The sequence below is a fragment of the Tachypleus tridentatus genome, chromosome 10 (genome assembly GCF_004210375.1).
Source record: "Tachypleus tridentatus isolate NWPU-2018 chromosome 10, ASM421037v1, whole genome shotgun sequence".
In the NCBI taxonomy this organism is placed as follows: Eukaryota; Metazoa; Arthropoda; class Merostomata; order Xiphosura; family Limulidae; genus Tachypleus; species Tachypleus tridentatus.
In genome coordinates, this window is record NC_134834.1 from 25,016,826 (window position 1) to 25,137,272 (window position 120,447).

The 120,447-nt window shown below is 34.6% G+C and overlaps 2 protein-coding genes across 2 annotated transcripts; one reads left to right on the forward strand and one right to left on the reverse strand.

Moving 5' to 3' along the window:
* Positions 1 to 45,360: 45,360 nt before the first annotated feature.
* On the reverse strand, positions 45,361 to 67,188 carry Ass (argininosuccinate synthase). Its single transcript, XM_076460338.1, has 14 exons — positions 67,007 to 67,188; positions 64,831 to 64,991; positions 63,937 to 64,005; positions 61,666 to 61,911; positions 61,291 to 61,365; positions 60,595 to 60,665; positions 60,185 to 60,306; positions 57,637 to 57,721; positions 55,150 to 55,214; positions 53,850 to 53,923; positions 52,670 to 52,727; positions 47,380 to 47,536; positions 46,322 to 46,387; positions 45,361 to 45,552 (listed from the first exon to the last, which is right to left on the reverse strand). Exons 2-14 carry the CDS (start codon positions 64,927 to 64,929, stop codon positions 45,513 to 45,515), a joined length of 1,227 nt encoding a protein of 408 aa, XP_076316453.1. The 5' UTR covers positions 64,930 to 64,991; positions 67,007 to 67,188; the 3' UTR covers positions 45,361 to 45,512.
* A 19,973-nt stretch (positions 67,189 to 87,161) lies between these two features.
* mRRF1 (mitochondrial ribosome recycling factor 1) lies at positions 87,162 to 109,785 on the forward strand. Its single transcript, XM_076460339.1, has 6 exons — positions 87,162 to 88,028; positions 88,839 to 88,991; positions 95,217 to 95,335; positions 100,528 to 100,619; positions 103,932 to 104,091; positions 106,875 to 109,785. Exons 1-6 carry the CDS (start codon positions 87,764 to 87,766, stop codon positions 106,953 to 106,955), a joined length of 870 nt encoding a protein of 289 aa, XP_076316454.1. The 5' UTR covers positions 87,162 to 87,763; the 3' UTR covers positions 106,956 to 109,785.
* The last annotated feature ends 10,662 nt before the right edge of the window (positions 109,786 to 120,447 follow it).

The window sequence follows — 120,447 nt, forward strand, 5'->3', positions numbered from 1 at the left end:
GTTTGCTTGTTTGGAATTAGGCACAAAGCTACACAGTGAGTTATCTGTGCTCTGCTCACCACAGGTATTGAAACCCGGTTTCTAGCGGTGTGAGTTTGTAGATATACCACTGTGTCACTGGGAGGTATTAAATATTAACTAACATAAAGTGACAGTAAAGACATTTAAAGAAATATTTATTACACTACCACACGATACCATTAATCCTCGGTAGGTTTTTTAGAAATGTTCATAGTAAGAACAGTGCTAACAAATGTTTCATCAGGGTGGTGATTTTCATTGACGTTGATTCGAGAGTTACATCAGCTTTTCCCTGTTTGTTTTTTTAAATTTATTCTCAGACTAACAATATCTGATAAGTTCGAAATACGATTGTCCTAATAATTTGTTTATCAGATTATTGGTTTTTATAACATGGGTTAATTAGTATAAAAATTTCGGTTCATAATAAACACTAAATTACGTGATTAAAAAAAAACTGTTACTTTTCCATATTTTATCGTACTAATTTTAGTGATGTTATAAGAGGGCGCTTCCTCTTCTTACAAAGTGAGTAGAATTCGTTCTGATAGCTCATACGAGACAAGAAACAACGTTTATAGCTCAGGGAATTTAAAGTGGTTTTGAGGTTGTTCAGTGGTTTGTTTCTTTCTCCAAGTTATAAAAAAATGTTTGACTGAACAGGACACACGATATTGCCAAAAAATCTTATGTTTCACAGTAGCGACTTTTAATTGCATTTTCGAAAGGGAATATATTTACATTAATAATATTAATACCTCTAACAGTTTAAAGACGCATGAACTGTTATGACTCTTATCAACGCGACGCAACAGCTATTTAGATTTAACAAATTTTCCCACTGCCCTTTCAGTACACTTCAAACTGAAAGACAGTAATGGCAAAGGGGTGGACAAGCTCTGAATCCAGTGTTTGACTGTGCTGGATCGTGAAGTGAACGTCCTTAAAAATAACAATTTATTAGGATTTTGAGGGCTTTTTAATAATTTTAACGGTCCATTCATTTTGCTGCAGAAAAATACATCTATTACGTAAGATCTTAGGCCTAAAATTCTAAATAAAGCATAAAAACAATCCACAGTTTACAGCGAACTCAAGCACGTGAATCATTCGAACACTACTGTAGTAAATGTTTATCATTGGTTGATAAGCCAGCTATTTTGTTGGAAAACTGCAGCGTAAAGAAGACACGCCCCGCCCCTTCCGTTTAACTGTCTTGGTTTGTTTCATTTAGATCAAACCTTCATCGGCTATGAAGGAATCAAACCCTGGATTTTAGCGTTGTAACTCCGTGTTTGAGTAATTAATACTTTAAAATTTCGAATGATATTATGAACTTAAATTCGGATGGCATACAAATAAAAAGTACAGTTGACCCTTTCTCCCATGCAACACAGAATTACAACTGTACTTAACCGTGTGTGTGAACAGTAGGGCAGAAGATGAATAATTATAATGCGAGATTTTTTATTCTTTACACAAAGGAAAATACTCAGAAAAATCGTAGTTACTGTAAAACGGCTTTTGATTTCTATGTAACAAAACTAATAATTACATACTGTGAATCACAGGACCTGATTCGTTATTATGTAATAAGATAAAATAGTATATGCTTGTAACACCTAGTACACAAAATTTATCATATATGAAAACAAACACATATCTTCAGATCATAACTGTTTGTTGAAGAGCTTATTTTGAAGTCCTAGGATTGTAAGTTTTTCGTGACTGACCGTCGACAGTGAATAAACACAATAAAGTAATTTATTGTAACAAGACGTTCAATTAGTAAACTGACGTGTAAGTAACACACGTGGTCTTCATGAAGGCAAGAATGACGTGTACATAACACAAGTAACGTGGATGAAAGCAACAGTGATGTATACCAAAACAAGTGACCTTGATGAAGGCAAAAATGACTTTTATATAACCCAGGTGACCTTGTTGAAGATAAGGCTATATAATATAATCTATACTTCAAAGACATGAGACCAGGTTCTTTATTTTTTGCTGGCAGTGTTGGAATCCGCAAACTACAGGGTGGCCCGTAAGTCCCTACCCGTCCATATGCTATTATGTTATATTCAATAATACTAATGACGAGTTGAAGGCAGCTGTTACCGCGGCATTTGGAACAATAACCCCTGCTATGTTGAGGAAAATGTCTCACAGAACATGGCGTCGCATAATATTATGCAGCGAGAATGAGGGACAGCACACAGATACACTGGATACATAAGATATATGGATGGGTAGAGACTTACGGGCCACCCTGTATGAGCGCTAATAGCTCAGACAGATATCATATGCGATATGTTTGAATCAATAATGCCACAAAAATTAATCCCACGCAGAACAAAACTGATAACAAATCTATAGTAGTATAATCCGGTTTTTAAAATATTTTACTAAGAAGTTTAAAAGTGATTTAAAAGTGTTTATCGATGCTTTGATTACATTTTTTTCCGTATTTTAATGACATTAATCAGATAAAATAAATGTTTCTTCCACTAGTCAGAAGACAATATCTTTGCTCCTAAAGATACTTGTTTGACTTGTGGAGTTTGAATTTGTGATGTAAAGTAATATAGAGAAGAAATCCACATGGTACTAATTTGTTCTAAGTTGTTTTCTTTATAAAATCTTCTAGAATTCAAATTAAGAATTTTAACGTAAACGGAATCTCGTGCGCAAGTGAGTTATGACACGAGGTCAGAAACCTCTATGAATCAAAAACGGCCATCCGGAATTTCCATTTGCTAATCACGTGGAAGACAACCAGCCAGAAACATCCGTAGCCACATGGGGTGTATATAGAGCTTTGAATCGAGTAATGAGAATGATTCTTGCGCACCCATAGCTGAAAGTGTGTAGTTTGTTAAGTACATCGCGTCTCTAACCATGAACCCGTAGACTGACAAGGTAACCTCTAAGCAACTCTCGATCATATCTTCTAGAATAGTAACTGCAAAAACACGAGCAAATGTTACTTAATAAAGTTATTATAACATTTCACAAGCCTAATGCCAGTAAAATAGAGAGTAGATTGTTAAAACAACTAATCTTTAATTCAGTTATTTTACATAATTTAAACGTGACCCATTCACGCAAGTGGTCAACTACAATCACTCTTCAGTAGTTAACATAATCAATTGAATAGGAAAAGTCATGTTTGTTTGTTACACACAAACTACACGATATGCTCTGTGTGCTGAAACTCATCAGATTTACCGGGAAGGGGTAGTCAGTGGTACATTGTTTTGCAATATTGAAGATTCCCGATTTGTATTAACCCTAAAAACTAACAAATAAGATATTATTTATAAAGAATATACAATCATGAATGCTTAGTTTTGCATTGATTGACTAACCCTAAAATACGTTCACCATCCAGGTCAAACATCTTACAAGCTGTGTCGGTGTTTTCTCTGTAATATTGTATTGTTATGCAGGAAAAATGGACACTGTACAGAAAGTAAGCCGTTTTAATCACAAAATATCTTCAGTTTTGTCATGCTGGTATTCTGTTATAACAATACTTCACGCAGTTAATATACGATATTGATATAATATTTCACATTATTAATATATAATAAGTGATACAATATTTTATGTAATTAATATATAATAGTGATACAATATTTTATTTAATTAATATACAATAGTGATACAATATTTTATGTCAATAGTGATACTGGGATTACTAAACATAAGTTTGTTTATTGGTATATTTGCCTAAATCACGTATATTACTAGAATTGCTAATCATACAAATACATGAAACATAACTAATATACTAATAAAGAATTTATTATTTGAATACACGTTTTAACGTTTTATTTAAACGAGGTGTGTGTGTTTTTTACAGCAAAGCTACATCAGGCTAGTTGCTAGGTCCACCGAGGGGAATCGAAGCCCTGATTTTAGCATTGTAAATCCGTAGACTTACCGCTGTCCTAGCGGGGAACTTTATGTAAATGAAATCCAGACACCATTTGCTGCATAAGAAAGTCCATACTTTTTCTTGTTGCGTAATTAAGTTTATGCATTATTTACTATACAATGAAGTTCGTGTGTTTTTAGTGTATAAAAATATCCATATAAATTTTACTGCAAAATGAAGCCCAGACGTTATTAAGGGCATTGTAACTTTCAGACGTTATATACTGCAAGATAAAGTCCAGATATTTTTCATTGTATAATTAGGCTCAAACATACTTTTCATTATAAAGAAATCAATACGTCATTCACAATGTAATAAAATCCAGGAATATTTTACTGTATAATGATATCAAGACATTATTTACAGTATAATATAATCCAGACCTTCTTTAATCTAAAACCCGTATATTTTTTTTTACTGTGTAATGAAGTTCATGCGTCATTTATTGTATAATGAAGTCCATACATTTTTACTTTAAAATGAAGCCCAGACATTTTTTAATGTATAAAGAAGCTCACGCATTATTTACTATATAATTAAGTCCACGAATTATTTCCTGTCTAATGATTCCATGCATTACTTCTTATGTAATGAATCCCAGACATTTTATTTTCAACGCACAGTACTTAACTTAAAAGTAATTGACGTAAGCAAGTGTGAGCTTTTACTACATATAACATACAAACTTAATGTCCGTAACGATTTTTATTATTAGTTTATACACAGATAAGCATCCGGTAACCCTAACATTTAACAGATCTTTATTTACGAAAACTTAGGAGGAAATCTCGAGCAATCAGACAGGCGGAATGTTAGAACAGAAATAAACCAGAAACTTTTGTTTAAAATCAAATTTAGCTGTTATCTTCATGATAAATCTACTTACGTTATGAAAGTTTCAAGGGTAGGATTTCCTGAAGATTCTCGTTGTTTGTTCTGAATTGCCTTGTCCCGTTAAGATGGAAAGAACTTGGCAATGACCGCTGTAAGTAAAGTGGTCAACTGAGATAATTCTCAATCACTTTCACCTGCTCAGCTTTTTATATGAAAACGGACGCGAGGCTTTCATGCAGAAAATGACGCTAAGCTCGTGAACCGCTGTCCGTGAAGCGAGACGTGCACGCATAGCTCAAGATTTCATACGCTGCTCGTAACAAAATTTACATATCGCTTTCATGTCAGTGCACCACTTGTAACACAGAGAAAGGGCGTTGCTATCGAACCTTACTGTCTGTTTGCTCAAAGTTCGTCTCAGTATACCTCTGTGATAGGTAATTAAGTCCTAATGTGCGTAGAACCAATATGTAATAAATGTAAAGTACGGTATTTTTCACTGCAGAGGGATCCAGAAAAAGAAAGACACAACTCATGCAATACGTTAAGTTTAACTCGATATTCGGCCAGAATTTGTGTTCCAACGTTCGCACAAAAGTCCATTTGAACACTCATCCTTATAAAACAACACGTGTGGTTGTCGCTAAGTGATCACTGTGTGTGTCTTCACCTAAACCTTAAACGATTTCTTGATGAAGTTTACGCGTAGCTCCTGGAAGGCTATCTGCGCTAACAGTTCCTAATTTTGAAATGATGTCTAGACTAGAAAGGTAACTAGTCAACATCACCCACCGCGAACGCGTAGGATACTGTAATTGAATAATGGGATTTGACCACCATTCTTATAACTCACTCACGATTCCAGAGTCCAAAGCTCGATTATTATTATTATCTTTTACGGTAACTGGACACAAACACTGAAATGTTGATCTACAATCCGTCACGCTAACAACTAGCACCTCAGTGAGACAGCGGTAAGTCTTCGGATTTACAACGCTAAAATCCACTCGGTGGACATAGCAAATAGCTTGGTGTGGCTTTGCTATAAGAAAGCACATACACACAAACTAACAACTAGATCACGATAGCATGGAGTTCAACAATGACTTCTGATCATCCATTTCTGGAAAAAATTAACTTGAAGTCCATAAGTAGCTTTATTAAAAGGAAGCGAGTTGTGTGATTTTGTCGTTATGTCTACTTTCTTCGGTTTAGATTTTTTTAGTAAATGTGAATTATGTTGAAAAAATTAAATATGGCGAAAATGGTTACGCGAATATCTTACTAAAAGAACTTTGAAAAAAGGTTTCGCTCAAATCAGTTACAATCGTGAAACCTTTCAAAGTTATAAATACAGCAAATACCATAAAATATCGGGAATACCTGGTCAGTTATTACTCGCTGTGTATACAACAATATTCATACGTGTTTAAGTTAGCGTCTGACTCTTGATATATAAGTTAACTTGAAATGTTTACCTTTTATGCTTTCGTGTGTGTTTTATAGATTTAAAAATCATCTAACAATACACATATTTAAGAGACGTTGAATCGCAAATTCTCGGAAATATTCTTTAGCCAGAAATGGCAAAAACACAAGTACATAGAGCTGTCTAAGGCAACTTGAGAGGTATCAGTTTGTCGTCTGGTCAGTTCTCACAAGCTAGTTGGTGGATATTAACTCACATCTGACTGGTCTGGTCAGTTTCTCCAAGGTACAGAGTGTTCGAAAAGTCACTGTGCATTTATATATTGAACAACAGGCATGTTTCAATATAGAATACAGGAGGTAAATATGAATGACAATTATAAACAACGTTGAAAGTGACCCCCATTGGCATCAATATAGGCCTGGATCCTTCTTATTTTGTTTCTAAACACCGCTATCAATTGTTGGCTTGAAACAGACTGAATAAAATATGATTACAAAACTACACAGTGACTTTCTGAGCACCTTGTAGTTTGTGAATATTAACTCACATCTGACTAGTCTGGTCAGATTTTCCACACGTAAATTAAAACATTTACTTATAAATTAATATCAGTTCATGGCAGTTTCTCTTCAAAGCTGAATATCAGTTCTTTACACAACTAGAAGTGAAATACGATCAGAAGTTTGGCCTATAACGTACATTCTTGTTTCGATGCTTTACTCTAATACGTTAATGAATTGTTTATACGCTTAAAAACGTTAAAACATGCCGATATTTTGGCCTTGCATTTAAAAATACTGAATGAATAATTCGATTGCCGGATTTCCCATTCTTTGTCCATTCTAATAATATTTTGTTAACTGTTATATTTCTGTATAATTGTGTTATTTTTGTTTCACACAGAACACCTAACTTTGTTTAAAAGATTTTAAACAGTTTGTTAATATGCCATGTACAATCCGTAGAAAGTATTCGACTAATATTTTGCACATAGAAATAATCAGTATGTTTCACATTAATTACACGAAGGTATTTCCCACAGGTTACTGTAGTGTCCTTGACAAAGGTATTTCAAGTAATTGAATTCATTGGCATCTTACTTCGTACAACTAACTATGAGATCTCTGACAACATTATTTTACACAACTGACTCTATACGATTTCTGACAGTCTTGTTTCCTACAACTGACAGTAAGATCTTAGTTGATACGAGCCAAAAAATCCAGATTAATAGTTCGAATGACAAGGTGATCAATATGTCTGTGTTTAAAAGAAAAAAACGAACAACAATGAAATATTAACTGGAACATTTAAGTAGAAGTTCCAATAAACTTGTGAGTGCGTAGCAGAGCGTAGACACAGGAAAGGATTATTACACATTGTTTGTTTGTTTTTTTTGAATTTCGCACAAAGCTACTCTAAGGCTATCTGTGCTAGCCGTCCCTAATTTAGCAGTGTAAGACTAGAGGGAAGGCAGCTAGTCATCACCACCCACCGCCAACTGTTGGGCTACTCTTTTACCAACGAATAGTGGGATTGACCTTCACTTATAACGCCCCCACGGCTGGGAGGGTGAGCATGTTTGTCGCGACAGGAATGTATTACACATTGGATGTAGTGGGTTTTCTTAGTTGCCTTAAACCATACGTTCAAGATGAAGTGAACTTTTTAAATGCACGTGTGTTTGAAGTGAACGATTTGTTTGTTTTGAATTTTGCGCAAAGCTACTCGACGGCTATCTGCGCTAGCCGTCCATAATTTAGCAGTGTAAGACTAGAGGAAAGGCAGCTAGTCATCACCACCCACCGCCAACTGTTGGGCTACTCTTTTACCAATGAATAGTGGGATTAACCGTCACATTATAACGCCCCCACGGCTGAAAGGGTGATCATGCTTAGTGCGACGGAGATTCGAACCCGCGATCCTCAGTGATGTGAACGGGCCACACTGGAAAAGTATTTGGATTTAGGAAAAGTTAAATAGGCACTTGAGCAGGAATAGACATTCTGTTCATCCATGTTGGTTTCCCAAAACTGTTCTATGGACATTCTGTTTGTCCATGTTGTTTTCCCAAAACTGTTCTATGGACATTCTGTTTGTCCATGTTGTTTTCCCAAAACTGTTCTTTTGATATGTTCTCTTTTCTTTTTTAATCTTGATATATATATATACATCCACACAGTTTTTTATATATTTTTTTTAAATCAAGTTTAGACAAAAGGGACTGCATTTAGTTGAAACTTTTGTGGACTTCATCTGCAAGTGGAGGACGTCATTTATGACTGCTAGCGGAAGTCTTCAATTGGTTAAACACTGTGCGTTTGCGAGGTGTAATATAAAAAGAATGCGGAATGTATCATATGACCTTCGCTTATCAGAACCCTGGCTTACGGTAAATTTATTCACTGCTTCAATCGGTTGGGGTTGGCGCGAAATGGTTTTTATCGAAAGAAAGATCTTGAAGTCTCCACCACCAAAAGATTCTGTTCATTAACTTGTACGTGCAATGATGGTCATCAAGCCTAAATATTAGATTTAATTCATAGAATCTGATTATGCCATCCTATTCAATAAAATAAATCTTAAACGAAAATAATAATTAATTAATTAAGTATGTACATTGGTAATAATTAGAGTTAGTAATACAGATTTATATCGTATACATGAAAGTTACTTACATGCAAGATGATGTGTTGAGACACATATAGATTTCAAAGGGAATTTTTAAAAGTTAAAAAATAAACGAAAATTAAAATTAAATTAAGATATTATAACAATAGACATTAATAGACAATATTGTGAGCTGTTGTTGTTGTTTTGAATTAAGCACAAAGTTACACAATGGGCTATCGGCGCTCTGCCCACCACGGATATCGAAACACGGCTTTTAGCGTTGTAAGTCTGCAGACATACTGCTGAGCCACTAGGGGGCGTTGTGAACTAACAAACTGCTTTAAAAACATCACTTAAGAGTTAAGTATGAATTTACAAAATATAATAAGTCACAAAATTATATAATATAAGTTAATAACAGTATAAAGTGAATAAAGAATTGTACTTATTAGCTCTTTTAAGAAGACTTACAATGCTAGAAACCGAGTTTCGATTTCCGTAATGTACAGAGCACAGACAGCTTATTGCACAACTTTATGCTCGACTTCAAATAAAAAATAAACAAACGCCTCTTTTATATTTTCTTCTAGATTCTGATATATTTCAGAAGAAAAGAATCACAATTTTTTAAAATATTTTTTATAAAAATTAATGTATTACTTTTCATAGACTCCCCCCAGTGTCTCAGTGTTCAGACAAAAAACCTATAACACTCAGCTCTGTGCTTAAAAACAAACAAACATTTTTCATAAGTAGAGTAAGTAATTCACACGAAGGTTGCGAGTGAAGTTTGTTATATAACTTACAATGGGTTTAAGTGCCACATATTAACATCAGTTCAAATACAAGTTTACACAAAAACAGGTCTTGCATATATGTATGTAGTGGTTACATAGTATGTAATTATTATTCTGCTTCTAAAACTTTTCTATTTTGATATAACATTTTTAATAGATTAATTCTATTCCATCTCTTTTAAATACTCCATGAACATGTTATTTAAAATTTAATAGAGTCTGGGTATATTCCAAATGGGTAAACAAAATGATCACAAGTGGAAGAGCGATAACTTAAGAAAACAGAAACATATAACGCATATTTAGGAATGGAAGAAAACCTACAGATTAAAAAAAAGTGAATAGAGAATAGGAGCTAATTAGTTTGTTTTGAATTTCGCGCGAAGCTACACGAGGGCTATCTGCGTTAGCCATGCCTAATTTATCAGTGTAAGACAAGAGGGAAGGCAGCTAGTCATCATAACCCGCAGCCACTTCTTGTGCTACTCTTTTACAAACGAATAGTGGAATTGACTGTCACATTGTAACGTCCCCACGACTGAAATGGCGAGCATGTTTGGTGTGATGGGGGCTCGAACCCGCGACCCTCGGATTATGGGTCGAGTGCCTTAACCAACTGGCCATGCTGGGCCCAGAGCTAGTTAAAGAGGTAAGATTCTAAAACAAGAAACATATTATGAAATACGTGTATATATATTTGCTTTATTTTCAGGTAGTTATGCAGTAAATTAGTTCCGAGGTACAGTTAACGTCACCCCTCAGTATTTCAGCGCTATGTCTGCGGACTTACAACGCTAAAATCCGGGTTTCGATACCGATGGTGGGCAGAGCACAGATAGCCCATTGTGTATGCGTGCTTAATTCAGCACAACAGATAACGTTAATTGACATAAACGTTGTTTTCAAATATTTATACACCATGAACTGTTTTCATTGTTGTATATTGTATTCTAAACAATATTCCTTTCACCAGAAAGGCCCGAGTTCGAATCCTCGTCACACCAAACATGCTCGCCCTTTCAGCCGTGAGGGCATTATAGTGAGACGGTTAATCCCACTTTTCGTTGGTTAAAGAGTAGCCCAAGAATTGACAGTGGGTAGCGACGACTAGCTGCTTTCCCTCCAGTTTTACACTGCTAAATTAGGGACGACTAGCGCAGATAGCCCTCAATAAGCTTCGCACGAAATTCAAAACAAACCTAACCAATCCACCCGAAATGGTTCCAGGACTTAAGAAATAATAATGATTAATATAATTAAATGATTTTATAGCAACTTTGTTCTAATAAAATTAGAATAATTAATAAAGTTCACTATGTAACGTTCTTTCCAAACTGATTTATTTTAATATGTTTGATATTTAAATGACGTGGAATATCGTTATTGAACTTAAACTGTATCTTGGAGAAGTTCAGATGTACATGTAGAAATATCTTATGTAGAATTCTTTGTTTAAGTACTGTTTATTTATAATAAAGTCATTTATCAGTTTAGTTAAAGTATCCAATAACTAAGTTCTTTTCGCACCAAATATGCTTCTCCTTTCAGCTATGGGGGCGTTATAATGTGACGGTCAATCCCACTATTCGTTGGTAAAAGAGTAGCACGAGAGTTAGCGGTGGGTGGTGATGACTAGATGCCTTCCATCTAGTCTTACACTACTAAATTAGGGACGGCTGTGCGCGAAATTCAAAACCAAACCTGAAGATGACCGTCGAAACGTTGTTCTCTGCTTTATTGTAATAAAAGTTTTAATTCCCACATCAGCAGTCTTGAGATATAAAAACTGAACCTGATAACTAAAAGTCATGTCTTGATTTGTATATATATATTAATCCATGATATCACATTTTATCAACTACGTTTTCGATATTTAAATAAATTGCACAAGAAATTTCTTTAAACTCTCTTTCTCTGTCAACTTAACAAAATGATCAATGGTTTGGTGATCTTATTTCAAAAACTTTGAATATCAAACCGCATATGATCGTTTTTTCAAACTTTAACAATCTGGTTTCAGTATTTTGCCCAAACTCGTAGCTAAACAACTTGTTTGAAGTTAAGCACAAAGCTACTCAAATGGTCATCTGCTCACTAGAGGTATCAAAACCCGGCTTTCAAGGGTGGTTATCCACAGACACTCCGTTGTGCCAGTGCGGGCTTGAAGAACTCAGTCGTGCAGGTGTGTCGTCCAGAGGCTGAGCTTTTGTTTTATTAGACGTCTTTTGTACATCCTACACATATTGTGGATGTTACACATCGATGTGCCCTACGCCCAATAAACTGGGCTATAAATAAAGCTTCTTCTTGTTCATGCCCCCCTCCCCGCTAGTACAGCGGTATGTCTACGGATTTGTAACGCTAAAATCAGGGGTTCGATTCTCCTCGGTGGGCTCAGCAGATAGCCTAATGTGGCTTTGATATAAGAAAACACGCACACTCTTCTTATTCATAAATTTTAAAATGCAGACGTTCAATAACGATTCAATTTTCAACCAAATAACTAGTTTAATATTTATTTATCAAAAATAGTTCAGTAGATATGGCAAATTCATGAGTTACTTCACTTACGGTCCTTTCGGCTTTTCACAGTTTATTTTACTTTTTGTGTGATATTAATTATTGTTTTATGTCTTATGATGCGATACCATACTATCGTCTGACCTAGTGTTAAATTATACACTACAAAAATCTTCAGTCTCAAACTGAACACTGTAGGCGATGTAAAACATAAACAGTTTAGATCTTATATTATTAGAATAATCACTAAACTTACGACTGATGTTTTACCTGCTAGCTACCCCTTAATACAGTGAGGAATAACCTGCTAGCTAGCCCTTAATACAGTGAGGAATAACCTGCTAGCTAGCCCTTAATACAGTGAGGAATAACCTGCTAGTTACCCCTTAATACAGAGGAATATATCTTTTTTTTCGGGGGGGGTTATTTAGGGTGGCTAACCAGCCCCTTTTTATATTGTTTAAAACATTTATAGCACATTTTTAATTACACATTTTCAAAAATGTGATATAAATTTTTCAAACAGTATAAAAATGGGGAAGGCTAGGGTGGATAGCCACCCCTTTAAAACCCTCACTATAAAAAGGTTTTGTGAAATAAATATTTTGTCACTCAACTTTATCTACCATGCGGAAGTTTCTTTTGTGAGGTAATTAGTGAAACCACCAAAACAAATTAGGAGTTTAATGGGTACACAAAGGGATTTTATTTCCTTTTCCAGTTCAATTATTGGATTAAACATTGTAACACATGACACGTAGTAACACTCGATCTCCAAGAAATATGTTTCCTGAGAAATAATCTGTTACCGGAATAAAGCACTCAGGATAACACGCAAAACTCAAGATTGATCAATGAACATACAGTGGAGCTTCATGCTTGACGTCACTGTTGTTCTGGGAGGAATTTTCTGGAGAAGACAAAAGACAACTTCGATTATTATCAGTAGTCGTCGTTCACCAACCTTGACAAGGTAGACTGAGCCGTTCTTCCTTCCTGACGTCATCACACTACGAAAGTGAGAAAGTGAACGGAGCGCACGAAACCTCAAGATATTTCGACCGACTCTGATATGTTTCTGAGACAATAGTGGAGAAATTCCTTGAAAGTCGAAAATGGTGGCTATCCAATACAAGGCCTAGTTTACATCAAATTATTTGTTACTTTATAGGTATCTATTTTTACTTTACTTAGGTGAATTGAAATTTCATAAAACGAAATACAAGTTTCAAGTTTTTGAATTTCGCACAAAGCTACTCGAGGGCTATCTGCGCTAGCCGTCCATAATTTAGCAGTGTAAGACTAGAGGGAAGGCAGCTAGTCATCACCACCCACCGCCAACTCTTGGGCTACTCTTTTACCAACGAATAGTGGGATTGACCGTAATATTATTTCACCATAACGGCTGAAAGGGCGAACATGTTTGGTGCGTCTGAGATTCGAACCCCGCGACCCTCAGATTACGAGTCGAACGCCTTAACCCACCTGGCCATGCTGGGCCTAAAGCGAAATACAATCGCATCGTATTTCTGTTTGTCTCCTAGTTAAGAAAATTATCAAGATATAAACGTTTTCACAACAAAATTGTTTTAAGAAGTTCACTTGTCTTTCGAAAAATTTGAACCCAAAATAAGCCATTGAAATATTTAAACCAAATTACGTATCCGATTTTCACAATGAGAAAGGGAAAGGACATTCCTTTATCTTCAATTATTATTTCAGATAACGTTATCGAGTTTACCGAACAAAATAAAAAGTTCGTGAAATAAAAATTATAAATCTGTACTTTTGTAATAGTTTCTCTGTACTAGTGTTTTCATCAAAACTTGTGTTTCTCTAATCTTTAAAATATTACTTTAAGTTCACTTGCTAAAGTACATATAAAAATAATTGTTTCATAGCCTAAGAGGGTAGGGATATTAATAATGTCCCCTAATATTTGGTTGTTTATTTAATTTCGCGCAAAGCTTAACGATGGCTATCTGCGCTGGCCGTCCCTAATTTAGCAATGTAAGACTAGAGGGAAAGTAGCTAGTCATCACTACCCACCGCCAACTCTTGGGCTACTCTTTTACCAACAGTCACATTATAACGCCCCCACGGCTGAAAGGGCGAGCATGTTTGGCGTGACGGGAATTCGAACCCGCGACTTTCGGATTACGAGTCGAGTGCCTTAACCACCTGGCCACGGTCTGTTAATGAGGCAGAGAATAGTTTTCAGAGCAAGTAAACTTGTTTATTTTGAGATGTTCTGTGAGTGCTCTGTGTTGAGTTCTTGTACAAGTATATTGACGTACACTGACTTATATACGCACACATTTAGGATCACGGCCTCTTCGAACGTTGACTGGTAACAAACAAATGTTATAATCTGGGTTTAAAAAGTGCAGTTTGAAGCTCAGAAGAATAAAACGTGTATTAATAAAACAGGCTGTTGTATTATCAATGTTAATTATGAATACACTAAACTGGAAGATGAAATTATGTTTTTATCTTTGTATTAATGTGAAAAAAAATAAGTTTTACTCATGCACTGATCTGGAAGATGAAATTATGCTTTTATCTATGTATTAATATGAACAAAAATTACTGATATACTGATCTGGAAGATGAAATTATGCTTTTATCTATGTATTAATATGAACAAAAATTACTGATATACTGATCTGGAGGATGAAATTATGTTTTATCTATGTATTAATATGAACAAAAATTACTGATATACTGATCTGGAAGATGAAATTATGCTTTTATCTATGTATTAATATGAACAAAAATTACTGATATACTGATCTGGAAGATGAAATTATGCTTTTATCTATGTATTAATATGAACAAAAATTACTGATATACTGATCTGGAGGATGAAATTATGTTTTATCTATGTATTAATATGAACAAAAATTACTGATATACTGATCTGGAGGATGAAATTATGTTTTATCTATGCGTTCATATAAAAATAAATTATGTTTTACTCATGTACTGATTTACCTGGACCTCTTATTTTACCGATGTAATGGTCTCAAAAATGGAGTTAAATTTTAGTCATATATCTTGCTAGCTGATGTGGGTTTGGTGTTTTATGGCGCAAAGCAATTCGGTTATCTGCGCCACTTGCTAATGTAAAGACATAATTATATCTTATATTTTCAATACATTGAATCACATGTTTTTCTTTAAATTTAAAAGTTTTTGATTAATTTATTATGCGTTTCGATCGACCTTAAGAGAACGTTGAAGACAACAAGTTATAAGAAATATATTTGAAACAGGTAAAATAAAAATATTGTTCAAGTATGCATTCCTAACTAAAATAAGACGCTAAGGAAAATAAGTATTATAGAGTTTAATAAAACTCTGCTTCATTGTTTCAATATAACAAACTTTTTATATTAGCTGAATAAAAAGAGAAATAACCTATAGAATACATATTTCTGTTGTACCCACATAAGAAAACGTAGTTTTACTTGATACAAGTCAAAAACAAGGGTTAACTCTAAACATAGAAACTGGTAAATTAGACAAAAGGTTTTGTGTATAACTTAGATCAATGCTTCGTTTAGATTCTCTTCAGCTCCCGACAACACGCTATCTGGGGGACGTCGAATCCCCAATAATGCTTCGCTTAGATTTTCTTCAACGTGCGACAGTACATCACGCTCTTTAGGGGTCGAATCTCTAAAAATGATTCGTTTAGATTATTTCAACGTGAGACATCACATCATGCTCTTTAGGGGGTATTGAATCAATAAAATTCACTGAATTGGAACGAAATAGCTCATAACGTGGCTCAATCGCTTTTCCTTTTTATAACAGTTGGTCCCTTGTTATTTCTCATGGCGACATAATTGGTTCTTGTTATATTCCTCATAATCATGATAAAGTTAGTCATTTATTTCAACATTTTCAGAAAATATAGAATCGTTATTCTTCTAGAACCATTCATGTGTAACAGGAACAGACAAAACACTCTTTCTTCAATGACATAACCCCAAAAATACATCAAAGAGGTCAAGGACACGTCATAGAGAGAATAAATAGGCTATCAAGAAGTTATTTTAATATAATTATTTTCTCTGCCCACCAACGTTAATAACTAGTTCTTGCTCGAGTTTAAACACTGAAACAAAATAAACTGTGTTATTTACTTCGGTAATTAATAGAGAGATTGATCCGTGAAGACTCGACATATTTAGAGAGACAAATGTGAAGCATTTCATTTCTTATTTAGTGAAACAAAAATAACATACTTAGACGTTAAGTATAAATCTATCTCTAAATCACTGGACGCACACATATCAAGCTGAAGATATTGTAGTTCTGATTTTTTATACAATCATCTTAACTGATAAAACATTCATAATGATATAAGATTATAAGATATCGTAGCTTTGTGTTTGATATATCAAATATGCTGGTAGGTCCGGCATGGCTAGGTGGTTAGGGTAATAGACTCGTAATCTGAGGGTAACGAGTTCGAATCCACGTTACGTTAAACATGTTCGCCCTTTCAGCCATGAGGGCGTTATAATGTTACCGTCAGTCCTACTATTCGTTGGTAAAAAAGTAGTGCTGACTAGATACCTCCCCTCTAGTTTCTATCACTGTTAAACTATGGACGGCTAGCTCAAACATCCCTCAACTAACTTTGCACCAAATTCATAAACAAGCAAAGTTGTCACCAAACCACTGGAGGTAAGGAAGGGGGTTCTAGCTTTAGTCATTCTCCTGAATGATGGAATTATTTTCTATGCTCACTATCACTTCACGCAGCTAGTATGAGGATGGTCACTAGCTCACTATCACTTCACGCAGGTAGTGTTAGGTCATTAAACTTTACAGAGAAACTTGAGAACTATGTCTAAGATACAGATTGACGTTTCCAAACTTAAATGCAAATAGTTTCAATGTTTCACTTAATCCAAATTTGGAATTTTTTTTAAACTTTATTTGTGGCACAATACAAACAAACGTGCTCTTTGAAATAACAATCATCTTAAATTTTCATGTGATTGTTCATTAATATAATCGTGATTGTAAGGTATAATATACCACACTTAAATTTTCTAATGGCTCGTAAGACAATATTACGCTGATATCACAACAATTCCGTTTTCTCTTCGATGTCATCACCCGATAAACACTCTAAGTTGTTATATCCTAGGATCATCCGATAGCATCTTCAGCGTATGTGTACATGATACGTAGAATAATTATTTATAAATATACTTCCACGCAGGATAAAAAAAAAAGAGACTGTCTTTCTTATCTAAGGTTCATTGCTTAACAGACAATTCACGGCCATAGATTTGACTTTTAGACTATAGAAACATCTTTGTGTACTAGTCGACTTCTTCATTGTCACGTAACTCGTCTACGTTAACTATGGTATATATTTAATTGTATTTATTTTTTTTTGTTACCCTTAGTGCGCGTATGAGGATGTTATTTGTTTTCTTGACTTCGAGTCTAGGACGTGGGTCTATAATCTCGTGGCAACTAACTGTTGGGAAGTTCCGCGTAACAGCCAGGAAGAGTCCGTTAATACGATATATTCTCGCCGAAGGTCACGTACTTCTTACGTTAGTGTAATAACAAGTGGCTCTGCTATTGTGATGATGATTGTTGAATAATTTAGAAAGTTATCTTTGTGTTGCATGAATTATATATGTGCTTATTTTCTTTAAAAGCTTCAGATGTGATCGCCCATGCCAACTGAGCACTACGAAGATAACAACCTCACCTTCGTTTTTTTTTTTTTTTTCTTCTTTTAAGCACAATCATTCTCGTCCGAAGAAAATGTGTAATCGTCATTAGAACTTACCACGCTAATTTAAATGGACACAGAGGAAGTCACACGGACAATAAAGATGTAATGAAGTTGAGAATGTGTAATCATGTGTGTTAAAAAACAACAGATGATGTGTTGTAGTTAACCCTCAAAGATCCTATTAATACTTTAGGCTTAATGGTCACATCTTATGATAAATTATTAATCAAGAAGTAACTTGTCATGGTCAGTTGAGTATTAAAGTTTCTGTTATCAGTTGTCACTGCTAACAGTACAGAATTCAGCTGAGAAACTAAAGGAACATGCCACAACTCATTAAGAGAACTCACAAAGGAGTTTTGAGAAGTGCAACTAACTGGATGAAGTTTTGGAAGGGTTCTCAGTGTTACAGTTAACTAAAGGAAGTTTTGGGAGGGTCCTCAGTGTTACAGTTAACTAAAAGAAGTTTTGGAAAGGTTCTCAGTATTGCAGTTAACTAAAAGAAGTTTTGAAAGGGTTCTCCATGTTACAACTAACTGAATGAAGTTTGGCAAGGGTTCTCAGTGTTACAGTTAACTAAAAGAAGTTTTGGAAGGGTTCTCAGTGTTACAGTTAACTAAAGGAAGTTTTGGGAGGGTCCTCAGTGTTACAGTTAACTAAAAAAAGTTTTGGAAAGGTTCTCAGTATTGCAGTTAACTAAAAGAAGTTTTGAAAGGGTTCTCCATGTTACAACTAACTGAATGAAGTTTGGCAAGGGTTCTCAGTGTTACAGTTAACTAAAAGAAGTTTTGGAAGGGTTCTCAGTGTTACAGTTAACTAAAAAAGTTTTGGAAGGGTTCTCAGTGTTACAATTAACTAAATGAAGTTTTGCAAGGGTCCTCAGTGTTACAGTTAACTAAAAAAAGTTTTGGAAGGGTTCTAAGTGTTACAGTTAACTAAATGAAGTTTTGGAAGAGACCTCAATCGTACAGCCAACTAAAAGAAATTTTGGAAGGGTTCTCAATGTTACAGTTAACTAAAAGAAGTTTTGGAAGGGTTCTCCATGTTACAATTAACTAAAAGAAGTTTTGGAAGGGTTCTGAGTGTTACAATTAACTAAATGAAGTTTTGCAAGGGTTCTCAGTGTTACAGTTAACTAAATGAAGTTTTGGAAGAGACCTCAATCGTACAGCCACCTAAAAGAAGTTTTGGAAGTGTTCTCAATGTAAAAGTTAACTAAAAGAAGTTTTGGAAGGGTTCTCCATGTTACAATTAACTAAAAGAAGTTTTGGAAGGGTTCTCCATGTAAAAGTTAACTAAAAGAAGTTTTGGAAGCGTACTTGGGTAATCGACTAGAGAAAGTTTCTCAGTAATGTTTGATTGTATTATCGCTATAATGATTACGTATGTTGGTCAGGATTGTTTTAAAACAAATATACATAATATAATTACTTCCACTGTGAACGGAAGTTACGTTTTCTCTCCTGTGAGTGTGTTGGTTTGTTGTTAAGGTTTCTAAAAACAAAAGCTGAATGGACGAAAGTTGATATTTATTTGTACTATGACCCAACTCAGAAGTGACTAGTTTTTGGAGAGTCTAATGGACGAAAGTTGGTATTTATTTGTACTATGACCCAACTCAGAAGTGACTAGTTTTTGGAGAGTCTAATGGACGAAAGTTGGTATTTATTTGTACTATGACCCAACTCAGAAGTGACTAGTTTTTGGAGAGTCTAATGGACGAAAGTTGGTATTTATTTGTACTATGACCCAACTCAGAAGTGACTAGTTTTTGGAGAGTCTAAGTCTGCCAAAGACAAAAAAAGCTATCTATTAACATCGGTGCCGATTATTTCACACTGTTTCTGCTCAGTCAGAAATATCATATTTTGATGAAACGTAATGTGCATATGACCAATATTATTACTCATTGTTCTATCAAAAAGAGTCCATTTCTATTGATAAGGACGGATATAAAAACACATTTTCGTAATTTTAGAGAACCGAATATAATCAACGCTGCGTAACAGAGGTATGCGCTCTACTGAGCGTCCATCTAGTATCTTTCTGACATACAGTAAATCAACCACGTTAAAATAATGCTCTTGATACTAAGCTATTGCGGTAGAAACATTGTTATTCGAGTTATTTGCCCAAGACACTGAAATTACAAGTTTAATGGTTTTAAATATAACCAAATGAAAATTAATTCTGGGCGTATCTCAATATATGTTTAATTCGAAAAATGGTCTTTCACTGTCTGAACACCGTCTCCAACTGAGTAAGAAACCGGATAGCATGTTCAGTTCAGGTTAAACAACTTTAAAATGTTTTAACTGACATTGTAATAATAAATTCTGTATTGAAATACTGATAGAACTCAGTTTTTATCTCCAGGTTACTTTGTAAGCATGACATTAAAGGTAAATAAATACAGTCTTCAGTGTACTTTCAAGCCTCCGTAGATTAACGGTCCCAGTGTTTGACACCTTTTCAAGTCATTTTGAAATTAATTTACTCAGTTTTGGTTGTCTTTATGAACCAACTAATTCTTTACTTCCATGAAACTGAGTTTTGTCCCATCACTGTATCTGAACACAGCCCTTAATTTTCAATCAATACGCAAGAGTGAAGTCCGCTAGTCAACAGTGCCCTCTAGCAGTTTTTGGACTCCTGTTGCCTGATCTAATAGTGGAATTTGACATTTAGACATATAGCTCTCTACGGCTCCGACGTACTAAGTGCCTTTTGGTTTTTCTTCAGGTAACGGAACACATATGAAGAAACCTTGGCTTCACAGCCTCGAAACGTTAACTATTTGGTCACGCCTAAGTCACCTCCAAATATTCAGACTTCCACGTTCCATTATGAAATTTAATGTTTTTTTAAATTCGAGTTTATTGTCTAGTTAACAAAGTAGTGAAAGGCGAAAGGCAGAACCAAATGTGAATTGTGTGAAAGAATAAGAAAAATATTACACATGCGCACCGTCACTTTAGGAGTATGTAACCAAATTCAACCCTCTATTGCACATTGAAACGTATGGGTAACAAATTTATGTCTGTTGCTTAATTAATACACATAAAAACACTTCATTTTTGCAATTGGATGATTTTACTTCCAGGTGATAGCTTAAATAAACCATGGAATTATTTTTATTGGTTCCTCAATTGAACGATGCTACTTTTAAACAGGCCTGGCATGGTCAGATGGATAAGTCACTCGACTCGAAATCTAAGGGTAGCGCGCTCGAATCCCCATCACACTAAACATGCTCGCTCTTTCAGCCGTGAGGGTGTTATAACGTACCGGTCATTATTCGTTGGTTAAAAAAGTAACCCAGGAGTTGGCGGTGGGTGGTGATGAGTGGCTGCCTTCTCTCTAGTCTAACACCCCTGAATTAGGGACGGCGAAATTAAAAAACAAACAATACTTTTAAGTAACGTACCTATTTATAACTTAACAAAATATGCTTCACAAAATGTTTTTTTTTGGGGGGGTGCAAAAACAGATATGTTTATGTAATGAATCCACAGAAAATATTTTTATTATGCTTGTAACAAAGGGTTAAGTGCGAATCACGTGATTAGTTTTCATTCCATCTAAGGATTTGTTGATAATTTAATATGCGGGTGTTACACCATCAATGATAATGCTTCAGTGAATTTCAGCTTATTTAAAACTGTCAGGAAAGTAGTTGTTGCCGTATTAAAAGTACGGGAGCCAAAATAATTCATTGGCATTTCTGATTCAACTTGCATAATTGAGAGTTAATGTTTTATTGTTTAGAATTTCAAAAGCACTTTATTTTCTGGTCATTGTGAAAAAAACTCAGGTCTTTGTTACTTATGTACGTGTTTATAACAAAACTAGTTTCCTGGTAGTCTTATAACGCTAAAATATAGGGTTCGATTCCTCGTGGTGGACACAGTAGATAGCCCAACGCGGCTTTGTTTTAAAACAAGCATTCCATAAGCTTAAGGAATAACATCTTTCTTGAAATGATATAACTACGTTACTTTTAAAAAATGTAAAAAGTCAGAGTAAAAATATGGAATTTTACAAATAAACCATGAAGCATAACCACTTCTTTGAATGGACTTTATTACATACTTCGTCTAAAGATAGGCTTTTTTACAGAGACTTTAAATGTCTAATAAAATACAGTGTTGTGATTTGGGAAAGGTACCTTATTATTGTTCACTTCCTTATAACAACGGCACTTAAACATTTTTATGTTAACAAAATTATACAAGTACACACACTTAACGCAAAGGCAAGACTAAGTCATACAGGAGGACAGACTTAAGGACCTGGTCGTGACTTAATAGCGTGTCAGACTGTGAACCCGAAGGTCCAGTTTTCTCGTTCCGTTGCCACAAAAACACGCTCTGCATCTTGGGACCGTATATGATTTAAAAGATTGACGGTCAATTCCCTTTATTCGAGTCGTACGTTGACACGGTTTCGGTCTGCACTCCTTACTCGGTGCTTTTGGTCTTCTTGTTGGTGAGGGTGAACGTGCGGCTGTTTGGTTTATCGGCTAGAAGTGGAACTTATTGTGTAATGGCACGTCAATGGGGAAGGGGGGGAGATAAGAAAGAAGAGAAAGGAAAACAACAACAAAGATTTTGGGCGAAGAGGGGTCACATATTCAAGGGAATACCCTTAACACCTACCAGGAAACAACAACGATCCATTATTCGCGAGAGTTGGCGATGGGTGCTGTTAATTAGCTGCCTTTCCTCTGGTCTATCTATTTGGCTTTAGGGATGCCTAGCACAAGTAGTGATAGTTTCAGAATTAATAAGAAAAACAAATAACAAATAATCTGAACAACCAGTCAACAATAAATAGTCTTAGCGATTATTAAACCGGAGAGTTTGTTTGATTAAGGTTAAGCACAAAACAACATAATGGGCTATGTGTGTTCTGCCCAACAAGGGTATCGAAACCAGGATTCTAGAGTTGTAAGTCCGTAGACACACCGCTGTGCCACTGGGGAGCAGACCGGAAAAACAAGAAACGATTAAAAAACATTCATAGTACGAGATTAAGGTTAGGGAAACAGGTTTATACTTTTCTACCAGTATTTTTAACTGTACTGGACATCTTGGTCAGAAGGAGAGTTTTCATGTAGTTAAAAAAAACAGACTCTCAGACTTGGTTTTCTGTTATTTTGAACGATAACTGTTCTTTCAGCGGGGCCCGGCATGGCCAAGTGTGTTAAGGCGTTCGAATCGTAATCCGAGGGTCGCGGGTTCGAATCCCGGTCGCACTAAACATGCTCGCCCTTTCAGCCGTGGGGGCGTTATAATGTGACGGTCAATCCCACTATTCGTTGGTAAAATAGTAGCCCAAGAGTTTGCGGTGGGTGGTGATGACTAGCTGCCTCCCCTCTAGTCTTACACTGCTAAATTAGGGACGGCTAGCACAGAAAGCCGTCGAGTAGCTTTGTGCGAAATTCAAAACAAACAAACAAACTATCTTTCAGCGGAACTTTAAACAGGGTATAGGTTTCAAAATCTTGACGTATTACAAGAGACTGTTAAACGAAAAGTTTTAGCGAAAGTCACCTCCTTTCCTTTAAACAACCAATTTCAGTCTCGTAAAGTTCTCAAACCTTGAATGTGACACTGTTTTAATTCAATACAAAATTCCAGATTTATCTTTCTGTTTTTTTTATAAAGGTTTAAAAGAAAATCTCTGGTAAGACATTAAATGTCTGATAAAAATCGTGTAAAAATTATATGTTTTGTTTTTCGTATTCCTACTAATCTGTCCAATATCATAGTCGTGTGAAAAAAGTCTTTCAGATTCATCTTTCTCTTCCACAAGGCCCGACACTGTCAACTGGTTAAGGCACTCGACTTTCTCACTCTTGTTGTGTGGGTATATATGTGTATACCCAAGAGGGTCAGATGTACTTGACCTCTTCTTCCAAATGCACTCGACTCGTAACTTGAGGGTCACGGATCCGAATTTCGCGCAAAGCTACACGACGGCTTTCTGTGCTAGCCGTCCCTAATTTAGCAGTATAAGACTAGAGGGAAGGCAGCTAGTCACGAGGGATATATGCACCAGTCTTCCTTAAGTTAGCAGTGTAAGACTAGAGGGAAGGTGGCGAGTCACCACCATCAACTCTTGGGCTACTCTTTTACCAACGAATAGTGGGATTGACCACACAATTATAACGTTCCCACGCCTGAAAGAGCGAGCAAGTTTGGTGCGACGGGGATGCGAACCCGTGACTCTCAGATTACGACTCGAGTGCTTTGACAACCTGGCCGTGCATGGTTAACTTTATTCTAATATTCAGGTGTTACCGTCAACAATATTAGAAACTAGATATGTTTTTCCCTGTTCTATTGTTAAAGTATTATAGTCAACAATGGTTACAAACATTTTAATTGTATTCTAATATTCAGATATTACCGCTAACAATCTCTACCACTTACAAACGTGTTAATTTTATATTTTATTTGTTGAGTATTATTAGTTGTCGAAGTAGCTAAAAACCCTTTAATTTAATGTAATATACGCCTCCCAGGTGGCACAGCAGTACATCTGCAAACAACGCCAAAAACTGGGTTTAGATACCCGTGGTGAGCAAAACAAAGACATTTTGTTTGTTTGTCTTTGAAATTCGCACAAAGCTACTCGATGGCTATATGGACTAGCCGTCCCTAATTTAGCAGTGTAAGACTAGAGGGAAGGCAGCTAGTCATCACCACCCACCGCCAACTCTTGGGCTACTCTTAAAACAAAGACAGCCAATTGTGTAGTTTCTCTTTAGTTTTAAACAAACAAACAATTGTGATATTTGGATATTGCTGGTTACAATGCTTCATACCTCAATGGAATCAGTAGATAGCCGATGGGGCTTTGCTATAAGAAAACACACACACACACACGCTTCTTACCTACAACCGTATAAATTTTATTGTAATATTTAGGTGTTGCTGCTAGAAAGTTTTATAAATTAATTTTGACACTGAAATAATAATTGTAGGTGTTGTTCTGTTTTTGTACACATTTCCAAACGTTGAAGTGCAATCTTTAATACCACCGAGATTAGACGCTAAAAGAAAAGAAAGTGAATGGTCCTGAGGACATTAACTGTCTGATCATACTCACATTATCTTATCAAATGAAATGTTGAAAAGAAGTGAAAATGTTTTTAAAATATTTTAATTATATCTTAGCTTATCAGATCAAAGAAGAATTGAGACAACGGCACCCGCCTTCCGTTTGCTTCCGCGTTAAAAAAAGAGTCCTCTAAATTCAGATGAGCCATAACACATCACCGAGACAACAACTTCTGATTTCACTTAAAAGTCACTGCAGAATGATTACGTTATAAATGACGTGTTTGTATGTTCTGTGATTACTTCTGTGAGTTTTGTCTCATCATGAAAAGCTAGGAATTCTTGACGCGTTTAGTTTTGTTTCTATTTTCAGACACTGAAACTCCCTCACGACATTTCCTTCTTTGGAGTCCTCGGCTCTCGAAACGAGGGTTAGAAGGTAAAAACTCCAAGAGCTTATTACGAGAATGCCATTATACTTTTCAACGAAACATCTCGTGATCTTGTTTGTTTGTAGTTAAGCTCAAAGCAACACAAAGGGCTATCTTTCTGTGCTCTGCTCACCACGATAATCGAAACCCGGTTTCTAGCGTCATTGTGAACTTGAAGGTAGGAAAAGAAAACAAAAGACACCAAATGATTACCCGTTTCTGTTATTTTTTGTGTTAGTAGAAAAGGCACACTGTGAAAAGGACCGGCATGGCCAAGTGTTTTAAGGCGTTCGACTCGTAATCCGAGGGTCGCGGGTTCGAATGCTTGCCATTTTAGCCGTGGGGGCGTTATAATGTGACGGTCAATCCCACTATTCGTTTGTAAAAAGAGTAGCCCAAGAGTTGGCGGTGGGTGGTGATGACTAGCTGCTTTCCCTCTAGTCTTACACTCCAAAATTAGGGACGGCTAGCGCAGATAGCCCTCGAGTAGCTTTGCGCGAAATTCAAAAACAACAACAACACAGTGAAAATGAAATTTTACAGTCTATTGCATTGTATATTAAAATCAAGCAGATGAAAGATGAAGAGAAAGTAAACGCATTGCGAAGACCTTTCTAGAAATAAAAGTTTAGTGTCATTCTCTCGTAATCTGCAAACCGATTATTTTAAAGATGGCGTTCGTTAGAAGGACACATAGTTTTTTTTTGTATCTTTTTAAGAAAAGAGATTGTAAGGTTTTTGAAAAAGAAAACTTAAACTGATTTCACACTTAATTCTTAAGGTCCGTTAACGCTTCGAACCGTAACCGATTGATATTTCTTTCACGTACGTTAGCTTCCAAGAATTGGTGAGTCCTTCCAAAGTGTGTCCGTGATACATGGCCAAGCAAGAGGCATTTTTGGTCAACATTTGTCATATATGTTTAATTTGTTTTCTATGTCCATCGGTCGCTTACAGTTAAGCGTTGAGACAATATTTTTTTTCTTTTAAGAGTAATTATGTATTGTCATCATATCTGCACAAACTATTCGCGGTCTATCTCGTTTCATGATAAGTTGGCAAAGAGTCATTCAAACCTATTTATTTGGTCACGTTTCCATTGTCGCGAAAATTGTACAACCAGTGGTGAAGTAACGTCCAGTGATGAGTGATATGTGCTTAGCTACATAATTATATTTACTCTCATTTTGTGAAACTTAGAAATCTCAGATTTTTTAGTGAAACTCAAATCTGCGCAAGCATCACTAATTCAACTGATGTTACTTGACGTGTTTCTTTTCTTAACGGATCGGCATGGCCAGGTGGTTAAAGCGCTTGACTCGTAATCCCAGGGTCGAGGGTTCGAATCCCAGTCGCACCGAAGATGCTCGCTCTTTCAACCGTGGGGGCGTTATAATGTTACGGTCAGTGCCAGTAGTTGTTGATAAAATAGTAGCCCAAGAGTTGGAGGTGGGTGGTGACAACTAGCTGCCATCCCTCTATTCTCACACTGCTAGATTAGGGACGGCTAGCGCAGATAACTCTCGTGTAACTTTGGGCAATGTTAAAAACAAGACAAACAAACTTTTCTTAATTTCAATCTCAATTTTTTTTCCTAGTCTCCATCTCACGTTGCTAGCGCGCAAAGGTTCTTATAGTTCTTTCAATGTAAGGTTTTCTTGCTAAGTAGAATGCTTACAGAGAACACCACGAAGGTTCTAATATATTAATAATAAACTATTCAGTCTGGTTGTTCTAAGTTATTCATATATTTAACTATCCTGCCCCCCAGTGATACAGTAGTATGTCTGCGGACTTACACACTAAAAACCGGGTTTCGATGCTCATGGTGGGCAGAACACAGATAGCCCATTGTGTAGCTTTGTGCTCAATTCTAAACAAACAAATTATCTATCACCGTGTCCTCATTATCGTTAATCATTGTCACTCTCGCAATTATTATTTGAATAATTCACGTTGAACTTTGATTTTCTTTTCTTATTTGAGTTTCAATAAATAACATTCAGCCTTCTTGAACTTTTCAACTTAGGGGATACCCTCCATAGTTAAAGAGGGGAGCCACTGCTGATATTTCTCTTGAACTTTTCAACTCAGGGGATATCCCTTCATAGTTAAAGAGGGGAGCCACTGCTGATATTTCTCTTGAACTTTTCAACTCAGGGGATATCCCTCCATAGTTAAAGAGGGAGCCACTGCTGATATTTCTCTTGAACTTTTCAACTCAGGGGATATCCCTCCATAGTTAAAGAGGGGAGCCACTGCTGATATTTCTCTTGAACTTTTCAACTCAGGGGATATCCCTCCATAGTTAAAGAGGGGAGCCACTGCTGATATTTCTCTTGAACTTTCAACTCAGGGGATATCCCTCCATAGTTAAAGAGGGGAGCCACTGCTGATATTTCTCTTGAACTTTTCAACTCAGGGGATATCCCTCCATAGTTAAAGAGGGGAGCCACTGCTGATATTTCTCTTGAACTTTCAACTCAGGGGATATCCCTCCATAGTTAAAGAGGGGAACCGCTGTTGATATTTCTCTTGAACTTTTCAACTCAGGGGATATCCCTTCATAGTTAAAGAGGGGAGCCACTGCTGATATTTTCTTGAACTTTTCAAATCAGGGATATCCCTCCATAGTTAAAGAGGGAGCCACTGCTGATATTTCTCTTGAACTTTTCAACTCAGGGATATCCCTCCATAGTTAAAGAGGGGAACCGCTGTTGATATTTCTCTTGAACTTTTCAACTCAGGGGATATCCCTTCATAGTTAAAGAGGGGAGCCACTGCTGATATTTTTCTTGAACTTTTCAACTCAGGGGATATCCCTCCATAGTTAAAGAGGGGAGCCACTGCTGATATTTCTCTTGAACTTTTCAACTCAGGGGATATCCCTCCATAGTTAAAGAGGGGAGCCACTGCTGATATTTCTCTTGAACTTTCAACTCAGGGGATATCCCTCCATAGTTAAAGAGGGGAACCGCTGTTGATATTTCTCTTGAACTTTTCAACTCAGGGGATATCCCTTCATAGTTAAAGAGGGGAGCCACTGCTGATATTTTTCTTGAACTTTTCAACTCAGGGATATCCCTCCATAGTTAAAGAGGGGAGCCACTGCTGATATTTCTCTTGAACTTTCAACTCAGGGATATACCTCCATAGTTAAAGGGGAACCGCTGTTGATATTTCTCTTGAACTTTTCAACTCAGGGGATATCCCTTCATAGTTAAAGAGGGGAGCCACTGCTGATATTTCTCTTGAACTTTTCAACTCAGGGGATATCCCTCCATAGTTAAAGAGGGGAGCCACTGCTGATATTTCTCTTGAACTTTTCAACTCAGGGGATATCCCTCCATAGTTAAAGAGGGGAGCCACTGCTGATATTTCTCTTGAACTTTTCAACTCAGGAGATATCCCTTCATAGTTAAAGAGGGGAGCCACTGCTGATATTTCTTTTGAACTTTACAACAAACAAAGGGGGAACGAATACAGTCATGGACGTCCACAAGGTGGCATTTGATATCATTTTTTATCGTGCCCCGTCTGTATATATATTATGCGAATGCCCATAACTACTGTAAAATGTACACCCTCCATTCAACCCACCCACAAATGAAACTGCTCATTTAAGTTATACCCAAAATCAGAGTTCTGTACGGTGATATTTTGATTCTTGATGCGTCACAGATAACAACAATTGATAATTATAGGACCAGGTTTCGCCAACTATTGATGCACTTACTGGGTGTCAAATAATTTGCCATTGTACATAATAAACTGTTAAATACGTATGAACAACAAAATCGATTTAACTACATCTCTAAAAAAATTAAAATTTGTCAGAATCAAAATAGCAAAACTCCTCTGGTTATTACCATTGGTTGTATCGCTTATTTAATAGGTTTAATCACAAGGATACTTGAAACAGTTAAGTACGATTGTATATCTTCCAAAAAGCCATTCATAGAATATTAGTTACTTTTACTAATGAAGACAAGTTTATAAAATGTTAAGTTATCCCTGTAGCTTCTAGTTCACGGAATCAGAAAATATGTGTGGTTCTGTACTGCTAAATGTAGAGGTAATTAAAACAAGTCCAAACATATTATTTTAGTTTCGATCAAAAGTTTATAATAATTAGAGATTTAATACCTTGCAGTAAAGGGCTAACAACCTATGAATATCAAACAATGCTGGAAAACGTTTCTCCAAATAATATTTAAACAATACTGGAAACCATTTCTCTAAAGAATATTTAAACAATACTGGAAGCCATTTCCCTAGATAACATTTGAACAATACTGGAAAACATTTCTCTAAATAATGTTTAAACAACATTGGAAACCATTTCTCTAAATAATATTTAAGCAATACTGGAAATAAATTTCTCTAAATAATACTTAAAGAATAATGAAAAACATTTTTCTACTTAAACAATAATGAAAACCATTTCTCTAAACAATATTTAAACAGTATTTGAAACCATTTTTTAAAGAATGTTTAAAGAGTAATGAAAACCACTTCTCTAAAGAATTCTTCAACAATAATGAAAACATTTCTCTAAAGAATACTTAAACAATAATGAAAATCATTTCTCTAAACAATGTTTAAACAGTATTGAAAACCATTTTTTAAAGAATGTTTAAAGAGTAATGAAAACCACTTCTCTAAAGAATTCTTCAACAATAATGAAAACATTTCTCTAAAGAATTCTTCAACAATAATGAAAAACATTTCTCTAAACAATATTTAAACAGTATTGGAAACCATTTTTTAAAGAATGTTTAAAGAGTAATGAAAACCACTTCTCTAAAGAATTCTTCAACAATAATGAAAACATTTCTCTAAACAATGTTTAAACAGTATTGGAAACCATTTTTTAAAGAATGTTTAAAGAGTAATGAAAACCACTTCTCTAAAGAATTCTTCAACAATAATGAAAACATTTCTCTAAAGAATACTTAAACAATAATGAAAAACATTTCTCTAAACAATATTTAAACAGTATTGGAAACCATTTTTTAAAGAATGTTTAAAGTGTAATGAAAACCACTTCTCTAAAGAATTCTTCAACAATAATGAAAACATTTCTCTAAAGAATTCTTCAACAATAATGAAAAACATTTCTCTAAACAATGTTTAAACAGTATTGAAAACCATTTTTTAAAGAATGTTTAAAGAGTAATGAAAACCACTTCTCTAAAGAATTCTTCAACAATAATGAAAACATTTCTCTAAAGAATTCTTCAACAATAATGAAAAACATTTCTCTAAACAATATTTAAACAGTATTGGAAACCATTTTTTAAAGAATGTTTAAAGAGTAATGAAAACCACTTCTCTAAAGAATTCTTCAACAATAATGAAAACATTTCTCTAAAGAATTCTTCAACAATAATGAAAAACATTTCTCTAAACAATATTTAAACAGTATTGAAACCATTTTTAAAGAATGTTTAAAGAGTAATGAAAACCACTTCTCTAAAGAATTCTTCAACAATAATGAAAACATTTCTCTAAAGAATTCTTCAACAATAATGAAAACATTTCTCTAAACAATATTTAAACAGTATTGGAAACCATTTTTTAAAGAATGTTTAGAGAGTAATGAAAACCACTTCTCTAAAGAATTCTTCAACAATAATGAAAAACATTTCTCTAAACAATATTTAAACAGTATTGGAAACCATTTTTTAAAGAATGTTTAAAGAGTAATGAAAACCACTTCTCTAAAGAATTCTTCAACAATAATGAAAAACATTTTTCTAAAGAATACTTAAACAATAATGAAAAACATTTCTCTAAACAATGTTTAAACAGTATTGGAAACCATTTTTTAAAGAATGTTTAAAGAGTAATGAAAACCACTTCTCTAAAGAATTCTTCAACAATAATGAAAAACATTTCTCTAAACAATATTTAAACAGTATTGGAAACCATTTTTTAAAGAATGTTTAAAGAGTAATGAAAACCACTTCTCTAAAGAATTCTTCAACAATAATGAAAAACATTTTTCTAAAGAATACTTAAACAATAATGAAAAACATTTCTCTAAACAATGTTTAAACAGTATTGGAAACCATTTTTTAAAGAATGTTTAAAGAGTAATGAAAACCACTTCTCTAAAGAATTCTTCAACAATAATGAAAAACATTTTTCTAAAGAATACTTAAACAATAATGAAAACCATTTCTCTAATGTTTGGTGTTCAAAATAGATCCACTATGTATATTTAGTTACTATAACTATACATTGTTCCAAAGTTTCGGTTTTGTATAATTACACTTTATTACATTATAATTTCTAAACATTTAGACAAATCCTTGTTTGTTTACTATAGCGCAAGTGTTTAACTATTGCTTCGAGATCCCTCTGGTCAGGTGGTCAGGGCACTCGGATCGTAACCTGAGGGTCGCAGGATCAAACTACCATCACGCCAACCACGCTCGCTCTTTCAGCTGTGGGGACGTAATAGTGATACGGTCAAGACCACTATTCGTTGGTAAAAAAAGTAGCCCATTTGTTGGCGGTGGGTAGTAATGACTAACTGCCTTCCCTCTAGTCTCACACTGCTAATTTAGGGAAGGCTAGAGAAGTAGTTTTGCGTGAAATTCAAAACACAAACTTGAAGATCCAACATCACAATAATTTCGTAGAACTTGTCTTTACGGAAGTGTTATTTTACGTGACCACCGTAGGGGAGGTCATTTGACAAATCGTTCTCAAACTGAAACTGTGGGTTTAAGAAGTGACATACGTAGGTGGGCTTTCGTGTATGACCCCTATGTCGTTTCCAGGGGCCCTTTATGTCTTCCTCGTGCTTAGGTAAGGTTTATCGCTGTGGGAGCAAAGAACTTATGAATTATTGGTCACTTAGTTTTCAGATTTCCTGAGCTAAATACGCGGAACAAGCGTTTCATTCCACTTGTGCAGCCGGTCAGCCGTTACTATAGAGTAGAGATAATTCGTAATTCAAGGTAAGCCTTTTCGAAAAAAAATTAATGCATCAACTGCCATTCACTCGTTCTCCCAAAACGACATGTATATGATCTGACCTAATTGAACTCTCTGACCTGCTTATTCAAAAACACAAGATACACGTGCAAAACTGCATCAAAGTTCTGCGTGGAGAGTTTTTACTGAATAAAAACATCTGAAGTTATGTTTCTAAATACAGTCTGCTCTTTGATATGTTTGTAATGTCTAAGTTTCTGCCTAATGAAAACTATTATGATATATTTTGTATACTTCAATAGAGTGTTTGTTTCTTTTATTACAACGGTTTTCTTTGACTCAAATCCTTTCTTTGAAGGAAAGGTGAAAAACCTATTCCAGTAAAAACGCCAGAAGAAACATGTTCAACAGAAGCACGAATATTCAATAACTTGTAAAGTTCATTCTTTCCAAGGAAACTGAAAACGTGAAACTGAGACTGCAACCCACGTGTCTTTTGCGTGCATCGTGTGTAGTAATAGCTGTTTCGTGATATAAGCCACCAATATCATCAACTGATGCACGATAATTGTAAGCAGATGTTGAGCATGAAATTACCATAACACTAAACTATTTACATCTTAGAAATAATATAGTAATTATTATTTAGTCCATCTGATGTATTTAGTCTTTCCAAGGTCGAAAACCATTGTGATTTAAATGTTACCAGGCACTAGCTTTATGTGCAAAGCACCACTGCTAACACTATCTATTTTCTTTCTTGAATTTCGCACAATTGATAGCGATAGAATATATGGAAGGCAACTAGTCAACACCATCTATCGTCATCTCTGGGGTTACTCTTTTACCAATTAAAAGTAAGATTCACCGTCATATTAGAAAACCCCATTAGGACAAAATTTCGAGCGTGTTTGGTGTGACGGGGATTCGAACCTGGGATCCTCAGAGTGCGAGTCGAGCGCAAGGTCATGCCGGGACTTGTCCTTCAAATTGTTTTGTGAATAGTGAAGAGACTAAGAGATTTAGTACTTATACTGTTAACCCTAATTAAGCCGTAAGAACAAATATGAGCTGAAATAAAATGTTTATTATTATTATTAACTGGAGAGTAAAGATTCATTTTTTCTCACTCTCTAACTTTATGAACAAAATACTCTAGTTATAACACTTTTCATACTCTTGAATAGAGAATAAAAATATTATAAAGTTTACAATTCTTATGAACTGTTTATATTTTATATTATCGCCGGGACCCGGCATGGCCAGATGGTTAAGGCACTCGACTCGTAATCCGAGGGTCGCGGCTTTGAATCCCCGTCACACCAAACATGCTCGCTTTTACAGCCGTAGGGGTGTTATAATGTTACGGTCAATCCTACTATTCGTTGATAAAAGAGTTGGCGGTGGGTGGTGATGACTGGCTGCCTTCCCTCTAGTCTTACACTGCTAAATTAGGGACGGGTAGCGCAGATAGCCATCATATAGCTTTGTATTTTATCCTTGTATAAAATATCCTTGTATTTTAGAGGTGCTCGTCAAGCTGAACAGCGAACCAAAACTGATTGTATTTATTCCAAATATAGAAACTTCAGAACTCATTTAGAAGGCGAAAAAAATATCGTAGTTTTACCAGGGTTTACATAAATCATTATAGTCAGAGTAAAGATAAGTTCTCCTGTTAACATATAGACAACATTAATGAAGATGTAAATGAAGGATGGATTTTTTTTGTTTGTAAAATTGGCAGTCAAACAATTGTTTAATTTCGAATTCATTATATGACAGACAAAACACGGTGAGGTTATTACATACGCCCATCTTAGATAATCAAGATATTGAACAAAAAACATCACGTTTCTACGTACAGTATGAAGAGGAAAACAGACCACTAATAAAATTGACGAAGCTAAAGATGGACACCCAGAGATTAAGAACTCACCAGAGCATGATGTCTTAAAACCTACACAATGCTAATTGAATACTGGTCCTCTGTTCTTGCTTTTAGTTTCTCGCAGTAATGAGTCCTAACAAACTGCTTATACAATTATCTGTTCACGCATTATTTATTCTGTACATATTTAGATTAACACAGGCAATCATAAATGCTTTCTTTTATTACTGCAACGAAACCTCCACGACTCCGCTCGTCGTAACTACGTGGCGCATGCCATGTGTTTCTATATTCTTCTATTATTATAGTATTTATTCTGAATTTATTTTTTATTCTATATATGATCAGGTTTCACATAGCACGTGCTCCATAAAGTCGTTCACCTCTTTTCGTTCCAGCTGCTTGTGTTCAGTTGTTATTCTGGAAGAGGTAATATAAGTTTTGATTTAGGATGATTTTGCTTAAATACTTGTGTTGTGCAATAATGTTAACAGCTGTGTCATTCAATGGTAATTCAAGTAATACCTCGCCCACGTTTAAAAGAGAATGACCATTCAAATGGGTAACACTAGTCGCTCTGGCTAAATAAGAGGTTTTGCGTCAATAAGAAATTTTATGTTTAAACAGCCTACACGAGATCTCAAATAAGTTGGTTGCTGGAAATTATGGGCTTAGACTTAGCCAGCCTAGCAAGTAAATTAAGCCTGAAGAGCTTAAAATACATTGCCCAGTAAAAACCGCCATCTCGTGTCAGTAAAGCAAGTTCACATCACATAATATATATATTTAAGTGTGACACTAATATACATTGTTCCTTTCATGTTTCATTATGTGTTCAGCCTCTTTATTTCATTTATTCTAACAATTCAGCTTATTCAGTGATTTAGCTTTTTTTCGTAATAAATATTCTGATCGAATCTCCTGTTATTCTTCGGACTTGTCCCATTGTAATTGCATATCAAATCAAAATGGTATGCATCTATAGTATTTCGATTTGCTCGCTCTCAACAATCATGGGGGCGTTATAATGTGTCGATCAGTCCCACTGTTCGTTGGTAAAAGAGTAGCCCAAGAGTTGCCAGTGGGTGGTAATGACTAGTTGCCTTCCTTCTATTCTTAGTTAAGGCTATCGTAGATAGCCCTCTTGTAGATTTGCGCAAAATTCAAAACCAAACAAGAAATGAAAATGCGGTCATGTTAAAGTGAAACCATGTGAGTGCTTGTTGAGTTGTATTCAGGTATAAGATCTTCTCTTGCAAAGCTACAGGAGGGCCATATATGCTAGCCTTAACTAAGACTGGAGGAAAAATATCTAGTCATTATCACCCACAGCCAACTCTTGGTCTACTTTTTTACCCACGAATAGTGGGAATGATCGTCACATTATAACACCCTCATGGTTGAAAGAGCGAGCATGTTTTGTGTGACGTGGATTCGAAACCGCGACTCTCAGATAGCTGGTTGAGCATCCTAATCACCTGGCTATGCCGGGCCTATTTTTTATATCTACAACCTTCAAATGGATTTGCGCGAAATTTAACAAAACTAGGTATCTCAAATATATATGGTTATTAATCATATTTATAGTTTTTCGTATTTTTCATTAAATTATTAAATGTTCAACCTATTTTTCTGGAAAAATTAAATTATTTCTCTTTAAAGATTACTATTTATCTGAGAGATTCCTTATTTTAACAGAAATTGTTCGTTATTAATAAACTAAGAACTAATAAAGTCACTTTTTACATGTATTCCTACACTGTTAGGCTCCGAGTGCAACAAATATAATTATTTCACTCCCCTCACTCCACCCCCACTTTTCGGGGCATTGACTTCCACATGGTGACGTCACGAACAATAAAACTTGCCCAGCCTCTCTTCATCCCTCTTAGCAGGATATCGAAGAACTAACATTGTTCATGCTGGGCCAGTGACTACTCAGGTCACAACTGAAACTTAACGTAATAATGTTTGTTACATTTATCCAGTCTATTGCATTCGTTTCAAACTCTCCGATGTCGTTCGCTTTACTCAAACTTGATAGCGAATATGAGTGATTAATAATATTATTTTAAAAAAATAACAATAAATCTAAACGACGGGTACGTAGAATGAATGTTTTTCTCTGAAATTAAGTAAAATATGAAGTGCAATATATGAAAATAAACTTTAAGACACTGTTTGTTTTACATCTGGAATGATCCATTGGCCTACAACTACATGTAAAGAAAAGATGAAACAAAAATATTTCATTGGAATAAGGTGTAAACCTCTAGAATTCATAGCGATACATGTTGATGTGCAGTTTCTAATAAATAGAAATGGACGCTAATTACAGTGATATAACAAGAACAATCAGATAGATTGCATACTTTCGCTTCACCACAGATTTCTTTGATTTTTTAATCTCAATGTTTTTTTGTTTTAAATTGTCGCGCAAAGCTACACGATGACTATCTGCTTTAGTCGTCCCAAAATGAGCAGTGTAAGACTAGATTTTTTTGTTTGTTTTGAGTTTCGCGCAAAGCTACTCGAGGGCTATCTGCGCTAACCGTCCTTAATTTAGCAATGTAGGACTAGAGGGAAGGCATCTAGTCATTACCACCTACCGCCAACTCTTGAGCTACTCTTTTACCAACGAATAGTTGGATTGACCGTCACATTATAACGCTCCCACGGCTGAAAGGGCGAGCAAGTTTGTTGCGACCTGGATTCGAACCCGCGACCCTCGGATTACGAGTCGAACGCCTTAACCACATTAGTCATCACCACCCACCGCTAACTCTTGGGCTACTATTTTACCAACGAATAGTGGGATTTACAGGTCACATTATAACGCCCCCATGGCCGAAAGGGCGAGCATGTTTGATGCGACGAGAATTCGAACCCACGAATTTCAGATTACGAGTCGAGTGCCTTAACCACATGGCCATGCCGGGCCTAATCTCCATGTAGGCTTGAAATTCAGTCCTAACTCAATCACTTTTTACACGTTCATTAACAAGAAATTGAAAACAGAAATTTTGGAGCTGAAAGGGCTGATGAGTTCAGCATGAATCTGGGTGCGAGTCTGGTAGGCGTGGCAACTGACAAAGTGGAGGCAAAGACAACATTCCATTGAAGAAGTAAGAAGCAAAATTATCGGCAGACCAGACGAATTATCAACTCAAACGAGCCGATTCAGAGCCGGCCATGGATCGATTGATCAAGTTACCCCGGCTGGAATCTACAGGTATAATGCCTAAGTTTTAAGTGTGGGGGGAAAACGGGCATGCCCAGTATAATTGAACGAGTGATATATAAAGATTTAGTTTAATAACGTCATAGAGGTCATCGGACTGTCTGAGAATTGTTTATTTCTCTGTGTAGTGTTGTAAGTGTTTCATTTCCGGTGCTATGTGGCCGATGGCGATAATGTACATGGAAAGGTGTTGTTGGTATTTTAACTTTGGAGTGTATAAAATATGTGTGTGTTTTTATTACCTGTGTTTAGGTGTTTAAGTAAAAAAAGTAAAGATAACACCTGGAGAGTGACTGAGAAAGATGGGTTTATATAAATAAATTTATAAACATAAAAAAGGAATTATATCATGATAAAGTGAGTGAAGAGTAAAGTTATGTTTCTGACAGAAATGAAACTAATGACCAGAGGTCACTAATTCCTGGATCTAGATTAATTTAGAAAGGTTGACCAGTGTTTAGCTTGCCAATCCAATATGCTTGTTTTATTTCTCTGTCTGCTTTAGTTATGAATCCTGTTTCAATCCCAGTGAGAGTCACATCGTTAATGGAGACAGGGAGATATTTTTCAGTGTTAATATAAGATTTATGATTGTTAAAACATCCTCTTAGAGTTGTTTGTGTATGTCCTTCACACTGACGATTACATTTTTTACATTGTATAAGATAAATTGTGTTTGTTTGTTTTTTTTTGTTTCACAAGTGATTCCCTTAGATCTTTTCAAATTTGATTGTGTTTGTTGGAAAATGAGTCAGTGGTTTTTATGAATTTGCAAGTTTGACAGCGGACTTTATTGCATGGACGACAACCATTTTGGGGTGGGATGTAATGTATTTCTGTGTGAACAAGGATATCTTTCAGAGTTCTGTTTTTTCGGAAGGAAACAAAGGGAACTTCAGGAAATATCTGTTTAAGACAACTGTCGAGCTGTAGTAGATGAAAATGTTTTTTTCAGAATTTGTGAAACATTTCTGAGTTTAAACTGATATGTAATAACAAGAAGAATTCTAATTTGAAAGTTTAGTATCACCCTGATTTAGGATGTTTGTCCGCTAAGTCTTGTTAGCCTATTCAATTTGTTTGCCGATTTTGGTATCTTTATACCCTTTTTGTAACATGGTTTGTCTTAGACCCTTAGTGTGTTTTCTGTAGTCTGTTTCATCTGAGCATATTTTCTTTATTCTAAGAGCCTAACTGTAGGTAATGTTTCGTTTAGTGTGAGAGGAGTGACAGTTTATATAGTGAAGATATTATGGTCTGTCTGTAAGCTTTTTGTACAAGTCTGTTTTTAAAATGCCGTTTTTACAGAAACTGTTACGTCAAAGAAGTTAATATGTGTAGGCGAATAATCGAAAGTAAACTTGATTGTTTTGTGAAAGGAGTTTGTAAGTGTGATAAAAGTGATTGAAGGTCTGCTGTTCAAATGAAAAATATGTTGTCTATGTAACATTTCCATGTATGAGGTTTTACACGGCTGAGTTGTAGAAGTTGGTTTTTAATATGACCCATAAAGATATTGGCATAATTGGGAGGTATTTTGGTACACATTGTAGTACCATTAACTTGAATGTAGTGCTCGTTATTAAATTTGAAGTTGTTCAGAGTCAGAACTAGGCTGGCAAGATCGGTTGTTGTTTGAGATTCTGATGGGTTAGAGATGTTTAATGCAGACTTTAGAGTTTCTAGTCCTTCATCATGTGGGACGTTGGTGTGAAGGGAAGAAATATCCATCGTGCAAAGAAGACTATTTTGTGGTAACTGTCCGTCAGTCTTCTATGATGTTGATAAAGTGGGTAACATCCTTTATATAAGAGGGGAGAGTTCAGGGAATACCTTTTATGTGCTGGTCAACAAAAACAGCTTTTCAGTAGCCATGTTTATATTAGAAATTATGGGTCGACCAGGATTGCTTGGTTTGTGTATTTTGGGTAAGAGATAAAATTTACCTGGAAAGGCTTGTCTGGGCATCAAACACTGAAAGGTGTCTTTGTTTATTTTATTGTCTTTGAGGAGTTTTTTAAGCTCATCAGTTATTGTTTCAATGAACTGAGTTGTAGAATCATGTGAGGATTTTATAGAGAAATTAATGTCCTCAAGTTGGATGTTAGCTTCCGTGATATAGTCATTTTTGTAAAGGATAACAATGGCTCCACCCTTGTCTGCTGGCTTTACAATGATATTGTTATTCGATTTAAGATTGTTTAAACCATTTCTTTCGTTTGGGTTAATGTTATTAGGACATTGCTTGGAAGATTTTAAGGTCTGTATTATGTCATTTTCTACAGCTTTGATACAGCTTTCTAGAAGTGGTTCTATGTTAGATGGAGGTGTCCATAAAGACCCTTTTTTAAAGTTGGGTGTATGTTGATTTGCAGTTCGGTGAAATTTGTTGGAAAAAAAATTCGCGAAGTCTTAATTTTCTAGAGAATTCATTGAGGTCAAAAGGAAGTTCAGACTCATTAATATACATGTTATTTGAGCAGATTTTGAGACCTTTACTAAGTTGACTGAGATCTGCTTCAGAGAGAGTTATGTTTGAGACATTAACAACGTTAGAGGTGTTTGGTGATTGTTCATTGTTGTTTGCACGTGTTGTTGTTTTTTTGTGGTTGCTGTTGTTTTCAACACATTTATTAGTTTGAAAAGACTTATGCGTATTAGAGTATAGAGAGTTTTAACTGTTTTTTAGTCTGTTCGGTTGGAGATAAAAAGAGTTTTGTGCTTTTTACTACACTATTTGATGTCGTGGTAGTTTCTTTATGATAAGAAGGAATGCTGTCAGAAGCGTTTTCTGTATTGATGTTGTTAATAGGAAGCTGTATTTTGTTATTCCTTTTGCTTTATTTGTGAATTTTTTTCAGTTTTTTTCTCTTCCTCCGAAGGATTGTACAGATGATAATAATGGGATATTACTATATCTAGAATATCAACAAGGTTTTGACAGAATGTTTTAGTGATATTCATGAGTTCTGAGGAGGTGTTTTCAAAGATCTGTTGCTAACTGTTGCAGAAGTTATTACCATGTGCTCCCATTGTTATCGGTGCTTTTAATGTGAGAGATTGATGTATGGTTCTGTTTTTTATGTTATGTGCTAGTGACTTCTACTGTAACTGAATGTTCATCACCTGATTCATGCTGAATATTGACAGATGTTGATGTAAGAGAAGAATAAGGGAAGTAACCATCTCTTTCAGTGTATTGCTGGTCGTGCTGAGAGTTGATGGTAACAGATGAAAGACTGCTGTGTTGACGAAGGTAATGTTACAAGTGATTGATCGACTGGTGAAGACTGTGGTGTAGAACGTGTGGGGTTGGTTATATTGGTAATGATTTGGTGTGGGTTTGGAGATAAGGGAATGGAATGTTTCGTGGATAAGCCAGAGCGAACAATAGAAGTATAAGAAAGCCGAACGTTGTTGAATGTAATGTTTTGGTAGAGGTGTGGTTTGTGTTTAGTCCTCTAGCAGAACTTGAAGGATCACCGTGAGACAGTAAGTTTTTTATTGTGTAGATTGAGTGATCGAAGTGTTATTGTGAGATTTTATAGCTTCTAAGACAGAAAGAGATATAGAATTTGGGCAGTAGAGAGTAGAAGTAAAAATGAGAGATGATTGGGGTGACTTGGAAGAGGAAGACAAGAGTGGGATAACACTATGGGAAATAAAATATTTGAAGTTTAAGGCCAAGGTGAGAATACCAGAAAAGTTGAGGTGAAGTTCATCTCGTGCAAGGAAATTAATTAGTGGTATTAGGTTTGTGTGATTCATGAAGGCAAGTTGAGAGTTGAGTCTGCATAACTGTTTAGTTAATGCATTAAAATGTTGAATTTTGTTGTTGAGTTGTTTAATTGTTCTATTGTATTGTGTGTTGAAATCAGTGAAAGTGTGTTTGTTCACGTCTCTGTATATTACACTAGAAATATCCAGTTTAATGTGTGGTCTGAGGCTGAAGATTCGTGTTATTGTGTTTTCGTGTTCTGAGATGCAGTTTTCAGCAGTCTTATCGGATTGTTTAAGGTCGTTGGTACCAAAATGAATTATAAGAAATCGGACAGATTCGGAAGAGAACTGGTCACAGCTATGGCACTGCTGACTTTAGCTCCGGCGATGGATTTTGACAGGATGTTGTGTCCATTAATAAAAATTAAGTGTTCGTGCTGGTACTTTAACACTGAATCACCAAAACTGACTATGCTCGAAACTGTTCAGCTATTCCCACAGTTTCATTATGTTACAATTTGGAACATAAAACATTTTTTTAAATACTCTTCAATTTTTATACATAAAATGAAAGGATTATCTTAGACGAAACGTTATATAAATTTTAACGTTAAATTTCGGACAAATTAAAACTTATGCGCACAAATTGAAGAACTACTATGTTTAATTTCATCATTTAATTAAACAAAAAGTGTCTAATATGAAATATATTTTAATTGTTTTGTTTGAGGGCTATCTGCACTAGCCGTCCCTAATTTAGGAGTGTAAGACTAGAGGGAAGGCAGTTAGTTATCACCACCCGCCGCCAACTCTTGGGCTACTCTTTTACCAACGAATAGTGGGATTGGCCGTCACATTATAACGCCCCCACGGCTCGGAGGGTGAGCATGTTTGGCGCGACTCGGGCGCGAACCCGCGACCCGAGGATTATGAGTCGAACGCCTTAAGACGCTTGGCCATGCCGGGCCCATATATTTTAATGCATTTCTCAAATAAAAACTAATAGTCTTCAGTAATAATATCCATTACAGTAAGAATCTACAAAGACACATGAATTTTTTTTGGCTCTAATTTCATACCACTGAATTGTATTGATATTTCACAAAAATTTTATTTTCCTTCGTCCGTTTAGTGTGGTTCACTAGAGCGAGGTATCTTCGAGCAGTTTCACCACTAAAAAGAACTATCGGTGGATAAAATATTATATCTTTTTTCTTAAGGGCTGCAGTTCTAGAACTGATGTTGTTAATTTGGTTACGACATCGTATTTCTCAGTTCACTCTTCGTACGATCATGTTGAGTGGTTTTTCACACTTCGGAGGCTTGAGATGGTCAGGTGGTTAGGGCGCTCGAATAATAGTCGCAGGTTCGAATCCCAATCGCACCAAACATCCTCACCCTTTCAGCCGTGAGGGGGTTATAATTTTACTATGAATCCCACTATTCGTTAGTAAAAGAGTAGCTCAAGAGTTGGTGGTGGATGGTGATGACTAGCTGTCTTAACTCTAGTCTTACACTGCTAAATTAGGGACGGCTAGCGCAGATAGCCCTTGTGTAGCTTTGCGTGAAATTAAAAAAATAAACAAACAAGCACTCACACTTCGGAAAAGATTTGGGAGAAAATATTACTAGCACCCTCTACTTGAGCAAAATGAAATTAAATTATATTAAAAATAATCAAAATTTGTGCCTGAAATTTTTCACTGATTTTAAAAAAAATAATACAATTCAATAACCCATTCACAATAAATTTACAATCCACCCAAGTACAATTGGATTTGACCGTCACGTTATAACACCCCCACAACTGAAAGGTCGAGGACGTTTGGTGCGACGAGGATTCTAACTTGCGACCCTCGGATTATGAGTTGAGCTCCTTAACCTCGAAATGTAACTTTGCCGATATTTAACATGAAATTCAACATCAAAATAACATTTACGAGACATAATTTTGGATATTTATTCAAAGTATTAAATAGCCAAATATATCTTCAGCTTTCTTGTCTTTCTATGTTGAAGCAAGTTAAAGATGCGTGAACCTGCACAAGTTTTATTCAGAAGTAATCAAAAACAACAAAAACTCTTAAGCATAACAGAAAAGCCTAGGCTGTAAATGAGCGATAAAAGTTTCCCACTTTCGTTTTCCTCGTATATTTTGTTTGTCCTTCTTACAACGTTGGTGAACAACATTAAACAAGTAGTTTCAAAACTTTTTTAACCATAAATTTAAGATACAAAACATTAAATGCACACTCCTGGTATCCTGTATACTTGGCTAGGAGGTTAAGGCACTCGACTCGTAATCTGAGGGTCACACCAAACATGCTCGCCCTTTCGGCCATGGGAACGTTATAATGTGATGGTCAGTCCCACTATTCGTTGGTAAAAGAGTGTAGCCCAATAGTTGGCGGTAGGTGGTGATGACTAGCTGCCTTTCCTCTAGTTTTACACTGCTCATTTAGGGACGGGTAGCACAGATAACCCTGGTGTAGCTTTGCGCGAAATTCAAACCAAACCAAACCTATATACTTTTCTTAGTGCTGTTATCTAGCGACACTACACGTAAGATCGAAACCGATTCTGTCTATGGAAAATATTTCTAAATTCAAGGTGTCTTACACTGCTAAATTAGGGACGGCTAGCACAGATAGCCTTCGAGTAGCTTTGTGCGAAATTCCAAAACAAACAAAATTAAAAGCTTTCGATTTGGTCATAACATTTTCGCAACACATACACATTCCAGGAAGTTTTTTCTAAAAAACACAGCATACATGCGTTGTTTCATGGTACTTTTGTTTGTAAAGAAATGTTTCATACACGCGTAGAATACTAGTGGCATTTCGGTTTTTTTACGAGTTTGCGTTGTTCTATGACTAAAAGTTCTGATTAAACCGTAAGAAGCATCAGCTCTCTTTAAAAAATAAATTAACATAAAGTGTCCGGTTCGCGACGGGCGCATATTCGATTTCTGCCTCAATTCTCATTTACCGGAAAAGGTGTTTTCATTAGCCACCTATCGTATGTATTTGATACTAACATAAAGCCTACAAAATACTCAACTTAAGTGTGAACCCGTAAAGGATTATGACAACAAATGTTTTTTTTTGTTGTAAATTACTTTAGTCGTGGTAAAATGTTTTTTCATTTGTGTTTAGAAGCTGTTAATGGTTAAAAAATTTATCATTTTAATAATTTTGAGCATCAAGCTCATATTGTTTTTACTGTATTAAATGTTTTATTTAATTCAAAAAAAGATAACCAAGGTGGATGTTTGGGTGAATTTACAGCTGCTTTCTTTCTGGAAATTTTGGGTAAACCCTAAAAAACTTTTCTTTAAAAGCTAAAAATTTATAACTTCGATTTTACCATATTACAGGGTGAGCAAATAAAGATAGTGTACATGAAAGGAAGAATTCATTACATATTGACATCTTTACTTATTTCGCATTAACACAGACTAACTAAAGCTTTGATCAATAATCTGTCTGTCTGTCAGCCTTAATTTTAATGGCAGGATGATGCTTTTTTTGTGTTTTTTTTTTAATTTCGCGCAAAGCCACTCGAGGGCTATTTGCGCTAGCCGTCCCTAATTTACTGATGTAAGGCTAGAGGGAAGGCAGCTAGTCATCACCACCCACCGCCAACTCTTCGACTACTCTTTTACCAACGAATGGTGGGATTGACCGTCACATTATAACGCCCCCACGGCTGAAAGGGCGAGCATGTTTCGTGTGACGTAGATTCGAACCTGCGAACCTCAGATTACGAGTCGAACGCCTTAACCACCAGGCCATGCCGGGCCTAACCACTTGTTGGTAAAAGAGTAGCCCAACAGTTGATAGTAGGTGGTGATGACTAACTGCTTTCCCTCCAGTCTGCTAAATTAAAGACGGTTAATCTCGTGTAGATTTGCGCTAAATTAAAAAAAAAAAACAAGTTAACATTCAAAATATACATAGAAAATGCGTACTTCCCACACGTATCACAATAAATCTGTTCTCACAAGAAACTAAATCACCTATATCTTGGTCTTTCACACATAACGGTATAACAATCATTTAATATACTTGCATGTAACTTTTTTTTTTTCCTTCTAAAATGAAGTCTGAAAAAAAGAACACAACTAAAATTATATTTTAGAATATATTTATTAATATTCATGTATACAAGATATTGCACTTATAAAAACAAAATAGGATTTTATTCTCGGTTTTTGTTGAGAGAAAGAAATAGTAGTTTGAGCAGGACTTTCAAGAAAATATCACTCTTGTTTCTCTGAGCTTAACAACAATCTTTTTTAATTCGGTAGTGTTCTCGCAGCCTGTAAAAAACACACAATTGATATTAAAAATAACAAAAGAATATACAAAGCAACTACCAAGTATTTCTGCAAAGTTTAAGTTGAAAAGTTTTGTTGTTTTTCTAAACTTAAATTAAAAACTTGGTCATTTCTAAGAAATTTGTTCAACTTAAATTTATTTTGTCTTGTTTGTTTATTATAAAAACAAAAGTAATTGCAAAGATAATGTTTGTTTGCTTCAGAGCAAAATCAATTTAGACTTGTTTTGTTCTTTTGAATTTCACGCAAAGCTACTTGAGGGCTATCTGCGCTAGCCGTTTCTAATTTAGCAGTGTAAGACTAGAGGGAAGGCAGCTAGGCAACATCACCCACCTCAAGCTCTTGGGCTACTCTTTTGCCAACGAATAGTGGGATTGACCGTCACATTATAACGCCCCCATGGCTGAAAGGGCAAGCATATTTGGTGTGACGGGGATTCGAACCCACAACCCTCAGATCATGAGTCGAGCTCCTTAATCACCTGGCTGTGCCAGGCCCCAAATTAGACTATCCGATGTGTCCACCACGGGAAATCAAACTCCAAATTTTAGAATTGAAAGTCTGTAAACTTATCGCTATTATATTGAGGGAAACAAAGAACAAATCTTTACTGTTATTACTTAGAATATTTAAAATAAATGTTTACCTGCTTAATAATCATTAGAAATATTTAGTAAGCCACTATGGATAATTATGTTAGGTTGTATGTTAACTTGTGTTATTTAAGATCTCGGAAGAAAAAATAAATTACCTCACTGCATTCACGCGTATGAATCCTCCAGCATCTGATGGTGTGTAGTCACCTTGAACATCCATACTGTAAAGAAAAATGTTTTGGATTTTGAACTAAACAAAATAAAATGCAAGTTTCAACAAAGTAACATAATTGCTAGCCTTTTAGCTGAAACTATTATGTTCCACATTATCAGCAAATCAAATGTTAATAGATCAGTGAAGCCACATAAATTGAAGTGGACAGCCTCACAAAAGTGTAATTCTAGTCTGTGAATATCCAACAAATTAAATCTTTTAAAAATAAATGCAGTAATTTAAGCAGGGGTTCTTGAAACGAAATGAAGACATTGTTTCAATTTACATTCTAGGCCTATCAAATTGAAAACGCTTCTTTCAAGCTTTCCAAAACTGTTTTTTAGAAGGCACATGATAGCCTTGAATATATGCAATACAAGTAAACGTTTAAGTTATCAAACGTCATAACTTGTGGTTTCAATTTCCCATAACAGAACATGCATATGCGAAACAAATTATTTTTCAGCATTAACACTTAGAAAAACAAGTTCCTGCAAGGACCGTGTGTAAATGAAAGTCCAGCGGTCAATGTACTTGAACCGCAATTCACTGAAAAGAAAAGAAAACACAACATAAGTCATTCAGTATTAACTGCGTAAGCGATTTAACGATTAAAAACTGATTATGTGACATCGCTGCAACACTTAGCAACTCGAAGATGATCTAATTAATACTCTGAACACTTTTATTTAAAAATGTATGTGAAATCCTTTACAACTGGAGGTTTCAATGCCCATAGCTTCAAATTTATATGAGGAGGATTTGTTTGTTTTAGAGCAAAGCTACATTAGTCTATTTGCTGTGTCAACCATGAGGAATCGAAACCAGAATTCTAGCGTTGTAAGTCCACAGACTTATTGCTGTCCCATCAGGGAACATGAAGAGGGCTTTAGGTATAATTTGTGGCTCTTTTGTTCAGTCAAAAGAGAGAATGAAAAAAATAGTTTAATTTATAACTTTTCTTAGCAACCTGTGCCTTTCAGAGTTTGTTAAACCTACCTGACCAGTTCTTGGTTGTAAGGAGAAGATGGAGAACTTCGACCCTGAATGGACACATGACCTCTGTAGAGCTCTAAAAGTACAGTTCCCGTGACGTTCAACTGACTCTGTGCAATACACGTTCTAGTAAATTCACATTCTGGACTAAACCAGAAACCTAGAAAGAGTAATAAAATGAAAGCAAATGGTAAAAACCTTTCTTAACATAACATAATGTTTAGGGACAACAAGTGACCTTTTGGTCCATCTCACTGTCCCATCCTCTAAGCCTAACTAAAACTATTTTTAAAGAAACATTAAAGCTAGCTCTTATCATTCATATATCTGTCAAGCTTTCTATTCAACATGCTCAAATTTACTGCCTCCACAACATCTGAATCCAACTACCCTATTTGAAAAAGAAAACTGCCCTGCTCCAAAAATGGCTTCTACTTTGGATAAATCTGTACTTGTGTCCCCTAGTTCTATAATTCTTACTGTTAAGTATGAACAGTGTTAATACATCAACATTATCCATTCTTCTTACAAACTTCAATCAGATCCCCTCTTATTCTTCTTTTTTCAGGAGAAAACAATTTTAAAAATATAAATCTCTCCTCATATGACAACCCCTCCATCCCAAGTACCATTCTTGTAGTTCTCCTCTGAACCCTTTCGAAAAATTCAACGTTTTTCCTAAAGTAAGGAATCCAAGACTGCACACAATACTTAAAATGTGGCCTAATCAGTGACCTATGCAATTAAATTATAACCTCTTTAGAATTGTATTCAATATTTCTGTGGATACCACTTATAATACTATTTACTCTACCACTAACAACATCACACCATTTGGATGGTTTCAGAGACTGATCAACTATTACATCAAGATTCTTTTCTTTCATGGCACTCTTACAGATATTACCATCCAAATTATACTTATAATTCAAATTATGATAAACAACATATAAAATCTTACATTTATCACAATTAAAACCCATCTGCCATTTATCTGATCAACTTACTAAATGATCAAAATCCTTTAGCAAAGCATCAGCAGCATCTTCACAGTCAGTAACACCTAAGATCTTTATCATCACCAAATGTAAGTAATTTATTGTCTATTTCTTCATCTATGTCATTAACAGAAGTAAAAAAAAGGTGGCAGTTCTAGGACTGAGCCCTGAAATACACCACTTCCAACATTAATCCAGTTTGGCTAAACTCTGTTTGTAACAATACTCAGTTTTCTTCCATCCATCCACTCTTCTATCAAATTTGTTAGCTTATACCCCACACCTATAGAGACAATTTGTTTTACAAGCTTCTTATGTGGTTCCTTCTCAAATACTTTCCAAAAATCACAATATATCAAATCTACACACATATCCTCATCTACATAAGTCGTGACCTTTTCAAATAAAGTCAAAAGGTTTGTAAGGCAAGATCTTCCCTTAGTAAAACCATGTTGACTATCTACTAAAATACTAAACTTTGTTAAATCACTTTGTATAGTATCTTTTCACAGACTTTTCAAAACTTTTCCCACAAGTGAGGTACGACTAATAGGCCTATAATTACTGGGACAGCTTCTGCTATCTCTTTTAAAGATAAGAGTGACATTAGCTAATTTCCAACCTGTTGGTACTTGTCCACTATTTAAGAACTTACAAAACATTTTGGCAAGTGGCTCACATATCTAATCCTTGACCTCCATCGAAACCTTCAGGGAAATATTATCTGATCCAAGAGTCTTATCATTCTTTAAACTTCCCAATTTTATGTTAACAAACTCAGAATTTATGCAATTGGCTTGTTCAACTTTGTTTTTGTCTATCAACTGCTCAAGATGAGAAATACTGCTTAAGTATTTATTAGTAAAAATTAAAGAAAAAAGTAAAATTTAATAATCATTAGACACAAGCCTTCCTTTGTTATCTCTCAAGAGTCCTATCCCCACCCTAACATTTTGCCTACCCCCTAATGCACTATAAAAAATTCCTTATTATTAACTTTTATGCTTTCAACCAAATTTTTCCATACATCATTTTGAATGTCTTAAATTTCATGTTTGAATAGCTTTCTTGATCTTCTATAATACCAGCCTATTTAAATTTCTTAAATTTATTATGCTTTTCATTAATTTTATCTCTTATGTCCTTTGTGAGCCAACCAGATTTTTTTTTTTTTACTCGTAGCTACTATTTTTTTTCTGGAAGGAATATAATTATTGTGAATGTTAAAATTTTTTTCTTTAAAATTTTCCACAATTGCTTAGTGTCTTCAAATAACTTAGCTGCCCAGTTCACAAGAGATAATTCTTTCTATATCTCTTCAAATTTTTTTTTTTTGGAATTTGGAACCATCATTCCTGATTTCTGTATGCACCAAAACATCAAACCTAATAAGGCAATGATCACTTGTACCTAGGTGTTCCCCAGTTTCCTCCCACTAAATCATTTCTATATTAAAAGTTGAAATAAATCTAAAATAAAATTATTTCTAGCATGTTCCTTGACCAATTAGTCATAAACTTTTCACCTCATGGTTTGGCTCTAGCATTTCCCAATCAATATGTCTGAAATTAAAATCATCCATAATTATAACTTCATTGGCAACTAAGGTCTTAATCTCTGTGTAAAGTTCCTCACTAATTTCATTAGTTTCATCTGGTGGTGTGTAAGAAATTCCTACTAGAGCTTTTTCCCCTGATGTCCACTAACAGAAACCCAAATGGATTTAGTCTCCTTGTTAGTATCCTCAACTTCAACAAGATGTAACTCGCACTTTACACATAGAGCCAATCCTCTTCACTTTTTGTACTACTTTGCCCCTATTAAATACCCTATAACCATTTCAAAGAAATTTCCGTTGTCAAAATCACCTACATTTAACCCTATATCAACATCTTCTATTTGTACCAGCACCCTGAGGTCATCTTTTTTATTTATCATACTTCTAACATTTCAACAGTAACAAATAAGCCTATTCTTCTAATTATTTATATATTGATTTCATAAGCTAAACTTTCCTCTACATCTCAATTTTGTTTTATTTAGTTTATCTTTGCCCTCATCACTATCTAGTCCTAGTTTAAAACTTCCCTTACACCGAGTTAATAGCCCTTGTAAACAGGCCAAACCTTTTCCTACTTAAGTGTAAATCATCCATTCCAAAAAGATCCCTCCGCCTACTGAAGTGATCCACACAAGTCCAAACAGCTAACGTGCTCATCCTTACATATTAATTTCAGCTTATCACTTAGCAATAACTAATTTAAGGCCTTTGTCTCCAAATGTTTTTATCACCCCCTTGCACTTATCAACATCTCTGGCTAACTATTCCTTAACTGGTTGACACCGACGTGCACAACAAAGACTGCATCATTACCTGTTTTTTCATTATATCTCTTGTCATGTGAACTATGTCTTCTACCTGTGTCCCAGAATAGCATAATCTAATTCTTTTCCCCTATTTACTCCAGAGTATTCTATCCACATGCTATGTCAAGGAATCACCTATACCTATAATCTCTTTATGTTCACAATCCATATTCTTATCTGTTCCTTTTGCTTTCCCTCCTTCCAATAGTTCCTCTTCAGATATAAAATTCTTAGTATCTATACTTTTAAAGATATGCAATTTGTTTATTTTGGACATCATTCCAAAACAAAAATCGTTTATAAATGTAGATGACGCTAGTTACGTGAAAACGAGAGTATTTCGCAGATTTGCTTGAAATTATTTAAAATAAACAATTGTCAGTTTACCATTCTGCATGTTCATTCAGTTTTGACATTTTAACCATTAGCATGGAAATGATGATTTATATCTCGACAAACCATTAATAAACAAAAAAAAAAAGGAAAATTAAGGTTCGTTTGTTTGTTTTATGAATTTCGCTCTAAATTACGCAAGGGCTATCTCCGCTGAATGTCCCTACTATTGACGTGATACCCTAGAAGGAGGACAGGAAGCTAACACCACCAATTCTTGAACTACAATTCAACGAATATTGGGATTAACTGAAATATTATAATGCATTCGCGACGACCATGTTTGTAAATGGGATTCGGACCAAAAGATCTTCACGTTGTGAGTCGAGTGTTTTCTTAAAATATCAGAGAATGGAATATAATTTCAATTCCTGGTGATGGATTTTGTACTGTCAGAAGTTTGTTTGAGAGCTAAATCACATTGAGTTATGTGCTGTATTCAATACGGGAATCGAACCCTGGATTTTGGCGTTTGAAGTCCGCAAAATTACTACTGTTTCACGTGAGAAAATTTTTTTCATGTTGAAACGTTAAAAATCGAATAGGGGCTTCAGATTAAGAAACCATCACAGAAAACAATAACAAAAACCTACATTGCCGGATGAGTAATTAGATTATGTTGTAAAAGCTTAGGATGAACTGATTGTATTTATTAAATTTAAAAAAAAATGTTTTTGTGTGTTTGTTATTTACCAAAATAACAACAATATAAAAATATTAAATACTTTTTAGGTAGAAATACAGAGCGACTTCTTCCGAAAGTTTGTTTGCTTTGAATTTTGCGCAAAACTACACGAGAGCTATCTGCGCTAGCCGTTCTTAATTTAGCAGTGTAAGGCTAGAGGAAAGGCAGCTAGTCATCACCACCCACCGCCAACTCTTGGGTTACTCTTTTACCAACAAATAGTAAGACTGACCGTCACGTTATAAAGCCCCAAGGCTGAAAGGGCGACCCTCGGATTACGAGTCGAGTGCCTTAACCACTTGGTCATGCCGGACCTCTTCAAAAATAAGTTATAATAATGATAATAAAGGCTTGACAGCATTCTTAGTAGTCACAAGACAGAAAAACACAAAGTATCAGCATTCTAAACGTGTTGAGTTATTTACTGTAAATACAGAGTTATTATGGTGAAATATTCTTAATTTAGCAATGTAAGGCAGCTAGTCATCACCACCCACCGCCAACTCTTGAGCTACTATTTTACCAATGAATAGTGAGATTGACTGTCACGTTATAAAGCCCCAAAAAATGAAAAGGCGAGCACATTCGGTGTGACAGGAAGTCGAACTCACGACCCTCAGATTGTGAAAGTAAATATTATGTATATTTATACAGTACCATGTAATGGTGTTAGAAAAAAATCAAAAATTAGATTTCAGACTTCTTTCAAAAACAATACACACAGACACGCACGAACATATATATATTATATAAATATATGTATAAATAAATATATAAATAAATGTATATATATATAAATGTACGAGACTTGTTTTTGGAACTCACCATCATACATTTGTTACTAACTCACCATTATATATTTGTTCGGAAAATTTGGTTGCCAAATACTTCTTTATCTTCCTGAGTTCCTATTTTAAAATAAATCGAAACATTAAAACAAGGTCATAATAATCATAAACAGGGAAAACACTTGAGAACAATTTTTTTGTAATTTCACGCAAGGCTACACGAGGGCTATCTGCAATAGTCGTCCCTAATTTAGCAGTGTAAGACTGGAGGGAAGGCAGCTAGTCATCACTACCCACCGCTAACTCTTGGGCTACTCTTTTACCAACGAATAGTGGGATTGACCGTAACATTATAACTCTCCATGGCTGACAAGACTATCACGTTTAGTATAATGGTGATTCGAAACCACAACCCAAAAGTAACAACTCGAGCCCTATAACCACCATGTCACAAAGACAATGTCTAAGTATGCTTTTTATTAGTTTTATTTGCGATATATATATCAGCTGTGTTTTAGTTTAATTACGAACACACAAATTTCAAACCTAACATTGCCTTCTTATATCTATGAAAAGTTTAACAAGTGACATCGTTCTGACTTAGACAGAGAGTTTCCTAAACCGCTCTCAACTGGTAAAATCCGTAATTTTATACTTCCTGGAAATATCTCTGAATACATCTCCGTCTATGACAAATCGAACGGTCTATGCCAATTCTGACAAAAAAAAAAAAAGTACTTATAATAACTTTTGTGGGGTTAATAAGATAAATTTGCACTGAAAATTAGTCTTAGACGTACACTTGCTCTAATAAGATCTCGCTAAAAAACAAACAAACTGCTTTTCTTTAAAATCCCAACTTATACGAATATGAGGAGTGTCAGTTTCAAACCTGATGTGCGAAAATCAGTACTCGAACTTTGCTTTCATGTTCGTGGCTTGACTTGACTGGTGACAACACACGCAGAGTTTTCTGGACTTTGGTACCTGTGTAACTCTTCGCCCTACAACTTTCAACTTTTTTAAGTGCAGCACAAGTGCTGAGCAGATCGCGTTCTATCCATCTCTGTAACTAACTTATACTTTCCCAGATCTATCCACATACGAAAGTACTGCAATTTTCTCCGATTTAAACCAGAAATAACCGGTTACGTTTAGACCTTTTTACTCTCTGCTACCATCTATCTACATTATGTGAAATATCAAAACTTGTTTGGAACTAAGAACACGTGTATTACTCACTCTGTCCATTGTAAATATTTCCAAGTCTAAATGAGCCTCGTGAAGTATTGTCCCAGCAGGTGTCTCGTAGCAACCTAAAGTAAATATAAAATGCTGTGAATGCGCCACGTTGTCATAAAATATATTGTCGTTTTTATTAAAATATTTATTGAATGGGTTTTGAAGCCCTGTTCGTGCCTGACAAACACGCTCTAGATCACTGAACTAATGAATTCAAACAGGTTTCTCAAAGTTGTTTCGTTAGGAGAAAAATCAATTAAAAATAACTCTCAAAATATGTCAGTTTAACCTGTCTTAGTTAGAGTAATAAAGTAATACGTTGTCTTACATTGGTATGTAGGGTTCGAACCTTTATTTCTGTTTGCCAGGCAAGTAATTTCAAAAGTAGAACAATAAGCTACTGCTTGCTAGTTTCCTATTATACAAAGTTTAGTTGATCAGTTATTTTCATGATCCATATTTAAAATAAGAATAAAGAAGTTTATAAGGTGGTCAAATAAAAATATGTTAACAATAATAGTTTAGAAAAGGTACACCGTTTAAAAGGTTTGGGGTGAGAGAGATTTTCATTATATTAATAACTGATAACACAATGCAACACAAGTTTTATTCCTGGATAGTAAGTGCTACTTCTTAATTGCTTATGTTGTAAAAGTACAGAAAATGGCCATTATTCCCTTCAAACTTTGCTTTTGTGACCAGGATAATGAAATTTAGAAAGTAACCTATTTTATATGTAAAAACGAGCAAATTTGCACATTTACATAAGGTCTGAATAAAACAGCATATGAATTGTAGCCATATAGACAATGCTAGAAGTGAGTAGTTTTTCGAGATTTGCGACTGTAATGTAAATCACTTTCACGTATCAGCTCCCAAATACAGTCTCCCATCATGTTTTTGTTATACGCTCACAGGTCACAAAAGCAAAGCTTGAACAGAAAAATAGGTATTTTCCATTCACTTTAGGCATAAGCAATTGGGAAATAACACTTTCTGTCCAGGAACAAGAAAAGTAAAAATTTTATTACATAGTGTGATTTCACTAAACTAAGCAATACTAGTTTAGTAAAAAAAACATATTTTCAGTCTTTTCTGTGGTCCACTTTCAATTGAGTAAAATATATATTTTCAATAAATAGAATTTTTTACAACTCTCGTATTTTAATTTCATTTTTGAACCCAGACAGACAGGCCTAAATATGTTTATTACTTTATCAGTACCTCAGTATCTCATACAGTAATTACTGTGTGTTAATCTACGTATATGATACATAATTTAAGCTTAAAGGAGTCTTACCTCTTGATTTCATTCCAATAAATCGATTTTCGACAATGTCAATCCTGCCAATTCCATGTTTACCACTGTAAAATTAAAATCGTACATTAATTCACCTTGTGAGTTTATAAATGTCCACGATTTATCCCCCTTAATTTTGGAGCCAACAGAACCAGACTTGTCGGGCAAACTCGTGGTGGTCAGGGTGGTAGAGTGCCCTTTTATCTTTTTGTGCTCCTGGCCCTCTGGGGATCCAGGAGACGCTATTTTGACATTTGCGTTCATATCACACTTATAAGCTAGTAGGGCCAAACATCTTAAACACAAGAGTTCAGGTACTACAGGTGGGTGTCATACAGTTTTCATTGCTTTGTGTTTTTACGGAGTTCCCCCCACTTTCCACTTGTAGCCATATAGACAATGCTAGATAATGAGAATACGAGATCGATACATTAGAGAATCTATAAAGTATTAGAGGGTTTTGGACCACGCATGGTATTTTATGACAGGTTTAATAAAACAAACAACCACGATTTGGTTTTTGTTTGGTTTGGCTTGTTTTAAATTTCGCGCAAAGCTACTCAAGGGCTATCTGCGCTAACCGTCCCTAATTTAGCAGTGTAATACTAGAGGGAAAGCAGCTAGTCATCACCAGCCACCACCAACCCTTGGACTACTCTTTTACCAACGAATAGTAGAATTGACAGTTACATTATAACACCCCCACAGCTGAAATGGCTAACATGTTTGGTGTGACGGTATTCGAACCCGTGACCCTCAGATTACGAGTCGAGTGCCTTAACCACCTGGCCATGCTGGAACCGATTCGGTTTACTACTTCTGATTTTAATCCATCTAAAGATTAGAAGAAACTTCCAATAAACAAGTTAAAATCTTCTATACATAATGACTCGCTATTGCTTCAAAGAACTGTTTTCATACACACATTTAAACGATTTAAACTACAGAACAGGACGTTAATACCACAGTATAACTTATAAATACAGATGACTGTCACGTGACAATCATAATCAATATAAAGTCACAATATATACCACATATCAAAATTATTTTTTTCATTGTTTAGCATCAGCAGTTAAATAATCCCTTTTGGGAAGGATATCTAGCAGCACTTTCCGACGTAAAAGATTCATACATCCATATCATAAAGACGTATTCAAATCAGGATTTAAAATTTACATGATAAGAATATCCTTTGTGTTTAATGGTATTGTGAAAGAAAAAGATTGTTAATCAACTTGATGATTCAGAACTACCCAAAAACTGACCTCTAATAAATCGTACCACAGCCACGGAAAGCAAAATGCGTTATATTAAAAAGGTGAAAATATACAAACACAAAGGGTTCTGTGAAAAGCCGTGCATATACCTCAAACAATGGTACGCAAAACAATTCATGGATGTCTGTCTAGAAAAGCAACAAAAGCCACACGCACACAAGCTTCTTCCATAATATATCCTTCCATGATTTTATATCTCAAGAAGCTAGAGAATCAAACAGATGTACACGGTACTCTATATATGAAGAGATACCAGTTAAGTCACCAGAACAGTGTTTATAAACATCAATTGATGCAATCAGACTATCTATCCGACCGCTGAGAACTACTTTCTTCGTACATTAGATGGATTATGAAAGGCTTGCAGGAGAGAGTGTCTTGCTTTTGACTTGACAACCTATCTTGTGCAGCGGAAACTATATTTCAGAGCTATTGTGAAAATTCGTATTCGTCAGAAAGATCATAGCTGGGTGGGCATGGTGAATTAAAATCATTTTAATGTTATGTACTTAACCTTGTCTATTAAAACTAATGAAAATTCGAATAACACTGTTAATCTAATATAGCTCGCGCCAATGAAAATATTAAAAGGTCTAGTGAAACGCAACACGGTTCTGTTTGAAGGTAGATAGAAAATGAATACATTGCTCATGCGCTAAAAACTCTCTGCAGAAAGTAACCTTTACAAAACATTTTCCCAATTAACATAACAGGATCTTTCGACACACAAAATCCCTGTTATAACTATCACTTCGTAATTCATTTTTAAAAGAAACTTAGTTTTTACTTTAACTCCGTCTTCTCTAATACTTAATTTTTCAATTAAGCTTCATATCAGTACATCCAAATAACATACTAATGATAATTACTATTGTTATTAGCTTTAGCATGTTTTCAAAGAATAGTTTTATAATACAAAATTAAATATTCCAATATACAAAATGTTTAATTTTGAGGGAAAATGTGAAAAAAATATGCGAAAACATATTAAAATTTATATAGTCTTGCTGTCAAAGGTTTAATTAGAAATATGCATTAATTAGGCTTACTGAAACGAGTGGAATAATCCATTAAAACATGTTTAAAAATAGTTTATTCTATTTTAGTTAATTAAGCACGCAGTAAAAGAAGTAATCGATACCTATCAGTCAATTACAAAAGTGTTTCATTGTTGTCATTGGTGTTAGTGCCTAAAATAGAAACTTACCCAAGTTCGTTGAGGTACATAAACAGTTCCAATGGCTTCTCTTTTGTAGTTCCATCAATAACATTTTTTACTTTGACTGGGAGACCTAGAAATAAATAAATAACCAACTTAAATGTATTTCATCCTTCGTTTTCCTTTATTAATTGTGTAATAAACCAAATTAGAAATTTTGGCCAATAAATGACAACCTTCCATATTTATTAATATTATCAGAATTTTGACAGAATTTTTTCAAAAGATTATAAAACTTTTGTTACAGGTAATATGTCTCTGAAATTATTAAAAGCATAACTTAATATATTATCGGCTTATACCCCGAATATAATATTAAACATTTACTATTGTTCACAATACTGTCAAGTGCGCCTTAGATCGTGAGACCGAGACAGGTAAATTTGAAAACAGGACAGAAGGAAGAGACAGAACACGTGAACTCAATGATACTAATGTTAAATATCTTTGTTTTATACAGCCTTTAATGACAGAAGGTTGACTACCACTTATCTCATGCACGAGATAAACCACCATGTACCAAATGACAGAAAAGTGTTCAGTTCTCCAGTATCAAGAAGACTCAAACAGAATATTTGGTCGTGTAGTAGTTAAAAGAAAAAAAAAACAAAAACAACCTTTACTTCTATCTCCAAATATTGTCAAGACACTGAAATTTGTTTAAAAAATAGGTAAAAGAAAAACTGGACTGTTGATGATTTGAAGAGGGTGTTACGGTCCAAATTTGAAATATTTGGTTGAAAGCGTAGATTGTACGTCCGGCGAAAGACACCTTAATGCACAGCACCTACGTGAGGAGATTATGCTGAGGTGATAGGAGGTATTTGCAAAATAGCTGGAATAATGTACCAACGTAAATACCATCAGATATACAAAAAAGGAATAATCCCAAACACTCATCTAACCTACAATTACAAAATATTATTATGACTCTTTATTGCTATTAAGAGAATAATGATCTTAATTCACTCGTAGTAAATTTTACCTTCTCACTGCATATAATGTGTGTGGGTGTTTTCTCATAACAAAGTTACATGAGACTATCTGCTGAGCCCACCGAGGGGAATCAAACCCCTGATTATAGCGTTGTAAATAGGGAGACATGCTGCTGTACTAGCGGGGACACTACATGTAATACTTGACATGTCATAAGGTACTTTGATATTACTTAGCTAAGGAAAAAGCTGCAGAAGTCATTCAAATAATGCAATGGCTCCAAAAAATTACTTCCAAAGAAGCTTTATGGAAGTATATTAGAGACATTTGGAGTAAAATTCTAAAGAACCCTTTGATTAAATAAGTTCCAACAATACCGTCTGTAATTATTAACGCAAAATGTATTGTTGTTTTTAAATTAAGCACAAAGCTACACAACGAGCTATTTGTGCTCTGCCCACCACGGGTATCAAAACCCAGTTTTTAGCGTTGTAAGCCCCCAGACATACCGCTGAGCCACTGGGGCGCAGCAAAAGGGAACACAAAATATTAACTGTTAGCTGATCTCAAACACATCCACTGAGTTATTGTATTAAATACAAATATTAATAAACTTTGGATGTTTCATATGTGATTTACCTTCCATTGTTTTTAAAAAGTGATTTAAAATTTGATTTTTTGATTTTGTCCTAACACTTTACACGGTACTGTATATAATATCATAACCTGAATGAATAATAGCCCTATACGTGTAATTCCATTTATGTTCAATTTTCAGAAAATCGGCCCTTCGGAATATTAAGTTTCAATGCACGAGACATTTCTGGGACACAAAAAGAAGGCTGAAACAGCCACAATTCATACGTTTGTCTCGTTATAGCATGCCACACTTGCATACAGAAAAAGCAAATTCATACAGAGGCGCAGTATTGTTTATTTGTTTTGAATTTCGTGCAAACCTACACGAGAGCTATCTTCGTTAGCCATCCCTAATTTTGCAGTATAAGACTAGATAAAAGGCAACTAGTCATCATCACCCACCGCCAACTCTTGGGCTACTCTTTTATCAACGAACAATGAGACTGACCGTTATTTTTAACGCCTCCACGGCTGAAAGGGCGAGCGTGTTTGGTGTGACCAGGATTCGAACCTGCGACCCACAGTTTACGAGTCGAGTGCCTTAACCACCTGGCCATGCCGGGCCACAGAGACGTACTGGCTAAGTACTAAAAAGATTCAGGGCTCGGATATTTTCGGAGTGTCAGTATTATATCAATCATTATTTTCTATTCTGCTCCTTTTTTTTTAGAGACACCAACCAGGAATCGGACACAGTCAAAAAGAATTGGGACAATAATCCCGTGTGTCAGCTCCTTGTGTATATGTACAGATCTTTGAAAGATATCTTTCTTACATTCCACTGTCGATTGACTTAATTATGTCATAACAATTATTATTTCTTTTTAATATTCGCAATGAAAATAAAACTAATAATTTCCTGGGTCAGTGATCAGTCTATCAACAAATTAAACGTTTAAACTCATCAGTCTATAGTCGATAGTAAATCAAAAACGCATAAGAAACTGCTATATTCACAAACCTTGTTTGAAATGAATCTCTATTACGTCAGAGAGTGAAGGTGCTGTCTTTGGGTCAGAGGTCATAAGATAGAGACCATCAGGAGGCGAGGTCGCAGGATCTTCAAGGATACCAGACTCGTAACTGTTTTTTTTAAAAGATAAGCTGTTAATATCAAATAACACGGTAACATCATGTTTGCAATGTTTTATTCATTATTGCAATTAACTTGTGCAAAGACCTGTTCTCAAAAACGTGGTTCAATGATTAATATAAGAAAAGCTGTATTCAAAGCCCCAAACCTCTGATAACATACTAACAAGTTTTGACATTTAAAACTAGAGAATGAAGTATGCACATTGAACATGATATATGTTTGAAAGTTTACATTTAATTTTTACTTTTAACATACATATCTTAATTCTTGCTTACCTAATATGCATTAGATTGGCGTCCATACTCCAAGGAGCTTTAGGGGTTACAGGCACGGGAATTTCATGTTTCTGTAAAAGTAAATTGTTAGGTGTTTGGGTCATTGCGGTTTTTGTTTGTTTGTTTTGAATTACGCGCAAAACTACACGAGAGCTATTTGCGCTAGCCGTCCCTAATTTTGCAGGAAAGGCCGCTAGTCATCACCACCCACCGCCAACTCTTGGGTTACGCTTTTACCAACGAATAGCGGGATTGACCGTAACATTATAACGCCCTCACAACTGAAATGGTGAGCCTGTTTGGTGAGACAGGGATTTGAACCCGCGACCCTCAGATTACGAGTCGAGTGCCTTAACCACCTGGCCATGCTGGGCCCATTAAGTTTCACAAACGATACGTACACAAATATGTTATAAACTAACTTGGCGTAATGAAGTGTTCAAAACACGTTAAAAACAAATACACGCACAATCATTACAAACTTGTACAGATCGTAAAAAAAAAAAGGTTCCGCCATGTTTCTATGAAATTAAATTGTTTAGGTGCTTACGTCATGGCAATTTACAAAAGACACGTACACACATGTAGATGTAATCAAGTGCTCGCGCTAATACAAGTGTGTTCGAAACACCTGAAATATAAGAACACGCATAATTTTGTAAAATTTAAATAAATCGTAAACATTTCTCGACTTACCTTTGCATAGGTGATTAGATCCTGCCGTCCAGCAAAAGTAGTGTAGAACTCGGGCATCCGCCAAGGAGATATAATCTGATAGAAAAACAAAATCAATAAATAAATTAAAGAAAATTAGAAAGAATCACATAAGAAAAACATGGCAGAGTACACTGCTAAGCCGGGGCTTTTTTTTTTTTTTTCGTTTGTTCAGAAATTGTCTTGTGCTCCTTTTAATAAGACAAGCATATGACCGAAAAATAAAAACATACGCTGATAAAGCAATAGTAGTAATATCGATAGTAAAACAGAATGGGTTAGCTCACGAGGAACACGATTTTTTTCTCTTAATACGCGCACAAATCGTGCACTATTTTTTGTATTAATTCAACAAACCTGGATTTCTGGACAGAGTGCATAACAAGCAAGCTCGAAGCGGATTTGGTCATTGCCTTTTCCAGTTGCACCATGAGAGATGTAACCAGCTCCTTCTGTTTTAGCAGCTTTCACCAGCGCCTGCCCAATACAAGGCCTAGCAAGAGCAGTACCCATAAGGTACCTGTCTTCGTAGATAGCACCACCTTGCACCGCTGGCCATATATATTCTTCTACAAACAACTGTTTCAGGTCTTCTACTATAACCTGCCAGGAAACAGAAATATAAAAGCTATAATTTAGTATAAGAAGACAATGAAACTTTGTGAACTAGTTTTAACTTTGTCACTTTTAATTTAAACTTCTCAGCTGGATGCTCAAATCCTTCAGATTGACTTTAGTACGCCAATTAGATTTGATGTTTCCTGTTATCACTTTATAAATATTCCTAATGAATTAAAATGTAATTAACTTTTAAATATTTCCCAAGTTTGTTCCATGGAGGGCATACATCCCCTCCTTCATTTTAGGTGGGGGGTATGGTGCATACAATCATCCCCCCTACAGTTTGATCTGTTGGATTGTTTTATTGCACCACAGGCCTACAAACTGTGTGTTTGTTCTTGTTATTCTCGTGTTCTTACCAATCGAATTACATAATTAGGCCTAAATGTAGGCTTTTACAGTAGCCGAAGTGTACATCTTTAATATGGGCGTGCTTCTAAGCTTTACGATCTAAGTTATAGTTCGTGACTTAATAAGTATCAGTCAGTTGGCCTAAGTATACATGCAAGTATCGTGGTAACAAGATTACTCTGTGACTGCATGTTTACAGCGTTCAGGTTCAGAGATTACCAATTTGCAAATTGAACAGTCAACATAAGTGGTTGCAAAAATCATCCCCCTCATCGGGTGTAAAATATCTACGCCCCTGGTCCCACGTCACCTTTTAATTAATTTTGTCTCGTGGCCTGAAATTGATTTTCTGATATTAGGAGCTGAATTTTCCTTTTATCTCAACATGTATCATAGCATCATGCCTAATTATGGATTCATGATTTCCTTATATAACCCCCATCCTCAAGCACACACTTAAACTCTTACACCCTTATCATCAGCGGTTAAAGGTAGATATAATATTGTATTCTATTTGGTTGGGTATATTTGGTACAGATTTGCTTTGTGTTTTAATTTCGCGCAAAGCTACACGAGGGCTATCTGCGCTAGCCGTCCCTAATTTAGCAGTGTAAGACTAGAGGGAAGGCAGCTAGTCATCACAACCCACCGCGAACTCTTGAACTAATCTTTTAACAACGAATAGTGTGACTGACCGTCACATTATAACGCCCCTACGGCTGAAAGGGCGAGCATGTTTGGTGTGAGAGGGATTTGAACCCACGACCCTCAGATTACGAGTCGAACGTCTTAATACGGTTGGCTATGTTGGACTCTTTGGTATAGAGTTCCATCTTGAAAAGTCAATCCCTCACAACTGGACTTCATGGAATCCCAAATTAGCTTGAGTAAACTTCAAGTTTTACATACTTTCCACATTAATATTGTCATCACACGATTCTTCTTTAATCTCTTGAGACTGATATGCGTGTTTGTGTTTTTCTTATAGCATATCCATATCGGGTTATCGAACCACTAACATTAGCATTGTAAATCCAAAGACTTACCGCTGTACCTTGCGACTAATAAGCTGGCCTACAACAAATCGCAATTATGATCCATACAAATTCAACCTCTTCACTAGATATTTGTTCATGTCGTTAATTTTAACAGTCTGAAGGTATATCAAGATTCGATACCCACCACGTTCACATCAGCTTCTTCAACCAGACTTCTATAATTCTCATTATATATTTGTTTTTTAAACTGAAGCCTTCATTGTATTTGTCGATTTTGTTCCTAGTAATTCTAACATTTAGAATTACTCTAATTACTCTGTTAGAATTATTCTAACATTAGAATAATAGTAACTACGTGTTAATAAGCATTGTTTATATATATATATAAGCTAAATCCTGTAGATTTAGTATACACAGTAGAATATACCATATGGTGGTCAATGTCTGTTCTAATCCATTTTTGAAACTGCCAAAGAAAAGTATGTTTATACGTAAGACAGAAATAAAAATATTTGTACATCAAAAAACAAAGCATGAATATCAATAACTTTGTTCTACGTTTTGATGAGGAAGGCTACGTTTATTTACCAAGTTTCAGAAACTTGGTATTTACTTTCAAACCTTAACTGGAAGCGAACTCATGTTTCATTCCACTTACCTTTTCAGCACCAATTTTCGTGGCTTTTTGTCTTAAATTCTCAAAATCTTCTATTTGCCCAACGTCTGCCTAGTAGAGAGGGAAAAAACGTACTAAGTAAACAAGGTTTTAGTACTCCAATGTACAAAATTATTTCGAAACCCTTTGGTTTGAAACAGTAAGTTTCGTCTGAGACACACGAACAAATTTTAAAATGTCCTCGTTATGCTGCGTATACCAATTGATCTGCACGCTAACAGATATAGTTTCAATTCGAGAGTGTCCAAAATGGTTAGCGTGCCAGACTATGAAACTGAGGATTTGCGGTAATAGTTCCATTTACAACCCAAATAATTATAGATACGTTACAAGAGCGATCATTTGATTATGGTGATCCACGGGGTGGTGGTAGGTGGTGTTGATTAGATGCTTTTAATGTAGTTTATCATTTTAATATGAGGGGTGTTTTCAGGAAGGGGGCAAGAGGAGGATTTGTCCTCCCCTTATAGTTCACAAAAGTAATTGCACGTATTATGACGTAAACTTGATAACGTAGTTAAACTAAACATTATTAATAATTTTTAATCAAAGTGTAAATATTTATTTCCGTTTAAGCACACAAAACTAATATTATTCTAATCTGTTCACTTACACTGTAAAAGCTGGTCCCCACATCCAGGTTTTGTTTCTCACGCCCTCCCCGTAAATATTTCTGTGGCCGCCCATTATTATATATCATTTATAATTACAGAAAACATATATATGTTTACAAACTGCCTCCCAATGCTTAGCTAACAAAAGTTACATGACTGTACTAATGTATCTCATTAATTCAATGAAACTTTTAAAATGCTCTGAATGATAACGAGTTAGATCTTTCCATTGAATTCATTGAAAGAACATTATACAACTTACCACGAAAACAATCACTTTGTAACCTTTTTCGATCAGCCACGCTAAGATACAAGATGTGTCAAGGCCACCACTATAGGCAAGAACAACTGTTGGTTTCATTTTGAATCCGCAGCCAAACAAAGAAATGTTGGTATTCTTCCGAAGTATTTCTCGACAGTCTCCTGTTTCAAGAGTAAATGAAACCAATATAATTTTATGTTTGCTTTTAAAGTTCGCACGTCATGCTGTGTCATGGTCTAGAGAGTACATAATTATCGTGATTCACGAGATTTGAATAAATTACTGACGGCATCTCGGTACAAGATGCAACGTAAATAATCATATGTGTGCTATTTTCGTTTCTTGTGACTGACTGACAGATGGCACACAACTGTACACTGGTACGGACGATTAAGATAGATTGCTCCTCTAGGTGGCCTTGGGCCTCCTTTCATTATTTTAGATAGACTCAGGAATGTTTTTAATGTTCAGAGCTATTCATAAATGATGTTTAAACACATGTTTTCAATTGTTTTACGGCCCGGCATGGTCAAGTGTGTTAAGGCGTATAAGTCCGTAGCTATACCGCTATGCCACTGGGGGACTCTAAGGTTAGTTTAGTACAGGTGATGAATGTGTGGTAAACCTGTGTACTTACTGTCCCGGCAGTACGTATTTTCCATATCTATCCTTAACGTGTATAAACTCGACAAGCCCTTACATCACAATCTCAACTAGTAAATACTATCGTACTTAATGATGTATATGAATTTATACATCGAGTTAGAAAAAAACGGAAAACTTGTTTATCTGTACAGCGTTTCCTTTACTTTATTTTTTACTTTGGTGATCGCTAGAAATCGGGTTTCTATACCGGTGGTGAACAAAACACAGGTAGTTTTGTGTTTAATTCCGAACAAAGGAACTCGTACTTTTTAAAAGTTACTTTTGAAGATATTTTGAACCAAATGCTCAGGCAACAAGACCACAAACTGACAGCGTAGCGCGTAAAAGATATGAATAAAGTTACGGTACCAGCGCCTAAAAGATATGAAAAAAGTTACGGTACAAGCGCCTAAAAGACATAAATAAAGTTACGGTACAAATTGCAATCTATAAAAGATGAGACACAAAACGTAGCTGAGCGAGAGACAGAAGTGAATAGCTTAGAAGCTGGAGAGCTTTGACATTTATATTTTGTTATGGGTGAACAAAGCAGCCAAACCAGAGAAAACGGTCTACTAGAATCAACATGACAAACTTAAAAATACTACAGCTAATTTTAAATTCAAAATGGCCGAGCATGGTCAGATGGTTAAGGCACTCGACTTGTAATATGAGGGTCGTGGATTCGAATCCCTGTCACACCAAACATGCTCGCCCTATCAGCCGTATGTGTGTGAAATTATGGAGGGGGAGGTTGTAATGTGGGGTGAATCCCACTATTCGTTGGTAAAAAAGTAGCCCAAAAGTTAGCAGTGGGTGGTTATGACTAGCTGCCTTCCCTCTAGTCTTACACTGCTAAATTAGGGATGGTTAGCGCAGATAGCCCTCGTGTAACTTTGCGCGAAATTCAAACCAAACCAAACCTCAGTAAGTTAAACATTCAACCACTATCTACGTAAAAGAATTGTTTGTTTTTTGAATTTCGCGCAAAGCTACACAAGGACTATCTGCACTAGCCGTCCCTAATTTAGCAGTGTAAGACTAGAGGGAAGGCAGCTAGTCATCACCACCGACCGCTAACTTTTGGGCTACTCTTTTACCACCAAATTGTGGGATTGAGCACAACGTTATAACCTCCCCCCACGACTGAAAGGTGAGCATGTTTGTTGTGAGGGGGACGCTAACCTGCGACCCTCAGATTACGAGTCGCACGCCTGAACCCACGTAAAAGAAAAAAGTAACATTAGTGCTTTTGCTCTAAACTTTAATTAATCCAAGGAGTAATTACAACCATCTAATGTTCAGCGGATCAGATTTTCTTTAATATGTTACTTGTGTTTAAACCTCTGTCACCATAGATACAGCTATTACTTTAAAATAAATACGCTCATATTACTTCTTCCATTCTTTACCCAAGATCTCTGAACTCCATCAATAAACACAATACGTTTCAGCTCAGTAAGGGCAATAACAATGCATAGCTTATACTATACTGTGAAACACCTAATAAAACAATAATAAGTACACTTACTTATATACCGTGTTTGCTTCAAACACAATTTCCTCTCAGGAACAAAATTATGAATTCGGTCAAATGTTAAGGCGTCATTTATATACAAACATCTTTCTTCACGGTCCAATCACACGATATTTCTATATGTTACGTAAGAAGAGCCACTTTCTTACTCGCGACCACGTGCGTCAGCACTTGCTAAAGGCTTGTTTCAATTTGCGATAAGAAGCGTGAGAGCATATGACGGCTATTATTACAACATAAATTGTTATGTTCCAGCTTTTCCCGTTGTTTCTCATGTTTCATATTTCCTGAACAACTTTGGCAACTTGAGGAAAAGGTGTTGTAAGAAATCCAAGAAATTATATAGGATGTTCCTTTGAAGCATGCAAATTGCGGACTTCTTGCAAAATACTGGACAATATTACATTACATAATATTAATATATTGCACTTAGCGTATCATTATTTGAAAATGAATAGTGATTTTTGAGTCATGAATTCGTTTTTTATTAAGTTAAAGTAACAATATTTAAAATTTATATTGGATATCTTAAAATAAAACGTTTGTTTGTCTTTCGTCATATACGTAGTGTTTGTTTGTTTTGAATTTCGCGCAAAGCTACTCGAGGGCTATCTGCGCTAGCCGTCCCTAATTTAGCAGTGTAAGACTAGAGGGAAGGCAGCCAGTCATCACCACCCACCGCCAACTCTTGGACTACACTTTTATCAACGAATAGTGAGATTGAACATCACATTATAACGCCCCCACGGTATGTTTGGTGCAATGGGGATTCGAACCTGCGACTCTCTGATTATGGTTCGAACGCCTTAACCCACCTAGCCATGCCGGACCTCCAACATAAAACAATTGAAAATTCCCTATTATAGAGACACTGATTGTACCACTAAATTTAAATAAAAGAGAAACTGCTTATTTAGCGTATATTTCGTAAGTTTTTTTCTTATTTATTTCTCTCTAACCTAAGTTTCATATTTCTGGATTTTTGTTTGGATAACTTCTACCATCATGGTTAGTTACACGTTGTGTAATTAACAGTTATTAAAACCGTTAAACTGAAATAAAAAAGGAACTATTATAGTGTTTTACCATTCTGGTGGACAAACTTTCTTTTATTGATATATGTCGTTTACTTTGCTTTTACCTTTATCTTAGTTGTTGGTGGTTAAGAGACTCGACTAGCCCAAGAGGTATTGGGTGGTGTTGACAACTATCTTGCCTCTTGTCTTCATTACGGGTAGGTTAAGGCCGGTGAGTACAAGATAGTCCTCGTGTAGCATTGTACGAAATTCTAACCAAAAATTTTATTTCCGCGTAGGCCCTGCATGGCCAGGTCGATAAGGCACTCGACTCGTAATCTAATGGTCGCGGGTTTGAATCCCCTCCAGATCAAACACGCTTGCCCTTTCAGCCGTGGGAGCGTTATAATGTATCGGTCAATCCCACTATTCGTTAATAAAAAAAATAGCCCAAGAGTTGGCATTGGATAGTGATGACTAGTTGCCTTCCCTCTGGTCTTACACTGCAAAATTTGGGACGGCTAGCGCAGATAGGCCTCGTGTAGTTTTGCGCGAAATTTCAAAACAATCAAGCTTCCGCGTTGCGGGGAGATGTAGTAACCATTTCATGGCAAGATGAATAACTTGAGTGAGACTGTGTTTTTTTCATCGATCCATTTCTTCCTGGGCCACCCTTTCGCTTTTAATCCTGTTATTTTCATATTATATTCTCGTGATACTTGGGTTGATTAGCTTGAACAACTTAGACATTCACTGTCAATCTGCTAGGCCAGTTATAGTTCCATCTGACCCGTCACCAGAGTGACTCGGTCCGACCTTCATAGTCAGCGTTTGTTTGTTCGTTATTAAGCGCAAAGCTACACACAATGCTGTCTATGCTATGCCCACCATGGGTATCGAAAGCGGGTTTATAGCGTTGTCAGCCTGCAAACATACCACTGTGCCCCTGGTGGTCTCATAGTTACAGTAGCGGTTACGTGGTATAAACCACATCATATTGCACGCGAGTCTAGCTATTGGTAGATGTTATTACTATCATAAAACTTCGAGCTCGACGTGGCCAAGCGTGTTAAGGCGTTCGACTCGTAATCCGAGAGTCGCAGATTCGAATCCCGCTCGAACCAAACATGCTCGCCCTCCCAACCGTGGGAGAGTTATGATGTGACGGTCAATACCACTATTCGTTGGTAAAAGAGTAGCCCAAGAGTTGGCGGTGGGTGATAATGAACAGCTGCCTTCCATCTAGTCTTACACTTCTAAATTAGGGACGGCTAGAGCAGATAGCTTGCGAAATTAAAAAACAAACACAAAACTTTATTTCAGAAATAATACGCACCGGTTGTATTACAAAAATTCTGATTTAGTGAGAAAATAATAATAATAATCAATTTTTATTTAAAAATTAACACCATTTTTGTGTTAGAGTTTTATTTTTCACAGGTGCAAGACCAAACGCAAAATATTTAATTCTGCCTTTAAAATGTTTAACTGAATTGTTTCTACACAAAAGGTAAACAATGGAAGAAATTATTCCACCATATGTTTATTTACGTCATAATGGTATCATATTGTAGGGTTTGTTTGTTTGTTTTTAAATTTCGCAAAAAGCTACTCGAGGGCTATCTGTGTTAGCCGTCCCTAATTTAGCAATGTAAGACTAGAGGGAAGGCAGCTAGTCATCACCACCCACTGCCAACTCTTGGACTACTCTTTTACCAACGAATAGTGGGATTGACCGTAAATTATAACGCCCCCACGGCTAAAAGGGCGAGCAAGTCTGGCGCGACGGGGATGCGAACCCGCGACCCTCAGATTACGAGTCGCACGCCTTAACACGCCATATTGTAGGGAAACAAAATTTGTTCTTCAATAGATTGCTCAGTTACTTAGCGGTGAGCTTGAAGGATTATATGCTAAAAATCATGGTTTCATACCCGTTGTGTAGCTTTGTGCTGAAACACAAGTAAAGGAAAATATTTAAAAAATAATTTCTCTGAAAATCAGTCTTAAAGTAATCTAGCTGAGTATAAAAACTGAGATGCAGGCATACTTCACATATGAGCTATACATATGTTTCAAACCGGTATGGTAAGTGTCCAGTATCAAGAACCCGGCCAGGCCAGATGGTTAAGACACCCGACTCGTAATCCGAGGGTCGCGGGTTCGAATTTCCGTCGCACCAAACATGTGCGCTCTTTCAGCTGTGGGGGTGTTATAACGTTACGGTCAATCCCACTATTCGTTGGTAAAACAGTAGCCCAAGGCCAAGAGTTGGCGGTGGATAGTGATATATTCAGATATATAGTCTGACCAAATTGGCATGCCAACTTAATAATAAAAAACAGAATAACGCAGTTCATGTTAAACTTTCGTGTCTATTGTTTGTTTGGAATTAGTCATAAAGCTACACAACAGGCTACCTGTGATCTGTCCTTGACGAATCGAAGTCCGGTTTCTAGTGGTGTGTGAGTCTACAGACATGCCGCTGTGCCACTCGGAGAATGGGAGGGGGCTTTCTGTTGAAAAAAATATCGAATATATTAGACATCTTATAGATTAGTCTGTATATTATTAATCTCTTTCTCAGGATTTGGGTAATCATATGTACCCTGGAGGGTTAGGTGCACTTTGACGTCTTCCTCCTTCCTTTACTTTCATGATCATGCAATGTTTGTTGGTATAGTTATTGGTTCAGGGTCAGAGTGGTCTGAGGTTACTCTGACCCTTTTCAATGTCAGTGTACTAGTTTCATACATTTATAGACATTATTTGTCCTTTCAGTAGGAAGTTTTGTTTGATGGTGTCCTTTTTTTATTCCCTTATATATATATATAATATATATATTTATTATTTTATTATTATTATGTTTTGTGTGTGTGTGTTTAAAATATATATTGATCGGGAATAGATGTTTAGGACTATCTTCATCTTTATGCGGTACTTGTCTAGTTCGCATAATAATTCATTTTTCATCCAATATTTATCAAAATACGTTATTGTACTATATAGGAGTCTGCCTACTATGGTTGGTATGTTTGAATATTTGTGTATGAATTTTGATAATGTGGTTCTCGGAACTCTGTATACTGTTGTAAGGAATGTGTTTTGTATTGTTTGTAGCTTGGTTTTGATTATTTTGTCACTTACAGTGATCCAAGCTGGAGCTGCATAGTCAATTACTGGTCTAATGCATGTTTTGTAAATATTTATTATATTGTCTGTTGATGCTTCATTGTTCTTACCAGTTGGACTCCTAGCACAGTTGGTTCTTCGCAAGACTTTACTTTTAATTTCATTTAAGTGGTTAATCCACATTGATTTTGAGTCACAGGTTAGAGCTAGAAATTTTACCGATGTGGCAGTCTGAAGTAATGTTCCATTCATATATATTTCAGGCTGTACTTTTTTGCGCTTTGTCCGTTTGGTAAATACGACTAATTGTGTTTTTACTGTATTTATTTTTATTATGTATTTTTGACAATATTTACTTATTCTATTTAATTGTGGTTGTATGTTTGTGGCTGCTATTGCTGGGGCTGGAGCACTTTTCCAGACCGCCACATCATCAGCGAACTGTGAGGAGAATCCATGATTTGGATCCTTCAGTGGTATATTGTTTACATACATGATGAAGAGTATAGGGCTAACCATCCCTCCCTGAGGAACACCAGCTTCTGGAGTAAAGTACTCAGAAAAGGTTCCCTTTACATTTATTCTACATTTTCTGTTTTCCAAAAAGTTAGATAACCAGCGAATAATTCCACGTTGTAGTCTCATTTCATGCATACAGAATCTCAGACCATTGTGCCATACAGTGTCAAACGCTTTCTCGATGTCAAGAAAGCAGGTGACAGTGCTCTGGTTTTTGTTAAAGCTATTTATTATCTCTTCTATTAGTCTGGCTAAGTGGTCAGTTGTTTGTCTAAATTTTCTGAAGCCATTTTGTTCTTCAGACAATTTAGAAGTTATTTCCTGATCAGGCTGATTGGTCGGTAGCTATTAGGTTTATTGACTGGCTTTCCTTCCTTATGGAACATTAATATATTAGCATGTTTCTAAGAAACTGGTGTGTATCCAGAGGATAATGATAATTTGAAAAGTGCTTTTAGGTGGTCAAGCAATTTCGGAGTGCCTTTTTTTAGGAGGATGGCTTGTATCTCGTCTTCACCGGAGCTTTGTTTTTTGTATATCCAGATACAATTCGGAATTAATTGGTTATTCTTCTTTATTGGTGTTTCGAATTTTTGATGAATCTGGACAAATCAGGCTCGCTTTGGATCACTTTCCACCCCTGCATTTGTTTGTTTGTTAATGTAGAATTTTTTTTCTGATTACAAAAAGAGAATCAGAGTTGTTATTGCATGTGCTTTCAAGTCGATGTTCATGTGATATAATAAAAAAATATTCCATACGAAACACCGTACTTTATATTTATTGATTATTGCGTAAAACTCACACATCGCGAACAGTTTTGTTTTACAAACTTTTCATTAGTTTAATTACTGCGAGAACATTGTACATAAAATATCACTTTCGATACTCTGCTAGTATTGTCGGTTTGCTTGTAATTAAAAACAAAGCTACACAACGGGCTATCTGTGTAGCTATCTGGGTATCGGAACCCTGATTCTAACATATTAAGTCCGCAGACATACCGCTGTGCCTCAGAGAGAGCACTGAGCTAGTGAGCAAACTAAGGATGACGTACAAACTTAGATAAATGTGCCCTTAATTTATTTTTGTTTGTAATGTAAGAAGTTAATTAGTGCAAGGTGCTTAGGACTAATTTCATCATTTATGCAAAAGCAGTTTAATTTACAAAATGGGTCATTCTTATGCCGAAACAGAATCAGGCTTTAGATATTTGTGTAGATCTAGGAGGATTAGGCACTTCATAAATCTCTTCCTTCCTCCCGAACTAATGTGATCTTTGGTTCGAATATTATTGCTGGTAATTGTATTTCATTTGTAGTTTCTAATACTCTTTCCTTTTCGGGGCTATTCTAGTATTAGATGGTCTGGGTGTGGTTGATTAGTTGCTGAGAATCGTTACTGTTTGACTTTCACGTTCCTTTTTTAATTCACACCATTTAACCTCCTGTTTATACTAGGGTTATAATAAGTGCTTAACCCAGAATTATAAAATTATTTCGTAAATTAAACATTTTTTGGGATGCTTCTTACTTCTTGAGATAGAGTACAGTATTCTGTGGAATCAAAAATTCAACATTGTTATTAAACTTAATATTTAAATGTACTAAATTCAGAAAGTATAAATCTTCACCACATCTCTCCTGTCAAATGGGTTGCTTTGAATAAAAAATGACGTAACTGTGCTTTGTCGTTTCTGTCAGTTTTCCTCGACATCTACACTGCCCTAAATGTCTCCTCTCTCCCTGTCTACTTCTCCTGTCTTACAGCAGTTTTCTTGGAGAATGAATCCCGTTAAAAATTCTCAGAGAGACTCTGCTCATTTTAAGAGTGTTTTCAGCATGTCCAAAAGAAAAACCGAGAAGTACTGTCTCCTTAAAATAATATGCAAAACATTTACGGTGCTTTTCAAAATCTTCAAAAAGAAAAAAAACAACTCATTATGGACTGAGAGTTCGAAGTTTTACTTATAGACTTTCTGTTAGGATTTTACTAAAGACAAAGCTAGTTACGTAGTCTGATGCTGAACAAATCAGTCAGACTGGACATTAATAATTCGAATAACCCCTTATTTCGATTACCCTAAGGGTAGCAAGTAAAAAGGATTTACGTACTTTTATAAGACACTAAAATCTCGATTTGGGTCCACACGTCTACCTTGAATTACCTTATGCTTCTGATTTAATTTTTTCAAGCGTGTGTGTAATCCACTCCAACATTAGTGAGAGCTAACCAGCCTCCTTTATGTCCGCTGTTAATTTTACACTTTTGCCTCTGTCGTTCATATAATGGGTTTCTGTTTGGTTGTTTTTTTTGCTTCAGTGTTTTCTTGTGACTTCTGTGTACGGTACATCATCTAGGTCCATTTAAACTTGTAAGTTCGCGTCAAGTCTTTTTAAATATCATTCTCTGACGATTTCAGGTTGTGCACCCGTACAATGGACATTTCACTAAATTGTGTTACATTAAATACGTAGTGGGAGTAGACAGTGATGGGTTACATAGAGTAACTGATGTGTCCTATTATGCTCCATAATAGATAATTAACAATAATGTTTAAGGTCCCCAGTGTAATTGCTCACTATCCCCTCAGGGATAATTTCACCACTGCTGATCAGCAGCTGTCCCTGGTATATGCTGCTTGTATTTTATCCAGTCTGGTTGTTCTATGTCTTTACATTAGCATCTAATTTGATGGATTGCTTTAACACCTATTCACTATAGGTGTTTGAAACTCTGAGCTATCTTTATAAAGTTTAAACAATACATGTATTTATTGTTCTTGTTATTGTGTTTGTTGCTTTTTGCTTTTCATACTATTAATATATAATACAATCATGTGTTATAGTATTCAGGCATACTACATATTTTATACCACTTTTTAAATTTTATATGCAATGTTGCAATGTGTTCATGCATATACGCGTACTTGAACTTAACACAAAACTTTGGTCAAGAAAGTAGCTAAGTTCTTCTCACCTCAGTTACCTATTGTTCTTGGTCATTAAATTGCGATTTCATGTGTGCCTTCTTGTGGGAAAACGTTTTGCAAGTTCGAAAATCATGTGTCGATGATGCATGCACCCTTGAAAATAATAGTATTGTGGTTGTGAAGACAATGCTATGTTTTCTCATTCTGTAACAGTTCTTCTTTGCAGTGCTAACTGGAAATTCCAGTAAAGGTGCTGGTGTATATTACACTTGTTATCTTTGGCTGTTTTGTTCAGTCAAAGTTGAAGAATACAATTTATTTCTACATAACATTTCACTCGAACCGCCCGCAATCTGCAGATCTGTAATGAACCGACAAAGAGATATTGGTGTAACTGAGAATACCATAAAGTTACAAAGGACCTTTCTCAGGTTTCAGGAATTATATAAATATTAAAATGAAGACTGTATCGTTTTTATTATTTCACGGAGGACAAGAACGGATATTATTATTGCAGAACTGATACTATGTTAACACTTACTCAGCAGCATGATTATTGTGTTTATTGCAGAACTGATACTATGTTAACCCTTACTCAGCAACATGATTATTGTATTTATTGCAGAACTGATACTATGTTAACCCTTACTCAGCAGCATGATTATTGTGTTTATTGCAGAACTGATACTATGTTAACCCTTACTCAGCAACATGATTATTGTATTTATTGCAGAACTGATACTATGTTAACCCTTACTCAGCAGCATGATTATCGTGTTTATTGCAGAACTGATACTATGTTAACCCTTACTCAGCAGCATGATTATTGTGTTTATTGCAGAACTGATACTATGTTAACCCTTACTCAACAACATGATTATTGTATTTATTACAGAACTGATACTATGTTAACCCTTACTCAGCAGCATGATTATCGTATTTATTGCAGAACTGATACTATGTTAACCCTTACTCAGCAGCATGATTATCGTGTTTATTGCAGAACTGATACTATGTTAACCCTGACTCAGCAGCATGATTATCGTGTTTATTGCAGAACTGATACTATGTTAACCCTTACTCAGCAGCATGATTATTGTATTTATTGCAGAACTGATACTATGTTAACCCTTACTCAGCAGCATGATTATCGTGTTTATTGCAGAACTGATACTATGTTAACCCTTACTCAGCAGCATGATTATTGTGTTTATTGCAGATCTGATACTATGTTAACCCTTACTCAGCAGCATGATTATTGTGTTTATTGCAGATCTGATACTATGTTAACCCTTACTCAGCAGCATGATTATTGTGTTTATTGCAGATCTGATACTATGTTAACCCTTACTCAGCAACATGATTATTGTATTTATTGCAGAACTGATACTATGTTAACCCTTACTCAGCAGCATGATTATCGTGTTTATTGCAGAACTGATACTATGTTAACCCTTACTCAGCAGCATGATTATTGTGTTTATTGCAGATCTGATACTATGTTAACCCTTACTCAGCAACATGATTATTGTATTTATTGCAGAACTGATACTATGTTAACCCTTACTCAGCAGCATGATTATCGTATTTATTGCAGAACTGATACTATGTTAACCCTTACTCAGCAACATGATTATTATGTTTTGCTAAATTAGGGACGGTTAACATAGGTATCCCTCTTGTCTGCTAAATTAGGGACGGTTAGCATAGATATCCCTCTTGACTGCAAAATTATGGACGGTTAGCGCAGGTATCTCTCTTGTCTGCCAAATTAGGGACGGCTAGCGCAGGTATCCCTCTTGTCTGCTAAATTAGGGACGGCTAGCGCAGGTATCCCTCTTGTCTGCTAAATTAGGGACGGTTAGCGTAGATATTCCTCCGTAATTTACATAATCTTTGGTTGCTCTACTTATGTACAGGATTAATCACTGCGCTCTGGTGTAATAAGTGTTTTGTAATCATGAGTTGCGCATTAAAATACGTTCTGGTGGGAATTCCAAATCGTCTACATTTCATGTTGTAAGGACAGCCCGGAAGAGGGCATTGTTGACTAACAACAGACAGAGTCGGTTGGAGTTTTTCAGGCACGTTTTGAGAAAAGAAGTTTGTTAGTTTGTTTTGAATTTCGCACAAAGCTACTCGAGGGCTATCTGTGCAGCAGTCCCTAATTTAGCAGTGTAAGACTAGAGGGAAGGCAGCTAGTCAACAACACTCACCGCTAACTCTTGGGCTACTCTTTTCCAACGTACAGTGGGATTGATAGTTACATTATAACGCCTACACGGATGAAAAGGCGAGCAACCCGCAACCCCAAGTAATCAATCAAGCGCCATAATTAACCTGGTCATGCGAGACATGTAGACAGCGGTTGACTTCTGTGGACAACCATTGTTCAAAGCCACCGCTATAATTGTCATATGGTAACTAAACAACACCAGAAGGCTCTCTTCTAGTGTTAAATGCATTCATATAAGAGTATATTAGTGAGGGAAAAGGGGGTCAAATAGGTGTAACTGCCCTGTGCCTCTTCAGGTTTGATGGAGCCTTCCTTTAAAGAAAAATAAATAAAACTAATCAAAAATAAAAAAAAACATATATTGGCAATTGTATCATTATGACAGCTGCAGTTTTAGTTGTTTCATATAAATCTTTTGTTTTAATTGTTTTTAATCAACATCTCGTTCTTTCACGTTTCCTCGGTCGTTGAACTGAAAAAAAAAATCAGTCATTATTTTTTTTTTGTTAAGCGCAAAGCTACAGAAAAGGCTATCTGTGTCGTATATCAAAATCAGGTTTTTAAGGTTAGAAGCCTTTAGACTGACCCCTAAACCATTAGCGGTGGTGGTAGTGAGGGGAGTCAATATGTGTTGTTATGACTTTATACTTATTGTAAGTATTATAATTTGTATTTTATATACTCACTACGTTGTGTATTATCCAAACTGTAGTCAATAAACAATATTGAACTATATTTGACTCAGTTATAAGTTCGATTCTGAACCCCCACCACTTCAAAATTTGCCTCCACCTGTTTAATCTGGCTCTGAATCCAAGATTATTCAGAACTACCAACCATCAACCAATTACCAATCATCAAATATATATATCCCTCGGTAAGACAGCATGTATCCATTTTCTTATAGCAAAGCTACATCGGGCTATCTGCTGAATCCACCGAGTGGAATCGAACTCCTGATTTTAGCGTTGTAAATCCGTAGATTTAGAGAACGTGGTAGGACAGCAGTAAGTTTACGGAATTACAATGTTAAAATTATTTTCTCGATTATACACGGTGGACATATCAGATAACCCTAATGTGGTTCTGCTCTAAATCAAATATTTATTTCACACGTCTCCATATATCTATAATCAGTTGTTCATAAGTAATTATATTTAAATGATGTAACAGAAAACAACACACTACACATATACGATGTATCAAATAGACACAGATTGTAAAAATTGCCTTCCACGATTTCAGGGGTACAGTTTTTTTTTTGCTAGTATTCACAACTCCTTTAATACCTCCAGGTAGTTTCAGCAGTAACTCTACGAGCTCACCCCGCTAAAAATTAGGTTTCCATACCAGTAATTGGCACGGCACAGACAGCCCACTACGTTGGTATGTGCTTTACAATAAACGTCCCTTGGTGTTTTTTAAATTTTGCTAGTTTTTTGCACTTGATCTGTTGCTTTAAAAGTAAACACGTTTTAAATAACATATATTTCCATAAATATTATATAAGTAATTTGCTAAGCAAACTGGATCCCTTTTGTAATTTAAAATGTTCGGTTTCATTTAGCGTTATATACATATGTATATAGATATCAAAATCATATAGGTGTATCTTTTTGTCAACCGAGGGTTATCGCCCATTGATTTCCGCGCAGTAAACACGAAGGGTCCTCAGTTTCACTATGACACTAATAAAAATGCTGTTATAACATATACTTTGCTGTTTACGAAACAAACCAGTCGTAGCCGAAACTGTTTCATCTGTAAAGCACCCTCATCAGAAATTCGTAATACTGACTGCTATTGCACCGTTCCGTTCAAACGTAATTGCATAATACTGACGTAATGGCTGTCGCGGTCCTTCCTCAAACTTCTGTATATTGTTGTTGCGCAGTCTGTTACGTAGCCACTTGGCACATGTCGGGTAGTGTGGTAAAATAATTTAAGTCAATAGTAAAAGCGAATGGTATACGTATTTTGTTATTCGTTTCCTCATTGCAACTTATAACACTCTGTCGCCACAAAGTTGTGTTTCCAGTGCACCTTGTGTGTACATGTTTGAAGCAGATTCCTAGAAATATCAACGTATCATCAGAAATGTAAACTAATTAACGTGTTTACCAATTTTATGCGCGTAACATGGAGCATTGCTTTACTGTAACGAGTGACCTCTATATTATAAAAGATTCATACAAAGTTAATTTTCCTGTCAAGTTTACGTCATTAATTTCAAAATCGTTAAACATAATGTCAAAATGTATACGATATAAACAACGTTGGAATAGCATGTGATTTATCAACAAGAAACCCACTGTGCTAATACAGTAGTAAATAAATGATTTATAAGCACAATGGTATCAGTGTCGTAACCAGAAATATATATGCAAAAACGGCTCGTTTGGGTTGAGAAAATATTTTACGTAGAAGAGCGAACAACGTTTCGACCTTCTTCGATCATCGTCAGGTTCACAAAGAAAGAAAGAGGTAACTGACCGGAAGCTGACCACATGTTTGGAAGGGGTTGTGTAACTGAGTGTCGGAATGTAGAGGGCGGTGTTAGATGTTTGAATATATAATTTTATTTTATTGTGAACCTGACATATTGACTGAAAAATGGAAACCAGATTCAAAGAACATAAAAGTCACCTTCACACGTTTTCGAACACTGCAAGTCAAATAAACACAACATAACCACAGAAAACACTCAAATACTAAATAAAGAAACAAACATATAAAGGGACGCCTTTATACCTATATTAAATATAATAAAATAAAATTATACATTCAAACATCTAACACCGCCCTACATTCCGACACTCAGTTACACAACCCCTTCAAACATGTGGACAGCTTCCGGTCAAACGTTGTTGACAATGACTGAAGAAGGTCTTCTCTTCTATGTAAAATATTTTCTCAACCCAAACGAGCCGTTTTTGCATATATATTTCTCTACAATGGGTTTTCTCGACATCACTGAGTGTCGTAACCAGGTTTTCCACTTTGCGGGGAGATAAAAATTTTAGAGGGCCAATAAATTAAAAATTTGAAAGTGATCTCAATTTAAAATAAAATGGTGCGGGTTCGCATCCCCGACGCGCCAAACATGCTCGCCCTTTCAGCGGTGGGTGGTGATAACTAGCTGCTTTCCCTCTAGTCTTACACTGCTAAATTAGGGACGGCTAACGCAGATAGCCCTTGAGTGGCTTTGCGCGAAATTCAAAAACAAAACAAAATTAAAATGGTCATTAAAACAAATTTATTGAAATGTAATACTGTTTATAGAAGTTTTATTTTATTTTTATTAAGTGATACAAAACGAGTTTATTATGAATAAAGGCTGAAAAAAATGTGGTTAATGATAGTGCCTAGAATTTTCCAAGGGAGGGCTGGGCCTGTTTAGGCCTTTTGTTTGTTTTTGTATTTCGTGGAAAGCTACACGAGAGCCATCTGCGCTATTCGTCCCTGATTTAGCAGTGTAAAACTAGAAGAAAGGCAGCTAGTCATCACCATCCACCGCTAATTCTTGGGCTACTCTTTTACCAAAGAATAGTGGGATTGACCGTCACATTATAATGCCCCTACGGCTGAAAGGGCGAGCATGTTTGGTGTGATGGGGTTCGAACCCGCGACATTCGGATTACCAGTCGAGTGTTTTAAGCACTTGGCCATTTCGCTGGTTACACCTCTGAATGTTATTCATTGTTTAAAACGTACTACATTTTTAATCTGTACTTTAGTCCATCTTCTAAATATGACAGAAAATTAATCATTTAAGATTTAAATTAGATGCGTGGGGATACAAGGCTTACGTTTTTTGGTGTGTTTTTTTTTCTTAACAATAAACTTATAAATGTCATTGATATTACAAATCCTTCTGAATGTAAGTAAATACCATGGAAAGTATTGTAAAATAAGTCTTAGATCAGCTAATGAGACCACAACCATATTTTTGTGGACTCGAGTTTCGATCATTTCTTATGTTCTCTTCAATATAACCTTTAACTCTTTGTGAGAAAAACACACACACACTGCTTATTTTATGATAGGATTCACCTCATAGTGTTCTTTGGAGGTGTTGAAGTGTGGCAACCTTTAGACCAACGATCTTTCGATTGTATTTCTAGTTTTGTGGCTTACTCTTATTCCTCTTGACTTTATGATCATGATTATTCGTGTGTATAAATGTAACGTTATTTGTTTGATCATTTTTAATACACATTTTACGTTCTGCAAGTCTCGTATTTGAATTTTACTATATTTGTTTTTCGTGGCACTTGCAGGATACTATATAGACATTCTCCTTTTTATCTCGAGGTGCAGACTTAATCAAGGATAAGATTATTTTTATAGACATTTCAACACCATTAAAAACGTATAACGAAACAAATTATAAGTTCGTTTATCCAAACCTTTTCTAAGTGTCAACACCTCTAAAATACACTGAACCTCTTTCCAACATCACATACAACTGAGGGAATTTAAGTTACATTATAAAAAAAAAAACAGTGTATTGGTTTGCCTGGCAAAGAAATGTTGAACTGTGAAGAAAAAACACTTGAATGTGCAGGAAAATATGTTTATTATTTATGTCAACAGTTTGATAAATTCTTTGACAATATTTTTTCAAGATCTGCTGATGGTACTAGGGAGCATATTCTACTGGTCCAAATCTTCGTAAATGGTTTGCAAACTCTGAGAAAAGATTATTGGTGTTGTGGAGGAAATGAGAGGAAGGGAATTTGGGTGTGATTGACGATAAAATTTAAAGCTTTATACTGATTGTTTAGCAATGGTGGAAAAGTTTATTTTTTATAGGATATTTCAATTTAAGAACAAGATGCTTACAATATCTCACTTGGAAAAGTGTGCATAGGTTTGATCCATTTGCTTTATCACTAAGCACGGCAAAGCTTAACATGTAGTTTTGGGCCGAGAAAAAAAGACTGTCGCAATCAACCTATTACCCTATGATTCTTATAAATAATTGCTAAAGTTGAGTTGTAGCCTTATTTGAGCATCTAATTCCCATTATTGATTGTTTCACAGCGTGTATAACAATAACATTATTTTGATCTAGAGATGTATGTTTGTGTGGAAATAACAGAAAGAAAAACTACAAATTAGCAGGAAATTCAGGTTATAAGCATATGTTATTTTTATGTTTCATAAATAACTGTATCATTTCTAGTTGCTAGATGAAAGCACATGTTATTTTCACATCTCGACGGTTTGTGACCTTTCATTGCACAAACATTATATCTGCCAAAACAATTTCAATATGAATAAATATGCAAATATAATCAAAATTAATAATCAAAGTATGAAGAAGATAAAATATTTATGCAACTGACAGTCTGTGCATATGTTATTGGTATCTGAGTTTAAAAACACCACTTTCATAATTATTAAAACAATAAACTACAATAGATAGTGGTCTAAGTTTCTTCAAATTTTCAGTGGGGCCGAGCTTGGCAGCTGTGTGTGTATGTATGGTATCACGATCATGGCCTAAAACATGTATAATGTTCTCCATCCTAACCAACATCACTCTGTAATGTGGTGGGATTGTTGCATGCACATGTGGTGAGGTTGAAGTTCGATCCTGTAAATACCCCTTTAAAGTTGATCTACCACGCTGAGATACTTGCACTGTCACAGAGGAAATTTTTCAACTTCATTGGCCTCTAATGATAATCCAAAATTAGAGAAACTGATAAAACCAATATAGTATTAATAATATATATACACTCCTGGCCAAAATCTTAAGGCCAATGAACATAAAGAAAAAATATGCATTTTGCGTTGTTAGACTCAACCACTTATTTGAGTAGAGCTTCAAAATAAGAAAAGGGAAAATAAAAATAAAAAAATTTTAGCATTTAATAGGGAAAATGTGAACACTATGAAATTAGCCTAAATACTAGCTGGTCAAAAGTTTAAGACCATACCAAAAAGAAGTCCTAAACAGGGTAGGAAATGCCCAAAAAGAGGTCTCAGTAGTGAGTTGCACGGCCGTCATTGCGAATAACTTCAAACATTCACTTTGGTATTGTTGATATAAGCATTTGCAGAAGGCTGACTGGAATGTTATTCCAAATGGTGAAGATGGCGTCATGAAGATCATGCACTGTTTGGAACTGACGTCCATTTTATAGACTTTCCTTGTCATCCACCCCCAAAACATTTTCAATGGGGTTCAGTTCGGGCAAACACGCTGAATGGCCCAAAAGAATCACGTTATTCACCATGAAAAATTCCTTTGTCCTGCAGGCACTGTGGATTGCAGCGTTGTCCTGCTGAAAGATCCACACAAGCGAGGGCCTTCAGTCAATAAGGATGTTCTCTTCAACATGCCAATGTAAAAAAACAAACAAACAAACAAGGTAAAGATGAATACATAAAATCATACAAAACCGTTACATAAGTAACCAGTAAGTACCATGTCTTATAAGTTTATGGTTATTTACCACTGTAAGATTGTATAGCATTATTGAGCTTAGGTATATTATTCAAACCTGACAGGAATTCAACATTTAGTTGAAGATAAAAGTTATTCTTGGAAAGATTTGACAATGACAAGGTGGGAATGGAAATACAAAACTGTACACAAATCTTTACTTAAGTAGTCAGTTTATCTGAATATCAAACTAGCACACACACACACACACACAAACATTAAATATGATGTAGGTGCTGGTTTGATATTCAAATAAACTGACATCTAATAGGTAACTAAAAGGTTTTGCAAAAATTCAAGTTCAGGAAACGTTATCAATAAAAGAAAACAGAATGTGATAATAGGAAGCATTTATTATACGTTTCGGAATCCTCATAATTCTATCATAAGTACTGTAGAAATACAAAATAAACAAACAATATTTGTAATTACAACACACATAAGAGAAAAATTTGAATATACAAATATAAGACGAGAAAATGTGGCACAAATGAATTAATTAAATTGAAATAGGTTTAAATCTAATGAAGACTGTGTATTATTTAGGGACTGAAGGACAGTAAATGTATTTTTATGATGGACATATGTTGAACAGTTGTTAGTAAGTAGAGTTATTTGTCTCAGCTTTATGAAAGAACTTAATAGAATGTTATAGTGAATTAAGTTAGCGTTGAATATGATGAGTATAGAACATGTTTGAAGCTTAATGGAAAGTTGTCAATCCTGTTCTTTTCGTTGTGACAGAAAAAAACGTTGGTAAGCGCAGTACCAGTTGGGAACCCATAGCAGCGCCATCTATCTTGTCATAAATGATATTCTTAAAGAAGAAGAGAGTTTTTAGTAGAGAGTTCAAGCATATATTAAAAATCTCATATAGAAAATCCATCAGCGAGGATGTTTCTAGGGAAGAGATTAAATCATGAAGTACAAATAGTTTCGTCTAGGGGAATATTAGTAAAAGAAATGTAATATAAAGCTAATTATCAGGTGATTTTTAGTGGCGAGTGCTGAGTGATTTCTAGAGAATATTCGGAAGAATCAGGTGTTGTAGCTTCATTCTTAGTAAAGGATTATAGAAAAGTCGAAGGAATTTCCCTACGTTATAGTTGTGAGTGACTAAGGCAGAAAGTATAGGTTGGAGGGTGTGTCTAGTTTGCTAACTAGATTTAAACTTATTTTAATTAAATTATTTCAATTTTGCCACATTCTTTTACCTTATATTTGTATATTCAAGTTGTTTAATCTTATACATATCTTTCTGTTGTAGTTACAAATATTGTTTGTTTGATTCATACCTCTATGTTACTTATGATGGTATTGTATGGATTCCAAAACGTTTAATAAATGCTTCCTATTATCATATTCTTTTTTTGTTTTATCATTAAGTTACGCTTTCCTAACAACGAGTCAATTACTAGAAAACGTTATGCAGGAAATAACTTGAACACAGAAAGAGAAATGTGACAAATGTACAAATATTCAATAAATAACGGTCAATCCCACTATTTGTTGGTAAAAGAGTAGCCCAAGAGTCGGCGGTGGATGTTAATGACTAGCTGCCTCGAAGATAGCCCTCATGTAGCTTTGCGCAAAATTCAAAACAAACCAAACCAGTTTTTCTTAACTGGTGCCAAGCACAGTAATCATATGCAACGACGTTTATTCACTGTCCTTCCACAGCATTCATGAATTGTTTTACTATAATTCAAGAAGTATTTTTAGTTACCCGTATTAACAGTCTTTTCATTCTGTTTTAGATACACATTCTGGGTACTTACTGGTCACGTAGACCATTTCGGCGTTCGACCAATGAAAGTGGCTTTTTCTCAAAGTACACCCGTTTCTCCAGTGAAGGCCGTTTGAATTGAAAAGATCTAAATTAATATTTTTATTGGCTTTCTCACTCTAACATTTAAGGTATTTTGATCATAATCATTTATTTATATTTTTAATTCGTGTAGTTATTCCATATTTCCCATGAATCATGAGCGGGACAAAAAGAGATCACCTGAACATTTCCGGTTTATTTAAGCAGAGCACAAATAGCTCATTGTGTAGCTTTGTACTTAATTGCAAACAAACAAATAAACAATAAATATTAAACCAAAATACCTATCATGAAGAAAAAGAAATTTCATATCTATTTTACACTAATGGTTCTAATACCAGGTACCTCGATTTTTCTACCCCAATAATACGTGTACCAATCTTTTACTCCACAATTCATAAAATAATCCTATATTTGTTAACACACCGAAAATATATGCTCAAATACGCCATTCAGATATTATATCATTCAATTGAGCGAGTGTTTATTATTCAGGTGATATCATTTCCCTCTAATGAAAAGGGCGCAACCCTGTTTTCACAAAGTTGTGATAACCTGTATATATAAAAACGGCTGGCATGAGTAGAGAAAGCTATATGTAGAGGAGCAAACAACATTTTGACCTTCTTCGGTCATCGTTGTTGTGATGACCTGTTCTCGAAATTTTGTAGGTTATCAATTTACCCATTATTCAATTTTAACGATTTACACTTCCTGCACCTACGTTTTAATAATTTATTTTGATACGTAATACGTATCTCCGCAGTACAAATTTATTCTCAGTCTCATTTAAGCCAGAAAAGCCTAAATTTTTCGGTTTGATTCTTCTTTTTTCCATAAGATAACAGAGCCAAATCCAGGGTCTTCCTGAACCCACTGAAATTCTACTATGTTCCACTATTTCGAAAAGAATTTTTGTTTGTTTGTTTGTTTTGGAATTTCGCACAAAGCTACTCGAGGGCTATCTGTGCTAGCCGTCCCTAATTTAGCAGTGTAAGACTAGAGGGAAGGCAGCTAGTCATCACCACCCACCGCCAACTCTTGGGCTACTCTTTTACCAACGAATAGTGGGATTGACCGTAACATTATAACGTCCCCACGGCTGGGAGGGCGAGCATGTTTAGCGCGACGCGGGCGCGAACCCGCGACCGTCGGATTACGAGTCGCGCGCCTTACGTGCTTGGCCATGCCGAGCCTCGAAAAGAAAGATATGAGATAATAAATTAATAAATGAAGCAGACTTCATTGAAAAGCTCCTTGATGAGAAAAAAAAATAAAAGCAAGATCAGCCGAATCGTACAGAAAAAGAAGGAAAAGGCAAGCAGCTGAAGCAGGAGTCAAAGAACGTGTTTCACTATGAATTTTGTACTTATTCAAAGGTCAACATAAGTATTCATTCCAAGAAAGCAACGAAATCGTAGAGGAATTGTCATTTGTTTTCATGACAGAAAGAAGCGTTTGTTTCAGAATTTCGCGCAAAGCTACTCGATGGCTATCTGTGCTAGCCGTCCATAATTTAGCAGTGTAAGACTAGAGAGAAGGCAGCTAGTCATCACCACCCACCGTTTGGGCTACTCTTTTACCAACAAATAGTGGGATTGACCGTAACATTATAATGCCTCCACGGCTGAAAGGGCGAACATGTTTGGTACGATAAAGAGGTGCACTTTTCCGGAGAATGTAGTCGAAATTGCAATTTTCAAACTCTCATACATTTTCGATTATTTATGCCTAGAATATACAAGTTTGTTTTTGAATTTCGCACAAAGCTACTCGAGGGCTATCTGTGCTAGCCGTCCCTTATTTAGCAGTGTAAGACTAGAGTTTGTTTTGGTTTTTTTGGAATTTCGCACAAAGCTACTCGAGGGCTATCTGTGCTAGCCGTCCCTAATTTAGCAGTGTAAGACTAGAGGGAAGGCAGCTAGTCATCACCACCCACCGCCAACTCTTGGGCTACTCTTTTACCAACGAATAGTGGGAATGACCGTCACATTATACGCCCCCAAGGCTGGGAGGGCGAGCATGTTTAGCGCGACTCGGGCGCGAACCCGCGACCCTCGGATTACGAGTCGCACGCCTTACAAAAACACCCTTCAAGAAAATTTTCGCTGTTCTATTTTTATGCTCAGTGCCCTATTTAATTGTTTAAATTCCGCATAAGTCAGCAATGTACAATGTATAAGGGAATGTGGACTCTGAAATATATATTACGTGTAAAATAAGTGAATATAGTATAATAATAAGTAGTAAATGTTGGAATGAGGTTAACATATTATGATAAAGATCGATTATTTTGTAATTTGTTTTCACTTGAAAATGGTGTTGTTGTGGTGCTATTTCTTAAGTATAATTTCATGTAGAAATATTGATTTTTGCTAAACATCTGTGTTTAATTGCAGGACAATGATATACTGTGCGTAGCGTCTTTACCCTATCTTGCTTTTAACGGGTACGATCCAAGGCCAGGCTTTTCTCTTAACGATAATTTACAAGTTATAATTTATCCGATATTATTTTTATTTAGCATCCTTCCCAAAAACGAACTTATGTAGTATTTTGGTTCATACATTCTGCGAAGTAGAAAATTTTTAACACGCCTAAGATTTCGAATTGAATAACTCGTAATTCAGCATGGTGCAGCCAATGCACATGTTACGAATGTGTGAAAGGTTGTGGAGAGAAACTGTGAGATGGACGTGTAAGCAAACATTAGCATCATGGAACTCCTATAGGTCTTCAGCTTATTGTGTACCGCTTAAAAGAGAAATGTGTGCAGTTTTAATGGACGCTACGAGTTTTTTTTCCTTAACAAACAACAGCTTGCTCAATAGCTCTTGTTCAGTATATCTTCTTCTTTCAAGATCATATGCAAAAAAGAAAAATAAAGATCCAACAGGTACAGTTTTTTTTTCTTGTGATACCTATCAAATGTCTGTACATTTTTGTCTTTTTGCAGAAAAATAACTGATATAAAATATCTTATTGTAAGTATATATTGTTATTATTAGGGTCGTACTTAATTAGTAAAGTTTACTGATGAAATGAAAAACTTCTGTATGGTGGATCAACTGGCAAATTTGACAAATATTTAGCAAATGACCTTTAATAATAGTAAGTACAATGATGTTAATTTGAGTTGTTGGAGCCAACTTAATCTATAATGTGACTAAAGTAAATGATCTTGGAATAATAACATAACTTTTTATGACAACGTGGGACCTATTGATCTGTCTTGGCTGTTCCACACTCTAAACTAAATTAACTTAAAAAGTAAAGCTAGCCCTAACCATTCATGTACTTGTCAAGCTTTTTCTTAAACTTATTTAAATTTGCTGCCTCTACAATACCCAAAGGCAATCTATTCCAAAGGTTAACCACCCTGTTAGAAACAGGAAACTGTTTTAGCTGAAGATGACTTCTACCTTGACAAAATTTATACTTTGTCCCCTAGGAGTTTAAGAAAGGAATCGGTGATTTCCTGGAAAACAAAAGATGGTCTGAAATATTTATTTTTCACAAGGATAGGTTTGTATTGATAGCTCTGAAGGATCATGTGGTCCCTTGTTTGTATGTTGTTGGGTTTTTTTTCCCAGTGTATGAACCTGAAAAAAAACAACATAAAAATAAAATGATACATAGTTAAAATGTAAGGTGGTTTTCTGTGTGGTATGAAAACCAAAAAAAATATTTATTTCCATATGTTTAGGTAAATCAAAAGGTCCGCATCCAAAGGTTATACTGAAAGATGAGGAACTTATGGAAGTAATACAAGTGGATGTTATGAAAGATCACATGCAGCAAGTTGTTGAGAAACTTCACAGTGATTACATAAAGCACGTGTCACTTCGTTCAACAGCTGGTGAGTCCAAATCTTCACAAAATCGTTATTATTTTTCTAAATAATTTTGGTATTCTTGTGCATAATCTAACTAATTTTTTTTTCTCAAAAAAAAATTTCTGGATGTTTTTTTATTAATAGCTTTAAGAAAAGCAAGTAAAACTGTTAATTATTTTTCCAAGAATATATGGTTAACAACTTCATGTTTATAAGATGAGCATCCTGAAACTTGAAGAACAGTGTTGAACATACATATATAGTGCACGTAGAGGTATAATTAGTGTTAATTGTGTTTTTATCATGATGTGTAAACCTCAGCATTCTCAATTTTACACAACCAATTTTTAGATATAATTTATTTCAGATATCAGAAATATGCAACCAGTAGCAATTTCACAGTCAGTGACTCAAAGAAGTTTACATGAAAATTAGGGAGATAGAGTCATAGGACAATTAAAACATACAGTTCATTTTTTTCTTTTCCAAAAGGAAAAGTATTAATCACAAAAATGTTATAATTCAACTTTTTTCCAAAGTAAAATAAAAAAAAAATGTTACTAATGTTTGAAATAAATATAATCATTTCAAATCATTATTTGTCAAAATTGAATTTACTATTCTTAAATTAACTGTTAAGTTTTTATAATCCTGCTGAAATAAATAAGTAAAATTGACAAATGAACTGCCACAAATGTGTTTCTTTGGTTCTCGACAAAACTTTGCATCTTGTCCCATAATTTGGAAGATGGAGTAAAGTCCCTTCTCTGGTTTTCTAACCTCTAATGAAAACCATCAGCAAGGACTGACATAAAGTATTATATGCATGTTAAATGAGAAATTCTACTCAGAATTACATTGGAACAAATACATAAATTTAATTAAACCTGTCTGTATTTTTGTTATACCAAAATAAGGTTGAAGGTCACCTATTTTAATCATTCACACCATTATACAGTAGTGTGTTGTCTGTTAGTCAGGGAGTAAAAAGTAAAATGATGCAACTTGTACTGTCGTTATGTCAGTGAAATGTGAGCATGCTATAAATTATGAGAAGACCAATAGATTCTGTAGGCTACAGCATACCATGACATATGAACTTTGAAAGCATGAAATAAACAATGCTTGTTATTCTTAATTTTGGTTTTATTTACTCGTGAAACAGAATACTTTCAGGGATCGTGTAGAAATACATCTATTTTGATAGCTAAGTTATTTCATTTTACCCTCCATTTCTTTCTGGAACTGTCATGAGTTACCTCATCCATATGTTTTTCTGCTGTATGATTTACTGTTGAAATGTAGGTTTTTTTAGTGTTTAGCTTTTAGCTAAATAAAGTTTTAGTTGTGAAGTTTTAAATGTTCTTACTTTTAATTTTAATATGTTGACAGTTGTTTTAGCTAATTATTAAGTGCACATTGTGAATTATTACAACTAATTTTCCTGTGTTCGTTTAAAAGTATCTTCTCATTTGTGGCTGACAAAAATATTTATCACTCTGTCCTCTGAAGTATATGTGATGTTCAACCAAGCTATTTGCTTATCAATGTTTATCCATCTGGATAACCACAATGTTAACAGTGTTTTGCTAGTGTGTGGTACAAGTACACTCATCACATAAGAACATTTCTAGTGAGATAAATGTTTGTAAGCAAGAAATTTTTCTTTTGCTATTCACTTACTTCCTTTATTTGTCTGTTTAATATGAGGTTTTAGCTGAAATATAAATGTTGGGGTGTGTGAGTTTGCAACCATGCAATTGAACAGGCAGCTAAATCTAAAAAGAATTACATCAGTACTCCCACTCTGCAGCAAGGTTGATATCTTGGGCCATATGTTTTGAGTGGATGCCATGCTGTCAAGTTTTGTCATGAAACAACACTTTTTGTCTTAATTATATTTTTCATACTTATTAACATGTTGAGAATTTTGTACTGATTTAGCATTTTGTTGTGGAAATTACATGTGTTAGAACATGTTGCACGTACTTATTACATTTTCCATTAAACGCTTCTTTTGCAGATGGTCATACATCTTTTATGCATTTTGTATGTTTCATTTATCATGGATCTTGCATCCAAATACAGATTGCAGGTCTTGCAATCCCATTCCCAAGAGACAAAAACAAAGCCTATCCTGCTATAATCCTGTCCTGCCACCTAGTGGAACATGCAGAAACCACAAACACACAAACGTGGAGTTATTGTAACAGCTAGCTACTAATATGACAAGCTGATGGTTTTGTCAGTCCTCTTCTTAAGAGGAAGCACTCACTAAACTGATTCTGCATGTTTCTGATGTTTTATGTAGTGGATACACTAACTGATGAGCTATACCCACAGAACATTTGTTAAACAGCTGCGAGAGAAGCCAGATCCAACATAATGCCAAATGTTCCAGCATTCCATGGAACAACTGGTTGTCAGACCACAATCTGCTTCCACGAGCATCAAAAAAGTTGCATTATGGACTGTTCACAGTGCTGGACATTCTGACACCAGAACTTTCAAAGAAGTTCTTCAGTAATCTAAGAGATGATAATGTGGTTTGTTGTCACAGTCTGGAAACTGATAAACTGTGTTATCAGGTGTTTCAGAAAGGCTAACCAGTACTGAGCCATTCATCTTCTATATCTAATGTCTTCCATCAGTAAATGGTCTCCCTGAACTTAGAGTGCAGTGTGGTTGAACTTGTAATTAAATATGAATGGTGACTGGTAAATGGTACAGATCTAAAACCTATATTCATAACAAAAGCTAATACTAAAAAATGCCTGTACTAAACTTCTTAGAAGTTCATGCACTAGAACTTGATAATGTAATCAATATGATCAGTTATCTATGAGCATCTGTCAAGTCAATTAATGTCTCATAAACAAATCTATTAATGTGTCAAAAAATAACCAATTCATCATAATTATGATGAAGTTGATGGTCAAGAAAGTAATTATGAATTAAAATTAGTTGTTCCAGTAACTTCTCATTCTGTTATTAAAGTAACTGATTAAACGGAGTCATGAGCTACCAGTTATGGAATTGTATTATTATTATTATTCCATCTACACAAGTAATCAAAGCATTACCATCATATTTGCTGTTAAATACAAGTTGCATAATGAGGTTGGGGGTGCCTCATGATTTGAGGATTTTGGATTTTTACTAAACTTGTTCACCCTTTCAATGTTATTGTAAAACTACTAAGGCTATCTGTTACTTTCACCAATGTTGAACTGCTTACTAGAGAGAAAATAACTGGCTGGCAGCACTGATTTAATCTGGCTGTTTGAGTATAAAATAAAGTGAAATATACTGTTTTCTTTACATTTTGTTATGTTTCTCATTTATAATTGTGTAACTTAATTTTTTTATTTGGTATAAGCAGGCATGGATCCAGAGGAAGGGTCCAGTGAGTCCAGACCCTCCTTCCATTCTTTTAATTTCCAGATATTATTAACTATTCATTAAAGTTGTGTGTATATATATATGCAGACATGACTATAGGAGTTTAGAAGGGCTGGACTCACTTTATTTTTTCTGGATTAATAATTCTTTAATGTTGTATAAACAGATGTAGATCTTGGGTAGGAACCAAGGGGGTTAAGCTCTCCTACCACCCTTTATTTTTTTTTTCCCAGAAACTAATTGTATTATTTAATGTTGTGTAAACAGATGCAGCTCTTAAAACACAGACTTGTTATCAATTTTGAAAATTAACAGTTTTTAACTGATTATTACTAGGTTTATATACCCTTGAAACTTAATAACAAGATTAGTTAATTTTCAGCTGACATCAAATCAGTTTTTTCACCCTTTTTTTTTCATGAAAAGTATTTTCGTATGTATAAAATAAATGAAAATAATATTGTTTTGGTAAGGACTTTAAAATTATTTTGAAATCGAGCATTATTTTTTGACATGTGATATAATTTTCTTTCCAAATATGATTCTAAATAATTATAACTATTTCCTTTTAGTTCAAAAATTTGAAATGTTTGTTATTAATTGAAATATTACAGCAGTTAGCATAAGCACTGTTTAACAATAAAAAACATGCAACTAAAAAGTGAATAATTTTCATGTTGCAACAACATTATGTGCATTTTTCTATACTTATTATGTTTAGGTCATCACTTAATTGTCTAAATTAATTTATATAAATAATATTTTGTTCCAGAGTTATTATTCTATATTATATATTGAGCAAACTATTTTATGATGATATTACAGATTTATCTTCTTAAGATTATTAGTTTGCAGTGAGTTATAAAGAACTTTAACTACATGAGTACCATACAAAAACACCATTATAAAAGGCTTTATGGTATTTTGTTTGGTTTGTCAATTCTGCTGTGTTGAATAGGTTGAAACTGTAGAAAATACGGTGAATCAAAAGGTATAATAGTCTTCTAATTTGTAGGTTAAGTTTTCAATTTTACCTTTGATGAAACAAATAGAAATTATAATATTATTTTCCACACTTATTGTTCCAGACAATTCAGTATTATCTTAAATATTTAAGCACGTATACAAAAATGGTGTAAGCATTAATGTTAGCCAAGTAGAGCTGAGTGACGAGTGGAATTTATCATCATGATTATATTCAGATAATAACTTATTCTCACATTAGGCTAATTTTTTACTATTTTTGGCTGATTTGGAGTTTTGTAATGACATTTTGAAACTAACCTTCACTTAATATGATGAAAATCTTCAGGTGCAAAAGTTAGGATTGGCCTATTTTATATTCTCGAACTGTTGTACATGAAAATGTATCATATTCATGTAAAAGTATGAAACGTGCAACATGATCACATGATTATTACCTTTTTTTTGTTTCTTCCTCCAAATTTTGCAAAACTATTAATTTAGTGAAAACAGTTCCACTTTCAGCCCAGACAAATAGACAGTTTGATGTTTACTGTTTGACAAGAAAACTTGTTATAATACCAGATGACTTCTTTTGCACAGATTAATTAAAATTATCCATAAAGTAAAAATCGAAATGTTATAAGAAAAGTTGAAATCATGGTATTGTGGAAACATCATTGATTGCAGGTACTTAAAATTTTTTTTCTAATTTCTATAAAAATAAAATAAAAATTATAAAAATATTTAATTTAATATGTATAAATAACTGTAAGTTGATATGAAACAACACAACTACATTGATTAATATGTTTGCATTTTAATGTATAGGATGACAGATATCTTGGTGTGAGAAATCACTAAATCAAACAACTTAAAGGTTACTGCACTAGACAGTGTTTAATTGGCAAGTGACAACAGTCAGATGTTTGTTTGCCCCTTTTCAATGATTCCTATTTTGCTGGAGATAATTGTAACTTAACAGAATTGATGTTCATGTAAATAGGTTAATGTATGTATGTTTTTCTTATAGCAAAGCCACATTGGGTTATCTGCTGTGTCTACTGAGGGGAATCGAACCCCTAATTTTAGCGTTGTAAATTCCTAGACTTACCACTGTCCCAGCGGTAGACAAATAGGTTAATGATTCTTGGTTTGAATTTCACGCAAAGCTACTCGAGGGTTATCTGCACTAGCTGTCCCTAATTTAGCAGTATAAGACTAGAGGGAAGGCAGCTAGTCATCACCACCCACTGCTAACTCTTGGGCTACTCTTTTACCAACGAAGATTGGGATTGACCATCACATTATAACACTCCCATGACTGAAAGGGTGATTCTATTATACTTTATACTGTTAGACTTTTATTTCTTGTTTAGGTGTTGCTGACAGATGCAGTTAAATAAGCATATTGTTGAGCAGTTAAAGTATTTCACAGAATGAAGGATATTCAGTTGCTGTAACTTTACTTACTAAAGCAATATTACTCTAGTTAATGCTCATTATATTTGGATCTCTCAATAAGTAAGCAATATGTTATGTTAAAGCTACACTGTTACTTAGGTAAGCAACATAAAGGTGAATAAGAGATGCTGCTTTGGCTAATTATGTAAGCAATGGCCATTAGGTCATACCTTACACACGAGTCGTATGCAAATTTCATGCATACAATTACAATAATCAGAAATGCTAATTTTGATAAGCTGTTTCCTAACTGTTTTGTGACCTGATAGAATTCACGAAGAGGTTATGAGTAAGAAGCTTAAAACTTTGTAATACCAATTTTTTTTTATTTGAAATATATATATGGTAATATTGATTAATCTACTGTGTTTAAAATTGTTTTAAATCATATTTTAGCCCAACAAACTTTTTTTTTTAAAGGAAGTATTGAGAATGTGGAAGTAAATGTGGAAGGAAGCGTTTATCCGCTAAACCAAGTAGCCCAAATAGTTCGAAAAAATCCTCACTTAGTTGTTATCAACATGAGTAATTTTCCCGAGGTAGGGATTGTTATTTAAAATTGTTGGAAAATAATTAATAATAAATTAAAACTAGTTCGGTTATCTTGCATTAATATGTAGTCTTATATAATCATTTACTTTGGATATAGTACATCATGATTAGTTTTTAATATATGTATATTTAGTTTGTATGAAATCAATAGAATTTATTATTTGACTATTGAATATATTTATGGATAAAATATTCCACAATTCAACATCATTCTGTTTATTAGTTTACTTAAACTATTTATATATTAACAAGTCATGTAAAAGAATTTCATTTTGTTATTGAAAATTTCGTGGTAGTGTGATGCCAACTGATGTGTAATACTTTTGGGAAGGGTAATATCCCTTTTATTTCAAAGTATTCATGCACTCATGTCATAAAGGTGTGTTTATATGAGGATATCCTTTGTACTTAACCCTTTTGTTATGGGCTTGGTGTAATACATGAATTATATATTTATACTATAACTCTTGGTGCAGTATGTGTACCTTCACAAAATTTAGTAAACTTATAGTAAAGATTGCAAATCTTTTGTACACAAAAAAATCAGATTTTTTGTCACCAAAGTCTGAGTGCAAGGTAATTTCATATTATGATTAAAAAACTATTCTTCATGTCTAATCTTTAAAACCTCCAAAGTACATTTCAGATGATTGTCTTCAGTAAAACTTTATATTGTCTGTTATTTTCTTTACTCTTACTATTTGGGATCTGTCAATTTGACCAACTTTGTAACCACCAATGACTACAAATTATAACATGAAAACAAAGATTTAGTCTAACTAACTTAAATCTCATGATATTATACATTTACACACACACACACACACACACACACACACACACACACTGCCAATGAACACAAAGATAAATATGCATTTTGCATTGTTAGACTCAACCACTTATTTGATTAGAGCTTTGGAAGATGAAAATAAGAAAAGGGAAAATAAAAATAAAAAACATTTTTAGCATTTAATAGGGAAAATGTGATTACTATGAAATTAGCCTAAATACTAGCTGGTCAGAAGTTTAAAACCATACTGAGATGAAGCTTTAATCGGTAAACATGTAACAAAATTTAAGTCATTTGTGTTCAAACATTAGCATTGTCAACATCTCCTGTGTAACATTGGGTAAAAACATGGCAAAGGCTAAAAAGTTGACAGAGTTTGAACGTGGCAGAATTGTCAAGCTGCAAAAGCAAGGTCTCTCTCAATGTGCCATCACTGGTGAGATTTGGCATAGTAAAATTGCTGTTGCAAATTTCTCAAAAGACCCTGAGGGATACGGAATAAGTATTTCAAGTGGTTGGCCTAAGAAAATTTTGCCGGCGTTGAGCAGGAGGATTCGACAGTTTGTCTGGCAAGACACCAGCCGATTGTCAAACCAGATTTAAGGCCCTTACAGATGCAGAATGCAGCTCAAGAACAATAAGATGGCATTTATGAGAGAAATGCTTTGACAACCGTAAACGTCTTCAAAGGCCACGCCTCCTTCTACACCATGAAACAGCTCGGTTAAACTTTGCAAAGAAGCACCAAACATGGGGCATAGAAAAGTGGAAGAAGGTTTTGTTCTGTGATAGGTAAATATTTAACATGGATGGTCCAAATCTCTTCCAATGTTACTGGCACAATAAGGATATCTCACCGGAGACATTTTCTACATGACACAGTGGAGGAAGTTCCATCATGATCTGGGGTGCTTTCTCCTTCCATGGAACAATGAAGCTTCAGGTTATACAGGGGCATCAAACAGCTGCTGGCTATATTGGTATGTTGGAGAGAGCATCCTTATTGACTGAAGGCCCTCGTTTGTGTGAAAATGACTGAATCTTTCAGTAGGACAACGCTGCAATCCACAATGCCTGCATGACAAAGGAATTTTTCAGGGTGAATAACGTGATTCTTTTGGACCATCCAGTGTGTTTGCCCGAACTGAATCTCATTGAAAATGTTTGGGGGTGGATGGCAAGGGAAGTCTATAGAAATGGACATCAGTTCCAAACAGTGCATGATCTTTGTGAAGCCATCTTCACCACTTGGAATAACATTCCAGCCAGCCTTCTGCAAATGCTTATATCAACAATGCCAAAGCGAATGTTTGAAGTTATTCCCAATGACGGTCGTGCAACTCACTACCGAGACCTCTTTTTGGACATTTCCTACCCTGTTTAGAACTTCTTTTTGGTGTGGTCTTAAACTTTTGACCAGCTCGTATTTAGGCTAATTTCATAGTGTTCACATTTTCCCTATTAAATGCTGAAAAGGTTTTTTTTTTATTTTCATCTTTTAAAGCTCTACTCAAATAAGTGGTTGAGTCTAACAATGCAAAATGCATATTTTTTCTTTGTGTTCATTGGCCATAAGATTTTGGCCAGCAGTGTGTGTGTGTGTGTATATTTATTTATTATATTTATAATATTGGCATTCCATTCATGCCCTGCTAACAGTACAGAAGTTGCGCTGATGTGGTGCCTATGCAGTCACGTAACTGTATCCAAGAATTTAAAACTGATGTTTACAAAGTGACCTTTCTTTGCTGTATTTTAGTGGACTAATATTTTGTAATATACAGGGACATTTCAGTTATTATACATTATTTATGTATGCAGATAGTTACTATTTACAAATAAGTTTTTAAACATGCTTTTCTTAAAATATAGAACAGTAAATAAATAAGTGTACCTGTTTGCTGCTTACTGAAGGTTGCTAAGCCTTTTCAAATTTTACACGTGTAGGATGTGAAATGAAATTGATTTTTTTAAGGCGTTATATATACATTTGAAATAACCAAAAAGTTATAAATAATTATGTTGATGCCAGAAGTGGAAGAGGAATGTATTTGTGCATGACAGCTTCATAGTAGAAATACACAGCCATGGAAAAATACATGGTTTTACTTGCCAGATAGAGCATATCTGATCATGTTGACATGGTTGGAGTCTGAAATAATTGTAATATAACATACTCAAACTATATATATAATAAATAAATATACAAATAATGTTGTAACAAAAAACAAACATGCACAGACACATCACAAAATTCTAAATTATATGTATGATACAGTATGTGTGTGTGTGAACCATGCCCTGTGATATTAGATGTATTAATCTGTTGTTGCACAGTAGATTTGTTCCCATGTTGATGTATAATTGAAGAGATGGACTGCCCTTCAAAATTATTTGAATGCTAGTAAACAGTTTTACACCAGTCATGACTGTATAGGTTTTGATTTTATTTCAAGCATATTAGCATATTTTTGGATTACAAATTAAGATGTTTTCACATATTTGTGCTTGTTGACATCTTTCTTTCACTTTCACATAAGTTTTTATTTTGTTATTGCATATTTATTATTACTTCTGTATTAATTATAATTTTAGGTATAATATCTCTTTTAGAAGGTTTGAAATATGAAACTTTATATATTTTACAAATCAAAATATATTAAATGGAGAACATTTTCAGAGTTCTTAATGATCCAGAATTCTTGTGTATTTGACACACAGATTTCAGGAGTTCAAACACAAAAACATTATGTTGGTATATTTGTGCATGGAAACTTTAGTTCACATGCAAGAAAAAAATAATAAAATGCTTTAATTTTAGTCTTCAAATGCTGTTTGTTACTTCAGAATATCAAACGCATTTGCATTTTGAGGCAGGTGATAGGTACAAATTAGTTCGATTTATGTAAACATTAGCTGCATTCATAAATTTTATGTGGTTTTCTGTTCATACAGGGATTCTAGTCATGTAAATATTAATGAAACAAGAGACTGATTGGCTATCTGTCTGTTTGTGAGATGAAACAATTCTATTTGTAATTTTAATTATTAAATAATTGAGTATTCATCAGATCTAAAAATTTCATGATGACAAGAAAACTATTTCAAGTAGAAAGATGGAAACCAGATTCAAAGAACACACATGCACAAAAAAAAAAATTTTCTCACATTTTTTAACACTGCAAATCAAACGAGTACAACATAACTGTAAAAACACCCAGATACTGAGTAGGGAAACAAATATAAATAAATGCAAAATCAAAAAAGCCCTACTTATACAAGAACTGAAACCAAAATTGAACCAATATAAAGGAACAGCTTCGTACCTATATTAATTAATAACCTAACAACTAACTGCAACGCTTCCTACAATCTCGTATCTTTCACAGTCTCCTTCCCAAGATGTGCCCAGCAACTCTTTGTTAACCCAAAGATGACCTAAAAAGGTTGAAATATTGTTCTGTACTTTATTTTTATTAATATTTAAATAACAAATTGTTTGTAATTACACACACACACACACACACACACACACACACACACACACACACACATATTCCTCAATCACTAAGTCGCAAACATCAATGTAGGTGCGCGTAAGCAAATTGAACAGACTCAAGACTGTATCACTATGATATAAAGCATGATATTTATAGGTATCATCACTAATTATTTAAGTGTTCATCTGCATAAGTTGATGTTCAAAAGTATTTCTCCCCCAGTTCAGAAATACTATATTGAACTTTGGTCTAAAATGTAAAATCTCCTTTATTTTTATTGGTACATTATAAGAATGTTAAATTGATTAGTAATATGTAAATTTTGATAAACCTATGCATGTAACACCAGGTACTCAACTCCATAGTCCCAGTGCCCTGAGTACAGATTAATCTCTTGTTTGCTACAATAGGCTGCATGCATGTGTTTGGTGTTTGTTTGTGGTTTTTTTGCAAAACTTGGTTCATCTTAGTCTGTTTTGGAGCTTAATATATACAAAACTATATTCAAAGCCTTTCAAAAAATGTGTAGCAGGTAGTGTTGATTCATTTGTTTGATTGAGGGGAATTCATTATGTGTGTGTATGTGTGTAAATATATATGTTTGTGTTTTAATTATTTGAATACAAGTATTTTTTATGTATTAATTTGTTATGTGTATAATATTGAGACCTTTTATGCACTAATATCTTTAATAGTCAAACAAAACCGATTTCATGCAAAGAATAAATCGAGATATGTTTTGGTATTCCACCTTATATCTTATACTAATCATAACGTTGTTGAAAACTTACATATGAATAGCTGACATCAAGTAAATAATATGTATATTTTAATAACATAATAAAATTATTAAGCTACAGTTAATTGTTTTGCATTTTTTTATTTGCAGGCTATTAAATCTGTTTTGCAAGGTATTTTAGACTCTGGTATGAACCTAAATCCACAGCAGGAAGGAACAATGATTTATCTGCCAATACCCAAGTGAGTTTAAGTATCTATAGGCTTATAGAAAGTTTTCTTTTGCTGTTGGATATTGTTTACTTTGTCAGGAAAAATATTGTAAAATGTTTTTCTTTCATGTATTAGCTAAGTAATTTTCTATTAGTAATCAACAAGTAAAACCAGAAGATTTGTGGAAAAAATTAATGCATTGAGAAATGTGTAATCTGTAAAACAGAGATTGTAGTGAGAGTTGCTTGTGTATAGTTTTACCTTATTCTCTGTTGTTGTATTCTAGAAGTATCTTTACAGAGCTCAGTATTTAAAGCTTACATTCATGTATTGTTGTAAATTATTTTTTGATAATTTAATCAAAACCTTTTGTATTGTTTACTGCATGAGATTTTGGTATGATGTGATGATGTCATAACATTAAAGAACAGCAAGGGACTTTTTGTCCACCTAGAATATCCTATCAACTAAATTAAATTGAACCCTTAAAAAAAAAATCCAGCCCTTTGAATTGAAATACTTATTGAACTTTCTTAAATGAATTGCATTCACCATATTCAAAAGCAAACAATTTCAGAGGCCAGCCAATCTGTTAGAAAAATAAAGCTGTCTCAGCTGAATATGACTCCTGCCATGCCAAAGTTTACATTTGTGTCCCCAAGTCTTACCATTCTCACCATTAAGTATGAAAAAAGGATGATACATCAACACTATAAATTATCTTAAATCTCAAATACCTCAACCAGATCCTTTCTAACTTTCCCTTTTTCCAAGGGAACTCAAGTTCAGATATCTTAACCTACTCTCATATTATCCTGATATCTTAACATATTATCCTGGTAACCTTCCTTTGAACCCTTTCAAGCAATAAGAAGTCCAAGACTGAACACAGTTCTCAAAATATGGCCTTGCTAGGGACCTATATCATGACATTACAGCCTCTTGAGACTTATATTCAATATCACTCTAGATACAACCTAAACTGTATTTGCTGTGCCCCAAGAAACAACACATGGGTTGGATGATTTAAGGGACTGAACAACCTAAACACTGAGATCTTTTTCTTCCATAATATTGTTAAGGTTATTCTCATCAAAATTGTACTTATAAACTCAAACTGTGGTATTCCACATACATTATTACTTTATAATAAATAAAAGCCATCTACCGTTTATTTTCCCAAATCAACAAATAATGAAAATGTGCGACTTCTAGAACTTTCTCGATTTTCTACATAAACTTGAGTTAATGGGTTTGTTATCCAGTAGTTTAGAGGAGGCTGAAGTGGGTAGTTAAAAAAAAATCTTTACAAGTTTAATGTAGTAACAAATGTTCAAGATTTACACAAGTTTTTTCTTCATTAGCGACAAGTAATTTACCTAAATATACAAGGTAGTAGGTGGTTGGGAGGTATACTAGTTGGTTAAGATAGCTGTTTGGGATTCTCCATATTAGTATAATTTGTCTATTGTACTGCTGCTTAGTGCATTACCACTATAATGGGGGACTGGAATGCCAACCTCAGGAGGTAAGATACTTACTTTACCCCATTCTCATGGTAGTACCTTATTTAATTTGTTTTTTTCTTCTTTACTTTGAAGAGTAGTCACCTTCCCACAACTGTGTACAGGCATTGAAGGATTACATAGATGTGGGTTGTTGTGAACTTGAGAACCCACATTTCACTCTCCTAATATCTATTTTGTATGAGTATTGTGTCACTGTTATTTAATTTTGATTATTTTATGACTTATTTTTATGAGTTTCTTCATTTGAGACTGGCAAATGGAAGTTAAAAGTGATAGATGGTGTATCCCCATCACAATGTGGGTTCTGCATTTTGCATCCAATGTTATAGCCTGTACCCAAGGGATCCTTTTGATTTGTGCAACAGTTTTGATTTTTGTTTGGATTTGTTTTTTGTTTATTAGAAAACATCATGAGTCAGAGTCACAGTCCTTCTTTTGAATTTTGTTTTATTTGACTGCTGAACGTTAATCTGATATGAATATATATGCAGTGATGTCGAGAAAACCCACTTGTAGAGAAGCGATCAATGTTTCGACCTTCTTTGGTGATCCTGACGATGACTGAAGAAGGTCGAAACATTGTTCGCTTCTCTAACGTAAAAAAAATTTCCCAACCCAAACGAGCCGTTTTTACAAATATATTGATATATATATATATAGTGGGGACAGTAATGCAATAGTGAAAAGTGTTGGTTTAGAATAGAGCATTGTTACTTAATTAAGAGAACCTCTTTATTTTATAGTTTGCTGATCTTTAGTTCTTGGCTTAACATTACAATGTTCTTAATACTGTGGTTTTTTTCAATAGTAGTTGTAAATATAGGAGGAGAGTTTTTATATATTAAGTGACACTAGTTTCCAGTTTTCTTGAGGGTGTTGTTTGTTTAGCATGTTTTTGAGATTGAAGACATCATTAAGAAAGGTAATAATTGATGTAATATATGGTACGAGTGCTCATGTGTTTGTTAATACTGTAGTTGTACGAGTTACTAGTCAGTAATATGGGTGGTGTCAGGTATTCTGGTTTATGAATGCCATAGATTTATGGTGGACATCAGTTTTGAACAGATAAATAAATCAAAGGTATCTTTCTTTTGTTTGTAATTAGGTTCTGCTCTTTTTTTCTCTTTTTTCTTTCCATGTGTATGTGAATTGTTAAGAATGGATTTAATATGATTCAAAAAGTAATTCATTTTGCCAGTGTTGTGAATTATTTCGATAATAAACACCAGTTTCTGTGGATGTGTTATTTAGTGAGTTTGCCACCACTTATCAATTGACTACTGAACTTGTGAGTGTGTTAGTTAGCTAGTGTTGAGATATAACATAAAGTTAAATAAGGAACTCTTTAGTTTTATTTGTAGGTTTGGTCTGTTTCTTGGTGAGCTTTTAGATATTATGATGGCATAAATAAAATACTTTACATTTTGTTAAGCAGACTGCACTTTGCATTATTTTTGCTAAATAATCAAAAAAGAACCTGCTTAATAATAGAAAACATTTTCAGCATCAGAGAGATTATACTGTGATGGTGTTGGCTAGCTGCTTTCTCTCTAGTATATCATTTTAGTTATAAATAGTTGTGCCACTTAATCTATCGTTCACTATAAGAGTACATCTTGAAACAACTATCACCAGTTGTGTAGAATAACGCCACGCAAAATAAAGCAGTGATTTATTTTAAATCAGTGTAACATGCTTATAAAGAATTTAAATAACATTTTATGTGGTATATCAAAAAGTCATGTAGGTTTTGTTATTTTCTGTATCTGAGAGATGTTGAAAATTTATAATTTAAAAAATCTTTTTCAAGAGTAACAAGGGAGCATCGAGAGAAATTGGTAAAAAATGCCAAGGCATTGTTAAACAAAGCAAAAGAAGACATTCGATTTATCCAAAATAAGTATATTTCATTGGCCAAAAAGAACAAAAGTGTATTTTCTGAAGACCTTATTTACGATGTTCAGGAACAAGTAAGTTGTCCAGTTTATTGTTATATTGGATATTTGTTCTTGCATCTTTTTTAAGTGAATCTTCTTTCTACATATACCTTCAAGTTGATAGATTTTATGTAACTGTTTTTCTAACCATACACATTGTTAACATTAGTAAATATCTGTTGGCACTATTGTTTTTCTTGCATCACATTATGCAGTAGATTCTTTGTGATGCAGTCTCGTAACCTCGATGTCAGTTTCATACAGGGTTGAAATAAGTTAAAATTAATACTCAATTAAGAAGGTTTAATTACTTTGTATGGTTTTTTGTGTCCTTGTATTGCTATTTTTTTAAACATACACTACAGTCTTCAGAAAATGTATTGAAGATTTCAGAGTTTCATGTTATATTTAATGGACAAAAGAAAAGAATGTTACAGATATTGAAATACTTTTCCACAAAACCATGACATCTAGATCTGAATGGTAAAGAATAAGACCATCATCTGAAATAGATATTGTTAGTTACTTTGAGATTTGTTTTAAAATTTTTTGTCCCAAAGTGGTTGACCCATAAGACCAAAATCTAACAATACAGAAAAAAGATGAACCATGAACTGTTGCAAGCTTGGAAGTTGACGACAGACGTTTTGTGTACGTACTAGTTATTAGAAAAAAATTAAATGTTAACGTGTGCTTATTTTAATGAATGTGTGTCATAACATTTTAAGTTTGTGTTCATCATAATGTGTTTGTAAAATAGTCTATCTGTATGATTTTATGATATATTAAACTACACATTATTTATAACATTTATTAATGTGATTCAATTACTTTAATAAAGGTTTGTAAGTGTGAACATCTGTATTTCAAAAATTCAAAAAATAATTTCAAAACTTTCTAAATCAATACATTTCTATAGAGAACAATTTAATTACAGGTAGTACAAAGAATTACAAGAAGAAACTACTTGATTTTAACAAAGTACAACTACACTTACAAGAAAATAAAATAGACTTTGCTGTTTTAGCAAAGTTAGCAATTATTAGATTTAAACAATTAAAGAAAAATAATAATTTGAAAAAAATTCAGTTAGAACTCTCACTTATGATCCAGATATAATAATTCATAACTACTTTTGAATAACGGTAACCAAAAAACAGAGGTGGTCATTAGCAAAACGATTAAAATACACTATTCTCTCAACAAAAAAACAAAATTATATAATGAAGAATATTTTTACCAGTTTGAGTATTTACATAGTAAATGATCACATTTACATAATGATTCTAATATAAAAAACCTTTAAGCAACTAATGGCAGAAATGTAGCAGTGCATGGTTCCGAGGTTCACTGGCTTGCCCCTTATTACTGCCCCAAAAATTCTTGTTCTTCTCTTTGGAAGTGTGAGTGCATTTTAACAATGACAGTCGTATCCTACTATTTCATTAAATTATTCTACGAAGTGGTTGTGGACAGTGGTGACTAGCTGCCTCTTGTCTAGTCTGTCGATACAAAGTAAGGGACAGCTAGCACACATAGACCTTGAATAGCTTTGTACAAAATTCAATAATAACAACAAAATAAGTAGCAATTGTACTAGAAATATATTTTATGAATGAATATTATAGCTTTCAATTGTGAAATATCTTTATTTTTGAACCAATTATACATTTAACATAAAACACTGATGTCATTATTATACAACCTATTACAAGAAATATGATAGTAATTTCAGATAAACAAAATTATTAAGGTACAGGATATTTCAGAAGGTGGCAGCAATTTTAGCAACAGATGCAAGACTTGTAAAAAAAAAAAACTGTGAAATTTAATTGCAAAACTATTTACTGCCTTTAAATAATAACAGCTTCAGAATTATTTAAAGAAATTGAACCTACTAGTTCATACGTAGGTATAATGTATAGCATACTAAAGATACAAGAAAAGAAAGTTATCCTATTAAGCTTATAGCTTCTACTTTTGGCACTTTTAATAAAAAAAATTAGCTATTTAGAAACTAGAAAGTAACACATTGTTAAGTTAAAAACTTTTATTCAGTCAACTGCATATGTGAAGTAATAACTACACATCTTTTTAAATCTTGATCACAGTACAACTTGAATCTAAAAGAGAGAAAAAAGTCATTCGCTTCAAATTAAGAAAAGCTTGAAATCTAATTACAGTATACTTCATTGTCATTCTCAGAAATATAAAGAACAATTTCACTTATCAAAATGAAAACTCCTGAGAGCAATCTTTGTATTAATAGTGATTTATTTCAACTATCAGATGTCAAACAGCTTTTCATATTGTAGTTTGGATCATTATATTTTTGTATGGCTATTTTTGAGTGCTTATCCTATTAAATTTAAGTGCTGGTTGTACAAAAGCAAAAGTAATATAATTCACACAATAAAAATTAGATTTAGGTTTAAAAGAATTGCATCCAAAGAGAAGGAAATATGTAACTTCATTTTAAAAGACAAACAAAAAGGCCAATACATGTTCTATGAGTTTTAAGGATATGATAGAAAAAATTCAAAACATGATGTATCAGTTACCAACAACCAATCAATTTTTATTTGATTAGTTTCCTAGACTTATTGTATTTGTTCAAACTTTGTGGTGGCTGAAAAAAAGGTAAGATTGTTTAATACCTTTTGTTTTTCTACTGAATTAATTTAAATTGTATGACCTGTAAATTTATCTATGGTGTTTTTAGAGAGATGGTGGTGTTTATTTTATTATAAGTAATCTCGCAGCCAGTCTGAAATTGCAATATATAATACAAATATGTTTGTTTGTTTTTTCTTTAGGTTAAACTTATAGCAAATGAATATGTTGCAGAGGGGGAGAAAATGTTGAATGCCAAACAGAAAGAACTCCTTGGAGACTAACATTTGGAAAGCATACTATAGAAAAAAATAGTAGTTAATAATGCATATCCTAACTTGAAATGTTGTGGGTACTTCTGTAACAAGTTCTGAAAGAAATTTTATAATCATGTGTAATAAACAAAAACATTTTAATTTCATTCATTTTTATTGTATAAGTATCTTAAATACCATCAAAAGCAATGGATAATATGCTCACTTATATAGAGATTCTTTAAATTTACCATATTTTGGAAAGTTAAATGACTATTTATTTACTTCATATAAAAGTACATTTGTATATACTGACTTGGTGTTAAAACATGTACTGCAAACTAGTTTCATCAAAAACTAGTTCAGAAAGATCTTTCAGAAATGTAAATATAGAAATGTTTAACTGTATGTCTGTTTTGTATATTTACTTATTTAGTGAGTTAATAAAATTATGTTGGTAGTTTACTGTTTAAAAATAAATGTAGTATTTAAATATTTAAAGAAATTGAATACATATAAAAGTTTTTTAAATTCATACAATATAATTTGATTCTTAATTAGTAAACTTCAAATTAAGATTGAGTAAATACCATAGATCTTCATAAAACAAGTTTTAAGATTGGAATTGATATACAAAATTAAAGTACAAAACATTTTTACAACAAAAAATGAGTGGAAAATTTGAAAGAAGTTGTATTAATGCTAGATTTCACACATCTGACCATGTTACTGAATTTTACAAAAGTAAGATTCTTACTGAACTGAGATTAGAACAAGGTTTTATAGTCAAAACATGAACAATGTGGTGTTCCTACTTTTTGAAAGGTCATGCACAAGTTATTTAAAATATCCTGAATTAATAGTTGATAGAATGTGTAGAAAAAGTGCTGTTACAAGATATCAGATTTTGTTACATCTAGGAAGTTGGATTACGTGGAATAGTTTGTGAGTTTTGAATAGTTATTAAAAAGGTTAAAAATTATATCCAATTAAAACAAAAATAATATAGTTAGGCTTAGTGTTTTTAGACTTTCCTAGTTTTCATCCTTAAAAGTTTCAGAAAAACTTACTTCATTCAAAAATTTATTAATTCTTAAATCTCGTAAGGAGAATGATATAATAATTTGAATAAGAATGAGTATGCCAAAAAAAAACTAGCTATTCCCAATAACAATACTGAATTTAGGATATAAAAGTCTAATCTTACAGCTTTGAAAAAGAGATATTGATAAAAAATATCTTTTAAAAATCAAAAACAAGGATTAATACATGAAATGATTTATAATGAAATAAGAGCAGTTAGAAAGCAAGCATTATTAAATATTCTATGGATTATCTGAAGTACCTAAAATTTGCCCTGTAAAATCTGCTTTATCGTGTATAAATTAACAGCTTTTTTCGCCTTTTGAAACGAGTAATTTTATCCTGTCAAATAGTTGTGAGCTATCTAAAAATGTTTCTAAATTAGTTTTTGATGAACTAGTGCACATTACTAGTTTGGACGATTACTCATTATATATAAATGTACCTTTAACTAATTGAGTTAGGTAGGAATTTAATTTTTCAGTCTTCAGATGTTATCAGAGGTTTAACAAAATCAGTTTTTGTTATACTATTGGTATTTGTAACTCGAGGATCTAGTTGTTCTTTAAATCATTATGAGCAAATAGATGGAGTTTCTATGCAATCAGCAATTGCACAATATTTAGCTAATCTGTTTGAAAGTTACTGTGAGAAAAGTTTATTAGAAAAATGTATTGAACACTTTAAACCATTATATTACAAAAGATATGTAGGTGACACTTTTGTTATTTTGAAAAATAAATTTGACAGTATGGATTTCAAAATTATTTAAATAATCAGCATGTTTAGTATTAATTTTATTATTGAAGAACAAATGGCATTGAATTTACCAATTTTTGGATACTGAAGTAGTTAATGTTGGAATATGTTTTGAACATAAATATTACCATACATCAGCTGCCTGATTATATTATCATTAACCCTTGAGTTCAAAAAGAATTTAATTCATGTTATAATATATTGAACTTGTATAATAATTCTTTATTGCAGGTTTTGTACAAGTTGGTTAATACAACGAATATCTTACAAAAAATAATTTCTCTTCATTTAATTGACATCAAGAAGCATTTAGAAACTTAATATCTCTAAAATTAGCTGATGTATTACAAATAAAAATAGTTATGTATATTTTGTTGTATAAATTTAAACGTGTTTTAGAACTAAAAATCAAAAGGTTAAACTCTTCTAAATTGTTAGATTTATTCTTAAATTTAACTTGAAATTGTCTTTAAACCAATATTTTACTTAATTACTTTAAAAACAGTGTTACAAAAAATGCAGGTCTCTTGCATCATCTTTAAATTTACATGTCCTGGCTATAACATTACTTTAGTGCAAGTAATAGAGAATGTTCAGACTATTATAATCCGTCAGCTATTCTTGGTGAGTTTCTTCCTGTTATCCAAGATTATATTGTTCTTAGAAGTACATCAAAATAACAAATGCTAAGAATCAAAGAAATGATATGGATGCACAAGTTACATCCTGAATTGTATACCTTCAATAGAATTTCATGTTGCACAATGGGAGGCTGTGCAAGGAATTGAAAAGCTACAATGTATATTAATAACAAGTGTATTTTTTATCTACAGTAATATTATGAATTTTGTTTTGTTTTCTAGTTGGTTATCATGCTGGACTGTGAACATGAGGGTCCATGGTAACTAGGGTTCATGCTCCTCACTTTGAGACTTTGGATGCATTGTAAGAGTACCTCAGAATTTGTAGTTTTGCAAAATTTTTTAAAACAAACAAATAAAGAAATTTCTAGAGTTGATTTTTTTCAAGTACTTCAAGAGTATTTGGTAAAAATAATTTAAAGTCTAGTTCTTGTCAACATAATTATAGATTAGTTCAGTTTTTAACTTTTAATGTTTGATATATGCTAGTATTGCCTCTACATATTTGCAAGCCAAGTTCACGAATAACATTTTCACTTATAACAGAAAGTTATTTGCTTCTGGCACTAGATTAATGTACAAATAAACAGTTCTATTTGCCTGACAAATCAAATAGTTAACTGAATACATCTGATAACTAACACTGATCTAAATTGTTCACAAACTTTTCAGTCACTGAACAAACTGAACTGAATGCTTTACTGATTCTTGTGTTTATATTTTTGTTTCTCAGTATTTTGCAAAGTCTTTCTTGATAAAATTCATGAGCCTTCTAGGAATATTCTTTTAACCTTCTTTAATCTTGTATCATCATCATCACTAGCAGGTTTCTCTAACAGCCAACCAAATTAAAACATTGAAAATGTAGCTCAAAACACTGCCCCTTCCTAGATTGTGAAGTTCTTTAAACAATCCTTATATAAAAATAGAACAGAACATTAAACTCTCCATTCATTAAATCTTTTTTTTGGTGGTTTTTCTCTTTCAGGACCCACAGTTGCTCTTTATCAACTCCTGCTGTCTTATTCTGAAGGAATTTTTTGTAGTTGGTAAAGTAAAGCTATTGGTAACTATCTCTCTTTATTAATCATCTGGAAGAGGTCCCAGCAGTTTGACTTTCAGCCGATAAATTCTTCTCTTAACTTATCAGCTTGGACATTTTTGTACCAAAGTAATTCATAAGAAAACCCTCGATGATCTTTCACTTGGACTGCCTTCAGCATTTTGTAATCCATATAATTTATTCTTTTCAGTGCAATGTATAGTCCTCCTCAAGCAAGATCACTCTTTCAGCCATGAGAGTGTTATAATGTAACAGTCGATTCCACTATTTGTTGGTAAAGAGTAACCCAAGAGTTGGTGGTGTGTGATATTGACTAGTTACCTTCCTTCTAGTCTATTATCTCAAAATTAGGAGTGGCTAGTACAGGAACTAGTCAAGTAGCTTTGCATGAAATTTGAAACAAACATGTATAACCCTTTCTAACACTGGGATTTTTTTTCTTGTGGCTAGATATGTGCAGATAAACCAAATCATCTAGAAAATATCTAGTTTTTATAAGCATGAACTTTGCAGCAACTCTTCATTTTTGCCATCTTTTGTCTGATTTGTCTTTCCTGAGTAAAGTCATGTATTAGAACATTATCCTTTACATTCACGAGAGCTCTTCCAAATCTCCGATCTCTCAGGACATGCTGGAAAGTTTTTTCTACTATGCCCCAGTCACCAGATGAATTAATTATAATAATTCCTGGTATTGGTACTTAGTTCTTTGTGGTACAATGACTACTTTCCCTATTATCATTGGAAGCTCTACCTGTGGTGTAGTGATTGCCATTTAATATATAGGGATTACTAAGTCATGGAGTATGAACCTATTTGAAGTCAGCATTCTTCCTTGGTGTCATTGTGAAATGTATAAAAGCTATTTATTCATATCTGGAGCCAATTTTCTATTTTTCATTGACAAATTCAGTTGAGCAATCGTAACTGTAGATCTAGTATTGATCAACATATTACAAGGACTTTGAGGATAAATTAAGTATTCCTATTTGAACTACACTCCATTAAGTCCAGTTGATTTTTTTAATGTCTGATTAGTTTTCTCCCCTTTTGTTTGTTTAGTATGATTGGGCTGAACCACTCATCCTTAGGGTATTGCTTCATTGGTATAATAACAAATGTTGATTTCTCACAATCTTAACTGTAATGGTTGTGTTTCCCTCATCTATAACAGTTCACTTTCTAGTAACTTTTGCAAGGAGTTGTTATTTTCTATAAGCTTTTTTCTGCAGTTTCTTATCCCCTTTTAAGTTACTTTTGAAACATTTAATGTTGTCCTGTGATTTATTTCCCCCATTCTTTGTAATTAGTTACCTAACTAATCGTTTTAGATTTTCTTGTCTTTCATCAGAGATATTGGTGTTTCATCAGTATTCAGTCTGATGATTCTGTAATTTCTAAATAGTGTTTTTAATTGTTCGTCTATGACTGTATTGTAGTATTCACTAGATGCAGAATGTTTTTAAAGATATTAGCTGGGGTACCCCTACCCTGGACAGACGTTATGTAAATTCATGATTAATGAAAGGTTATTTTAGGATGTAAAGTTGTTTTCTGTATGTATATATATAATTTAAAGAACCCAAAACGCCCATAAAAACAGAAAAAAAGTGAAGTCGTAAATTTGCATGCATCTTCTTACGGACCCAACAAACCTTCATGCAAAATATGGTGAAGATTCATCAACAGGAGCGAAGTTGTGGTAAAAAAAACCTGCAAAAACTCTAATAAAGAAAACGCAAAATTGAAAGTTTGTGTATATTTCTCCATGGACTTAATGAATTTCCATACCAGTTTTGGTGAGAATCCACCCACATCCTGCGAAGTATTTACATGGACATACAACAGACAGTGCTGTTATATTTACATAGATGGTGCCAGTGCATAAGGTCCACGTGTGACGTTTTTTGACGTCATATCTGCACCCTGAGTATGGAGAAAGATGAAGTTCTCTACGACGGGGAAACAAGGGCGAAACTGAAAAATCGTGTCTCCTATTGCAAACATATATGCATACATTTTTTGTCATTCTCCTTTTGTTTTAATTCCTTGTCTCATTATTCTTGTTATTTTGTTAATTGTTTCCTCATTTCTGGTAATGATGTCATTTGAAACAGTTCAAGTTCAAATTTAGTCAAAATTTATATTTTATTTTCATCAAAATAATCCCTCTTCTGTATAATTAGGCAGATTCTGTTAGATCACTGGGTGAATCTGTTTTTTCTTCCTTAAAGCTCTTGTACATACATATAGCTGTAGAGTATATCTCATAAATAAGTTTTTCTCTTTCCACAAGCCGAGGATCGCGAGTTCAATTCCCCATCACACGAAGCATACTCGCCCTTTCAGCCATGGTAGTGTTATAATGTAACGATCAGTCTCATTAATTATTGCTTAGCCCAAGAGTTGATGGTGGGTGGTGACGACTAGCTGCTTTCCCTCTAGTCTTACGCTGCTCAAGTAGGAATGGCTAACGCATATAGCTTTGCATGAAATTGAAACAAACAAATATTTCAACAGAAGTTAACTTGATGATAATACCACGAGCAACATGTACAAATAAACGGTGCAATTTCATGTATAATACTGCATTATGTTCTCCATATCTGTGTAACGTAAACTGAATGCTTCACTGATTCTCACATTTATAATGTATCCCTAATTCTGGATATTCAGCAAAGTCTTGATTATTAACATTCTATGCATTCTAGGACTACCTTTATAAACAGCAGCTGTCTCTACTAAACAAATCAAAACATTAAAGCTATAGCTTACAACAATTTCTATCGTTGTACCCTGCAAATGTTAATACGTTATGTAGAAAACCATCTGTGCATGAAGAATATAAGTTCTATAAAAAGATGAAAGTACAAAATCGTAAAGATGTCTAACTTGAAGTACAAAGATAACGGTTCGAGATGGGGCACTTGCAAGTGTTAATGAAAAATTCCCTTGGTCCAAAGCACAAATGAAATGATCCCATGCAAGAGATATGAGGTTGAAACCAATCACTGAGTTGATCAAGAATAATACATAAAAACTCTCATAACAAACAATCACTCCATACAGCCCAAAGACAAAGATGTACTGGAGACAGTGGGATTCATTATGTTTAAAAAACACAAGCTTGGTATGTCAGAAATAGGAAGATACCAGTGAACAGAAATAACAATTATAGTTGGTACTTCCACAGTCTCTATATTCAAAAACTCATCATCTTCCAAATACTGGACACTTAGAAGTTAAAAAGACATTGAAGACACCAAAAATGCTACTATTTTATTTCATACCGAAGTTCCATGAAGAATTGGTGCAACTCTACCAAACACCTATAATGCTGTAAGTGAAAATGTCTACGAAAAAACCATGGGTTATTACAGCACTTAAGAGTTATTGTTGATGTGCTTGGTCATTTACCATCATGATTTAACTTACTATTGTTCTAAAAGACCACAAGCATGTGCTGTTTGTGACAAGGAAGCAGAAAGTATAGCAAGGAAACTAGTTACCGAATTTGTGTTTAGACCAGAGGTGTCTGAGGAATCTCACTCGGATCAAGGCCAGAACTTTGAATCAGCTTTGTTTGCAGAAATATATTAAATCCTTGGAATAAAAAAAGTCAGAAAAACGACATTATTTTCTGATGATATGGTGGAGAGATAAAACCATACACTAGGGACATAGTTGAAAATCAGAAAATGTGGGATGAAGATCTCTTGTTGCTACGTATGAGCTCTTAAATGGCATTTCACGAAGCTACAGAAAACACACCATCACTGATGTTTAAGAGAGAATGTATATTGCCATTGGATCTTCTGTACTCTCATCCAGAAGACAACTGCTCAGAAGAGTCTTGCACAGAATATGCAAACAGACTAAGGGATACCATTGATGTCGTGCATGACTTTACCTGGAAAGTACGTAAACTAGGTAGTGGTAAAATAAGTCAGTAATATGTTGATAAGACTGGATTTCATTGAGGTGGTATGTGTTAGATGCTACGATTTATCTTGAACCAGTCTCCAATTTATCATGTTACGTATAACAATATGAAATAGTCTGAAACTGAGTTAAACGATAATTTAAATATAGAAGTTAATTAAATATCGATATATATCAAATTTGGAATATTTGCCAACAAGATTGATACACGCAGTTTTCTCATTACAAATATATTTTAACATACAAACAATAATACAATTTATAATAACAGTAATTACAAATAATTATTTATATACAACGTTTTACAAACGTACAAACAATATTGAGTATTCTGTCTGGTCTGGTATTGGATATCTTAGCGACGGTTCAGGATGAGCAAATTAATTATGAGTTGATGTTAGTGTAGTTTGCTTAACGGAAGAGCGAGCTAGCTTTTCACTGATGACACTCTAACCACAAATCGAGTTTTTTTTACCAGTGAAGATATGTAATGTTTTTGTAAAAATTCTAACGTCTGATGTTAATCTGCAGAAGTTAAAACTATTTGTAATGTTCGAAATGAATAAAGGTTCCTGGTAAAATATCTGAAGTTCCCGATTAATAAGCCTTAATCACAGTTATAGCTTCCGAGGTTTAGTGTACACCGACTATAGCAATCCAATAATATATACTGGGCAACCAATAATAATAATACTGTCTTTGGGCGCGTTGCTTTGATTGCGTTTTATAAGCGTAAAACGAGTTTCTAGAAATTTCAGCCAGCACAACAATATTGACAATACTAGTGCTTTAGTACACACGTATATTGTTGATTCTTACACTCGCGAATCTTCTACAATTTTAGTGAATAGGCGGGAATTTGTCAATACAAATTTAATTGTATAAGTTACATACATTTCTAAATATAAACTTAACTTACACAAACGTCGATATTAAATATATATAACAGTAAATCTTCACATCTCCCTCTTTAGAGAATTGAAAAGTGGCTTTAGATAAATTTTAACTAAGAACTATACATCACATATAATAAACTGCCAAAGAATTAGGCAACTTCAACAACCATAATAGTATATAAATAACAATTAATACAAATAATCTTATGATCATAAAATTACATAGCACATGAAAGTGCATATAAACAGAAGTCATCAACCCTTTGACATGAATTATCCTCAAATCATACTCTTGTAATTTTAAACTCCAAGCTAACAGTCTTTTTTTGCCCTTCACTAGGTTTAGATTGGTTAGGTTTGTTTTGAAATTCGCGTAAAGCTACATGAGAGCTATCTGCGCTAGCCATCCATAATTTAGCAGTGTAAGACTAGAGGGGAGGCAACTAGTCATCATCACCCACTTGGACTTCTCTTTTATCAACGAATAGTGGAATTGACCGTCCCATTATAACGCCCCACGATTGAAAGAAGGGTATGTTTGACATGACGGGGATTCGAACCCACGACTCTCAGATTATAAGTTGAGTGCCTTAACCACCTGGCCATGCCAGGCCTTCTAGGTTTGGAAACGTCAAGGAGTTATGATCAGTTTAAATGATAACATGTTGAGATACAGATACACACACGTTGAAGTGTTTTAAAGCTAACCCTAAAGCCAATATTTTTTTACACAGTAGAATAAGTTTTTGGTGACAATTGAACATTTTTATAAAAATAACAAACATGGTGTTCAATATCTTTTTCGTCTGATTGTAACCGAATAGTACCAGCATTATAATCACTGGTATCAACAGCTAATGAGAAAGGTTTACCAAAGTCAGGGTAAGTGAACAAAAAGGATTTTACCTTTTCAAAAGCAAATTGACATGGTTCAATCCATTCGAACTTTTGATTTTTTTCAATAGGTTTGCTAATGTTACAATGATGTCAGCAAAATGTTTACAAAACTTATTGTAATAATCAGCCCTTCTAAAAAACTCATCAAACGTTTCTTTTTAATAGAAGTTGTATAATTCACAATACAATCAATATTTACACGACTGAAGGGTTCTTCGAAAGCTGGAATGGATTTCAAAGGAGCAACAGGAATTTTCTGGTTAGAGTTTCCAACCAACTGACAGATTGTTGTTGTTGTTTTGAATTAAGCACAAAGCTACTCAATGGGCTATCTGTGCTCTGCACATCACGGGTATCGAAACCAGGTTTTTAGCGATGTAAGTCCGCAGACATACCGCTGAGCCACTGAGGGGCCCGATTGACAGATACGACAAGTTTTACAAACCTGAAGAACATTTTGCCTAGTTTTTGACCAAATGAAATGTCTCATAATTTTGCCATGTGTCTTGTTGGCATCTAAATGACCTCCCATGTGGAGTTCATGACAACTTTACCAGTTCAATCAGATCCCTCACATCTATTGTTGTCACTTACAGAGGATTTGTCAATAGGACAATTATTCACAAGATCTCCGTTAGATCCAAAACATGTCTGAGACAAATCTATAACATCGTCCTCTGATACATATATATATATTTGATTTTGCTTCATTTCCTAAATTCTGAGCTAAATTCACAAGGCCTGGCATGGACAGGTGGTTAGAGCAATCTACTCACAATCCTCAAATCACGTGTTCGAATCCCCGTTATAACAAATATGCACGCCCTTTCAGCCGTGTGGATTATTATATATGTGATTGTAAATCTCACTATTTGTTGGCTAAAACAGTAGCTCAAGAGTTAGCAGTAGGTGGTAATGACCAGTTGCCTTCCCTCTTGTCTTACGCTGCTAAAGTAAGGATGACTAGCGTGGATAGCCCTCTTGTAGCTTTGCGAGAAATTTAAAACAATCAAACTGGATTCACAGCACATGAGGGAAATACATCGTGATTTTCCTCAACAACAACATCATCCTTAGATGAAACAGTGATCAGATGTGGGCTAAATAACCATTTTTTCCACAGCCAAATCATTTCCCAACAATAATGATATATCTTCAATTGGCAGTGTACGCCTTGCTACAACTGCAACTGGTACCGAAACTAGGTCTGATGTTAAATAAATGTCAAGATGAGGAACATTAACAAATTCACTCTAAATACCCTGAGCAATAACAGATTCACCAGTGGCAGAACTTGAATCTAATGACAATCTAAAAACCACTTATTGGGCAAGAACTCCGCCTATGACAGAACAGCAAGTAATTATAAGGGAGTAGAGGTGATTTTGTATGCATATCTTAGTCCTTAAAAAAACAAAACCACCAGATAGACTTGGTGAATGAACAGTCTAGTAGATGTAATGCTTTATTTGTGTAGTACGATTTTTCAAGGAACATTACAATAAAAAAGAGGACAATATTATAGCAATTTGAGGGTCGCGGGTTCAAATCCCCGTCACACCTAACATGCTCGACCTTTCAGCCGTGGGAGCGTTATAATGTTGTGGTCAATCCCACTATTCGTTGGTAAAAGAGTGGCCCAAGAGTTGGCTGTGGGTGGTGATGACTAGTTGCCTTCCCTCTAATTTTACACTGCAAATTAGGGACGGCTAGCGCAGATAGCCCTAGTGTAGTTTCGCGCAAAATTCAAAAGAAGCCAAACCAGACAATATTATAAGCCATATTTTTAATATTTTAGTATAAGTAGTTGTTTGCTAAGGGGAGAACTTCCCGTTATTCATGATTATTCAACATCTGGGATCTTAGTAATTAAGTTGAAAATAAGTAATAATATAAATACGCCAGATTGAATGAATTATTGAACCAATGACTTATTCAGTTTTGTTAGTGAGAGTTATTGAATCTATTTTCTGTTATTCAGTTATTCAGCGTGTTTTTATTGATTCATTAGAAAGATATTTTGCAAATGAGTTTGTTTTTGAGTTTATATTAGTATCAGAGCTCTTATAGAAACATTGTTTATAGGTTTGGTGATTAGGGTGCTCGACACTCAATATGTGGATCATAGGCTCAAAATCCTCATCATCAAATCAAACATGCTCATCTTTGCAGCTATCAGAGCATTATAATCTTGATGTCGTCATGGATAAAATAGTAGCCCATGAATTGGCAGTGAGTAATTTTGACTATTTGTCCTCTGTCTCTAATCTTTCACTTAAATTAAGGACAGCTGGGGCACATAGCCTTTGAGTAGCTTTGTGCAAAACTCAAAAATATTTTTTGTGCAATGAGGCCTACTAGTGAACTAAGCCAGTGGTAAACTGTCGACAACGACAGAATGAATCTATTTTTATCAAATAATCTTCTTAACAATAGAACACATTACAATACTGCTATAATATGAAAACAAAGGGTTGAGAGGACATATGTTTAAGATTTAACTTTTTGTATTAAACCCACAGTGGCCCAGCATGGCCAGGTGGGTTAAGGCGTGCGACTCGTAATCTGATGGTCGCGGGTTCGAATCCTCATCGCACCAAACATGCTCGCCCTTTCAGCCGTAGGAGCGTTATAATGTAACGATTAATCCCATTATTCATTGGTGAAAGAGTAGTCCAAGAGTTGGCGATGGGCGTTGATGACTAGTGGCCTTCCGTCTAGTCTTATACTGCTAAATTAGGGACGGCTAGCGCATATAGCCCTCGTGTAGCTTTGCGCGAAATTCAAACAAACCCACCGTTTTTCGCTTTCTCTTTGTCGTGTTTTTGGTCTTACAGACCAGGTAGGGTCAGGTTTGCTTGGACCCCTTTCTCCTGCTAGTGCTATTAATTTGTTTGCTGTAGGATGATGGCGATGAATCTACATGCAGGTCGGAGTAAATAACACTTGCTCTGACCCTTTCAGGGCGAATGTTCGTGTATGTATTAGATCTTTACTTAATAATAATAGTTAGAGGAATGAAACACTTTCTCAAGTGATAAAATTTTAGCCTTATTTCTAGGTGCTTTGTTAATTCTCCCGATTGTAATAGTCGTAAATATTTTAGGTCTTAAAGGTGAATTTTACAGAAAAAAGAAAACTTTGCAGTCAAAAGAATTACTCATACTAATTAATTGCAGTTTCACATTCACAGAACTTGATGCAGAAAGAGCCATTTCCAAGCGGCAATCCGAACGTTTTAGATTTTACGTTTGCCTCTAGAAAATGTACTGTGACGTAATAGTTGCCAAAACAAACTGTCAACGCCAGCGCGTTGAATGTAAATAAACATGGCCAGTGCATACGGCGAAACAGAGGCAGAGTCTGTTTTGACTTTGTGTTCTGAACAGTGTCAGGTAGCGCTATATCAATTCGAACCTACTCTGAACGAACCTAGAACAATTACTTTGGACACAGATCTGACAAGTTTTAGTTATGAGGACAGTTCCACGAGCGAGAGTAGCGGAACTATGAGTTCTGATAGCGCCCAGGCCGGTTGCGTGTCGTTCATACCTCCAGTGGAAGAATGACAAGCTTAAGTCATGACAACAAATATGGTCTATATTATTTCACGTGCAATTTTAAGCATCTCGAAAACTATCTGGTGTTTATAAATTATTGGTATCACAGACTGGGTTTTATTAGTTTATACATTGCTGACGATGGTAACTAATACTCGGCCCTTCCACAATCATTGTACCGGGTATTTATGACTCTTAACAAAATGAATTTCAATTATATGTCATAATTCTGCCTATAAAATCAAATTAGATGTAGCAGTCTGAATAGTTAATTTAATACTTATCATAAATATATAATTTATATGACATATTCCGTATGTTTGTGCAAGGTGTAGGTGTGGTTTATGCGAGCAGATGCTAACCAGGAGAGAGTTTGTTCTTTTCGTGATGGCAAGGGATGGCTTCAGAGGGGTAGAACCTATACGCTGCAGGCTGAGATCAGTTCTCAGCTCTACACGAGGAAAGATGGTGGGGATGATCCTGTCTGCTACCGATGGTATTTTCAGTCTCAACCTGCCTGGCTTGAAACCTACGGAATCCAAAACAGTGGGATCCGACACAAAACATGAGCGTTCAAAGTGATCTTGACAAAACTTTGCATGGTGTGAAGGAGTCCAGTTCTTCCTATTGACCATCCGCACCCACTGTCGCCACCTTGCCGGTTCCTTCTCCTTTGCACGG

Coding starts and splice junctions, on each gene's coding strand:
- Ass (XM_076460338.1), bottom strand. CDS start 64,929: ATGAAACCAACAGTTGTTCTTGCCTATAGTGGTGGCCTTGACACATCT. Junction 60,307..60,594: donor GCCAATCTAATGCATATTAG/GTAAGCAAGAAT, acceptor TAAAAAAAACAG/TTACGAGTCTGGTATCCTTG. Junction 45,553..46,321: donor ATACGCGTGAATGCAGTGAG/GTAATTTATTTT, acceptor TGTTTTTTACAG/GCTGCGAGAACACTACCGAA.
- mRRF1 (XM_076460339.1), top strand. CDS start 87,764: ATGGTGCAGCCAATGCACATGTTACGAATGTGTGAAAGGTTGTGGAGA. Junction 95,336..100,527: donor ACATGAGTAATTTTCCCGAG/GTAGGGATTGTT, acceptor TTTTATTTGCAG/GCTATTAAATCTGTTTTGCA. Junction 100,620..103,931: donor ATTTATCTGCCAATACCCAA/GTGAGTTTAAGT, acceptor ATCTTTTTCAAG/AGTAACAAGGGAGCATCGAG.